At 39.9% G+C, this 144,179-nt stretch overlaps 4 protein-coding genes across 4 annotated transcripts; 1 reads left to right on the top strand and 3 right to left on the bottom strand.

Annotated features, from left to right (window-relative positions):
* Positions 1 to 63,571: 63,571 nt before the first annotated feature.
* Positions 63,572 to 90,839, bottom strand: LOC137265683 (proprotein convertase subtilisin/kexin type 5-like). The gene is made up of 15 exons (XM_067801112.1): positions 90,671 to 90,839; positions 85,259 to 85,396; positions 83,557 to 83,692; positions 82,293 to 82,381; positions 81,442 to 81,556; positions 80,638 to 80,675; positions 79,609 to 79,723; positions 79,163 to 79,251; positions 78,459 to 78,522; positions 78,075 to 78,163; positions 76,873 to 76,987; positions 76,245 to 76,333; positions 66,911 to 67,026; positions 66,242 to 66,404; positions 63,572 to 65,549 (listed from the first exon to the last, which is right to left on the bottom strand). Exons 1-15 carry the CDS (start codon positions 90,702 to 90,704, stop codon positions 65,419 to 65,421), a joined length of 1,521 nt encoding a protein of 506 aa, XP_067657213.1. The 5' UTR covers positions 90,705 to 90,839; the 3' UTR covers positions 63,572 to 65,418.
* A 379-nt stretch (positions 90,840 to 91,218) lies between these two features.
* LOC137266348 (vinculin-like) lies at positions 91,219 to 131,994 on the top strand. The gene is made up of 29 exons (XM_067801834.1): positions 91,219 to 91,327; positions 92,218 to 92,373; positions 93,154 to 93,312; positions 94,347 to 94,469; positions 94,641 to 94,820; positions 95,635 to 95,769; positions 96,559 to 96,705; positions 97,101 to 97,174; positions 97,760 to 97,916; positions 110,414 to 110,522; positions 114,536 to 114,745; positions 114,934 to 115,131; positions 115,755 to 115,958; positions 116,695 to 116,892; positions 117,591 to 117,771; positions 118,409 to 118,541; positions 120,676 to 120,786; positions 121,432 to 121,612; positions 122,096 to 122,330; positions 122,854 to 123,022; positions 123,723 to 123,828; positions 124,202 to 124,408; positions 124,610 to 124,726; positions 125,257 to 125,516; positions 125,662 to 125,793; positions 126,386 to 126,486; positions 127,486 to 127,588; positions 128,240 to 128,326; positions 128,755 to 131,994. The coding sequence occupies exons 1-29, from the start codon at positions 91,247 to 91,249 to the stop codon at positions 128,935 to 128,937; spliced, it is 4,437 nt and encodes a 1,478-aa protein (XP_067657935.1). The 5' UTR covers positions 91,219 to 91,246; the 3' UTR covers positions 128,938 to 131,994.
* Positions 102,651 to 105,814, bottom strand: LOC137265864 (alpha-2 adrenergic receptor-like). Its single transcript, XM_067801326.1, has 2 exons — positions 105,549 to 105,814; positions 102,651 to 104,105 (listed from the first exon to the last, which is right to left on the bottom strand). The coding sequence occupies exon 2, from the start codon at positions 104,082 to 104,084 to the stop codon at positions 102,831 to 102,833; it is 1,254 nt and encodes a 417-aa protein (XP_067657427.1). The 5' UTR covers positions 104,085 to 104,105; positions 105,549 to 105,814; the 3' UTR covers positions 102,651 to 102,830.
* A 1,608-nt stretch (positions 131,995 to 133,602) lies between the features above and the next one.
* Positions 133,603 to 134,745, bottom strand: LOC137265247 (uncharacterized). Its single transcript, XM_067800601.1, has 2 exons — positions 134,509 to 134,745; positions 133,603 to 133,890 (listed from the first exon to the last, which is right to left on the bottom strand). Exons 1-2 carry the CDS (start codon positions 134,743 to 134,745, stop codon positions 133,603 to 133,605), a joined length of 525 nt encoding a protein of 174 aa, XP_067656702.1.
* Positions 134,746 to 144,179: the final 9,434 nt, after the last annotated feature.

The following is a 144,179-nucleotide window of genomic DNA, read 5'->3' as shown; positions in this document are numbered from 1 at the left end:
TTATTTACAGACCGCAGCTATACAGCTAGAATATTGCAGAGTGACAAAACAAACAGTTAAAAGTCGACAGCTGTAACCCAATATTGACCTACATTGAGAAAGGGAAATAGAAAGACATAATGTCCAGAATGACACTATATTCCTTTATCCGAATGAAATTAAAAATGATCATATTTTCCCTTTTGCTTTCCGTCACACACAGTACAAATCAACCTCTGCGAAGCCCTAAATGATCCGTGGATTCCCAGCGGCTTTCTTTTTAAATCGCCCGTAAAATCCTACATGGCGGTATCTCGGCCCTGCAGCCCATGGCGCCGAAAAGGCCACACCCGTTCAGTTGTCACTTCTGGGTTATAAGGGGAGGTCAGGTTGGGGGTCGTTTTGAACCTTACTACGAGTGGGTTAAGAAGGTGGGGTGGTGCTGGTGCCACCTTGTCGCATGAGGCTACAGGATCTTAGTCTGGCTCCGTTCACTGTGTGTCACCCTACCATCTCGACCTGGAGCGTTGTTTATGACATCAGACACTGGATTGTCTGGTCGGGTTGGATTGTTGTTTAGTCCTATATCCATCATGTAACCTATTCTGCTCCGTGCAACATTAACACGTACACAGTTTACAAGTTGTGTAGGACATAGGGCTTAATGCAGTAATAAATATATATAGACCACAGTGCCCCGAGAAAGATTTTCAATTTCCAACGCATATACCAGAGTAAAAGTCTTATAATTTGTCTGCACATATTCTACCTTTGTAAACGGGTACAAATAGTGAAGATCACAGAACATTAGTGATGAGACATGGTTTTCTTGATAAGGTTCAGCCCAGTCTACAGTACCGTTGTCTCGCGCTTCTCATTGCAGTCGAGGCACGTGTCTTATGTGCTCAGTTAATATGTCTCGACCATCATACTCCCAAACATTAAAATTGCCATTTCCCAACAGGATTTAAAGTCGTGAGGTTAGTATTTCTATAATAGCTCCGTGTACAGGGGGCGTTCTCAGAGTATCTGAATGTGTGGGAGTGTGTATGGCAGACTGCCTTGAAGGCGAGTGTGGGAAAACTTTATGACAGACCCTGGGGGGTAGGCAGACCACTGGTGCCAGACTGAGGACAAGACACGTTCACAGTTTACTTAGTGGGTGTTAACCTGACTGAATGTATCCTCTATATTTCACAATATGTCGTAGTTCCCAACTCTGGAAATTGTGCATGAGTGTTTCTTAAAAACGTCTTTAGGATTTCTACTGTAAATATTGCTAATTCCCAAGTTGAAACCGAAAATATGCATGAGACACTATGCGTAATATCAACAAACAACAAAGAAATGTGCTGTATTTAACAAATGTTTTAAAAAATAATTTCACACATCATTACAAGTGAATCGCTATGACAGTATAAATAGTAGAGCAGTACAAAATCAAAGACAGAATACTACAAATATACTTGCTTATTATTACAGTAAGAGAAATAATGGTAATACCCTCTGAGCAACTTCAGCTTGGAAGAATTGGCCAGGCAGAGAGTTCCAGGGTATAGAGTCATCTCACAATGCTGGTTTTCTTGTGGTATGAGAAGTACTGTGAGATGAGAGATGTCAGGGTACTGCCCTTATATACTTATATACTCCTAAGAGATAGATGATTATGGAATAAGGTCCTTATAACCCTTTCTAACTGTATAGCATTCTGCGGGTCAAGACGCTCTGGAAGATTTTAGGACTGTCGAACTATAGCTGAAGTTGAAATACAGCACTTCACTATCCCTTACTGAGTCTATAGCTGAAACACTCTTGTACAGGGTATAACACTGCCTCATGACAACATGTATCTATTGATTGAGAATCATATAACGTATCAATGCATTTCGACATCAGTAATGAATATTTTAAGGACCAAAACGTCAGTCGACGGTTCTGTGTTAATTTGGAAAAACAAGCAATCATCGGCAAAGTACACAGCGTGCAACAGAAATGAGGCACCTGGTGTTTTGGGGTCACCTTGCTCCTGGAGTATTTTCTTTACTGCATATGAAAAATTCAACCCCGTCAGCCCCCAGCGATATACCAGGATTCAATGGCATTTAGTTTGATCGGGTTCGAAGTGTTCCTGGTGATGATGCACAGGTACTGCAAACGATGAAGTCATGTTGTCATGTGTAATAAGGAAATCGGTTCGAAGGAGCTAGGGTTATAATATAGCTTCTGGGAACTAAACAGTAGGACTGGACATTACCATGATTCTCTTATTGCGATATATTGCAAAACATACTGTGATATTGTGACTGGAAGGTTTCTACCCAACTGCGTAAATAATAAATTCGTAATAGCTGTCTGTGTGCGACCAAACCAGGATAAATCCTAGACAGAATCTCCTCTGGATAAAAACACCCCGGACATAATCCCCCACCCCCTACCCCTCCTTAATGGAACCATTTCTTAAAAAGGACAAAATCCCCATACTCTTAGATTAAGGGCTGTTAAATCCTTGTTGTTGTGGTTTGGTAGAAGAGCTAGAGAAGACAACAAATGAATAAATGTATGCTCATTGGCTTTGTATCAAAATGGCTCATAATGTGTGAATAAATATATCCTCACTGGCGTTGTATCAATGTGTCAAATAAACATAAATCTGCAATGGATGATGTGAAAAATGTGCTCAAAATATGTGCTATGTGCTCTGATTTGTCTTGGGGGGTTTTGTCCCCTTACCGCGTGCGACATCATTTGCATAGCTACTGTTTACACATTCCATATAACTGCATGTCAGTGGCTTACTGATACATAAGATGATATGGATCCTTAAAGTGGAACATTTACTTGAAGTACTGCATCAAAAATAATGATAAACTATTGCAAAGTAAACCAAAAACATGATTTAGGTTAACCACTTAAATCTCATGCGACCTCCAGTAACTAAAATCCTTGACATGAATGTCATTATACAGTCCTACAAAAGTTATAAAACTTTGGCCTTTATGACAAATTGATAACATATTTTCCATTACAAACAAAATTGTTGCTCAGAGTCAGGGGCTCTACTAATAACTAAAATGGAATATTGGCGAAATGTGTGAATGGCATTTAGAAGCGCATAAGAAAAGCAGGATTCATGGATGTCTGTTTCTTTGTTAAGAATAGCACGACATTTCTCATACACTCCGAGACGTCGTGTTATTCGTAACAAGTAGTAATCACCCATACATCTTGTTTTTCTTAAGAGATTGCTATGTTTAAAACCACGTAATGCCTTCAAAATGTCACCTATTAAACCATTCAAACCCACAAATCTAAGGACAGGACATGCAAAGCCTCTTCGTTAACACCTTGTGTCATCGCTGTGTCAGATCCATTGTTTGTGAGGAGAGTTAACATTGGGTTTCCATGGCAGTCTGACGTTTTATTATTTTGTTCAACTTGGTTGATGTGTCTATTGGTTGACTGAAGTCCCGATCATCATAATGTCAGTAACATGTGTGAATATGCTCAACTACAACATTAAAACTGACCCCAAAGCAAATATGTTTCTTTACTTACAATCATTTTTATCTGTACTCGTCACAATTCCAGTTTATCTACCTGCATTTTCTTGCATGTCCATCACTTGATCGTCGTTTGTTTACAGGTCGCCGACAGCAGGAGTATAGCTGTGCGGCGTCAGGCAAAACAATGCAATGTTTCAAGGCACATTTTGTGAACGGCGGGTGCCAACTTTAAGGCGAATCATGCGTACCCATTTCGCAAACACCCGGTGTCATCACCATACGTATGATCTTCACATGGATACTTGGTCACAGGTATTTCTGCTCATGTAAAATCGAGTGAAATTTCTCCACAGTTTCAATACAAGTACTTAGACGGAAAGGGCGGCAAAAAACGTGGAATTTCGTTCAACACGATAGCCCGAAATCGTGACGAAGTCTTTAAGAGTTTCGATGTTTGCTTCTTCACCAATGCCAGAGCGGGCCATTATGACTGAAGGTGTCAATGTTGGCACCAAATGGACGTGGCTTCCATGCCTGCTTACTTACAAACTCCCTAGAGTCTTTTTCATGTTACTGTTTAATCTCTCATCGCCTCTCGCCTCTCTGCTCAGTCAGAAACCACGAAGTCGTCTCATAACATAAACCTTCCTGGCGCAAAAACAGGAAAAAGCACTCTGCCACAAAACATTAAATAATTTAAGCCCCATAAGCTGTGTGATGCTAGCGTTAGATGGACAAAGCAAAACAAGGGGTCGTACAGAGATGATTGCAGGTAACCTCAGGGGCATCCTTCTAAACTAGCGGCCAAAATAAAAGGCCACCAAATAAAAGGTCCTTTACGACTCTAAATTGTCAACATAATCGTCACTCTGTTTGCGAATAGCTAAAATCACATGTCTCGAACACAACATGTCTATTCCCAGTGAATATTTGCACTTGCATTTCGTATTTTGTGAAAATAACCGAATTTACACGAATAAAATGGAAACTGTGCACAAAGTCACACCCGTATCAAATTAGGGTATAAAAGCTAACCAGGTTTATTCTCTTGCATCATTTTAATCGATTGGCAACCTGGTACATGCCTCGTTTAACAGCAGAGCAGCGGGAGAGAGCAATGGGTGTGATACAGGTGGTACAGACACAAGAGCATGTGGTCAGGAACAAATATGTTGGTGCAGAACACAATGCATGCAGGGATTGTGCAGAATCTGAAGTGAAACGCAAACAGCAATATGACTTGTTACAAGGACACCAAATACCACTGAAGAGGCTAAACATGTTAGCGACAGGCTTTGGGTCCAAGAGACAGACATCAGATTTAACCTGATGGGCGAAATCCAGAACGTTAATATGAGAGTAGTAGCAAATAGCACTTGACCTTCTACCAGGCAGTGAACAATACTGAGCGTCGGGATATAAAGGCAGATGCCGTTAACGAGAAAACTCGGATACATAGATAGACGTTTACGTCTGTTTATTATTAGACCATAGGTACACACACTACAGTTCGTGGTGCTGTGCTGACTACACTCATTCCACCAGCATGCAGCAGAGAAGATTGCTGAGCAGCTAGGGAAATGTTGTTTTTTTATTTCAAATGTGTTAGTGTGTTAGTGTGTTAGTGTGTTAGTGTGTGTGTGTGTGTGTGTGTGTGTGTGTGTGTGTGTGTGTGTGTGTGTGTGTGTGTGTGTGTGTGTGTGTGTGTGTGTGTGTGTGTGTGTGTGTGTGTGTGTGTGGAGACATGTTACAGACGCTCAGCTCAACTGACGGACAATCTTCCATCTACCAGCACAACACCTGTTCCTGTTCTCCACGGGAAAGCTAAGAATGAAGTTGATGAGATTCCTGGTCGATGAATCGGATCAAAGCTATTACTTGTAGGACCATCATATCCTCGAAATCAGTTATGGCGACAAGTACAGGAAATCTCCAACACTTGATGTGGACTGATCAGATGTAGATGAGACGTGCTCTCTCACACTCCACATCAACGCTGAGGGGTTATCTCCATGGTCGTCAGAAACACGGGATGTCAGATAGCGTCTCAGGACTGTGGCAGAGCTGCTTATTGTCTGGTCATTATGTTACCTTCATCGTCTTCAGAAACAGACTGCCGCGCAAAGAAAGAGAAACCACATACATGGTGGCTGTCATACGTGAACATAGGATGAGTAAATGGACATGGAACATTTGTTACATTTGGGATTACACTTTCTCAGTAATTTACAGATACTAGTATTTTCGTTAGGATGCGTCCCATCCAGGATTCGATCCCTCACTCTCAGGGCCAGGCAGCTGTAATCGGCAGCACACAAACTATCTAGCGGCTTAAGAGATGAACTGTGTGGGTTAACTGCTTTCAGTGTAGGAACGTTTTGATAACTTTTACACATACCAACCATGCACAATCTTCCAATGGATTTTCATTGGCAGATCTGTACACATACATGTTTTCATACTGGGAACACGATGATGTCACATACAGACATCCAGACCGAGAACACCATAACCGCCACACACAGGCGTCCATGCTGAGAAAGCCATGATGTCAAACATAGGCATCCATATTGAGAACGGCATGATGTCACACACATGCATCCATACTGTGAGCACCATGATGTTACTCACAGGCATCCATACTGAGAACACCATGATGACACACACAGGCATCCACACTGAGAATACGATGATGTCACACACAGGCGTCCATATGGATAACACCATGATGTCACACACAGGTGTCCATGTTGATAGCACCATGATGTCACACAGGCATCCATGTTGATAGCACCATGATGTCACACACAGGCATCCATGCTGAGAACGCTATGATGTCACACATAGGCATCCATGCTGAGAACGCTATGGTGTTGACCCGTGAAGGTCCCGGGGTAGAATAGGCCTTCAGCAACCCATGCTTGCCATAAAAGGTGACTATGCTTGTCGTAAGAGGCGACTAACGGGATCGAGTGGTCAGACTAGCTGACTTGGTTGACACATGTCATCGGTTCCCAATTGTGCAGATCGATGCTCATGTTGTTGATCACTGGATTGTCTGGTCCAGACTCGATTATTTACAGACCGTCGCCATATAGCTGGAATATTGCTAAGTGCGACGTAAAACTAAACTCACTCACTCACTCACTCACTCACTCGCTATGATGTTATACACAGGCATCCATGCGGAGAACGCCATGATTTCACACACAGGTGTCCATGTTGATAGCACCATGATTTCACACACAGGCGTCCATGTTGATAGCACCATGATGTCACACACAGGTGTCCATCTTGATAGCACCATGATGTCACACACAGGCGTCCATCTTGATAGCACCATGATTTCACACACAGGCGTCCATGCTGAGAACGCCATGATGTCACACACAGGCGTCCATGTTGATAACACCATGATTTCACACACAGGCGTCCATGTTGATAGCACCATGATGTCACACACAGGCGTCCATTATGAGGACACGCTAGCGCTGATGTCTGCACAGTTTATTCCTTGACTCTCCGACTACAAATCAAGATAAACACATCACGGCCAGTCCGTAATTGTCTCACTCGATCCAATGGCATAATATAAGTAAAACGTATGATGACATGAAGCGTTAAAGACTAAAATTGAACTATCTAATTGCCATTGTTTGGGGACGATTTCCAGTTCACCATAGGAAGAAGATAATTAAATTATGTATTTTCTACAAAAAAAATACGAGAATGGAACCTTTCTGTTAATTTCATGAAAACCTATTATAATGGTGAATGCTCCCTGGCGAATATGTGGCGGAATCACTTCCACATGCCGCAGTGGAGTGCAGCTGCTGTGTGTGAAGCCGTTAAAACCGGACATTAAAAACCCAGCCTAATCACATCCGCTCTGCCCTTAAACCGCCAGTTCAAATTTGAACTGTTTTTGTGAGTAAGCGGAGTATTAATAAGAACCAAAGGTGACTCAGACAGAAGACGTGTACCGCTTTTGGTGAAACCCGTGAACACGAATGCAGTGCTACAGGACATTACCTGAACCAGTCTAGTATTGGAATACACGATGTTACAAGACATTACCGGAATCTGTGTGTGTTTGTCTGTTGGTTATATACTGAACAAAATAGTTAGGGATATTCGTAAATTTTGAAATTATGACTAATGACGTATTTATTCACTAACATACTGATAAAATTTGTCACAAAAATACCAATATCTCACTTATTTTGTCCAGTATATATCCATGTGTGTATGTGGTAATAGTGGGTGTATACATAGGACTGACATTCCTATTTGACGTATCCAATTCTTTAGCATCAAAAATAACTGTAAAGCTATATGTACTCATTACGATTGAGATGACATAATGGGGCGATGGGGTGGCCTAGTGGTTAAAGCGTTCGCTCGTCACGCCGAAGACCCGGGTTCGATTCCCCACATGGGTACAATGTGTAAAGCCCATTTTCTGGTGTCTCCCACCGTGATATTGCTGGAATATTGCTAAAAAGAGGCGTAAAACTAAACTCACTCACTCACTCATTAAATGGCATAATGACTCTCATCTGTTCGTTATGTTCAGTGATGATGTTACTATTTGAATAGCTTACCCATGTTCAGATGATATTCAAGCTACTTGACTTGATGAATCACGATCGAGTGATACTATAACTGCTATAATCAAATAACTATATAACTATCTAACTTGACCACAATCGGATAATAAACTACTTGATAAACCGTGACCAAATAGTGTTAGACCAAGTCACAGGAAATGCGTGAGAGGATATTGCCACGTCGCTCAAGTCTCATCCATTACCAGCCGAGGTAAACATGGGTTTGTCATTTCATTACGACTTAATTACTTCGGACAGGAGCTGGCACTGACCTGATCCCTGACCATCTGAGTGACTTAATGCACTTTGATATTTTCAGATGACACTGAGGTGATTCTGGCCTCTCAGTGACATGGGGCTGCAATTACGAACCCTATGGCAATAAAGCCAGTTTAGTACGGCAGATACACATGTGGCATTGCAGTATACTGGGAATGTTAACATTAGATCGGTAACTCATAATGACATTGTCAGTGTAGCTCTGATACCAATATAATATCAGCTGTCCTTGTAAGTGTAACAATACTGGACTGTCTCGTTATGCTTGCAAGTTGATGAGCATCATTCTGGAGTTATTTGGGAGTGAGTATGACTTTACCCTGCTCTCATTAACGGTACCCGTGTGGAACGTCGACCCAGGTCAGCTATATGACGAACAATAAGCTTTCCAACCAGTATATTTCAGATAGTTAGTAAAAATATATTTATTGATACGGTGTAGAGGATCTTGTATAGTGTTAATATGTTATTTGAGTTCAATCTTTCCACGGTTTGGAGGAACCGATGGAGCATGCTTTTCATTGTGTAAAGTATTTGACGTTTTTACGTGATATCAACAAGATTTGTATAGTTGTGGTGTTATCGCTGAGAGCGAACGTTATCATGGAATTCCTTATTGTTTATAGTGACGGGAGTCAAATAGCAAATCGTGTTCTGATTCTATGTAAGTGTGTCAACGTCCTGAGCGGCCTGAACATCAGTACTCGTCCTATAGAAAACTATCACTGACAAAGTGAATCAGGCCGACTTAACTGTGTTCCTGTCGTTCCGTGAGTCACTTTGACAAAGACCATCCTTGTCTTAACTTTGTCTGGCTTACCTCAGACTGCCACTTCCTGCCTAATACTCGGGTGATGACATTACACAACTCAAAACAAGTTGAGGAACATCCCCGATTTGAAGGTTGAGTGTTGCCGTAATGTCCATCCCTGGCAGCGTATCTATCGTAATATGAACAACATTTGGGGGATTCTTCAACTCATTTAAGTAAATATTTTTGGGTCAACGTCAGGGGCAACGGCTGATGTGATACGAGGAGATCAGTAAACTGTTCATGCCCATTTGCGCGAAGACAAAAGCTGGTAATGAACAAGAAGCTGGCTCGCGTTTGCTGGGCGTCGAGTAACTACGTTGGTCACGAATGGCAAGTAGACAAGTTATCGATGGTTTATAACTCTTGTTGGAATGATATTATCTCAAATTCATATATTTTTCATCTATCAATGTTATAATTTTGCCCATTGTACTAGTGTGAATCCTCAAAGCCAAGACTGTGGAAGAAATTACGATGAACGACACTTTTCATGATATTTGATCAGACAACATGAAACTGTGGAAGTTTCATATCAATGGGAAATCGAGCATATCGACATCCAATAATTGATAGTTGTTGTCGTTTGATTTCGTCGTGAGATGTATAGGTCCAAGTGTGAAACCAAAATCTGCTTAAGTGTAAAAGGAATATTTAAATGTTTCCTTTGTATTAATGGTAATCCGATTCACAGAGATGAAACTATATCCGATGAAGTCGATGGTATTAATCCCAGGGGAGGGCATCTGTTAACAGCATGGAATTGGAACCAACCAGCCACTGTATGGCAAATAAACAGTTAAAGAATAGAGAAAAGTGGGAATACCACTATGAAAACTTTAAACAATCAAACATCCCGCTCGCAAACAGCGGCCGATCTTTAATCATGTTGATACGATGCGACCCTGGTCTTTTATCAACACAGCGTTGTTTTAATAAAACGAATAACTTTAGAAACCGGAGTACTGGTGAAGAATATATGGATGGACAACATTTACACTACAGAGCAGCGTCATCCATATAGTCTTATTCCTCCTTCTACTAGGAGTTTCACTACCACTACTTGACTTCAAGATGTGAAACACTTTGTGAGTCTGTTTAGGAGCCAAAGATGGAGTTCGACTTGCAATGCACGTGCAGAGGATAATTCCTTGGGCGTGCCAGAATCCTAGTTTCTAGCTTGGCTGTCAGTACCATACCCACACACGCCAGCCGGTTTCACGAGATGAGTAAACATTTTTCACATTTATCTGGTAAGCTCAGACACAACGTATTTATGCTTTATGTTTTAGAAATCCTTGTTCAAGCAGCACTGTCAGTGGCCGCTTGGACAAGATATGTAGTTTCTCTATCTAGTGCGTACGCACGATATGTTCATAACCCACGGTGTCAAACGGAGTTTATAAGACCAGTTAATCTTGAATAGAAGTTTATCATCAAGACTCGCCTAAGATGGGGCTTGTGTCACGGGAAACATGTGGTACTGTCTCCTGTACATCGATATCCGGTCTGTAGCCAAGGTCTTCCGGTTTTTGCGTACATTCACCGGAATTGCCATTTTTGAATAAATCTAGTCTCATGACTACTCTTCTTGTGAATCATCTTGTGAATCTGATCACATGTTGTGAATCGTTTATCTTATCACATCTTGTGAATCTGATCACATGTTGTGAATCGTTTATCTTATCACATGTTGTGAATCGTCTATCTTATCACATGTTGTGAATCGTCTATCTGATCATATGTTGTGAATCGTCTATCTAATAACATGTTGTGAATCGTTTGTCTGATCATATGTTCTGAATCGTCTATCCGATCACATGTTGTAAATCTTTTATCTGATCATATGTTGTGAATCGTCTGACTGACCACATGCTGTGAATCGTTTATCTGATGATATGTTGTGAATCTCTGAGGGATGGTGGGACGTACTACCAGTGTTGTCTTCAAGTTGGGGCAAGCTCATTTCATTTCATTTTGTTAACAGTCTTTGGTTTTCCTGGTCCAAACTCGACCGTGTACAGACCATCATGACGTAACTGTAATATGTCCAGATGCAGTGCTAAACACCATTCGCTCACATTTAGTCCCTCCATCTCAACAAGAGGCAATAGGTTAGATACAACATGTGTCTTGAAAGTCACAGGAACACATCGTGGCTTTAAATGTGTGGTTTAGCTGATGTTCACATTATCTATCTTGTTTAACACAGACGTTATCCGTAATTTGGTGTTTCAATCGCCCTATCAACTAGACACTAATCTGTCTTAGTTAGCGTCTTGACAAAGAAAGTAGTGTCTAGCTGTGACCGGTACATACATGCAGCCAAATAGTGCAGTCTTCATGTTGGATTTGAGGCTGTCCGAGATGTGATATTGCAAACGCTCAAATGAATAATGAATGAGGCGTAATACAATATACTTTCACACCGAAATAATATCATTAAAATGCATCTTTCTCTTGTTCTTCTTCCACAAATCGATAAGTAAGCGGAACCCGTCTTTGATGTTGTCGCCAGAGAGTGTATTTAAGCCTTCCCCGGGGGCACATTGGTAGAATTACTGCCCACACTGGTATCACCTGGACTGGCGCAGGGAGTACAGGAGAGCGGAACTATAGGAAGTCACTGCACTTTCTTCTAATCCCTTCTGAGATGTTTATGGCACTAACAGAGAGTGAGACGTGCTATGTTTCCGGTCCGGTCGCGGAAGGGCGAATTACAGGATTGACGTTCAGGGCTGGCGAGGTGAAGAAAACTTGTGTCCAACATCAATTGTCTGTTAGGCTTTGGTGACTTTGCTGCTGTAGTTGAAACGACGGGCTTGATGTTCTGCATTCAGAATGCTTTCCACCAGATGTGACGTCGCCATTGGTAAAAACAAGCTGTTGCGTAGTATCTCACTTAAACGCCAGTTGGGTTGGTTCTCATGTAAGTAAACCTTTTTTGTGCCAGGAGAAAACTGTATGATCTGTATGTCTCAAATCCGTATGTCTCGTGTCCTACTAATGCTTTAAACCATAAAGCCTCCCCACACACCAACATGCCCTTACATACTACTACTACTACTGCTGCTGCAACTACTACTACTACTACTGCTGCTGCTGCTGCTGCTGTTGTTGTTACTACTATGTGAAACCTTATTCCTGTGCTCCCAGCCATGACGCTGCTGATTATACCAAACTTGGCGTAAACTACTATCACTCACTCACTCACTCACTCACTCACATCAACAGTTCTGAAGTAGTCTGTAGTACAGACCCTGAAGTACATATATCCAGGAAAGCCCACACAGGTCTAGAAAATGTGGCAAGTGTAGATTCAGGAAAGTCTCAGGGCTCCATTTCATTACATTATTTTTTTCACTATGAACGTTTTTTCAGTAAAATATGTTCAATTCAGAGACTAGCTTTTTGTCTACTACTGAAGGTTCCTGGAGCGAAGGGGCACTTGTGTGTAGGCAAACGACAAAAACGCAGTACAATGTACGTGACATGGAAGGTAGGGGGCTCCTGCTTATCTATCTAGCAGTAACCTACGTTGAAACAAACGGATGTATTCAGAAGACGGATGCCTTGCTTGAATAGTTGTTAAAATAAACGTAAATGAGTAACAACTGAAATAAAAGGAATTTCTGCACTAACACGGGACAAGGAAAGTCATACTTTATCTGTAAGTAGATCCTTAGTTCTGACATCAAACAGCGCAAGTAAAAGACGCCGATTAAGGCGATTGAATTGTTGTTCTTATGGTGTCGGTAACCAGCGCTCAGCCTACTGATCACGCAATGAGAAGGATCATGGGAACTAGGAAACACAATTGCTTCAAACTGGGACTCGGTGATGAGGTAGACGTGTTGGAAACTGCCATACTTAACCCGTAACTAGGCAGGGGATAGGATTGAGTGCCTATATGATAATGAATGACGACTGCGATCCTTAAGCTTTAATTGTTTAGAAGATTTTATTGTACCTTTCAGCAAACGTTACAGATTACAAACATGTTTGTTTATGGAGTTGCTTATAATATTTCTGTAGATGCGTTTTATATCATATTATTCTACTGACAACACAGATGTAACATACGAGTCAGTGTGTACACATCAAGGGATGCTAATGCTGGAAGTTAAATGGGTGGAGATGGTGAAGTGTCCACTGCTTCAGCTTGGTTTATCAAGTAAGCTCTCCTCCCTTGGTGATTGACGTAAACTCCCGTTGTCGGTTTCACATTTGACACTAAGAGGGACTTTACCGCTGTCTGAGGAAAACACCATTATGCAATTCAGACTATAATACGATCACGCTGTGTATTGTTTCGTCGTCTGTCATAAAGTCCGGCAGATCAATATCATTATTCTTAGTTTCTTGAATAAATCCAATTTCGTTAGGAAGGCTTTTCTCTCGTTTCCCAGATGCTAGTTGTGCTCATCCGTTTAGGAGCTCGATAGTTGAAAGGTTACTGACTGACCCCGCTGATGTTACTGGTTTGAAGCCCTGTATAGGTGTATCATGTGCACACGCGTAGTGATATGTCTGGACAAGTGTTTATCTGCTTGCACCCACCTTATTCTAACATCGTATGTACTGTAACATCGCTACGTTGCTGTAGGTACGGACATATCAAAACAACACGAAAGAGTTAATGGTTAATGAAGACAAGACCTGAACATGATAAACAGATGTCGAAGTGAATGTGGACGTGTGTACTTCGACAAGTCACGTGTCCATGTGACAGCTATCACCTGTAGTTCGTCAAGCCACGTGTCCACGTCAACACGTGAGCCCACTTACACAAGTCTGTCCACACATGTGTGCTTAAATCAAACATTATACTCAATACTCACATTTTCCCGAACATAACTGGTGATTACCCTGCGCTCACTATTGAACCAACTAGCCGGGTAATACATGGACGTGTGAAGACAGACTTGATAATAAACATCAGATATGGCCACAATGTAGTCAAGAATAATAATTGTGTTTCATCGCTTCCAAATTCTTCAGATTAAACGAACCTTATCAAACTTCCCCTAATCTATAAGACGGTAACTAACCTTCTTCATCAGACCCAGACAGGTCATTAGACACCGTGTGTTGCCAAGTAACACTTTAATGCAGACATCACACGTTGGGAGAGAGAAACGTAGGGTGTAGCTGTGGTGGTGTTTGTAGCTGCTGACAATGTCATGGTTGCAGGATGAAGGATGGACTCTCCTATGGAACCGTAACAATTATTTGTTTAAGATACCGGAGACTGGATGATTGTGAGCTCGTTATGCAGTATTGTATTTCAATACATTATGAAGAATTAAAGAGCCAAAGATTGCTGGGCCTGTTAATATGATACACGGCGTTAATATAGACGGAACATTACCACTGAAAAAGTTGAAATGAAATTATTAAAACTGATGAGATCAAACAAAGATTTAACCAGTGAGGAAAATATTTTTGATATAATTTGATTTCATTAAGAAACAGGTGCGGTTCTATTTGCTGAGGCATTACCGCTGATGTAGCGTGACGATCGTTTATCAAACGTTAAGGAAAACAATCTGCTGGAGGTTGTACAGTGCAGACAAGCTCGGGACATGCAATTTAACAATATGCGTATGTGAATAGGAGTGAGCACTTGAGTGAGAGAGTGAGTGGGTGGGCAGATGAGTTAGTGAGTGAGTGCGTGGGTAGATGAGTGAGTGAGTGAGTAAGTGGGCCAGTGAGCGGCCATACCATAGATGAATCACGATGAAGCATACTTTCCCTGTGGTTATCAGCATAACCCCTTTTGTTTGGTAGACTGTATTGAGGTGGTTTGTAGCCACTCTTCAGTTGTACTTTATACACGTTATGCCATCGCATCGATCCCCCTGAAACCAAAACGGAGAAGAAGACAAATATTTGCGTTAAAAAGTTCTTTACGACGATCATTATTCTTAATATTGTGAGCGGATTTTCTAAACATATATTCTTTCAGCTAAAACTCTGATGCCCTTGATGCCTGAAATAACAGTCTCTTATGTCAGAACTGTGTGAAGTTCCCACCTCAGTCTGATATGCTCAAGACAGTTCCCCCCTTGGGGGCAGCAATCACGCATGCGCAGTGGTAATAACGGACAGCCAGAAAGAAACCTTTCAGACAAGCTCTGCATAATTTAATCTGAAGCAAAAGCAAAAACAAAGAGCTGCTCTTTGAGACGTCAGAGAATTTGTCTGGTGAAACTAGTTTATGCTTCTAGGTGACACCTTGGTGTTATCTGATACTTCTAGGTGACACCTTGGTGTTATATGACACTTAGGGAGATTGTTTATAATGTCATGTTATTTTATTCATTACTGGTGTTCTTAGATACAGCATGTTATGTACTACAATGTCACGGGCTTTTGAGAAACTGATTTCGGCATATTTATTGGCTTGCCAGTCTGGACTTCCACCGGATCTGATTGCCGTTAAAACCGTGTGGGGTGATTGCCGTGTGCTTCACTGGTATGGAATACTTTGAGCTAACTCAGATGTGTACACAATCTGGTTGTGTGGATACTGGGGGACACCATGAATAGGGGGAGTGAAAGACTAAGTGAGTGAGAGAGTATTGTTTTACGCCGCTTTTGACAATATTCCAGCAATATTACGATGGGCGACACCAGAAATGAGCTTCACACATCGTACCCATGTTGGGAATCGAACCCGGGCCTTCAGCGTGACGAGTGGACGCTTTAACCACTAGGCTACCCCACCGTCCGGGAGACTAAGCAGTTCGTAGATGATGATAGATTTCTACTACTAATCCCGACACAATGCAGGTCCGACAACCCTGTCAACATGTTATTGGTACACATGTTACTGAACCAAGCCCTTACCTGCTGGAAATGCGATGAAGTCAGTATATCTCTATCTCTGTATTTACATGTGAGTACGCACGCAAATGTTCGATATTGCTGAAATTAGAACTCTTCTAAATTTCCACAAAATAGTTGTTGTAGTGACATGTCGTGTATATCTGAAAAATCGATATTGTTATCTGAATCGAATAAAATAATGTTGAACCCCCCAACCAATAATGTACGTTCCCATTATGTCATTGTTTTCAGATATCTAAAAAGTTTTGAAATTCGTTTTTACTTACTTAAAAGATAATATATCTTCTCTTGCCAAACATAACGTTTACCTCACATTTGTGCTATGACAGGTCACTCCGTGGAATAAACATATTATTTGATCAGAATTATTACAAATATCCGTCATATATGTGCAGTTCCACTCACTCACTCACTCACTCACTCACTCACTCAGGTACTATAATACACTGACCCACTCGTCGACATCGTTTTAATGAGGTCATTTCAAGCCAAGTCAGCATAGAATAAGAGTACACTCCATCGTTATGCTGTCACGCACACCTTCTCACATCACACACCATAATGGTATCAGATGTACGAGCTAGAAGTGTAGTCAGGCTGTGATATAAGTTGGACACTGGTAGCAATAAGCGTCAAGTCACCATTCCCAAAGCCCGGAATTACCCATTACTGGAAATGAAGAACATAATTAGAAATCTTTTCTGGGGAAAAATAATAGAATTTCGATATCAGTGTTTGTGTAATTTCGTGAAAATCGATAATACAAGGAAGAATGGCTTTGATGTGATCTCCGGGGGTACTGTGTAGTTATCCCGAGGGTGGCGCTGTAAGACAGAGTGTCGTGGGGCCAGTAGTTGTCCCTGCTATACCACGGTCGTGCATCTGACTCTGGGGTGCTCACATTACAACACAAGCTAGTTATTTGTTCTTCGATTGTTTCCCAATCTTCTTTGTCAATCATTAAGACGATAGCTCACACTTCTCTCAAAAATGAGGAGATATTTATTTTCTCCCAACGCCTTTCTAAACAGCAGGGCCTGAATATGTCTGTCACATAAGCTTAAACAATGTATGTTATTCGGAATATTAATGTTTTTGTCTTGCTTTAGGAAGAATATTTTCACGCATCGTCTGTAATTAACTGTGACTGGTGGCAGTAACATTTGTGACAACAGTGTCAGCACAAGTCCATCTATAGAAAGTGTAAATACACCTCATTACCGACTACCGACTGAGGCGTCCCAACACACCCCATTTTTTGTTAGGTTCCTTTCCGTTGACACTAATGAATGTCGTTCTTTGCCTCTATGGAGAGGGGCTGCCAGATGGGCACAACTCTGATGGAATAGTGGAACACGCACAGCAGTTTACACTCGGTCACACTATGTGGAGATATAAGGAGTGATAGGAGAGAGTGTATTGAATGGACGGTGTTATTTCTGGTTCAGTCAGCTGAAGAAACAAACAAGTACAGGTATCAGGGACCACTTGCACAAACCGATCTTAGCATTACGACTATCTCAAGCCTGTGTTGGGGAATGAGAGATGCTATCAGTGTAGCACTAAGATCGCTTTGTGCAAGTGTGCCCTGGACAAATAAATACATAAGGATACACGATACATTTGCACAACTCACTTGCACTGTTAGACTTACATGTGTTCCAGAGGCTGAAAGCTCGATACAATGTGTGAAGCCAGTTTCTGTATTGTCTCTGGGATACTGCTATAAGCATCATATACTCATACATGTCTGTTTACTTGAAGCTCCACGTGTACAAACGGCAAGCAGAGACCACATAATATTGAATTTAGAAACTTGCGACATACTGATACATCCATCCACGCAGATATTTTTATAATAAATACCATTCATAAACCTTGGTGACATTACACCTACCTCACCACATGTATGTACAAACAATACATCACATTGCCCCCCACACGACACTGTGCTCATGTGTAATCAAAAAGCTCTCGTATACATAAATCTATATCTAATGAAAAGTAAAATCACTCTTGGGACAAAGATCGAGTATTTTTACAGATGGTGCATTCTGCACTTGCTAAAGCGCGTAAGTTCATATTTGGTTTAATTTGCATATTTTAAAGGTTCCCGGAGGAAGAGTACATTTTCATAACACATGGCAGATATCTACTTACATCATGTCACTTACCACATAATTCTTATATCATATGTACTTCCTAATTTTTAAACAAATATTTATTGTTATCGCACTTCACGTATCAACCCATGCAAAACTTCTTATATCAGAGAATATCATGTGAGATGATACTTATGCCATGCTCCCAAGTTCCAATTCCAGAGAGAACATACATTTCATATTTGGATATGAAGAACGGTTTACTACGACGGTCCACAAAGGACTGGGAAGACATACTGTTTAAGTTCTAACACGATCAGTGAAGTTTACCATAATGCACGCCCTCATGAGTCGTCTACCCTATGCAAATGGAGCATTGAGGCTTATGACGCATGTGACCCGGCCCAGGCTGTGAGCAAGTCACCTGAGAAAATGTGTCGAGAAGCATCCAGACTCGGGGCACATGCATTCTACACTCGTGTGATATGTGTAGGAAGCGTTAGCCTCACAAACCAGGCTCACCTAACTGTCTGTAGACGGGTCCCCCGGGGGAGATAACCCCCATTCACCCAATTGTCTGAATGTGTGTCCCACATAGGCCATTACTCTCATTTACCCAATCGTCTGAATATATATCTCGTGTGGGAGATATAGCCTTGAGAAGCAGCTGTGTCCTCGCATCCTTCAACACGGGCGTTAAACCATGATGTCTGGACTAACAGAACAGACCAGTGACAAAACATCAAATAACCCCCCCTTTTTATGTAATTAAAGTAATATATATTTGTCACCAAGGGATTTGGGGTAGGACGAAACATATGTTGGGCTTACCACAAGATTGACTAGGTATGTAAGAGAGTGTAAACTTTATATATGATAGCATGGAACTTCGAGTGATACTGAAATTCTTCAAAGGCATTTAGAAGTTGGTGAGGTAATACAAGACACTATTATGGATGACAACTGTAATTCTTTTAACACGATGTCATCCACCAGACGAAGGGGCAAGAATTAGCCTTGAAACGTCGTGTTAAAAAAATTAAAGAATATAATAGTGTCTTGTATTCGAGTGATACTGTTTGTAGATGAGTTCCCCTGGTCCAATGATAAGGAGACCAGGGGAAGTGCGGTCAGGTCTAACCACATGATGACACAAGAAGTTTCGGGAAAGTAACTTTACACAAAGAATTGCTACGTGCACCTTCCTAGTCTCCCGGGCAGGGGAAAAAACTTGGAGGAAACGTCTGCTGAATATTTAATGACAGCTTGCTTCAGGGAGTAGTTCTGAAATTATATGGAAATAACTGTTCCTTTGTGATGAGATTTTTTATCTGGCCGAGACAATGTGCTGAGACAGCTTTAAGCCAGACATCAAAGGCAGTGGTAATAGCAGCTCAAATTACTTTCGACCAGTCGGCCTGTCCTTTGGGATATGTCACGAACGTCTAGGGGTTGAGTTTGGGTGTTATACCTGTACAGGTTACTTTACTGTACAAACACTAGGAAGTACGACATCTTTGAATATAGATGTAATTATATTATATTAGATAGATAGATTATATGTTTAGAAAATTGATGATTTTGAGTGAGGATTTAGTCAAATGCTCCTTTAAATGGTATTCCATGGAGATTCCTGCTTAACCATCGTACAAGAATCTGTGTCGAATCGCAATAGTTTTTTTTCAAAAAGTTTAACTTTGTCTATATTTTCTTCAACGGTATTCAGTCTGACATCAGCGACGTGAATCGTGCCAAAAGTTTCCGCTCAACACAATCATCGCTTCTCGAGAAGTCCGTGGTTTTGTGATCAGAGAGGCTCAAAAGTAAAGGGTTTCTGAAAATATAGGCAATTACAACAATGGCTGTCTCAGTGGCTTAGGATTTTGTCAGCTCATATATAAGTAGGAAAATAATATGATTTGTAGAAACTTCGTGAAATATTGAAACCTTCGTATATTTATGTCAAATATGAAATTTTAGGAATTTAGACAGATTTGACACAGAACCAATACATAACGCTAAATGAAGCAGCGATGAACAAAGGCTTACCACATGTATGTCAAAAAGCAAAAGTTAACTTCTCGAACGGTGATCTATCTTGTCATCCAGAATGGGACTAGTATTGTGTCCCTCTGAATATTATGCATACATTTAAATGTAAAACAGATAAGACGGCTTCTCTGGTGTCTTATTGTCTAGTACTGGTGGACGAGAGAAGGCTGTTAAGCCATTATTGAACGGTATTACAAGTACTGAGATTTGACTATTTCAATCAGAGCAGACGTTCCCATTTATGCACTTAAAGAAATGAATCAAATGAAAGGAACCAATTAGTACCCAAGGGGATACCTACTTATTTACATGTTTATGTCTTATCCTGAAATTTCACGTAACTGAGCGACAAATCTACACCGATAATACGGCATTTCACCCATTGTCTTTCCAATATGACATTCCCCTTGATGCTTCATTAGTTGTGCTGTCTTGCGTGTTGATATCCACCTTGAAGTAAATCGATAGGTCTCTGCAATATTTTGGGATGAAAGCAACAGAAAACCAAGAAACGCTATGAATTAACACATGTAATAAGTAATAACAAAATTTAATAACTAGGTTTACAATCAATGAAAATCATTACAAAGTAATAACAAAAGCAGCCTGATTACAAAAAGCGAGTGACATTTCCATTTCAACCGCAGTACAATGGCAACGTTACAGCTGATGGTTTTGAAGTATTTAACAGGGACAGACAAATTCCAAAGACTGATGGCCACTTTTCAAATTTGAAAGTTTGAACTAGTCCGAAATAGATGCGACAGGCAGATGAATGGCTTTACTGACAGACATTTCGGTGTGAAACAGATAGTGCATGGTATTGAAGCATGGTATGGTATTTGCAATTCATAAAATGTGCTTTGGCTTTGGTTTAACTATTTATTCATTTACCTTGTTGTCACTATTATTTTTGTGTTATAGCAGCCTGATTGCGGTGACGGGACACACGCACGGATTTACACTCAGAGTTTTACTGGAGTTGTGTTATTATTCGGCCTATCTACATCTGTCTGTCTCTTCGCAATCACTGACCTACATTCACAAAAGCTCGCTGTGAAAGATTTAGTAGAACTGTTTCTCACTGAAAACCAAGACTTTGTTGAGTTGATATTATATTTGTGATCCATTACTTAGATTTGACTCAGTTGCATTGTACAAGAAACCTCTATTGTGAATCTTTGTATCTTGCTCTTTGTCTGCTCAATACATAATACTGAATATTTTAGACTTGCCTCTGTGTGTGTGTGTGTTTTTGAGGGGTTTTTGTTGTTGTTGTTGTTGTTGTTTGTTTGTTTGTTTGTTTGCTTGTTTGTTTTGGGGTGTTTTTTTGCAGGTTCATAGGGGATTTCGTGTACCTTTTGTCACCACACATTATTAACCGTAACAGTTTGCTGTGCGTATATGTTTATTGCATTGTTTTCTTGATCGGTAAAGCGAACCCGGGGGTACGGTTGCAGTAACCGATCACAAGGTTTCCAAGCCATCCCCACATACGATGATGAAATGATGTCCCAGCCAAACTTGGGTACCCGTATGCTGATCCCATCTAATTGCAAAGGGTAACCGAGGAAAGGAAAGTTGTAAAATCAGTCAGTTCGTGCACTTATCAGTCACGGTAATTCCATCAGCTGGAACGTCATCTCTAAGCCTTGTACTCAAGTATCCCGCTTAAATATTTACCCACGGATCTAGTATACTATCCCCAAAACGAAACGCATAGGCGATTTATACTTTTAAACAATCTCTTGATTACCAATCGTCAAAATATGTAACAAAACTGTTGACAACATGATTTTACACAATTGCGCATGTAAGAAAAATCGATTTTACCTGAAAATGTTGATTTTGATGAGATTTCGTAAAGGATTAGAAAGGCATCGCCACAGCGCAACATAAATCACCTTCCAGTTGAAACTGTGCAGCAAAGAGTATCCACTGTCTGGCAATAAAAATCCGGGGTACTTCCACAAATTTGCATTCGTTTTGAAACAGTTTCAAGGTCACATCTTGATTCTGCGACACGGAGCAGCGCCTTTGGAAAAATGCGTACTGGAGATGACGAATCTACAACCAAACAAATATAACAAATGACCGTCCCCGCACAGGCAGACCTCGAGTTACCACAGCAGCCCAAGATCGGTACATACGGGTACTACTGTTGCTTGACCGTATTGCCACGGGCAAGAGCACAGCAACCAGGGTGCGTTGACTTCAGTGGATATCCAGTCAACCGGAACCCAATTTCGGGGTCGGGCTATGTCGTCTCCTTTATCTAAATGTATCCAGCTGGTTGTATAGATATTACCCTCTTCTAAACTGGCGTAACATTTCATGCACTAAAGGTTATTTGTGGACGAGTTGCACATGTTTGAAAATACAACATTTTCGCAACAGATTCTCGTCTATGCGTCTCTTTTTTGTGATAGTATATCTAGCAAACAAGCACATGCAGCAAGGTTTACGTGTATGTGTGGTTTCTTTCTTTTTTGAGTATATTTCTGCAGCTGGAACAAGAGTGTACACGTTTCGCAGTGCGCTGTCTACGATAAAATCCGACAAATCAGTCCCTACCACATTATTCTATGATGTATCACGTTATTACAATATTGCAATATTTGATTTATGCTTCATATCAATATTGCAACATCAGCAACCCGTCTTCCTCCGAACTAACGAGAATTAAACGTCCCACGCTATCGTTCCCTTATCAACGAATCATCAGGTTCGTGCAACCATCTTTGTTCCTTGCAAATCAGAACGACCTTTCCTGACTCACACAAGACTATGTTTCACAATTTAGTCGTTTCAGAACTATTGAACTACTTTGTTGCAAGGCTGAATTGTTTCAAAGGTTATATATTTTACTGAAGTGCAATTATAAATGAGGCTATGTAATGGAGACCTTTTTGAATATGCCAGAACATCAGAAATGCAAGAAGTTAAATTGCCATTATATTAGCATACAGACCGTTGTCTCCAAACCAGAGATGTAATCAGCTTTAACTATGGTATCATCCCAGCTTCACTACAGCGCAGGGTTACAGATAATCCAATCGCCAACGACATGGGCGTCGCAATTCTATGTGTTGAGTTCAGATCTGAGTCCTTGGAGAAACGATTGACCATGGCTTCGAATCCGGCATCAGCCTGATTATTATTCACAGTTCCCAAGCACAATACGCATGTTCTTGGATTGAATCATATTATCAAACGTGAAAGACCCACATCCGTTCAAGTTTTTGTTCACATATAACGTTGATTCGCCGTAATGAACCTGACTTACTTGGACAGACCAGCGTCGGTATCTATATAACACTATGTAATGAGCGTGGGTGGATGTTATCCCGAACTGTGTCAATTTTGTCATCTTTATTTATATCATGATTACGTTTATGTTTTCAGATTTCTTTAATGATAAGAATTATTAAACGTCTCGAAACCCATAAAGACTGAAAAGAATGTATGACTGGCCGTTTAGCCCAGGACCGTCGTCTCTGCGTTATCTGAAGAAAATTGATACCTACAGAAAAATAAATCCAGATTTTCTAATGTATGATGACTCATCCAGACCATCATCTTGTCCGGGGGATATGTGAGGAGGATATTGTAATATAAGATGGATCACGGTGGAATTTGTAATACAATGCCAGATTATAAAACCGTTCTTTGAATCAGCTGCAAGGGAAAGGTCCAAGGTTCCTGTGTTATGAAAGCGCCCCAGGATTCAGAAGCATTAAGATCATGTTACCAACATATGTTTCAGCTTTGACAGCATGTGTAAAGGCAGTGAAATTAGAATGGTATCCTTGCTGGTTCCACTCGCCAGAGACAAGCTACAAGATGGACGTTTGCAGATATTCAAGACGGGACGAATCAGTGGTTAACTTCATGGGCAACTCCCTACAAAGTCCAATCAAAGAAAAGATTCTGGCCATCTGTTTCGTGTTGCCAATGGCTACTTAGAACCAAATGTAACCAAGAATCCTCTTGGGATAGGTAATGTAGCGGAAATATATCTGAATTTAAAAACCACAGTAATACCTCGTTGCTAGAGGCAACGATCCCCGTTTATTCAACCTCTATTTACGACAGTGTGTCACCAATGTGTAAACCTGGTTTTAACAGGAAACCACATCTAAAAAACTACTCGCAGACTTTAATCACTAACCGACACATTGTCACATTTCATGCCCTTTTACAAAAGTTACTTGGGATGTATTTTGGTAGGGGCAGTTATCATCCTTAAGGTGGGAACATATCTCCCAAACACATCTTTTCATCCCTGTGGAAAGCATGCATTTAGCTTTCCAACTGCTATTTAAGGTCAGAATAGTTTAAGTTAATCACAGTTGAATTTCACTGTCAAGGGGAATCCTTAGGAGAAGGCCTTTTTGTGAGTATGCTTTTGTTTCTTTAAAGGAAGTTAAATGAGTAATTTGTCAATTGATGGTGAAGGTATAAGAATAACTGTTTTGTTGTAATGCTTTATCTTGCACAAGTTTTGAGTTGCGTCATGGACATTATTTTCAGACGTTTATTATCTTAGATGTATTGATATGGCATATTGTTGGGTTATCATATGACTAGCAAGTAGGTATTTTGTTATTTATTTCAGGCTTAAGGGGAATTGCTCCTACATCTGATTTTATAACTCAAGTAGTAGCTTCCGTGATTCTGGAAGGTGACAAGACTTGTCATTTGTGCATCTACACGCCTGTGAACTGTTTCTGTGTTTATGGACCAGTTTCTGTCCTTGTGCTTATGGAAACCCAGTGACTTTGTGAACACTTTTCCTGTGGTTATGGAACTTTGTGTGGACTCATTATAATTGTTAGCCTTGCTATGTGGAAGCTTTTGCCTAGTTATTGTTACATTGATTGTTATCATTCTCTTGTGAAGAGTTCCTCCCCTTTAAAAAACAATCCAAAAGGAGGCTGTATGATAATAAATGTATGTAGCCTAAAAGGTTTGGTTTTCATTTGTGTCAATATGAGCTGATTATCCACAAGGTCTACTTTTGGTTTGTGACATTTGGGGGCTCGTCCGGGATATGATGATTTTATCATCTTAGATAATACCATAAACCAAAATTCCAAAGGAGCAATAGTTTCAGCCATATTGTTGCATTTGAAAATAAAATCGACTTAGCAATAGACATGTCAACAAAAGACTTGGAAACACTTGTCAAAATGGGGGAAAAGATGGGTTTTACAGGGGAGGATTTGTCTGCCTTTGTGGAGAAGGAACGTCAGGTTATAACAGCTGAGAAAGAGAGGATCCAGCATGAGCATGAACGTGAATTAGTCTTGCAATTAGAAAAAGAGCAATTGCTACTCGAAAGGGAGAAGTTACAGCGAGACGAGCGAGCTATGAGTAGGGCTCATGAGAAAGAAATGAAAGAGTTGGATATAAGTCAAGGCAGGCCTGATCATATTCCATTACCAGTAGAAAATAAATCTAAACCAAAATTAACTCCATTTGATGAGAGAAGGGATAATATGGACTCCTATTTGAATAGATTTGAGAGATATGCCACCTGTAATCAGTGGTTGGAGGAAGAGTGGGCCAATATCCTTAGTGCTTTGTTGACAGGAAAAGCTTTAGAAGTGTATTCCAGATTGGATTTTGATGCAGCAAATGATTATCAGTCCTTAAAGCAAGCTCTTCTGAGAAGATTTCGTCTAAATGATGAAGGTTTTAGAATGAAGTTTAGAAATGCAAAGATTGAAGCTGATGAATCATGTGTACAGTTTATAGCCAGGTTACGGAACTACTTGAGTAGGTGGGTTGAATTAAGTGATACTGTCAAAACATATGATGGCCTATGCGACTTGTTGTTGAGAGAACAGTTCCTTATGACATGTAGTAGACCACTGTCAGTTTTCCTAAAAGAGAGGAAATTAAAGAATTCAGTGGAAATGGCTAATGTGGCTGATCAGTATGCAGAAGCACATGGAGGTCTCGGATCCAGTGAGTCTAGAGATAGAACCTATAATGGTAGAGGTGTTCAGAAGGATTCAAGTTCAAATGTGCATTCAGGGGCATCTGTCAGGCGTAGCTGCTACATATGTGGTAAACCTAATCACTTATTTCGTGATTGTCCTGTAAGAAAACAGTATAAAAAGGAAACCTTTGTAGGGAATCAGAAATTGGGAGCAATCAAGGAAGTAACTGAATCAAGTTCAGTTGGGTCCTGTATGGATATGCGGACAAGATGTAGGTCAGGTCATGAAGTTGCATCTGAATGTGAGGTGATCCAAGGAAAGGATCTGCCACCTGCAGAAAATGTGAATACAGTTGCAGAGGGGAAGGAGGCTAAGATGAATAGCCTACCAGTTGTGAGTTCAGTCTGTATAGCTGGAAACATGCCAGTTAAGACTGGCTTAGTTGAAGATTGTATTGTATCAGTGTTAAGAGATACTGGTTGCAGTATTGCAGTAAGGAAATCTGTTGTCAACCCATCATCATTTAGACAGATCAGAAGGAAGTGCATTATGTTAGATGGTACAGTTCGAGAAGTCCCAACTGCAAGGATAAATGTAGACACACCATATTACGTGGGTTCAATTGAAGCCTTGGTTATGGACAGTCCTCTATATGATTTAGTCTTGGGTAACATTCCAGGAGTACGACAGCCAAATGATCCAAATGAATCATGGAATTTGCCGGGACATTAAAGTTCCATACAGCTAGCAGCAGTGGAAACAAGAGGTCAAAAGACTAAGAAAGAGAAACCTATTTCACCATTGAAAATTGCTGACTTAGATCTTGATGAGATTACTCCAGGAACCATTGCGGAGCAACAAAACCTAGACTCATCTCTGTCATATATCAGGAAGAAATGTGGTCAAGGCTGTTACACTGACCGTAGTGGGAGCAAGATTGAATTTGTGCAACGAGCTCAGCTCTTGTATAGACAGTTTAGTTCACCTAAAGTGGAGAAAGGTCATTTGTTTACACAGTTAGTTGTTCCAAAGTTGTTTAGGAACAAGGTGCTTAAGCTAGCACATGACTCAACACTATCTGGTCACTTAGGAGTGAAGAAAAGCCTGGATCGAATTCGCTCTAAGTTCTTTTGGCCAGGGATGCAGGGAGATGTGCAACGATATGTAGCCTCTTGTGATGTATGTCAAAGAACAATTCAAAAGGGTAGAATTTCAAAAGTTCCACTTGGAGTTATGCCACTGATTGAGACACCGTTTCGAAGAGTAGCTGTAGACATAGTAGGTCCCATCTCGCCAGTAACTAACAAAGGCAATAGGTACATACTTACCATGATAGATTTTGCCACCAGATACCCTGAAGCTGTCCCATTACCTAGTATTGAGATTGAACGTGTTGCTGAAGCCATGCTAGAAATCTTTACAAGGGTAGGAGTTCCATTAGAGGTGCTATCAGACATGGGAAGTCAGTTCACTTCCAACATCATGAAAGAAGTAAGCAGGCTATTGTCAATCAAACAGAGCACAACAACGCCCTACCATCCTATGTGCAATGGGGCTGTGGAGAGGTTCAATGGCACATTGAAGGCTATGCTAAGAAGGATGTGTGCAGAAAAACCAAAAGATTGGGATCGTTATATTCCAGCACTATTATTTGCATATAGAGGTTCCACAAGAGAGCACAGGATTTTCTCCTTTTCAGCTTCTTTATGGCAGGATGGTGCGTGGCCCAATGAGTATTCTCTATGAACTCTGGACAAATGAGAAGACTGAACCAGATGTCAAGAGTACTTATCAATATGTGGTGGAATTGAGAGAGAGGCTAGAGGACACCTGTAAGTTAGCCAAGGCTGCTTTAGGAAAGGCGGCAAAGAAATACAAAAAGTACTATGATGCTCGGTCAAAGGACAGGCGATTCACTGTTGGAGATGAGGTATTAGTTCTCTTACCTACAGATCACAATAAACTGTTGCTTCAGTGGAAGGGTCCCTACAAGGTCTCTGCTGTTCGTGGTCAAGCAGACTATCAGGTACAGATGGAAGATAAGGAAAGAATTCTTCATGCCAATTTGCTCAAAAGATATGTGAAACGTGTGGAGGGGAATGAGGGTACAGCATGCACAGATGCACTGGATGACAATGTGAATAACATTACTAGAATGCCAACACTTGAACATGTTGCCACTGCTGTGGTGGAGATGGAAGATGAAGATCATGAAATCACCACTTTAGAACTACCTACATTACAAAGTTCTGAGAAATATACTGACGTTCAAATAGGCCCTTTGCTAAATGATGAGCAGAAGAAGGATCTACAAGACTTGTTAGAGGAATTTCAGTCAACCTTAACGGATATACCAGGAAGGACCGACTTGGTATACCATCAAGTCAAGCTTACCTCTGATGCTCCAGTGCGGTCAAAACCATATCCAGTGCCTCATGTTAGCAAAGAACATATTGATTTGGAGATACAGAAGATGATCAAGCTTGGGGTTATAGAACCTTCTACATCTCTTTATGCTTCTCCAGTTGTCCTGGTGCGTAAATCCGATGGCTCACTTAGATTTTGTATTGACTTCCGTAAATTGAATGCCATTACAGTCTTTGATGCGGAACCTCAACCTATTCCTGAAGAGCTGTTTACGAGATTGAGTACTGGAAAATATTTCAGTAAGCTGGACTTAGCCAAAGGGTATTGGCAGATACCCCTGGAGGAGGAAGCATGTGAGAAAACAGCTTTTGTAACCACTGAAGGACACTATCAGTTCAGAGTTATGCCGTTCGGTATGGTGAATGCTGCAGCAACATTTACCAGAATGATGAGAATACTGTTAGCAGAAATACCTAGCTTGGTAAATTTGATAGACGATATTTTGATCTACACGGAAACCTGGGAGGAACACTTGAAAGTCCTCCGACAGGTACTGACTAGAGTACGAGATGCCAAGCTAACACTTAGACCTACAAAATGTCAGGTAGGACTTGGGGAATTAGAATTTCTTGGACATGTCGTTGGAAATGGTTCTCTGAAGCCTGTTCCTGCAAAAATCCAGAAAATTAGAGAAGCACCGGAACCAAGAACAAAGAAGGAACTTCGTTCCTTCATTGGTTTAGCAAGTTACTACCGCAAGTTCATCCCTGATTTTGCTGCAGTTGCTGTACCTTTGACAGACCTCACTAAGAAAAGTAGTTCTAATCATCTGCGATGGGAAGCAGCACAACAGAATGCATTTGATACGTTAAAGAGCAAGCTCTCCACTGATCCTATTCTGAAACTACCAGACTTTACAAAGACATTTTTCCTGCGAATTGATGCTTCAGATGTTGGAATTGGTTCTATTCTACTTCAGAAACATGGAGAACAATTCTTTCCGGTTGCGTATGCCAGTAGGAAGTTGTTGCTGCGAGAGAGGAATTATGCGGTCATAGAACGGGAATGTTTGGCTCTTGTCTGGTCAGTTAAGAAATTTGGGACATACCTATTTGGTCAATCATTCGTTGTTGAAACGGATCATCAGCCACTAGCTTTCTTGTCAAAGGTGAAGTTGCAGAATGCAAGAGTCATGAGGTGGGCTTTGAGCTTACAACCATACAGATTTACCGTCACATGTATAAAGGGAAGTGAGAACCATGGGGCAGATTTTCTAAGCAGAGTTGCATGATTGCATAGACATATGATCTACGGACATAACTTTCTATAAAAGAGCAAGATGTATAAAATAGTATACTTCAGCATACTATGTTTTCTATTGAGGGCCTAATGTCACATTTCATGCCCTTTTACAAAAGTTATTTGGGATGTATTTTGGTAGGGGCAGTTATCATCCTTAAGGTGGGAACATATCTCCCAAACACATCTTTTCATCCCTGTGGAAAGCATGCATTTAGCTTTCCAACTACTATTTAAGGTCAGAATAGTTTAAGTTAATCACAGTTGAATTTCACTGTCAAGGGGAATCCTTAGGAGAAGGCCTTTTTGTGAGTATGCTTTTGTTTCTTTAAAGGAAGTTAAATGAGTAATTTGTCAATTGATGGTGAAGGTATAAGAATAACTGTTTTGTTGTAATGCTTTATCTTGTACAAGTTTTGAGTTGCGTCATGGACATTATTTTCAGACGTTTATTATCTTAGATGTATTGATATGGCATATTGTTGGGTTATCACATGACTAGCAAGTAGGTATTTTGTTATTTATTTCAGGCTTAAGGGGAATTGCTCCTACATCTGATTTTATAACTCAAGTAGTAGCTTCCGTGATTCTGGAAAGTGACAAGACTTGTCATTTGTGCATCTACACGCCTGTGAACTGTTTCTGTGTTTATGGACCAGTTTCTGTCCTTGTGCTTATGGAAACCCAGTGACTTTGTGAACACTTTTCCTGTGGTTATGGAACTTTGTGTGGACTCATTATAATTGTTAGCCTTGCTATGTGGAAGCTTTTGCCTAGTTATTGTTACATTGATTGTTATCATTCTCTTGTGAAGAGTTCCTCCCCTTTAAAAAACAATCCAAAAGGAGGCTGTATGATAATAAATGTATGTAGCCTAAAAGGTTTGGTTTTCATTTGTGTCAATATGAGCTGATTATCCACAAGGTCTACTTTTGGTTTGTGACACACATCCAAGTATTCATATGATTTACTCAGACCTTTGAAACCAAGCACAAATGTGAGGTTCGAGGACGTGATCCCAAGAGCTTGGACGATACAACCCATATTTCACCGACTCTGTGACTGCTGAGTTCTTCTTTTGGTGTTTCGGATGTGAGGAAGACACAACCAGATACAATGTGTAGGCAAATGAAACAAAATCTCATACAACATAACAAGCAATAGCTTATCAGAACAGGCTTATATCATGAGTGTGAAAAGATATCTTATGTAAGTATGACATTGTCATAAAAATAACTTGTAACAGGAAAAGGGGCTAAGGATATAGTACGCCAATTACTAACGCTGACTGAGTTGTGAATATAACAACTGAATGAAATATTCGCCCAACCGCATTACTTGACAAAACAAACTCTGACATTTCCGTTGCTGGAGATGAGTAATGGCACTCTGTGAAGAAGCACTAACATTTCGTTCTCCTGAGAAATAACTCTATTTATGACATTGAGCACACTTGCCATGGTACATGCGTGGTTCCCATTTGTAACGATTTTAGCGATCACATGTTGGCATCAGTTGCTCTAATAGTCAATATTCAAGCTGCTCAACTCATGTCTTATATTAATCGTGTGTGGGCCAGACAATCCGTCTACAATCAGTGCAAGGAATTTAGCAAAACAATGATGTACTTAATGGATATCAGTGCTCTTTTATTCATTAATAATACACGACTAACAGTTTTGTTTTGATTTACTCAAAGGAATTTAACGTCTCATTAGGACCAACTGTATTGTTAAACGTGACACACAGGTCCGTGGACATCCTGGCCAGAGTTGGCCTTCAGCAACTCCTTCTTTCCAAAAGGGGCTACCGACGGCATCAGTTTGTTGACATAGTTGACGAATCTCCACCAGTTTCATAAAGTGATATTTAATCACTGGCTTGTCTGGTTCAGACTCGATTAACCTCAGACAAACATCAGACAGCTTGCTTAGTGCTGACTGTATTGTAACCAATAGAGATACGTACCACTGATAATACATTGCAACGTCTTTTGGTGTGACAATACTGACAACTCCATGCTGAGTAAAAAGGATAGTCATAAACACAACACCTTTCAAAGAGTACTAAGGCTCTGTGTCATTGGTAGGAAATATGTCATCAATCCTACATCACACCAGTGCAGTGTTATCAATCAAAACCATCTCAACATTTCACAGTGTGCACTCTTGGATCAATACCAGCAAAAAGACATGCATATGAATCCCCACAAATAACGTGTGATGGAGCAAAATACGCCGTTACAATTGATCACAGTCAATCGCTCCTTTACAGGACTCGTGAAAGAAATCATTGTAAAGAGGTGGAATAGAAACTGTTGTCGATAATACCCCTGTTTTGCCTGGAACTCACAAGTGACTAAATGTGCATCTTAACTGAATTGAACCGTGTATAAACTTGCAGCTGTGTAATTGAAATGTCATTTATCTCGTCCGGGAGACAATCCAGTTACTGAGTCAGGAACTGTTGAACGTCTTCACAGGGGCTCCTTCAACCCAATACAGCTCCCGTCTAAGCAGCTAGGTTAACAGTCAAATACTCTCAAGCAGCCAGTGTGTGCATACGAGGATACGGACTGCTTCAGGATTGTGATCGGAAGATACCTTGGTTTCGCATACTACAAATACACAGAAAAATAGAATTATGTCTGTCTGTTTGTTTAACGCCACGTAAATAGGGGCGTGATACCTCAGCTATATGGAGGGGCTACTGTAGATAATCCAGTGTGAACACGACCATCACCCCACTGACATAATGAATATCAACATACCCAAACGGGATACGGGTGAATGCCTCAACCAACCGCGCCACACCTCTTACGACATCTAGCCCGGATCTTCATGAGAGAACAAAATACCGACTAGTATGCTAGTAGGTCGGTTTAGAAATACAGTGTACTCACAATGCCAGTACGTAATAGAGGACCAATGCAGATTCAAGAGAAGTCAAGTTACAAACGAAAGATGGTAATATGTAAGAACACGACAGTATTCATAACAATATACTCTGCCATAAAAGTGACGCATAGGTTATAGTGATGTATGACATTTCAAATACTTTTCAAGCTTGTCAGATTGTTCTGATTTGGCTGCTGCAATGCTCGTTTGTATACTTGGAAAGAATGCAGCCTGAAAACACGCATAAGGTTACAGTTTCATTTTTCTTATTTTGAGGGACGCGACACTTAAGGGTATATTCTGAATAATTCCTTCATCAGGTGAACGAGATAGCTATATAAGAACATGTGAAACACTAACACTGATCGGGTCACAAGGAAAACCTTGAGTTGATGAATGGTAAGGGCCTTGGGAAAATAGAAGCCAGTGATCTTTCCGAAACAATGTTACACAGCAGAACTAAGTCTTTTAGACAGTCATTGGTGATGTGTCGCTGAATCAAAGAACGTGATCATGCCTCGACTCTGTGCTGCACATCGTAACATTGTCAATGAACACCTGAAGTCTCAGTTTGTCCTTGCAGGTTTTCCTGGCACGTCAACTGCCGGAACAACATCATCTGCCTCATCTGACATGAAGCCAAAGGACCCTCTATACTTAGACAACGGGTACCATGGTGCACCCTGCAATTCCGGTATCTGCTAAAAAGGTGGCGTGTTAGGCTCGAACCGTGTTTTCTGTCTCACTGTCGCGACGGAAGCCATGTGTTTTGACGCCGAAATGAGCGTTTTGTCAATAATTGTGTCGCTCAAGCTGACCGTGAACGTGTTGTGAATACCATGGTGTGAGAAGGCATATCCTAAACGCAGTGATATAACCGTCCGCTCCTTCAGGGCAGTGTAGCTGCCATGCAGTACAGAGACGAAACCTTAATGATTCACACGGTTCCTATCACTGACCGCCATGCCAGAGGGAAGCGTTCCAGCAAGATAATGTCAGGCCCCATGCAACTATTCCACATCTATAAGATGAGAATATAACAGCGTTCCCAGGACATTGTTTTACTTTTACGTTAGCCAGGTGGAAATAAAACAACGTGTTTCCTTCTGAGAGGGAGTATTCACCTCGCAGTCACAGCGCTGAAGCTGCTGAACAGTGCAAAATTAACGATCTTCGCAAATTGGTGTAATGTGAAAAGGCTGCATATATTTTGTATTTCCAGAAATATCTCTGCTAAATTGGGCTAATCTATGATGGCCTAGAAGCTTTCAGAATAGTCTTGTGCTCCCAATTCATATTCTATTACTGGCACTATCGCTATGTAGGTAAACAACATTACAAATGTCTATGTCTAATTTTAGGGATTATTAAGGGACCATTCCTGTGTTTCATATGAATGCTGGCATTGTGTCCTGATTTCCTTAAAGGCAATCCGTATCCGTATCTGTGTCACACGCTTTTTCGTCTTATTTGAGATAACCGCTTGAATTCCCACCAGTTCTAGTTTGGTCATCAAAGCAAACCTAAAGCGTTCTGCCAGTCAAGTACTGTGAACAGAGCTGTAATTCGACTTGCAACTTAAAACCGACAAGAGTAATGCACTACGTTGTCTTTGTCAAGACTGGCAGGCTGTCACTTCTCTCACAGTAAAGTAGTTCAGGAAGACTATTTACCTCTCAGTTTATGCCACAAACCGTAAGTTAAACTACACACGCAGAGCGGGGCTGACAGAAACTGCGACAGTTAGTGCCATATATTTCGCCATTGATGTGTGGGTATCATCCTGCTCGAGTCATTATCCCTCTAATGACCTTGGACAACAAATTAAACTATTGTAGCATTGGCTTGAACAATACATCGACCTATGCTGTATGTGCTTGAGCAACAAATTTACACATGCTAGCACGTGCTTGAACAGCATATTAATACATGGTGCCATGTGCTTGAAGTACAAGTTCACAAATGGTGGCTTAGACATGCCTGGCTGTCAGATGTAATGATAAGCAAGGTGTACATATTACTAATGAATTATCTAATTGTTGTAGGGGAGAAACAGTTAATACTTGGCATCTTTTGTTCGTTCGCTAGTTTGCTCGTTCTTTCATCCCTTCCCCTTCCTTCCTTCGTTCCCTCCTTCCTTCTTTCGTTCAATGCCACATTGTCCTGTGTTAAAGGTATATGACGACGGTCTGTAAGTAATCGAGATTGCACCAGACAATTCGAGGATTGATATCATGATTATCGATCTGTACCAGTGTTAAACAATAACACACACAAACTTAGTAGCTGATGGGACTCTCGGGCATCTTATGCGTCACAGAAATTGGTAACATAGATCTTCTAGTCATAAGTCCGAATCCAAGACTCGCATGATAGGTGGATTTGTGGAATCACACTCAAGGTTACATTATCAAATGGTAGCGACATCAGGTGTCTGTAAAAGGCGAGCGCACTCTGCCCCATAGGTGGGATGAGCCGTAAAGAGACGGTAAAGCCAAGACTCCTCACAAGTAAGGCAAAGGGTTTCGTCCTCTCTATTTACCGCAGTTTTGGGAACGGGCTCTGACACCTCTCTATTTTACGCCTGATATGACTGTCCTAAAAGACGTTAAAAACACATATCCACTCAAACTACCATGATCCTAAAGAGACTACAGCGGTACGACTGTCGCAACGAGGATACGTATTCACAGACAATTACCCACTGAGAACTACGGCCATTGTTTCAATTGAGGCACTGGTATTGTAGATGTACACGTTCTTAATAATTACCGCCCAACTCCCGGCCTGTCGGAATCACCCTAGTGTCATCTGTAAATATCAAGGGTACATTAAGTCGCTCGCCAGGTTCCAGGGTCGAATCAGGTCAGTTTTGTCCAAAGTTAATTGGGTCATTAGAGAATGGGTGACCAATGTGTGTACCGTCACGGCATACCAACTATAGTTTAAATTAGTCCCTGCCCTAGAAAGTAATTTAGTTGTGTTTCACAGAATACAGTAATTTTCATCGGCAGCCATTAATATATATCATTCTGTGATGTCTGCATAATCATTCTTAGCTATATAGTAATTATTCGTTATGTCTATTAAAAGGGCAGTCCTTGTGTGTTGACAATAAATTATTAATGATTATTCTGAAGACGCAGCTTATAGTTGAACAAAAGTGTAATCTACTTTTAATCAAAGGAGATGTTAGCTGTACAGAAACGATAATTGTTGCACAAATGGATTTAAGCTGTTAGAAATAATGAATTTACAGCATATAAATAGATTAAGAAACGGAACTGAACCAACTGTTAACCAGACGAGATATATAAAAGGTGATAATTGTTACTTTAGGTAAGTAGTGCTTTATATTAACAGGCTAAGATGTTCTATTACATATATGTGTTGTTTCTTTGTCCCCATGTTGCATCGCCCTCCGTCGTTGTAGATGGTTTGGTCAGACAAAGGGTTGATTTAACCGTCGATGATATGCGATCCTCCCATTTCTGCTCCCGTCTCCATCCAGCCCTCACACAGAGGTCTCCCACAGTAGGTTATTATCCCGACACACTTCTGGAACTCCTCAATCATTAATCCTAGCATGCACCAAATCCTAATCTCACATACGCACAAAATCCCATTCACAATTTTACGTACACATGCTCACGCATGCACGCACACTCACGCACGCACGCACACACACACACACAAACGCGATCATTGCTCAGCAGACCAGTGATTGGTTACGGTTGTCATTAAGAAATGCTTTTTTTAATTAATGTACATGTAGGCCAGTTCAGGGCGAATTACTTGATCGCGTGTACGGCTCAAACCCTGATGAAAATGATGGACCGCGCGTCCCAAGGTGTTTCAGCAGTCTCGTGTATTTGGCAGTCCCAGGACTTCACCCTCACATACAGAACCACTGCTCCAAGGGAACCCCAATTAATTACTTTCACGGGTCCTCACAGCAAATAGGAGGGGTCTGTGCCGTAATAAACCGGTGTTGTGTAGAGCACTGAAATTTCTGATAATTACTGTAAATCTCAGGGAATATATATTAATTGTCAGGAATTGCGTCCAGTGATCATTACTGTGCGTCCCTAGGGTTATCTTCCTTCCTGCGTCCAGTTCATACATGTGTGTGTCCCGTCAAATCCTGATATTCCCCATTCAGCGTTACGTGACTGAAGAAATAAGCTAACATGACGTACATAGCACCCATACTTATGTGGCCTCTGTTGTGCTTGTGAGTGTACTAATGGTCCGGAGTTCCACTGCTCGCCCGTCACATCCTACCCTTCAGGTTCAGAGGTAGTCCTTTTGACTGAGCTTCACCTGTCACGCACGAGATCTTAGTTCGATTTTCCATACAACTAATATAACACGATACGTTTAGTGCGTACGTTTGGGGGAAGAAAGGTGACAGCTAGTCGGGTTGACATTTCTTTAAAAAAATATAACACGCACATTAACCGACACCGAAAATCTTGACCGGGGCGAATCTTGCATTCGTACGGACCATTTAGCCTGTCTCATAGTCTCTACAGTCTAGCCCTCCCTACAGTGCTAAGGCTCTAAACAAAGCAAGTCTACATTTCCATAGGTTCTGAATCTCTGGTCTTCCTGGGGCTCCTTTTCAATTTATCTGAGTTAGTTTGTTACTATCAAAATTATATATATTGAGGGACTAAACATACGGACCATTCTAGATGATTCTAGCAAACCAAAAGAATGCAACTCCGAATGTTCAGGAGAAGGAACTGTGTTTGTGAACGTAGAATATTAATATCCGCATGCGTTTTTGTATCTGAAATACGAACATTCGCGCAAACACTCTTGACTTCGTGAAACACGTGGAGTTGAGCCTGCTAGAGGTTTCCCCGATAGCAGTTTTTAAAACAGTTTGTTAGAACTTCGGACGGGAGCGATTCCAATTTGTATGTGTAAGACCATCCTCGATATCTCCAGGGTATACGTTCCGTTAAGTCTCCACTATACCCTGGACGCATCTACGGCTCTGTCCGATAAATTTATTACCTCCCTTGACTGTCTTTTGATCCAGTCAGGTGTCTACGCTGGGAAGTTGAGCGAACCAATCACAACTCACTTTCGTTTTTTTAATTATCTAACCGATTATACTTGGCAACAGAAACCATGCAGAGGTTCTCTGGAAGAGGTAGAAGACTTTCTTGCATATGTTGTTTTAGAGTTTCGGACCTGTCAATTTGTTTGTATGATTTCCCTAAAATCTGGGACGCACTGCGAGCAAACCTTTGCAGTTGCGACCGCTACCTTTGTTGACACTGGCAAGCTCAGTTATAACGGTGGCCTAGCTGATTGGCTACTGTGAGAAGGCGGAGTCAGCAAAGGGAGGTAATAAATTTATCGGGCAGAGCCGTAGATACGTCCAGGGTAAAGTGGAGACTTATCGGAACGTATACCCTGGAGATATCGAGGATGGTGTAAGACTGGCGAGAGTTGTAGCAGCAGCAGCAGCTGTAGTAGTAGTAGTAGTAGTAGTAGTGGCAGTGGTAGTTGTAGTGGTAGTTGCAGTGGTAGTGGTAGTAGTGGTGGTAGTGGTAGCAGCAGCAGCAGCAGTAGTAGTAGTAGTAGTAGCAGCAGCAGCAGATGTAGCAGTAGTGGTAGTGGTAGTGGTAATGGTGGTGGTAGTGGTAGTAGTAGTAGTAGTAGTAGTAGTAGTAGTAGTAGTAGTAGCAGTTGTAGTTGTAGTTGTAGTGGTAGTAGTAGCAGCAACAGCAGCAGCAGTAGTAGTAGTATTAGTGGCAGTGGTGGTAGTGGTGGTGGTGGTAGTGGTGGTGGTGGTAGTGGTAGAGGTAGTGGTAGTAGTAGCAGCAGCAGCAGCAGTAGTAGTAGCAGTAGTAGCAGCAGCAGCAGTAGTAGTAGTAGTAGTAGTAGCAGTTGTAGTTGTAGTGGTAGTAGTAGCAGCAACAGCAGCAGCAGTAGTAGTAGTATTAGTGGCAGTGGTGGTGGTGGTGGTGGTAGTGGTGGTGGTGGTAGTGGTAGAGGTAGTGGTAGTAGTAGCAGCAGCAGCAGCAGTAGTAGTAGCAGTAGTAGCAGCAGCAGTAGTAGTAGTAGTAGTAGCAGCAGCAGCATTAGTAGCAGCAGCGGTGGTGGCAGCAGCAGCAGCAGCAGTAGTAGTAGTAGCAGCAGCAGCAGTAGTGGTAGTGGTAGTGGTAGTGGTGGTGGTGGTGGTGGTAGTGGTAGTGGTAGTGGTAGTAGTAGCAGCAGCAGCAGCAGCAGTAGCAGCAGCAGTAGTAGTAGTAGTAGTATTAGTAGTGGTGGTGGTGGTGGTGGTAGTAGTAGTAGTAGTAGTAGTAGCAGCAGCAGCAGCAGCAGCAGCAGCAGCAGCAGCAGCAGCATTAGTAGCAGCAGCGGTGGTGGTGGCGCCAGCAGCAGCAGCAGCAGCAGCAGCAGCAGTAGTAGTATTGTCTCATACTGTTGTTGGCCATGAAATGCTGTTCCTCTTGTATTTATGTCTACATGTGCCACGTTCATTATCACAAAGGTTAATACGACTGTCCATAATAACAGACTTAAATGCCTCCTGTCTGTCTCTAACGATAAATATGACGTCACATTATGGTCACGATCATTGTATTTCTGACAGTCAGAAAGACAACCTGTTTTTTTCTGAATCGATTCGTAGGAAAGGGTCACAAGGTTTGACGTTTTATCATTTTGTACACCGTATCATGAGGAAATGAATGATGGGGAAAACCAAGCATCAGCCATGGCTGCTTGACAATACAGACTGAGATTACGATTATTGGGAAACTATTACTGTTCCGAAAAAAGCGCCACAACCCCGGGTTATTATATCGTTCGATTAAGAATAGCTGATTGGTTACTTGTTATTTCATGGTCACTTTACAGTTCAGCATATGTAATGCCCAGTCTTCATTGGGTGATGTTCATCTGTGGCTGAAAAATAGTCTTACTGAAGCTGGGACTTGTATTTAGTCGTACTTGATGCGCTAGAGAGTGGCCTGACTTAAGGCAATTAAACACTTTAGAAGCAGTAGTAGTAGCAGCAGCAGCAGTAGTAGTAGTAGCAGTAGTAGCAGTAGTAGTAGCAGTAGCAGCAGCAGCAGCAGCAGTAGCAGTAGTAGCAGTAGTAGCAGCAGCAGTAGATAGTAGTAGTAGCCCAGCGTACAACTAATGATTCCCTGTCTACCACCCTTTATCTCCAAACTTGATCACTGTTATTGTGCCTCACACCTACAGGTTTATACGTGTATCTTCTACTGTCACTAACAATGACGAAAGTGAGAGAGTGGGGGTATGGAAATAGTCGTCATACAGCTCAAAAACATGAATAAAGAGTCCATGCAATCACCAGTCCACATGTGTAGTGTTACGTGTCTAGTCTAAGTGACACCATGTTTTATGAGCAGCTCAAATGGCGCAATCGCCGATGAAGAGACAACTGCTCCAGGCTGTTGATAAAGTGGATTATCAAATCTATCTTCATACAGTTTAATATCTCCTTTTATTATATTTTTAAAGGTGAAATGCTTTAAATACTGATGAAAATAAAAATGATGTTTTCACTGAGTAGAATATCACTGTTGCTTGGAGCTACTTTCTGATTAAAGAGTTACCTCCCCTGCCACAGAGTTGTGCCCCTTTGTTCGTCTGCTAGAAACATGGCTGAATTGGACATAAGTAAATTGCTTGACATTAGAGAGGAAAAAATTGCAGAAGCAGTTGAGAGTATTGACTTTAATGTATTACAAGAAGGCAGACAAGGTAACAAAAGATTTTGTTGGGGCAGTGGATACTGGCTACTGGATGACAGTATTATGAATGACCAACGACCTTATTGATGTGACGTTTCGGTGTAGGTTCTAACAGTTATCAAGCAAGTGATGAACACCATAAGGATGAGGAACAGATATACACGCTAGAGGGGATGTCTGTGCAGTGAAATAGGGAATTAGGAGGCCAGACACAATCCCAATACATCGACTTTGATAAACGTGTAACAAATGATGCCTGCGGAGTACATACCTCCAGCAATACTACCAACTCAACAGAGATCAATGTATCTCATGTATACATACTCATCATTCATAATCCCGCGCTTAAGTGTTCGCTTCACTACCCCCTTGTGCATTTTGCAAATACTCACACACACACAGAGAGAGAGAGAGAGAGAGAGAGGAAGAGGTAAAGACAACAGGAAGGGAAGGGAGAGATACAGGAGAAATACCTAAATACGTACGTACACACACACACACACACACACACACACACACACATACATACATACATGCAGAGAGAGGGGAGGGGGTAGGAGAGTTGCGGAGAAGTCAGATTTTAGGCAGGAATGGGGTGGAATGGGAATGGATTGTGTGAAAACAAGAAAAAAATACATTGTACATGATAAAATTACATATAACGCTATGTCATCAATTTCTCAGTGCGTGTTGTGATTCTCCAAGGAAGAATCACTGAAAGCGAGATGTGCAGGAGGAACAGACAAGGTAAACGCGAGCCAGTGATGGAGAGGATAGTACTTAATACAATAGGATTAACAGTGGGGAATTACATATTGCTTCTATCCTGTCACAGCGGTTCTCGATGACACCCACCCACATGTTCCCACGGGCTTCGTCGTAAATACGTTACAGCGCATCACTCCTGGAATACGGCACGCACAGTCGATGATGTCGACGTTCCCGACGTCTCAGTTGGAAACATAAACCCCATAAATCATTCTATTTTGAAGCGTTTAAATAATCCTTCATTTGTGCCCAAGTCTCACTGAAGGTTCTAGTTTTCTTGACAGCCAAGTGACTAAGGCGCCGTTGCTGGACTTTTCGGGTTTTAACCCCTGCCTTGTCAGGATTTGCTGGTGATACGAGTACGGTTTGGTAGTTTTCTCAAAACTCAAAACTTTCGAAAAAAACTGTTGATAGTTCTTGATCAGAATCAAGCTCCGTTTCATAGACTGACGGAGTGAACTCGTGCCATCTTGTTGGCTCCTCTCCAAATCCAAGTATCACGCTGCCGTAACTGTTGTAGCTCACTCACTGATGCTTTTAGCGATTCGTTGACATTCGTGTAACATATTGTCAGATGTAAGTCATGTTATGGGATACTGAATCAGTGGTGAAGCAAGGCGTGAGTGAATGAACGTCATCTGACACCGCAGTGAATGACAGCGTGAGCACCTTTCAAAAACGATGTCTGGCGCATCAAGACGAGTTACTTCTTTACCTTTACCTTTACAGGGACCGAATTGATACACTGTTGCGTGTTGACTGATCAGTTTAACGATAGTATGAGGACATCTCAGCCCGGGAGAGAGAGTTTGGCCGGCGATCCCTGTTCAGGTCGACCTACTTCCGGCACCGTGCTAAAGCGCCTTGAATGGGTCAGTAGGAGTAGTGCTTCATGAGTATTTAAACGTGTGTCACAGGTTCACCGAGTGCTATCGATTGGAAACATGATGGTCAAGTGACGCTATCACATTTAATGCGATGTTAATTTTCTTTTCATGCTAGTATTTGGAATCATTGACAACCGCGAATATTTGACAAGACTTACTCAGTCAAAGGGAACCATCTCGGCAAACTGTTTTGTCTTCCATCAAGATCAGACTGCTGTATTGGAATGTGGGTGTTGTATTGGAATATGGGTACACGCTAATACCCCATTCACCAGACTCATCGGGTGTTTTGTGTGTTTGTTTGTTGTATAACGCCGAATGAGGCTGACCTTTGAAAAATCTATATGGATCAAACAATCATCAGCATCGATTTACTCAATTCCTCTGACATGTGTCAAATAAGTCAGCCACACTGTCCACCCGATCTGGTTATTGCCTTTACGATAGGCCGATAAGCATTGGTTACAGAAGACCAGGGGCCGCATTTATAAAAAATAACAAAATTCTTAGTTTTGCTCCCTAAGATCACCCCAAAAAGTTCTTAGCTAAAAGTAACTCTTGAGAAAATTCTTAACTTTAGGAGTGCCATGGGAGGTATAACCTCGACTGGGGTGGGCAGCTGTTCATAACGCCTGGCACTGGTTTATATGGCCATCTACCGCCTGGCACAAGTATTAAACAACAGCACACAAATAGGTCATACTAATTCTTAAATAGCTTCAATGACACGGGAATGCCGTTTTATATCGTCTTAAAACACAGAGTACTTCTACTAAAGAGCTCTGTAAACCAATGGTGAAAACTGAAACAAGAAAGTTCTACCATGCAGCAGATAGTGCATTGTCGATGTCTCCACAGCTGTCTTAATCAGAATATATGATACATTCAGGAATAGCCTGAGCACAGAACTATAAGAACACCAAGCCATCGCGTGAATTAAAACAATGAAAGCATTTAACGTGTGTGAAACGTACACCAAAGACGTAAATTGTTTCCTAATACGTGAGTCTAACGTTTCATATCCTTACGCTTCTTCAAGGTGTTCATTTAAACGAGCTTGTCTTCTTTAACCGCCTTAAGAATTTAAGCAAGGGTTTTCCGTTTGTAAGCATATTCCAGACCCACTGATACCTATCGACCATTGTTCGGGGTTACACGGATATAACGTACTGTTTGGTGTTTAAGTGACATCAGATGCTCGGCAACGACAGGCAAATTCTTATCACTTTACACCAAAAGGGGTTTATATCTGATGATAGTCAAGATGGTATTCTATCGCACTGACAATCAATAATTTGTTGGCCCGTGTTGATGTCACCTCAGATACTGAGTGAGTGAGTGAGTGAGTAAGTTGGGCGGTTTTAGTGTTCATGCTAGCATAGTTAGCATGATAGAGAGCGATCCAGTGACACATTTTGTTGGAAGCGCCCGTGAGGATCACGCGAGGTGAGTGATCAATTGCCATACTACCTGTTCATCACATATTCATTAAAACTTCACCCACTTTCACAGCATGGCAAATGTGAAACTGAAACTTAATATGAAACACCGTACAGTGCATTGCTCTGCAATGAGCCCCGAGCTATGTATAGGTCCCAAGTCTCTGGTGGCGAATGAGTGTTTTCTGTTCGTGTCGAGAGAGCTATCGTATTCAAAATCCAAACTGTCAGCGTAAGAGATTCAACAGCCTCCGTAGGGCGCCAAAAGAGGGATGCAAATTATATCAGGAATGGATCCCTGAAAACACCAGGTGATGCCACCAGGTGTCGGGAAATGGCAAGCATGTCCTATTTTATGGGTATTCGGACATACTTTTTCAATAACCAGCTTGTCATTGAATAAGAAGTTGTGAAATCTCCATTTGGAATTCAAATCCTGGGATAGCATCGTATATCACTGCCTGGCAATGTGTCGTGCGTAGTGTATTGCTCTCACGTCTACATTAACACTTCGGAAATGACTCTACCAGATTTCGGCCTTGATTAAAAAGGTTCAGAAACAATGAGACGGTAATAACTGAATAACACGGGCATCTTGTGACTGTGAATGTAACTGACAGTTATGTATCTCTTAGATTATTAAGGCATCAAACATATATATAATGCAGTATTATATTAGAGTTTGTTGTTTCCAGGGTTTTCTGAACGTTTCTTAGGGTCACAGAAAAGAATACGTTCTAGTGTGGAAATGTCGACATTAAATAGTCCCTTTTAAAATGTCAAAGACACAGTTTGCGCTCTTCATAAATAAACTAATTATTATATTGCTTACTCTCGCATGACTACTCTATGGGTATGTTTGTAAAGAATGTGTTTTGCTGGCGTGATCTGGATACGTTTAATCCAACCTGACAAATTCGAACTGATATGCAACAGCTATCGAGAGCTGCGATGTCGACATTGGAACCGACGCGCTCACCACTTCCGGTATTGTCCAGCACAAAGGAAGGAATATCAACTACATGTCTGTATGTAGTGAAACGTTAATTCCTTAAACATAATCCGTATATGGTCATGTGCAACCTTCACAGCATGATGTTTATTATAGGTGTCTGGTTGTGTATATTGTCTTCAATATTTCTCTAGATTTCCAAAAGCAACAAAGGTAACAATTTATTGCATACATCTCACCCTAACATTTCTTGTGACCTTTAATGTATTTCATGCACACGTCCCTCGATGTTTCTTATCATTTCTAACATAATTGTTCTGTCCAGTTTATAAACGCTTGGGGGATCACCTTGCTTCCAAAAATATTTATTTGGCGTTGATGACTGACCTCAAGTGTCCCAGGTTTGTATTTGATTACAAAGCCTCCATGTTGATATTTAGCTGATGTAGCATTCCTAACAACTGCAGCAAGAACCGTTCTCTAGAGATCTAACCAGACAGTTATTGATACTGTCTGTTGGAAACTATTCTTGAGTCAGGGTGTAGACAATTACACTAATTCGTTTTTCCGGCTATTTCTGTTGAAATATGAAACAGTTTTCCAAATATCACTCTTCTATTGTTATATGGCGGTGAGCTTCATCATTTAGTCTACGTTGTAATTGTATTGCATTGTTTTCGTTTGGGATTCATAAAATTCAGTTTTGACAAGGCTTAGTTGTAAAAAATATATTTCGATGTAATGCTGGCAAAAGTTCCTAAATTGTGATGCTTTGGGATTCAACTGGTGACTAGTCCACAATGTAGTAGTACTTTCCAGAGGGTATTTAGATAATGGTATTGGGCAGCTGCGTGCCTCTGTGGTCGGACATTGAATCAAGGCCAGAGGTTGTATGAAGAGCACATGTTCAGACTAGATATCCAGACTATCTGGGGACCTTGGCCAATGTTGCTGCTTGGGGCAATGTTTTATCCATGACGTCACTGCTTGGACCATTGCTATTGTATATTATTTAAGTTCTGCTGCTGAGCGTTGTAAAGACAATTCGATGTGTACTAATTGTAATAACTCTTAACAGAAAATATGTTGTTAATTATTGCAATTGTTTGTTGCTTGTTGGCATCACATGGAACTTTTTTGCGTACAGTGTTCATACGGAAATGGAAAAATGAGAATATTTTTTCGGCCCTGAACGCTCACGCTGTGAGCTGATTATGCATCACTTTCACATTTGCCTTGACGCGAACTCCCTCACAAAGTAAAGTCGATTTACAGACTCATAATATCATAAATTAACCGAGCGAATTAAATATGTATTCCTTCCTGGACTGGAAGTGGCTCCGTGGTCCTGTGGTCCGTGACGTTTAAGTGTACCGGCTGTTTGAAATAGTCATGTGGCGCCCTACTCATCAGAGTTAAATGCATACTCGATACCCACTCTGTTCATATTAAGAGCGTCAGCAATAAGGAATATTCAGCCGCTATTATCCACCAATAACAAAGTCGAAGGAAGGTGAGGACGATGCGAACGCATTACAGATGTTGATTTAAACAAAGACCTGTCTGAGATATGCGTCTTTTTTAAACAAAGTGTCCAGAAAATATTGAAAAACAAAAACATAACATATTCTGTATTCCATGTCGATAGCAACGTTTCATAACAAATCCTCACACCGTTGTCGAGCTTCAGATAACCTCACTCACTCGCCTACCGATATGAATTCTACAGGAACGTCCTAGAGTGATTATATTGGACTGACCTTATAAGTTAAAGATTGAATAGATGAATATTGTGTTACGCCGTTTCAGGAATTGTCAAACATTCAGTAACCAGTTACTGTAAAATCAACATGTGTGAAAGATAAACCGTGGCAAAACTATGAAACAAATACAGTATACAATATCAGTGATGAATCACAATTAAATAGGAACTGACCATTTTGCTGTAACGTATATCACAAACATAAGTTCCGTTAAAAATGATCAAGCTATGAATTTAAGTAGAATACTGTTTAAAGTAGACGCGATGCAGTAATAAAATTATGTTTCATGTATGCACTGACCGCAAAGTTTAAAGCAGGTGTTTCATGATAAACTAGCATTTACATGGAATACACATCGCCATCAAAAGGAAGGAATTGAGAATTGTCCTATCGGCTGCGTCGTAAACATCATCTCAACTTCGTCTGAAAACATCATCTCAACGACAGTTGGCGGTGATATGGGCGCCATTTATAGTCGGTTGCATACGGTGTAGCTTGTATGTGATCTGACTGGCAACAGTGATTGACGTATTGCCTTATAACTGGCTTATAATCAGTCTAATGGATCATACTGTTGATGTTTGTAAAAAACTGACTTTTGAAGAATGGTTTGCTCATTGTTTCCTTATTTTATTTGCGATACCGTGTTTACTTGCCAGAATATTATCAGATTTATTATGAGGAGGGATAGACTGCTAAATTGTCTGGTCTCAAAATACTTCTCATGCTTTGTTTTGTACATTTGTTTCATGCTTTTAAGTTTCACAGTTAAAAAGAGCAGAAAGAATGTGTGAAAAAATTGTTCCTGTAGTTTATTTGCGACATCATGAATGCGTATCAGACTATCCCCATGTACCGTAAGATGACACAGACGGTATTGAGATCATTCACACTTATTTTTCTGAGTGAGTGTGTTTAGCTTTACGCCACACTCAGCAATATTCCAGCTATACTGCGGAGGTCTGTAATTAATCGAATTTGGGCCAGACAATCCAGTGAGCAACCATCTGGACAAATGGGAACAGATGACACGTGTCAGCCGAGTCAGCAAGCTTGACCGCCCGATCCCGTTAATCTTCTCTTACAACAAGCATAGTCGCCTTTTATGTCAAGCATGGGTTACTGAAGGCCTATTCTACCTCGGACTTTCACGGGTCCTTATTTTTCTGGACCATGTAAACAAACATGACGTGTTGGGGTATTTATTTCCGAAATTCACAGCTCTTCGAGTTTTTGCTCCAAATATTATAAGAATGTTCATGAGAGGGGTCAGCATCGACACATTGTTCTGCCTTTTTGGTTTCTGCAATCATTACTGAACCACTGTTTACCTGTACGGATAAATGTAGATGATCTTGGAAGAGTTTTAAGGGGAATGTTAATGAGATACTTTAAAACTGATTCTATAAGGTTATTGACATTATGGTATGACTCAAACAGACGGTTATCAGTACATAACTTCTGGGATAAGGTCCAGTGGCTTTACTGTAATTCCATCGAGAAATCGAAATTTCTTCATTGGCGTTGGTCATTATATATGCGTGGTTAAACTTGGATAACAGTCTGTAATGCGGGGGTTTCGGGGCGTTTTAAGTTGTTAAACCCGTCAGTGAACTAATGCTCTACAGATATCAGGGACGCATCCATCCACGAGAGAACGCCCAGGGGGAACTGAGGACATTCCTGCGTGAGCACCCTCACGTCTCAGCGCTTCACATAAGCACCGTGCGAACAACTCGGGGGTTTTATTTGTCACCTCAGCAAATACAGCTCGTCAAATTTCGAAAGAGAATATCATTTTTGTGTGCTTGGAATCAATACTTGGAGCAGATTTACCTCGTTTAGGTATTAAACTTACCGTTAAAATGACATGTACCTCAAGCCATCCTATCGTTCTGTTTGTTTCTCTTCTGCAACCTCAATGAACAAATGAGAGCGTGGAAAGCAAAAAAATCAGCTGTTTTTCACTGATTGTGTGACTATTTTAGGAAAATATTAAAACTTAGATGACTAAGTTGTCATTTATTAATGATGAAGATCAAGTCGTTTTGATAGAGAACAATCTCTCAATAAAACATATGAGGAATGATCAAAATGGCTGACTGTGTATTTCATGAGTGTGTAGGGGAAGAGTATGTTTTTCTATATCAGACCTGGGCATGCACTTCCACAGTCACGGGGAAAATTGAGATGACAAATCTATATGATATTTCACGCCGGCATTGTTATTAGTGGATGGAGAGAGATGGTACCATCTTTATCATCCAGGGGAACCCATGTTGAGGGTTGATATCGGAGGCATACGACACATATGTGGTACAAGTAAACGTAATTATAGTAAATATAATTATGCCGTGATGTCTCGCGAAGACAATGTTATAGCACCCCAGTCAGTTGTCAAGTATGTTCTTGGAGGTATTACGGGTACAGTGAGCGAGGTCCCTACGGGTACAGTGAGCGAGGTTCTTGCGGGTTCTTACGCTGATTATAATACATTCCAGCAATATCATGGCGTGGGGCCACCAGAAAAGAGCTTACACGTGACGGTGTAGTGAGTGAGTTTAGTTTTACACCGCACTCAGCAATATTCCAGCTATATGGCGGCGGTCTGTAAATAATCGAGTCTGGACCAGACAATCCAGTGATCAACAACACGAACATCAATCTGTGCAATTGGGAACAGATGACATGTCCCAACCAAGTCAGCAAGCCTGACCACCCGATCCCGTTAGTTGCCTCTTACGACAAGCATAGTCGCCTTTCATGGCAAGCATGGGTTGCTGAGAGCCTATTCTACCTTCATGGGTTCGTGACGGTGTAAGGAAGATACAGTTAATACACATTTTTGTACGTACATACATTGTAAGATGTGTATTTTATCTTTGAAATCAAATAAGTTGTTTGAACTGAAGCTGTTTTATATGTGTTGGTTAAGTAATTGTCATATTCAGCTAAAATATCAATTTCATTTATGGAGCCTATAAATTCACCACCCATTCCAATCAGTGATGCACGCCTCGAGTGAGATTTGCTGGAGGACATCAAGTAACTTAAGCACACAAAACGACACTTATTCGGTGGTATTCTCGTTTTATATGTATTGAACTGGAACAAGTGGTCCTAAATCAAAACGGTTTATCTAACCAAGCTTTCCAATAACATATTTTTGAAAATGTCACACGCTTTTTATTTTAATATCTTTGAAATACTGTAAGCCTTTGTGCAGGAGATATACATCTCATCGTACGGTTGTTGAGTGTCAGAGCCACATTGAAATTACTCAAGAAACAATTTGGCGTTGCTTTCACATATCACATGGAACAGTGTTTGATGCAGACATTGCGATTCCGTGATCTTAATGGTATTCTGTCGTAAAGATACGACAGGTGTTATGTTGGCTAAAAATGAAATACGCAAGATAAGATTTGTCGATACGTATTTGATGCCGTATCATAGTCGTGTTTTATGTTTTTGGGGGTCTGGGATTTGCTTTCAAACTTATAACTATAAACACATTTTTGCATATATTTCATTGTCTGTGCGTTCATTTTCTAATTTGTCAGTTTAGAGGTAATGTATGTTCATTACAATTCACTCAATTCATTTAATATATTAATCCATATTAAATATATGAATGTATGTCAATGTACTAAATGTATTCATTCACTTAGTTTATCAATTCGTGTTAAATATACCATGACAACTTCAAAATTTACCTATAATTGGCTACAACCATGTTGATCCTATATGACGATATGAAACTGTGAGTAGTCAGACAGCTGACAGGTAAAGCCAGATTTATGGATGTCAGCTTCTTTATTGTGTATAACACGACGTTTCGGAGTGTGTACTTGCTCCTTCATCCGGTGAACAGTAGGCAGTGCCAAGAGGGGTATGTATGTAGAGGCGCTACAAAGAAAACATGTTTAACAACGTTGAAGACTGCAAATATAATATAAACACGAGGCCAGTAATGTACTATAACAACATGGTAATTGGCTTGATGGAATACAACACAAATGCGAAAAGGCCAGTGATGCGCTGAAAAAACATGAGGAGGCCAGTGATACACTAAAATAATATCGTAATGATGGGGTTGAGAATACCGAAAATAGTGTGGAGGCCAGTTATGCAATACAAACAGATGTGGGAAGAACATAGGATGGGAAGTGTGTTTATATCAGTGGGTCCCAAGCACATGGTAAGTGGATTCCTTGGGCATGGGACCCACTGAGTGGGTGACTGAGCAGGTTAAGCGGCTGACTTTGTATGCTGATGATTAGGCGCCTGACTCTGAGGTTGTGGGTTCGAAACCCAGATGGGAAAAAAGCATCAGAATCAGCACTCTATCAAGAAAGTGTAATCCCAAATATAACATATGTTAATACGAATCGTCAACATGAACATTCTTGGAAGCATAAACCGACAATATTTCATGGGAACTTAGGGTATATCTTGTCCTTTAACCTTTGTGACGTATACTAACATTACAACCGGAAACAGATGACATCATGTTGGCAAAGCGGTTGGACAAAACCTACCACGTGGGTACATAGAAGACAACTGGATGGACGAGGTGAGTTTACAGTAGGTCTGTACACTCACGTATCTTAATGCAAGGGAAAACCCCGACAATGGTACAGACAAACCCGGGCATATAACAAGGAGTAGAACCCTCGATCATCGTGTCGAAGGAACGCGACTCCACACAGCGTGGCACAGACAACTGTGCCATCCCTGCATCACACGGAAGGCGAGCTGATGGTACGGAGATTAATAATGGGAAATCATCCCGATAATTTAGTGTACGTCTCAAAATCGATTTACAATCATTATTATTCGGAAGAAGATATTTTGCATATCTTCGTCTTTTTAACATCGTCACGTGTATATCAGCCAGGCTGCTGACAGGCAGCAACTATACACTCGCTCCGGAATGATTTCCGGACTGTATGGAGAAGAAATATGAGGCAACGCACTGTTGTAATGTTCTTCTTATGCTACAGAGATTTTTCAAGTTTGCCTTCTTTGCTACTAAGCAGACCCTAAGGAAGCATCAGCCTGCCCAGAAACAGACCTTAGGGACACAGCGGATAAGATGATTACCGCCTCTTGCAGTGAGATATAAAGCCAGCCGCGTCTGTTCCATATTTCGACACGGCAACTGGAAGATGTGGATGTTCTCAGTATTGCTTCATGTTAAGCGAAACAAGACGTACGACAAAGTCTACTTTAACGCTTTGTTCCTATTGACCATATACTTCTTACTAATTGTAGGAGCTTTTAAACTAAGTAAATTGTTGGATCGGTGTCTGTGTTTCGTTTTCATCTGTCATTTCATCCAGGTTAGCCACACAGCCAGGTGTGTGTTCCCATTGTGTATGATGTGCTTGGACCTGACAGGTTTATATAGTGTTCCATTAACCGAACTGATGACAGGGGTACTGGGGTGCTGTCACAAGCATGGTAGAAGACGTATACTGTTTGATGTCAGCTCTTGGGAGGGATAATGGGTATGAGGAATGACGATAGGAGTATAGGATGACCAACGTCTAGCAAACGGGCAAGTGTGGACTGGAACGGTCTATTATGACATCGATAACATGAAGTCCAAGGGACACTACGCAGAGAGAGACGATGCAGTGTCACAACCACCGTACCACCCCGTTCTCTTGAGTGGATGAGTAAGTGAGGTGTTACAAAAAATGCAGTGACATCACAGCAGGAGGTGCCATTATTTCCATGTTGGTAATCGCTGAGTCTTATTTCAAACTCCCATCTGTGCTGCGCCGTGCAGTGTGCGCACTCGTGGGGTAAAAATGTCCTTGTAAAGCCTTACACATACAAACATACTAACGTAAATAACCGGGTACTAGTTAAACATGTCTACAATCAGTAATGCCTGTGTAATATCAACCTATACAGACACTGTACATGATACGGACAGGGTAAACGATGGCTATATAAAGAGATTACACTGATCCAAGTGTGGTGAAACGTTTGGTACAATAACAGCCTGGCATCGCTTTAACAATGGAACGAGAGTTAGCTTCCAGGTCTGCAGGCAAATACGATGCAAGCTCTGTTGAAAACGCTGGATGGTTTTGTAATCGCACGCAAACACAAAATTGTGCCATGAAATTTTGATAGAGTAGAGCAAACATTTCAAATCCCCGTGGAACTGTGGGTATCGGTTTTGTTTGATTATGGTCAACCGGTACCCTTTAAATATGCGTGGTTAAACTTTCTAAACAGTCGGCCCCGCATGTTTACTTGCAAAACCCTGAAGTAAACTATATCTTTAGATTTCAGAAACATTTCCATCTAATAAAACTCTCCCGAGAGAGATGATTTATCTGGAGGCGAAATCACCTTCACGTTTCAATGCGTCAAACTCTCATGTAAATAAAACGATCAGTGTTTGATCTGTCTCCATAGGAATACAGAACGTCAATTTTCGAAATAAAGTGGGTTTTTTTCACACAAAGTCAATACCACACAGATAATATGTCCACACCTGCCAATAACACAACGATTAAGCTGCAACTGACGACGCTTTTACCAGAAAACGATGATGACATTTGAGAGTACGTTTTGGGTTTAATAGATAGCTTTATGTATGTTTGCGCTACAGGACGCAAAGGTCGCATGGTGGTATGCCCCTTTGCACATCTAGACACATGGAGAGAAATATCCCAACACCTACGAATTTTAGCCTCCATATAGCCATTTATATTCACGTCATCATTTAATTTGTCTGTACGAATATTTCGACATTTCAGATGCGACAATAATGTGCAATATGTGTGCAACATATGTTCTAGTCTTCAAACAAACATCAGCTTTCAGAAAAAAACTGTTCTTACAGATTTGGAACTTAGAAAATCAATTGATGTCTTTGATAAGCCAATTTCCACGGTGTCTCCTCCGGGGAAAAGGCTCAGAGTTATGGGTATTCGGAATGTTGACATGTCAGTGAAAACTACTTCAAGAGATGCTGATTGTCATCTAGCAGTCGATTGGTCAGAAACTATCATCAACAAACCAATGACGTTGAGGAATGTCAGCGTTCAGGTCGACCATGAGTGAAAAAATCCTGGGAGGATACAGCCCGTCTCAGAATCACAAGTTCTGTCCGTGTCAAGTGTTGAAAACAGAGTGGCGTCCACATTGTTGTTTGTTAAGCAAAACGGTCTGATGTCTCCTAAAATAAGCTAGATCTGGGGCCAGATGACATTTCAGTTCTGTGCTGTGTATCTGTGTATCTGTCAAGAGAAGGGTCTACTCTTCGGACGAAAGTCGGTTTCCTTTGACCGAGCTCGCATTTGGCGCCGCTGAAACACGGCATGTACACAGGGGAACATTCTCTGACCGCATGGCCGGTCCTCATCACAATGCTGGGCCATATGGCGCATGTGCCATTGGAAATTTCCTCCGTCAAGAGGCGGTCGCAGCTCCACATTGGTCGGCCGCCATGAGTCCAGATCTCAATCCCACAGAGAATGTTCTGCACATTACTGGTCACAGAATACGCCAGAGAGATCTTCCAGAATCTTGATGTATCGGAACAAGCTCTCCACCAAGAGTGGAAGCAATACCTCAACGTCAAATCCAACGTCTGATACTGACAATAAAGAGAAGGAATTCTTCAAAGGCATTTAGAAGTTGGTGAGGTAATACAAGACGCTATTATGGATGCCAACTTCTTTAATTCTTTTAACACGACGTTTCAAGGCTAATTCTTGCCCCTTCGTCAGGTGGATAATGACCTGACGAAGGGGCAAGAATTAGCCTTGAAACGTCGTGTTAAAAGAATTAAAAAAGTTGTCATCCATAATAGCGTCTTGTATTAATAAAGAGAAGGGTCAAGGTGTTAGTGCAGACGTTAGACAAGATACTGGCATGGTGATTGGGTATTGCTGCTTGTATGAATTCCCGTGGAATGTATGCCACATCCTTGAACATTTCCGACACTGAAAACGTCATTACGACCTTGGTTATCAGTGCTATAAAACCAGGGATAATCTGCATCTATTTTCCATGACAAAACGAAAAACAATTGCCAAGTTCGCTTTACTGAATCAACTAGTTGCTGGTTCTCTTCGCGTTCAGATTTGCCATGTAGTAATACCTTGGGGTCAATTTATCCAGGGAGTAAGATAAATTACGGTTTGGATTAGTTTCTTTAATTTAGTTAATTGTAACATATTGACTGACGAAATATTTATATACTTTCAAACAAAATGTCCTGTTTTCATTGATCCTGCTCCATGTCATTTGACAGGAAAGGAGGAAATTACCACTGCTCTACAGTCCCTCCCTTTACCACTCTGAAAGTGATCTGATTGGACAGACGAAACCATGCATCCAATGTTATTCAAGACAGGTGATAAAAACATCACACGAAGCCAGTTTTCTGTATAAATATGAATGTTTATTGCATGGCTCTGACACAGACAGAGAGTTAACATGCTGGTATAACCAAGACTAAAACAATTATCGGAATGTGACTACCAGGAAGCAAAGCATCTAGCATGACTGTCTATATACCAACTGATTTGGGAATGTCTCCATAAATATTATAAGTAACAGTATGTAGTGAAACATTCAGTATGGTATTAACACCACTGTAATATATTTCTCCCCTAGTTGTAGCAGCTCTACATTGAGGCTATATATTTTTCAGTTCCCCACCTCCCTCCTGCCTACCCTGAATATTCATTCTGGATGCCCACATCAAATAACATGGCACTAACAATGCTTTTTCAAACAAAACTAGATCAACTGGATTTCGCATTTGATAAGCTGATTTAAAGCAAATGTCATTTCTGTCACAAATCAATCAAAATACTAGTACAAAGGGCCTTATATTTATAAAATACCCTAATATACGCTACTCAATTGGTTAAAACCATTATTTGTATGTCCTTATGTCTTTTTAGATGTTCTCTTTCCACCCTGCTATTTTGTTTGTAAAGATACTGAGTACAAAAGTCGGACCGGGAAACATCTTCATCTGTCACAATTACCTTATACACCTACTGTCCATGAACAGGAGATACACAATTCATCTTAAACCCCGGACATACAGACTTCAGATATAAACTTCAAACATAACAGTTTAAACAATCTATAAAGAAACGTGCCTGACATCACATTATTCACGACCATGAATAATAATATCTTAACCAGCATAATCATGTAAATACACATGAACAGCCAATGAATACATCCCCTGTTGTTGCTGTCCAATTCTCAAACGTACTTTCACGGGGCAATTATATTTTCTCATTATTTTTCTACACAATCAATAAAATGTGCTGCCATCTTAAACCTGCAATACATTACCTGTTCATCTTATATTAATTCTGGAAAAAGAGAGGCAAATAATTTTCCAGGTTTCAAGACCAAATTCATTTCGGGAAAGACCCCCTGGATCTACCAAGATAAAACAGGGTGCCCTTGCACAAAGTGATCTTAGTGCTAAGGTGACCATAACTTCCATACATTAACACAGACTTAATGTTGCCTTAGCACTAAGGTTGTGTTCAATAACGGCATGCTGGTACTTCTTCCTTTGAATACGATGACAAATCAAAAACAATTACAACTCTTAATTTCAACACAGAAATGATGGATAATGTGAAAACCTAATTAATCACACTGAAGCATATCCCACTATTTACAATAATCTCACATGGTATTCATATTGTGTCTCAAGAAGACGACACCTTGTGTACATCTAAAAGTGAGGACATGCAAACAGGAATATCATAATGGTGAAGTGGTTACAATTGTCACTGTTCTCTGCAGAAAACATATTTTAAATTAAAAACAAAATTGGCCATGCAAGTAAAAAAAATGGAAGCATATAGTATTTTTATAAGCAAAAGATGCAAATTCTGACAATCTGGAGTCATATTATGCCTTCCCAGGTCACTAAATGTCATCTCCCATAGGACTATCATTCTCATTTTCTCATTAAATGTTTTTAGATGCTTAAAAGCACATGAGGAATGTTGCATCTATACATAACCAGTCAGCCAGTACAAAATGAGCATCACCTGGAACACAGGTGCAATCAAACCAGGCCATGATAAATAAAAAATATTTAATATATTGCCACATATCAATACAGTCTCGCATATATGTCAACTTATAACATTTTCATATTTACATTGACATTTACAAACACAATGTACACAAAGACCATGCATATATCGTAAAGATACAGCTTTTGTTATGGCAGAGGGAAGTCATATTTCCAGAAGCTGTTTGAGAGTTTGGTTTAATACAGGTCTAGACAGTATTCCACTCACATGGAGTCTCATGTGGGACGATATCCTTTGAAGATGATGTGATGAACAGGGAAGATGGTTCTAGGGATCTACAACTTCTTTACCAAACTCACACAAATGAATAAGGGAGCACATGAAAGTACAAGTGTTCCTTTATTTTTTTTCCAGGTTGTTTTTACAAGATGTATTGCACTACGAGCAAAATTCTGGACAAAAAGTTTATGAGTATGCAGTATCTGCAGTGCTTCAGTGTAGACGCTAGCACTTGCTTGATAAATATTTTAGCACAACACTGAAATGTTGCATATTGAAATAAAGAAATTGCATACACTGAGTGTCGTTGTACAAAACAACCACAGAGCTAAGACAACCTTCAGACTATGTTATGGTGTGGAGTTATGGCCACCTTAGAGCCAAGACTGCTTTGCACAACAGCACCCTGGTACGTAGAACTGCCCCATCTTTCAAGAAATCCCACTGTGATGCATGTGTTAGGTGCTGATAACCGAACTGAAGCATATATAAGTGAACAAGAATTAGAACCAAGAGCATACTTCGGCACACAAAAAGGACAAAACTTTGCACAGAGATTGTTAACTAGTTTCCAAAAGAAGATCTTGTATCATATGTGCTGTATCAACACCCCCTACAGTTGTTAGAGAGTCAGGTACGAGGGCTGGTAAAAAAATTCTAAGCCTTCATCACTTCCAGAGTTATTTTACTCAAATAGATCAGCTAGTTTGAAAGCAACAAGTCCTTGAAGTGTACTGAGGTATACATATGAGAGCAACGTGAAAGATGTTGAGGGCTGGAGTTCTGATTTTTTTCTCTATTGGCCAAGTCTGCAGTGCATCAATGAGGCTTTGAAGAACTTCCTTGTCCTCCATATTCACCTGAGCTTGGGCCAAGCGACTTTCACCTATTTCCAAATGAAAGGAACATCTCCATGGAAAATGCAATGCTGGTAATGATGACTTCAAATCTGCTGTACTTGTATGTATACCCAAATATGCTTCAAGGACATGTTGCATTCAAACTTGTTGATCTATTTGAGTAAAACAACAGGAAATGCTGATGAAGAACACTGTCCAACAACACTCCTAAGATTAGTTGGTGTTAGCACTCTAGAAGTTATGTAGGCTTAGAACTTTTAGACCATCTCTCGTATAATGAACATGCATTTCATACACACTGTGATGTTCTCCTGGGGCTTCAGTGAATAAGTGACTGAGTTTAGTTCAGTTTAGTTTTATCACGCTTTTAGCAATATTCCAGCAATATCAGGGCTTTGACACCAGGAATGGGCTTAACACATTGTAACAATGTGGGGAATCAAACAATTATCAGACAATTACAGGCCAAACAGATTCGGTTGGGAGCCAAATTCAAAACAGGGCCAAATCACACAACTGGACTGAAAACCAGTGAGAACCAGTGATGACAGTATTTGCTTGCAACAAAGGTAGGCATGTTCTGTTCCCAGGGCAGTGGTTGTCAGAGACAATATGTACAAGTGATTGTTCCCTGCAACACAGGAGACCTCCTGCCACACAATAGAACTGCATGCATGCAAATGTGAAGCATCTACCGTCTGCTTCATGTCAAACCAGCTGTCAAGTTAGACTTCAAATGAGTCTATATGATATCGGTGGACCTCATCTAATAATTCTACTGTCTCATATCATGCTTATTTCACACTACAATGATACTTTAACTAAAGTACTATTGGAAATAAAAGAAAAATTGTTTCCAGGCTGTTACTCTGTATCCCTAAAATTTACAGAACTGCAAATGGGATATATCAAAGTAACTCACTTTGGCCTAATTGGACATTTAGTGGAATGAAGTTATCCAGAAAAATCATTTTTACTCATAAAATCTGGCAAAACTTAGAAAAAATTCGGACTAGCTGCTATATATGGCAATTAGGTCACTCAGACAGGTATGACGAAGGACCAAGGAATGCATGGTTCTCCTGACATGAAATGCATGCGCTACACAAGAGGCACATGGGGTCATCTCAAAGATAGTTTTTGCTTTTTCATGTGTGTTGAATAGGTCATATATTGATGACACACCTTATGTGTCTTTCTTTCTGTTGAGATATGTAAAAGAGTATGATACCTGATAGCCATAGAAAACCACTGTATAAAATGCCTCAAAATATATGGGAAGCGTGACCATGTGAGGATTGACAGGACTGAATATCATGCATAAATTGTTATATGTACTTCCACAGTTCAGTTCCCCTAAACGATTACCATATATTAGCTGATATCTCTGTCCATGAGCCCAACCCTGTGCATTGTCTGCTACACCTGTCCTGTTTTTACTTTTGAGATGACCCCTCCTACCTGTTTCTTTTCATAGTGATAGTGACATGAAAGTTATTACTTTTTACGCCAGCTATTGTTTATAATGAAGCAAAGTCTGATTTCAAAATGGACATCTAAAAAGTGTCCTTTGTAAAACAATATCATCACACACTCATTTGCATAAAGCCATGGTCTGTTCCAAATAAGTCGCTTTACACTTCAAAAAAGTCTGCATTGCTCATTTCTGTACTAATCTCTCCTCAGCAAAGTCCTTTTCTTTTGTTTCCTATCTCCCTACCACTGGAACTGTAGTTAGGTCGAACTTACTTTGACAGATATTTCACACTTTCACATATCAACTACATAAATTGCAGAGATAAACTTGAAAAAGCAGTTTTTTCCTATTTCCGACAGTACTTTAGTTGTTTTACCTTAATACTAATAGTTTGATCATCATTCTAGAAGTTGGTGAGTCAGAACTGAAACAGAACTATATGTATGACAACTTGATGTTTTTTGTATCAAGCCATGCTCATGATTTAGATTCTTCAATCATTATCAAGCTGAACATGATAAGGAAAACAGTGTAAGAACATACATCAAAATGTTGCTCCATGCAATAAACAAGAGCATGCCATCTAGACAGTTGTAGGTTTCATTTTTAACTTAATGCACTGATTTTTGTAAACAAAATAAGCCACAAAAATCAAATACACGTATTAGCAAAGACCAGAAAACACAGGTGTTGTCACCACATACTATTATTCAAAAGACATAGCTGGGAAACCAAAACCTTTTTACACACTTCCTGCAAGTGATAATCAGTTTTTCATTCCAAACACATACCAGCAGGCTGTAATGACATATAAAAATGGGAGGATCACGCTCACTCAGCATTTACTTGAGCCCAAAGCTACACTGTCCACAGCTGAAGTCTGGAACTGATCAACTTGACAGGACACAAAGCTGCATCCTGAATGGAGCATGAATATACATGTATCCAAGCATGTGGCAAATATCATCTGTATGATGGTACAGCTTGTCAGTGGAAGAACTGTACTTTTGGTGCTAAAGTCCTGCATAAAGGTATAACTTTACCATGGTTTTGTAACTACTGAGATGTCTAAAATAGGGGATCTGTACACTACCAAAATGTTTGTACCTGATGAAGCAGTGCAGGCATCTTTGTGAGACAGCATAACAAGTTTTAACACTAGCCCAACACAGTATACAACAACTGAGAAAACACAGGGATAGCCTAACCATCTACATTTCAATGCCAACTATTAAGACAATCTGAGAATCTTCCAGTATGATGATACACTGATAAGTAGACAATGTGTTGACCATGCCATGACGTCATGAACTAGATGGAGACACAGTGCCATACATTGCTGCACTGCATGCCATGTTCTGAGATGGGCATTTTTCACTGAAAACTAATGGAGAGTGATTTTGAATGATAAATAGAATCTCTCCTAAGTGTCTTCTGATATAAATATACATCAACACTCATTGAGAAAAGTAAAAATATCTTTATCAGCTTGTGTTGATGTAATTGACATCAGAAGATGCTTGAGTGAGATCTCTATATCTCAGATACATCATCAAGAAAATTACAACAGTGAATACCTGTGCACTCATCATAAGGTATTCCTTGTGCGTCCTGGTTTTTGAAGGTTATGGTTTTGCTCAGTCACAACCTGTCTCCAGCAGGTAAACTATATACACACCCAGAGTCACAGGGAAATAAACATATCTCAAGTCATTCTGTGGCATCTGACTGGCTGACTAAGCAATTTCTTTTAGGGTTTATCCAATATGATTGAGTTTATGGATAGAATAGATAATATGGTGTACTACTTATGAAAGCAAAACATTTGGAATAATCATCTGTACAAAGTACTCTAAAACCATGTTAATCTGGGCAAATCCACCAGATTTCCAGATTAAACACATTTCAAGGTTAACAGATTACAGGTACAATAAAATCCCTTCTATGAAATTGTAAATCTGTAAATTGTATGTTGAGGAAGCATTCCCTAAAACATTTCACGATTTTGATACATCTGACTTGTTTAACGAACACTGAATGACAAAACTTCAGTTTAAAATGATGTTTCAATGTAAAGTATGTCATATTATAGTCCCATCCTGGATTCAAACAGATGTTTCAGAGCCTCAGTCCCTATCCCAGTAAATTATCAAATGTGTCTAGGTAGATTAAAAACAAATCCTGGTGAAGTGTTATAAAGACTTTCTGATGATAAAGACTTTCTGATGATAAAGACATTCTGATGATAAAGACATTCTGATGATAAAGACATTCTGATGATAAAGACATTCTGATGATAAAGACTTTCTGATGATAAAGACATTCTGATGATAAAGACATTCTGATTATACCAGTATTGTCCATCTGAATCAAGGAAATTTGTTTAACATGTCACAAATTTCTATTGAATCTGACACAATCACCTACTGTCTGCTAAATTTATAAACATTTGACTCTGCAAAGTCAGTCATAAAAGGATGGAAAATGGGATATATGATTTAGCATTTTTTTCCAAATTATAAACAGGCCCTTACACACATATCACGGAAGTTACTGAAATGGAAGAAAGCATTACATACTGCGCAAACATCACTGTAGCTGACCTGGGCAGTTATTCCATACTACCCATCAAAAGTTTAGACTCACCTAAAGCACTCACTATATCTTATGCACATTATATATGGTTATATTGAATAAGACTTTCTCCTCTAACTTGGGGAGAACCAAACCTTATGCAGATGAACTGCATGAGGATCTTGCATCAAATTGCTGAAAATCATTTGCAAATACCATGCATGTGAATAGTTGTGTTCTAGTGAAAGCTTTGAAAAGAGTTCTTTAACTTTCTCCGAGTTTCATCATTTATTGAACCTATGACAATTTACTTTTCAAACAACAAATCTGTTTTGCAATACATCAGCTCATGTGTAAACAATACCTTTAAACAATATGGAATATTTTGCAAAATCAATTTCAGAACAGTTGACTGAAGTAAGCGGCTGTGTTTACAGTAGTGAGTCCAAACGTTTGATGGGTAGTATATGTCAACTGCCCAGGTGAACTGACAGAAAATGAGATCTTCATTACAAGATCTGATTACAATATTCACCCTCTACCATGATAAAAACACATCAAACCTGACATACATCTTGACAACATAATTATACCAAAAGCTATCTGTCTGCACTATAAACAGCATGGCATTACTTGTGATATACATTTAGAAGACATTGATGGGGTTATGCAATTGGCTGGTTCTTGCCCACCATGGACATAAAGCATATTCCAGCAACAAGACTTTGGTGACAGCCACACCCTGTCTATCACAGGTTCTTCTACAAAAGGTTAATGAAAATTAGAAAATGACATAAATATTGTTAATCTGTTGGTGCATAATGGCTTTGCCTATACCAAAACATTCCCTTTCATAGAGAGACTCTCACAAGTGACAGTATGCGCAAGCTTTCTGATAAGAGTTGTGTCCCTTATTAACACTCCTCCATTACCATTTGGAAGACTTCATCAGGTCTTTGACACTGAACACTGGTCATGTGACATAATAGCTAGTTGTGCAGTGGAGGACTTGGATGAAGCCTTTGGGAGTGAGTGAGTGAGTATAGCTTTAGGCCGAACTCAGCAATATTTCAGCTATATGGTGGCGGTCTGTAAATAATCGAATCTGGACCAGACAATCCAGTGATCAACAGCTTAGAAGATTGACTAGTACTGTTATGATAAAATCAGTATGGTAACCTATTTTCTGTGGTTTCATCATTCTCCTACTTCATAAATAGGCCACCAAGAGAAAGTTTTCATTATCCATCTAACCTTCAATTAACATTAGTACAAAATATCCTAATTTCGGTTGCTACTGACACTGACAAATTGCCTTCATCTCATCAAACCTTTCATACATGGTCGCTCCACCAATCAAACCTCTGACAAAAGCCTGCTTTATCTGTTCAATCCTCTGACAAAGACTGCTTTATCCCTTCAACCCTCAGACAAAAGGCTGTTTTATTCCTTCAAATTTATGAGAAAAGGCTGCTTATCTCTTCAGACTTCTGCCTAAAGGCTTCGTTATCCCGTTATTCTTTGTAGCTCAAGGGAGACAACCACTTCAGCATAACATTACAACATTTGATTTTCAAAACTTTCCCTGAGAATAATATTTAGTTGAACAACACATATCACCAGTATGGCTGAGATCAGGAATAAGTTGAAGATGCAATACAGTGGAATCAAAGTTTAATTTAATACATGACTTATTTTGCATCATCATAAAATAAGGTAGAGATTGATATGATTCAAAGCAAAATCAGTCATCAGCAATGTCAATTCAAGCTTTTCAACCTACAGACAAATATCAGTAGGTACTTCTCAAAATAAGTTAACATTAGCCCTTTTTAGCATATGACTGTCACTAATTGGTCATGAAGTGAAAGATTATTTGTTGCCTTATGAAAAATCATTGTTATTTAACTTTCTCTCAGGATATCCTGAATATTAGGTTTCCTTGCAGTTTAATCTTGTCAACACTTAAAAATACACTTTCTCATTCTGGAACAGCACAATATTTCTCACTCATAATACTTACCATGCTTTATTATTACAAAATAAATATTTTTTTTATTAATTTCATTAAAATTTGAAAGCTATAAACCTTGGACACTATTTCATTCCTGGAAGATAACCCTGTTGGCATTATTGCTCCTCAGAGTAGTCAGTCACCATTATGTTATAATGGGCTGATCTTTGACAGATGAGTGTCCCTGTATTTTGATGGCTGACTCAAATTGGTTGCCATACACTTCATGGTTGCCCCATCTTACAAATTATCCAAGTGAACAGTGGTACAAGAGCTTCATTCACTGCCACAAGGAATATCACCTTGATAACTTAGTCTCCTGGCTTAGTTTGTGATAACAACCTATAAGATGAATTTTACATCTTAAACCTATAGTCAGAAACATCTTAAAGTTTTGGCAAAAATTAGCCATAAGTGTTGGTGTCAACTTTCAAGTGTGTTTGTACACACTACTTTCATCCATCACCCCAGGACATCTACAGCCCTGACGTGAAGCACATGTTCTGAATGTAGTGCTCCTGTTGGGTAGGGACTTCAGTTTCTCTCAGTATGCCCTTGTTGACCCAGATGGCAAAGTGCTGCTAATCTCCCACAGCTTCACAGACAGCACACGTATTCACCCCATGGAGTTGAGAATGAAAATAAATAACCAGGCTGAAAATAATATATGTCATGAATTTATAAATTAAATATGGTTTTCATTACTCTCCCTACTTGTTAAGAAGGAGTAATGGACTCAACCCTGTAGCAAATGTTGCGCATGAAATATGATCTGTGTGATCCGAGGGTTCACTGGTCTGATCATTTCCTGTTTCCTCTTTATGTATATAGAGCATGTCTTCAGTTCCAAAAAGAGACTACAAGCAAAGCCGCTGTATATGTTCACTGGTGACAGAGGAACAAAGGGATGAAACCAGGCAGCACTGATAATGCGTAATACCATGACCTCCCCATCTGGTGTGAACGATGACATGATGGGCTCGGCCAGCACTTTGTGATATGTGACCTTTTCAGTTTCAGTCACATGGAATGTTATTTTTACTAGGACCACTTCATTTTATAATCAAAACCCCCTGGGTATTTTTTACATCAAGCAAACTCTCAATAATCACAGCCATAAATATATGAGAATCTAACAGTATAACTCCATAATCACATATCAGATCGGTAGATATGAAATGTTAGACATGATATAACACTGACAGTTAAATAAATGACATGAAAATTGCACAATTTTAAATTCGCATCTGCTGCTACATGTTGGCAATGAGAGTTCAGCCACATCAATATATATAATTCAACAATCAACAGAATCAAAGCACTGAATCAACAACTGATTCTGTCATGATGTATGATCAATACTACTCAAACAGCGTCCTGTATCACTGCCCTCCACATTGCTGACCACTCTGGGTCTCACAATACTGTCATGCACAAGTTGAAGCAGGTTATGAAGAACAATTATTGCCAATATCACTGACTGACTTGCCATATATAGTTGAGTTAGAGACCGGTGTGGGACCTCTGGCTGTCTTTCAACTGTACAGCTGGTAAACTGCCTGTGAATATGTGTCATCAGAAATATCTCCCCTGTCTGATACACTGGCTGCACAGAAGATGTTGGGTGCTTAATGAAGTATCTCCAATGTCCTGCTGCAAGTACTATACACTGGTAGGACTGATTCCATCAGGGTGTAAGAAAATTATCTCCCCTGTCCTGCTACAAACCTCTTACACTTGTAGCACTGACATCAGGGTTTTGAGAATTATCTCCCCTGACCGACACACTAGTTGCACTGACGTTGTCAGGTGTTTAAAGACTTATTTCCCCTGTTCAACTGCAAGCACTGACAAACTGGTTGCAGTGACATTGTCAGGAGCTTACAGAATTATCTCCCCTGTCATGCTACAAGCCCTGGTATACTGGTTGTGAAGACCTTGTCAAGGGTTCACTTTCTGTGGGTGGCATCAGCGTCTTCTGTCTCTTCCATTTGAAGTAGCACTGTACACTTACAATGAGAACAACTACCACAGCAACTGGAATGCAATCAACACATCATGTTGATAAGAGTATCTAAATTCTAGCTGGTAAATACTAACCTGAGTATTTTCTTACTGTATGGATGAATCTATCACAAATTTGACAAAACTTAAAATTTTTGCAAATTATCCATATCTGAATGTTACACTTACCAAAATCTCCTCTTACTCAGTCCTTACTAGCTCTACAATCTCCATATGTTCTGTCCTCATCAACACTACAATCTCTTTATAGTCAGTCCTTACCTGCACAAGTCTCCTTATGTTCCGTCCTCATCAACACTACAATCTCTTGATAGTCAGTCCTTACCTGCATGAGTCTCCTTATGTTCCGTCCTCATCAACACTACAATCTCTTTATAGTCAGTCCTTACCTGCACAAGTCTCCTTTTCTTCAGTCCTCATCAACACTACAATCTCTTGATAGTCAGTCCTTACCTGCTTGAGTCTCCTTATGTTCCATCCTCATCAACACTACAATCTAGTTTGTGGTATTTCATCTATGGCTATCTGTGGATTCCTATTTCCTTGACTGCCTACAAGAGAAAATCTTATTTTTCCAATGCAGACCAGATGAATTCCTAATTTTTCAGTGATTACAATGGACTTGCAACATCCCTGAATGCCTAGTGGTTGAATTCCTGTTTGTTTCCAACCTACGGGTCACTTGCTACATTGTGACTGCCCACCTGCACTACAGCCTCCAATGATGGCCATCAACTCGCCTGTTGGTTTACAACCAGTACCGTTGCCATCTATCACATACAGAGGGGGATTACAGCTGTGGGGATACGTGCTCCCCGGGGGACAGAAGGAGTTCTGTGGGCAAGGGACTGGCAGGCGGTCATTTTGCTGAAAGAGATAAACAATGTTCTGATAGATATATTTTCATACCTACAAATATTAACACAATTTCAAAGATCACCCAGTAAGGGCACCCGACAAAGTCCACCCAATATCGAAAGAGAATTCAACACAGTGTGCAAAGAACACCATAGTCAGACAAAGGCCTGACCAGCCAGTGTGGAATATAATAAGACTTGTGAAGATGTGCGTAAAAATTGACCTTCAGTAACACATGCTTGTCATAAGGGTGACTAAAGGGATCGGGTGGTCAGACTCACTGACTTGGTTGACATGTCATCAGTTCCCACTTGCCCAAATTGATGCCAGTGCTCTTGATCACTTTATTGTCTGGTCCAGGTTCAAATATTTACAGTCTGGATGGAATATTGCAGAGTGCTGCGCTAAACTTTACTCACTCAATAAGAAAGGAACAAAACACCACAGTCTAATGTTTGACCAACCAGTCTGCCTGGCTATCCCTGATTACACCGACCCATCTGAAGCAAACTTACTGGACAGAAGAACTCCTTTGGACACTCGGTACACATTGCAGCTCCACTGGAGGTATTATAAGACCCAGATGGGCAGTCACGACAGATGTCCCCATCATCAAAAGGTTTGTACGAACCTGAAATGATGACAATTTTCAATTCAAATAATGTCACATGGTAATGTACAGTGCACTCTGTCTAATTCGGTCCTGTGTGGAACCTACTAAAAAGTCTGAATTAGAAAGCAGTCTGAGTTACACAGAAATCTGTGTAATATTGCTATATGTCTTGAGAGTGGGATGGAGCATTGTCAATAAACAAAAGGATAAGCCTCTTTCTTTTCCTCATCTGTCTGTTCACTTGATCTATCCAATCACTGAATATATGTCTGAAGGCCTCTTTAGTGCATAGTGGCACGGAAACTCAGTGCATATGATCATCTCAGTTATAGTTAAGTTAGTTAGTGTTAATCACATCAAAGGTAAATAAGCGGTCTCCGCTAGACAAAATACACAAACCAATCAACAGGTTGTTTATTCAAGGTTTATTGGGCAAGTGGACACCCAGCTTAGTTCAAATAGATACAAGAGTCATCAGAAGACGACATATCCCCCCGGTCCCCACATATTTGAAAGGATAAATCATCTAACAGTTACTTAATGTTCTTTCAGACTAAGTTTGAATTGTTTCCATGCAATTCATGAAAATATAAATGACACATATCTGTAAATAGCAAAATACACCACTTTAAGATCTGTCTCATATATCTGCAATGATCTGTTGAAAGATATGAAATGCTTTTCGAGTTGTGCTCTGTAAACGAAGCCCATCCCTCCATTTTGAGACTAACTCCAAACTGTTTGCATGGAAACCAAGAATTAAAATGCCAAAACTTTGTAAATAGCAAAAGGCACCACTTTGTGGTCTGCCTCAAATATCTACCAAGTTTTGCTGAAAGATACTAAATAGTTTTCAAGTTGTGCTCTGGAAATGAGATCCGTGCCTCCATTTTGAGATTTCGTCAGAATTGTTTCCATGGAAACCCAGAAAATGATAAATCACAAAAACCTGCAAATAGCAAAAGGCACCACTTAGGGGTCTGCCACACATATCTGCCAAGTTTTGCTGAAAGATATTAAGGAGTTTTTGAGTTGTGGTCTGGAAACAAAACACACCTCTCACTTTTGAGACTAAGTCCGAAACGTTTCGATGGAAACACAGAAATTAGTAAATCACAAAAACCTGTAAATAGAAAAAGGCACCACTTTAGGTTCTGACTGATATATCTACCAAGTTTTGCAGAAAAGTATTTAACGGTTTTTGAGTTCTGCTCTGGTAACGAGGCCCATCCCTCCATTTTGAGACTAACTCCAAACTGTTTGCATGGAAACCGGGAAAAATAATAATGCCAAAACTTTGTAAATAGCAAAAGGCACCACTCTGTGGTCTGCCTCAAATATCTACCAAGTTTTGCTGAAAGATACTAAATAGTTTTCAAGTTGTGCTCTGGAAATGACTTCCGTGCCTCCATTTTGAATCACCAAAACCTGTAAATAGCAAAAGGCACTTTTGGTTCTGACTGATGTTTTGCAAAAACATATTGAACAGTTTTTGACTTATGCTCCGGAAATTAACCCACCCCACCATTTGACTAAGACCAAAACATTCCATGGAAAAACAAACAAAAATGAATATGCCAAAAATATGTAAATAGCAAAAGGCACAACTATAGGTTCAGATTACTGTATCTATCAATTTTGGTATAAAAATATTGAACAGTTTTTGAGTTATGCTCTGGAAACAAAATGATTACGGACAGACAGACAGATGAGGCATTGGCTACATCCCCACACATCACATGCCGGGGGGATAAAAATATTGAAACCAGCAGTGGGTTTTTTATTCAATTTTTATTGGCCAAGCAGACTCCCAATTCAGTTCAAAAAGATAAAATACCCAAACCAGTCAATGGGTTGTCTATTCAAGGTTCATTGGCCAAGCACACTCCCAGCTTAGTTCAAAGTTAAAAAAATGTAATTTTCTGAATAAAATTGATATTTTCTACTTATCCTGACTCATGCTTAATTGCTTACTCTTCTCTTCCTGGCAAAGGTAGTGGAACACCTGAAATCACTTGAAGTTCCCTTTTAAAAGAAACGGACATAAAATTCACACTCACCCGTATATCATCTCCCTTGCCACGCACATGGTCAGCTGACCGCCATGGTACTTCACTCTCTCCTATAATCACCCGACACGAGAATACTAGAATTCAGCATGTCTGTCAGGGGCGGTTGGGAGGGCTTTCGTCAGGAGTCAGGATAAGTAGTAAATATCAATTTTATTCAGATAATTACATATTTTTCCTTATCCTGACTCATGCTTAATTGCTTAGTCCCGCTGGCTGTTCAAAATTATGTCCAATAATTTCCCCCACTAATGGGAACTTATAACGGGGATAATTTGGTCCTGTCCTTTCAAATATTCATTGTAGATTCTGGGGGAATCACATCCAGTCGAACTTGTCTTCCATAGACGACTTCGTTGACTGGCATGTGATGACATCAAAAGTAACTAGCGTCCTGCTAGTTTCTGATGCAACTAAATGTCAATAGCAATCGAGACTAGTTGCGACCCCTCTTCATGTACAAGTATCTTCATCACGAGTACAGGGTCATAATCACTCATGTGATTCTTCAAGGACATTTAGAAGTTGGCATAGTAATACAGGACAAATTTATGAATAGCAACTTCTTGGGTTTATTTTCACGACGTTTCGGGGCTTATCCTAGCCCCCTCATCAGGTTGAGCTGAACTGAACAGTAAGGCTAACTGTTAACTCTGCACATGACCTCACAATGCTTATGACGTCACAATGCTATGACAACATGATACCAGTAGCTAACAGGAATGCTATGACAACATACTAGAATTAGTAGTGAATGGTGACACATAGAATGAATACATCTTATTTTGTACATATAGTAGTGTTGTTAGATTAACCCCCTGGATGCCGAGTTTTTTTTCAGGCGCACATTTTCATAAGGTTTGAAAAGTGAATGTTGTGCGAGATTTGCGCTCGTGTGGTCCTGGATCTGCGTACGGCTATGAAACTGCACAGACATGTAGAATATTTAATTTCCTATCCGTTGGTATAAATATAATTGCGACTACCTCAGGGGTTTGAGAAATAGACACTGCTAAAAGTTGTTCAAAACTTTTGTGTGTGTTCAAAAACAGTAAATTTCTCAGTTTTTTATCGTACACCAATAAAAGCACTCTGCTACGATTTTTTTAATTTGGCATCTTTACGGAAAGTGTGAGCGAAGAAAATACAGCTTGATATCTGAACGACATAAGTGTATATGAAATGGATGTATGTGCTAATGCATAACGTCCTACTCACAAAATCAAAAATGACCTGCAATAAATGTCAAAAATCGATTTTCTACTATGACGTCAAACGTCGACAGAGAGGTCATGCACGTATAAAGGTAAGGGGGCATAACTCAGCTATGGTTTACATTAGGTCAATGTAACTCCGATCACATGGAGAGAATTTGCTGTGGATATGGACAGTATATTTTCGTTATGTTTTGTTCACAGTGAACCAAACTATTCCAATACAAATTTTCCCAATGTGAGAGGATACCTTTTGGTAGTTTCACAATTTGTAAGAAAAGATGCAAGTGTACTACATAAAAAAGCAGGCAATAGCGATTTGGATGTCCCTATCCGATAAATATTTTAGTTCTTAGATTCCCATATTCTCCTGTTTGTGTATATGTATTTTTATTAATTTTCCATCATTATTAACGGAGTAACAGCCACATATTCAAACGTAATGAAATAACTGAAGATAATGCAACATTTTAGTTGACGTCACGGCATGTTTTGTGCATTTTGTGACGTCGGAAAGAGACTACTCTGGTTGCTGATTAGTATATATCTAACCTAATTTCTACTCAATGTGTAAAAGATCTCGGCTTCTGTGTCAGAATTCAACACTTTTTAGCCAAAATATGAAATGAATGGTTTTATCACTGAAATAGTGTCCTGAATATATCAACAATTACACGGTTTTACTACATATCTTATTGTGAGCAACACGCGCACCTGTCTAGCATCAATTTAGCGTAAATGAAAATTTCACAACACCTGAATATTCATTGAGTATTCATTTAGGAAAAAGACTTTTCTTCTCATGATTATGAAATCAATTCCCTTCATAAGTATGCAATGAAAAATACAAAGAGACCGCTTTTTCAGTAAAGAAGTATTAGAAAATGGACGTAAGGCTTGTCCAAATTAAGACTTGACCTGATTTATATATTTTTAACAATTTCCGTATAAATATTGTTTGAGTTAGACATTCTGCCATCAGATATATTTTAATCGCATTTGAATTGACTTTATTATCGAAAAACAATGATAATGAATCATGAAACGTTTTGACAAACTCGCACCTGGTCAATTAATATTCATAATAGTTTTGTCTATAAAAACGACACAAACCAATACAATGAACAAGACAATTCCTTTAAATAGTAGTATGTGTGATACTACTTTGATAAAATGTACAAATCATTTTCATTAATATTATCCGTTTTACTTATAAGTTGGAAGTAAATCGCTGTTTATTAACCTGTTCATATGAAACTGCAATATTTGTCCCAACGTATTGAATATTGCACATCACGGGAACTAAAGCACATGTTGCAGTAATGGCTACGTGTGATCTTCCAACACTTGTGTAGAGGCTTAAAATGTGGTGTAATACACTTACTGAGTCAATTTCCCATGTAAATATTATTCAAACAATCCAAAGCTTTCAAAGAATAAAAATGGATACCTTATATCCACACATGATATGGTGTTGAACATGGATATATGTAGATACTAAAATCAATTTCATGAAAAAATATCTGAACGATGCGCAAAATATACATCACAATACTAAAAGTGCAATCGGAATGGTATGGGCATTGTGTTTGCTCTTGTTCAACCGACCTTCACCTCAAAGAAATTGCCTAATATGTGCAACAATGTTGACGTGTGACATCACTACCGATGACCGATTTCTTTCAAAATGGCGGCTTCGCTGAGAAGGGTACACAGGATTTTGCGACGACTTTTTGCTTGATTCAGGGATCTTTTGTATATAAATGTGAGATGTAAGTAATCAGAATTATTCTGACTATCTGTGTATTGTTATATGTTCTTATCGTTTACATTGTAAATGACGGAAGAAGCCAGAAATGCCGATAAGTACTGTTGTCGTTCTGCGTGATTTTGCGTCAGTCATGGCGTCACGCTGCACTAAAAGTTTGACAGTTTCTTATGAATTACCAAATTATTTCATTGTATCTATTTTCAATTTGCTATTTTTTTGCCGCGATACTCTTCCCCTGAATATACTAAGCGTATTGAGCCATTGTAAGCAATGATTAGAGAGCTGGATGTTGGAAAATTTCCGAAAATGCTACGCAGTGTAAAATTGGAATTTTTCTTTGTTTACATTTCAGTCAAGCGCTGTCTTTCGAGCACAGCGTTCGTTTTCAAACAAAGCATATTTCGTTTCGTTTTGTCTAGACAGTTGGTACTGGTGACAAAGACCATTTGTAATTTGATTCTAAGATGCATGGGGAGTTCAGTGATACATTTGTCGTAGCTAACTATGAAGTATACATGATGTAATAGGCTTCTCAATACCGGCCTTCTCGAAACGTGATTTTGTAAACACTATCCAATATGGCGGAAAGCACACTTCGGCGTTCGTGTAAGTGTATTTTCGAAAAACATCCCAACCGATTCTGGGTACATCGGTGACGTTTCAGAATTATCATTCCTGGTTACATGAAAACTTGATATCAGTGATCATTAATATGCTATTTTTGAAATTCATTACTTCCAGTAATTATCCAATTTTCACATTTCAAAACATACTGCTAATAACGCTGTGAATCTCGATTTTGTACAGTTTGAAAAATGGCGACATTTACGATGAAGCCTATTTTGAAAGGCAAGTTTAAGCACTTTAGCTTGGTCTGAGGTAATAGTGGATGGTATCAAGAAACTGGGAATTTTCCGCAGAATGTGAAGTATTTATATATGCGTGGTATATTTAGAATTTTATTGGACTTCCAAGTGAGGTATGTAGAGGAGGGACATATATGTCCCTGTGGCATCCAGGGGGTTAAATTAGAAATGACAGATCATTATTATACCAAATTGTAAGTTTGGACATGTACAAAGATTTTTTGATAAATGTATTGCATGTATAGCATGTAAAGTAATACTATTAATAGTACAGAGAAGTTATTATTTATCCATGGGTGCCCTTGTCAATCTCTTTACTACGATTTTTTGGTGATGGACCAGGCACTAGGGAGGTAATTCCCTAGATCTCTGTTGATCTCCAGTACTAATCTTCTAATGAAGATTGACTCATGAAGTTTCCTTTTCCGCCAATTATTGACGTTGGACACCAAGGTTTGAGAGCGTTGCCAATTGATAGAGTGATTTTGATTTTTAACAATGTGTTCTGAGAGTGCAGATTTAAGGTCAGATTTTTCAACTGACGCTTTGTGTTCTTTTAGCCTAATGTTGAAAGGCCGACAAGTTTCTCCAATGTAGCTGCTTCCACAATCACGAGAAATTTTGTATATACATTCTCTGGAATTGGACTCATTCTGGTTGCTGCTACCTCTCCCATTTGCTCTCAGGATGGTTTTTAAGTTTTATAATAATAATAACAATAATGAATTTATATAGCGCCTGCTTCCCCACAAAGTATTTGCTCAACGGCCCTGAAGTTTTATGAGAATAGAATGTCACATCCAAACTTGTAATTCTTCTAATGAGTCTGCTGATATGATGGCTAATCTGGCCTTGGTATGGAATGTTAATCCTGATGGGAGCTGTGTCAGTTTTTCGTGAACGATTATTTCGTTGATGGAGGGTGATGGTAACAGTGTGCTCTACTAGTTGTTTAGGATATCCATTGAGGGTGATGAAAGTTGAGGTGTCTGCTGTGATGACTGAGGCTGCTGATGAAGTCTGCATTGTCTGACGACCAGGAGCTGTGACGATGCAGATGTGGTAGATCTAGGAGCAGCAGTCGACATAGTTGAAGATTGTAGTCTTCGTTCTTCTTCAACATGATCTAATCAAGCTCAAGTTGGATGTCGGCGTCTGCGTCAAACAACTGTGTTGAGTGCTGTGAATCTCAGTCTGAAGGGGAGGGTGACTGCATACGACGTCTTCTATGAATAGGGGAGACAGAAGGAGACCTTCTCCGTTTACGAGTCCATCCACGAGTGCACTCACATGAGCGCGTGACAACACACCCCCAATTATAACTACTCGGCACTCACTCGGCATGGGTATATCCTTCTCTGTGCTTCGACCCGACCCGACCTGGATCTTCTGGAGTGCATGCGTGCACCTCCTCTTCATCTTCAGATGTGAGTGCAGGTCTAAATGAATGCTCTGGATGTCTCGCAGTCGACATCATTGATGTCGTTTCCTCTTCCAAACGTTGCTCCATTTTTTATCATCTGTGTTGTGAATTGTTGCATGAAAGCGCCTGCATCAAATGCATGCGGTGCATGCATTGACGACTGTGTGTAAGAGTTGTCCACGATGCCCGATGCCCAACAAATTGATGCTCTTCATCAAAGAGGGATAATTTTGCGATGATCTTACAGATGAAGACCTCGACTTCGATGACTTAGCTTTCTTGGTCTGTGAGTCTTGGGAGGGGACTCGCCTGACCCTGGACACAACCTTGTAGATACGGCTGGCATCTCACCTGAATGAATCTCAGCATCAATAATTAAACGGTTACCCAATTTTATTTCACTAGATTAGACATGGCTAATGTGAGTCGACGTTGCCTATCTCTAACGTGTCTGCGAACAGACCGTGAATATAATAAGAATTCTGCTTCTGGCACAGTAATGCAAAATTTCAAACCAGTATGAGCAGAACATGAAGGTTTACATGTACATGCGGGTCAACCCCGACAGTCGCAACCTGCACTGAAAACACGATTTCATCGACTGAGTCTCAGTTGATGAATTATGTTAGAAAAAGGCACAAAAATGACAAATTTATACAATAATAAAAAACATATAAAAGTTAAAAAACCCCGCATACAACACAAATTTAGTTAGAAATTCATATCGCCGTATAATGGACCCCAGGTGCCTCCAGCCGCCCTCGTCAGGCGAGAGGGAGAGAGTGAAGTATCATGACGGTCTGCTGACCATGTGCGTGGCAAGGGAGATAATACATGGGTGAGTGTGAATTTGTCTGCTTCTTTTAGAAGGAAACTTCAAGGGATTTCGGGTGTTCCACTACCTTCACAGGAAGAGGAGAGTAACCAATTAAGCATGAGTCAGGATAAGGAAAAATAGATAAAATATCCAAACCAGTCAATAGGTTGTCTATTCAAGGTATATTGGATTTCCTTCTCAGCCTGGATTATGAAGCAATATTTTTACCAGTAACTACCTTTATGGGCTGACACTTCAAAAATCCGAAATAATGAGACTCCATCATACAGAGCTCATCTCATTACGACAACCAAAAAGAATGACATTGGCACCAGAAGTTTGGTCCGGTTCCTACAGCAACCTGAGAAACACGAGTCCGAGCTGGACAGAATGCACTGTATAGTCAGTAATACAGCTACAGCAAACAGTTGAGGCAGTGTACTGTAACAGCTATATTAAACTGTTCACTTGGTAGGTGTGTGGTGGGTGTATGCACTATTACAGTGACATTGAAGCATTCCTTGTTCTGTTGGTGTGTGAAGTATTATACTGTTAACTACTGAGTGAATGATAATGAAAGTAAGATCTGCTACATACACAATGCTTCACTAAGCACATTACAGCTGCAGGGACGTACAATTATGCAACACGTTTGGGGTTTCTAGGAAAAGTACAGACTGTAGTACTTCTCCTGGGTTGGTTACCTTCCATGATTCAAGCCCATACCCTTATAGTAAGGTACCTAACTGCCAGCACACAAAGCCAGCTGCCTAACCAACTCAGACACCTAGACTTTCACAACTTGTAATAGGGCCTGAAAGTCTCAAGAGGTACTACATTTAGTACAAATCTGATTCCTGGATCCTGAGCAAACTTTCAGAACCAGATTTCTGGTGATACACACACATTCAAGAAACAGTTCGGGCTCCAAATTGTGCGACCACTACATATGACATTTTTGGACTGGCCCAAGAGTACTAAGATCTCACAAAGTGCTGTGACCTACTTAGGGCCATATTTTGACACTCTGATGATGGACCTGTCTGCAGCATAGAAGCTGAATAAGATTAACCTACCTGGTTGACAAGGTGTACAGTTAATGGACTTTTCTACAGTTGCCTCATAGCCACTTGGACATTCAACACAAACACGGCAGCCTGTTGAGCTGAAAAGGGAATATGATGTGTTTGAGCATTACCATTCATTAGCAATATTGCTAGGAGACTCTTAACTGAACCTTATAATGCTTGAGCAACATTCAATTCAACTGTGTAATCGCCACACCTGTTTCTGGTTCAACAAAACAGTTGTTGTTTCTATTTCATAATCATAAAGTATGTTTTCCTATTGCCAATACTTGTCATGTATTTTTTATTGCATTGCATTTAATCTCATCACAATTATTTTACTAGCAGTATCAGTGCAGGGAACACCAGATATGGCCTTCACACATATAAAGCCAAAGTCTTTGGAGTGACTAGCAGGCACATCAAGCACTTGGTTACCCCACTCTGCCTTATTTGCCATGCACTTCAGCCTTCATCAAACAATCCAGTTAAAGCCCATATTCACACTCTTCAGCTCTGTCTCAATATTTGTTTGCAAACTTTTCTAAACTTTTGTGGAACAAGTCATTATTATTTTCACATTCCCCGATAACAGAGACATGTCTGTTGTCCCCATGTTGGTGGTGGTTCATCTCACTTGCAGTGGTATCCTTTGGGGCAGTCCTCACACTTGCTCTGCCCAGTCCTCTCCTGGAATGTTCCTGGTTCACAGAAGTCACACTCTGTGGAGTTGCGAATGCTGGTGAAACTACCTGCAACACATTACCCACAATATGATCATACATGGGATTTCACTCACACACAATGCCACTTCCATTATTTGGCATAAAGGATTTCAGTTTCTGCGTTGTTAAAATGCATGTTCAGAATATGCAGTTGCTTGGAAACATATAATAAGAAAGCCAATGTGCATCTTGCACAACTGACTGCTCAATACTAAAATCTAACCTTCTTGGACAGAGCTGACTGAACTGTTCTTGAAGGATCAACAAATCAATACCAGATCTCACCTTCTGGACAGAGCTGTTCCTGCTGGATCACCTCTCAATACTAAAATCTTACCTTATGGAGAAAGCTGACAGAGGTCAAAGCCAGAAGTGTTCTTGAAGGATCAACAAATCAATACCAGATCTCACCTTCTGGACAGAGCTGACAGAGGTCAAAGCCAGAACTGTTCTTGATGGATCACATCTCAATACCAAATCTTACCTCTTAGAAAGAGCTGGCAGAGATCAAAGCCAGAACTGTTCTCAATGGATCAACTACTCAATACCTGATCTTACTTTCTGGATGGAGCTCACAGAGGTCAAAGTGGGTATCGTTGGACCATCTACTCACTACAAGATCTCACCTTCTGGACAGAGCTGACAGAGGTCAAAGCCAGAAGTGTTCTTGAAGGATCAACAAATCAATACCAGATCTCACCTTCTGGACAGAGCTGTTCCTGCTGGATCACCTCTCAATACTAAAATCTTACCTTATGGAGAAAGCTGACAGAGGTCAAAGCCAGAAGTGTTCTTGAAGGATCAACAAATCAATACCAGATCTCACCTTCTGGACAGAGCTGACAGAGGTCAAAGCCAGAACTGTTCTTGATGGATCACATCTCAATACCAAATCTTACCTCTTAGAAAGAGCTAGCAGAGATCAAAGCCAGAACTGTTCTTAATGGATCACATCTCAAAACCAAATCTTACCTCTTAGAAAGAGCTGGCAGAGATCAAAGCCAGAACTGTTCTTAATGGATCAACTACTCAATACCTGATCTTACTTTCTGGATGGAGCTCACAGAGGTCAAAGTGGGTATCGTTGGACCATCTACTCACTACAAGATCTCACCTTCTGGACAGAGCTGACAGAGGTCAAAGCCAGACTCATTCTTGAAAGACCCCTCTCTACACCCTGTGCAGTTGCTTCTGCCTTTGGTCCTGTAAGATTTGATGATGTTATATAAGTTGTATCATACATGTGAAGACAATATGTGAATACAGCACTTTCACGTGTCTCCATAAGGTTATGGAAAATAACCTATGGAAGCTGTTGGGCTTTGGTTCATTTGAAGATTTATCCAAAAGTTTTAAATGATCATGGAAATAAAAGCTGATGCTTTTTCCCAGATAACTGATTACTACACATTGTCTCAGCCTATGTTGCGAAGACTGACAGGTTACTCAAGATGGTGACAATCCCTCTTTTCTGTGTACATCTGGTCACAGAACTAACCTTGCTTCAAATCCTGCGATACATGGACTGCAAGAGTAGGAACCTTTCTCCGGTTGAAAGGATCCTGAAACAGGCAATAACTTTCACCATGACTAACTGCTTCTCATCGACAACCCAGCAACAAGCAGCTACACTGCGTATCAGGAAATAAACTACAACTAGAGTGCGGTGACTCATTAACACTCCGGTGCAGTTTGCAAAATAGCTCCTAAATTTTGTTAGCCAGTCAGACTAGCCATGCTCGAAAGTTATAATTGCAATATAATTCATTAGTCCAAAATTTGAATGTAGACAAAGGTTTCATAATTAAGCTGTTAATATGATGAACATTCTGATGAGCCCATAATCTGGCATGTTTTAATTGTGTCTCACAGCTTAACAAGTCAGACAGTATGATATATTTACAAAATGAAAATTCACAAGCCAGTCGAGCCAAAGACTGTGATGATTTACTGGCCCAACTGGATATTTACTTGCCACAGGCTAGCAGGCAATTGGCTACCTCTCACATTGCTCTGGTGAGAGTAGACATTTGGTGGTGACCCATGCAAGTACAATCTAATCTCTTATTTCAGTACTAAAGAATCTCTGCAGATAGAAAGGTAATGTACATGAATAAAAAACATCATCTCAAGAGATTTTAAAAGCACTATCTGAGACACTAAACTCAGTTCTAATGAGGAAACTGGTGGGTGGCAGAATACCTATGGGACACTTGACACAGTTCTTCATCCCGGTAGTATTGGCATATCTACCAGCCTGGCAGGCATCACAGTGGACACAGCCTGTCTTACTGAAATATACATCAACATCAGTGGGTCATATAATCAGTACTGCAGCTATGAAATGTACAAGATATCTGACAGGATTTGAACTATAAATCCAAGCTACAACGCCTTGTCCAGCAGGGCTGACCATGCCCTGCTCTACTTCATGTATTGCCATATATACGGTTTACACAATGTAATTTCCTTATGAACTAACAGGATTTGAACCACAGGTCAGAAATCCGATGCCTTGTTGACAAAGCCAATAGGGCTAACCATGCACTGTGGGTACTACCATATGTACCGATTACATGATATTCTCAGTGTGCACTCAGAGTTCACACAGCAGTCTAGCCAGTGTGATATGTTTTCAAGTTTCTTACTTGCAGTGTGACCCTAAAGCACATTCTTCACACTCTGCCTGGCCTGTGATGTTCTGGAATGTACCGAATGTACACAGGGTGCAGTTGGTGGTGCCAGGCATGTCTGCATGAGAGCCTGAAACAAAGATAAGCGATGGAATGAGTAACATTGCCTGATGTCGGTCACCAATATGCCTGTAAGTGTAATATCAAGGTGTCCAGTAAAATCTTGAGTCTCAGACTGGAACTTATGAGACAAATATGTGTCATCTTCGTACTGATCACTGGTGTGAAACTCAGAGTGTCCTCATTATGTTTCTACATCATCACAGTGGTAAAGACCATGTCACACTTTCCTCCTACCTCAAACTGTAGTATGCACAAAGTTTGAATACTGTTAAAAGCAACATTCAACCTAAGTCACTCACTCACTAGTGAAACAAATCCAAAAGAGTTGTTTTTCATGGAGGTCATCACTCAGATTCCAGTCAACAAAGTCAAAGGTAGTTTCAGCCAAAAATACCTTTTCTGTTCATATTGGTGATGGTAGTTATACAGCTTTAGGGAAAACATAGACCAGACGTATGGTCTAATCATACAGATCTGGTAGAGAGTTTTCTCCCTTGGGAATGACACACATGCATTGTTTGCTACGACCAACTGATCCTTATTTCTCTGGGATCTGGGTATCTTCTTTCCAGAGACCCGTGAAGGTCCTGGGGTTGAATAGGCCTTCAGCAACCCATGCTTGCCATAAAAAGTTACTGTGCTTGTCGTAAGAGGCGACTAACAGGATTGTGTGGTCAGGCTTTCTGACTTGGTTGACACATGGCATCGGTTCCCAATTGTGCAAATGGATGCTCATGTTGTTTGTCTGGTCCAGATTCTATTATTTACAGACCGTCGCCATATAGCTGGAACACTGCTGAGTGCAGCGTAAAATTAATATCACTCACTCACTCACTCTTTCCAGAGATATAAATTTGGGACTAAAATCATCATTTGTAATTAATCTAATGGATCAGAGAGTTCACCAATGACACGACTCACCTGGATCACACTCCATGCAGTTTGTACAGCCTGTGGATCTGAAACCAGATAATACTTATCACGGATGGACATACACTGCTCCATAGTGAAGAACACTGAATTACCTTAACCTAAAGAATGTAAAAGTGTGAAGTCAAAGCAGTAACAACAAAACTGCCTTTCCACTTCTTTCACATTTCATCTTCTAAAAAATAAACTCATAATAGGCTTAACAAGAAACTGTTTTGATTTTCAAGCACAGCAGCATAATTACAAAGTCCACCTCTTATTCTGTTTCTTCTAAATTCATTTTCAAATAAAATACACAAGTCGGAGCATGCAAAGGGAGGTAAGAACCAGCTCGTGTTAATGGCAGCTGCTGGGATCACAAATGCTGATTGATCGCTTAAAATTGTTGTAAATAATTATACATACATTTTGATTGATACAAGTGAAATTATTCTTATAGTGCGCCAATCAGACCCTCCAGGTTAAGGAATAGTGTGTCATTTTTAACCATCATGTGCCAATGTTGCAAGGGTGCAGTCTAAATTAGACTCTGATTGTTAGGTTGATGCTGGCTCACAAACTCAGTGTGAACTGAACGGCTCTATAGTCTAAGAAGAATTTGCTTGTCATCTTGCTGCTGGGTAAGACTCCTCACAAGGATAAATTGTCAGAAGACATTTCCTGTGTGATATTCTTGAAATCTTGCTAAAGGCACCCAAATCCGTTCTCACTCACAAACCTAAGACAAGGATATGAAAGGGAACCCCTGCAGTTATGTGCATCCAAAAAGAAATGAAGTATATGAGACCTACATACCCACAGTATGTCCCATTCTCACATGGCAGACATTGTGTCTGGCCTGTCTGTTCCTGGTAATGACCCGGTGTGCACGCTGGACAGCCTGTCATCTGTTGCCTGTTGGTTGCAGTACCTGGACACAAGTGATAAAAACATACCATCCATTGAGAGAGAGAGAGAGAGAGAGAGAGAGAGAGAGAGAGACAGAGAGAGAGAGAGAGAGAGACAGAGACAGAGTGAGAGAGACAGAGAGATAGCTAATGGCAGTGGTCTGTAAATTGCCTTCTACTAAATGCATGTTTGTGTTAATACAGTCAAACTAGTAAAAATAAGATGATTATAGTTCACTTTAGAAAGCATTGTAAACAATCATCAGAGAGAGATGAACACAATTTGAAATCAGTCACAGTTCTCTAAACTTGAAATGTTGTTCTGCCAAAGTACACATAACTGGCACAATCAATTTACACTGTTACATGTAGAATCACAGCTACAGAAGTTACATAGCTTCAAGACAATTTGAAAAAAATAGAGGAAATGAAAAAGACTTTTGTTGCCCAAACCACTGGCAAATAACATTATATATGCAGTCTGCCATTGTAACCAGGGGCACTATACCCAGGGTAGAATGTATATCCCCATATCTACCTTCTTGACATTGCACAACACTTTTACTGCTCCGCAGGTTCATCATAACATCATTACAAAACCAGACAGCATACTGGAAATGATACGATTACAAACAGATCACAATGACATTAGGTAGACCATCAATCAAATGATCAATGCTGCTGATGATGTCAAGTCCAATACAATGTTTAATATTTACTAGATGTACAGTACTTTACATAAATGACTTCCACTCCTACCTTCTGGGCAGTTGAAGCAGTCCGCCAGCCCTGTCTCATTGCTGAATGTACCTGGTGTACACGCCTCACACTGTGTACTTCCTTCCTGACTGAAAACAACAGGCATCATTATAAATCTTCCACATCTTACAATTATATGACAAACCATCCTAAGCATTGTCAGATAATACTGAAATTGTTTTATGACATGTCTTTCTAAAGAAGTGACATTGTGTGAAGCCCATACCCAGGGTCCCCCGCCTTGATATTGCTAGAATATTGCTAAAATTGGCATAAAACTAAACTCACTCACTGACTCTCCATATGACAATGACTGAGTAAGAAGAGGATTTATTTTTAGCAGCAATTCAATCTTTTCATGGAGTTTCTCAGTGTAGTGAGATCATTTGGTGCTGGTGATTCAATAATGAAATGATTATCAAGTTCCCAAACTTCTGAAATTCAAAGGAATATGGAGACTTGATTTTGCCAGTACATTCAGTGCATTAAGATGAAACTAAACATTAAGGCCTAGTCGTCTCAAAAGTTATCATCAAAGTACAAGTGACTCCTACAAAGCAATGACGGAAGTTACACCTATGTCAACATGACTCCCGTACTTCCAAAATGGGATGCTAAAATCATAATTGTTTAAAATGACAGGACTGAATATCAAAGCAGGTTTAGAATATATAGCCTTGTTATCACTTGCATGAGTGATTACTGCATGAACAAAGCAAACAATCAATGCACTCCAGTTATTGTAAAGGTGTGGAGTCATATGCACACATCGCCAGCTTTAAGGTCAAGTTCACTGAAATTGGCAGCCAATGTTAGAGCTGTTTGTACAAATACAGCCATTATTGATTCAGGCCACTTACATATTACTTTCCAGGTTGAAACAGATGCATGAAATATGAACACATTAATTTGAAACTTTTCAATGTGCGTATGCAAAGGGTTGATGTCAAACATTAGTTCCAGCTGTTTCTATACAGGACAGACCGTGTCTCCAATATTAAGTATTTGGTGATATTCATCAGTATGCATATTGATCACATCCCTGGAACTGTTCCCAGCACGAGTGAGTGAGTGAGTGAGTGAGTATAAGAATAGCAGCTCCTCAGATATCTGTGACATTACACTTGTGACCTTGGCTAATGGATCCTTGAGTGAGCGAGTTAATATGTAATATCATATCAGCAATTTTTTAACCGTATCATGATGAGACCTGTATCCTTGATTTCCTACTGTACTTTAAAAGGGCATTGACAATTAGGCTCACTTTTGATGGAATCCTTCAGGGCACTTGTTGCAGCTGGTCTGCCCAGTCTTGTTCTGAAACTCGCCCACAGAGCACACACTACATGTAGTCATGCAGTAGCCATTGCCTTCTTTACAGCATCCACACTCAGTTGTACCTGCAGCAACAACATACTGTTATCATGGTTGCCTGCAAACACACCCACCCATCAGGATATTTTGGTACAAATGACAAGGTCGAACTACTAACTTCAATCAGGATTTGTCAGCATTAGTTATTTAAACATATAACAAAGGAAAATATCTGTAGCCTGTCAGTGAGAAACTATGAAGATGACAGTTCTGCCTGAGGTGGTAGTAACTGTGGTCCCATGATTCTATGCACAGTATTCAGCATTATGTGAGTGGGAGTAAAACAACTTCTATGTCATAAATGTGTACCACATGAGCAGAGGTTTGGCAACAACAATTCTAGAAATATCCAAGGGTTATCCCGGGATATCCCAGTGATTCAATTCTCAATCCACTGTAGTCCTAACTGCTGATGTTTGTGCAAGTTAGGGACAGGAACTCCTTTCACAAAGCAACCTTTACGAAGGTTAACGTTAACTCCCATTCTTCAACACTGCACTGAAGTTACGTTAGTGACTTACGATCACCTTAGTGCTTTGTGAAAGGAGGCCCTTCATATCACAGCCATGACTATTTCCATGTGATCATATGTAACTGTCACACTGACTCAACTATTACAGCTACTTATCATCCATAGTTGAAGGGTCAGGAAGTGAGTGAGTGAGTGAGTGAGAATGGGTAACCACTGATTCATCAATTTTACCGATATGTGAGGTGAATATGGCAAACAAGAAAAAGTGCTTCAGTACTTAATGCGACTAACTATTTCAGAAATTCTGCCATTGCAGGAACAACATTTTCCATATAAAAAAACCCTTTTCAAGTGAGGGAGTATTTTACTTTGCACTCAATATTCCAGCAATATGGCAGTGGTTTGTAAACAATCGAGTCTGGACCTGGCAATCCAGTGATGATCAGCATGAACCTGTACAACTGGGAACAGATGATTGACATGTGTCAACCAAGTCAGCTGGTCTGACCATCCGTTTCAAAACACAAACATCTGACATAACTGACTTGTCATTTCTAACATACAAAACATTTTTATCCATCAAAATACAATAACATTTAAATCTTGTCAAAAATTCATTTTTATCTCCTTTATGCCAATCTGAATGACATGCGTGTGATATGAGAGGTGAAGTCTAATTGGTAAAGTAGAATGGACAAAAAATTTCTGTTGTGGTGCAATGAACCATGAAATTACAGCATTGTTTGTCTGGGTGGAAAGTGGACTCCCTTGCCTCGAGTGAGTGAGTGAGTGAGTGAGTGAGTGAGTGAGTGAGTGAGTGAGTGAGTGAGTGAGTGAGTGAGTGAGTGAGTAAGTGAGTGAGATGACATGTGTGAATCAAGTCAGCGAGCCTGACGACCTGTTTGTCATCTCTTACGACAAAAATGGGTTACTGACAACTCAGAACCGGACCTTCAGAGGTTCAGGGAGGAAGAAGCCACTTCCATCCTGGCAGACATGCTAAAATATTCTCTATAAGTTTGGAACTATCATTTCCTGGATATCAGATTTCTAAAGAGATAAAACAGAGCTGTGGACACAGTAAAGTCACTAGATTCACAACAGTAACACATTTTCCTACTTTCATTGGCAAAGTGGCCGGCTTGACACTGGGTGCAGTTTTTGACTATGATTCCAGTACAGTTGACTTGGTCACTGGAAGTCTGCCACCTGGGGAGCACCACGCTAGCACACATATGGGCACACAGCAACACTGTTCCTGGAAACAAATAAGCACAATCACAGCAACTCCACCTACTAATGTTTATCTTATATGTTCACAGCTTTACATAAAATTCAATATTTTCAGTTTTCAGAATGCAACAGGAAAGGTTAGGTCAGACCACTTATTTATGCTTCTGGGGACATTCTCTTCTCATATCCACTCAGGCCTGAAAATTTCACCATCTACAAGGACAAGGTTCTCATGCCTTTTGACCTGGCCAAGAAAGTATTAACCTAAGAAGAGAAAGAAAATAACCTAAACTCAGAAAGTGTGAGGTAAACATGGTGATAATCATGAATTGAAAATTTGGGGTTCTGGTAACTATGGTAACTAAGGCAACCGAGGTTACCTACCCACCACTTCATACATTCAACTTGAAATCTGCAGGTGGGCATTGTGTTTTAAACAGTTATAACCATCCCTGATAATATCATAACAGTCTGTATCAATGTCAGCTTATGGTTCTCTATATCTGTTTCAGTATTTACTTTCAATGTATCATCATTAACGGTTGACGAAGTCTGTATGATACATAACAGTCTCATTGGACTGTGTTTAATGTACATACACCTGGACATCAAAACACTTTCTACAAATGTTAGCATACTTCTACTTTTGGATATTGACTTAATAGGTCTAGTATTTGTAATTGTATAGATTTCTCAACAAAATCACAGTCCAGTGTTTCAAGATACCTTCAGTGTAAACAACAGTCATGTCTCCAATTTTTCAAATGAAATTTAAGCCTTGGGAATCCCATTACCTGTAACTAGATGGGCAGCCCTCAGATTATGTGTAAGCAACAAATATAACTTATAAAAGAGAAAAGTAGGTCATGTTGATGATAGCTAGCAACACATGATGTGACCATCAGAGAGATTTAAAACTGGAACGCTGTGGCAGGCAAACAGTCAAAAACAATCCGACAGGAAGAATTTAAAAAGTTCTTATTTTCGTAAAGATCAGAGGAATTTTACATAACACAAAGGCAAGACCAATTTTATTTCTTGTTTTATGGATTTCTGTCCACAGAAAACCTAAAGGCAAGACGAAAAATAAATCCAAAGAAAATCACCAAAGTAATATTTAAATACTAATGATATTTCACTACTGGCAATTTATGAAGTGTATATGGGTCACATCCTTAACACAAGAAATAAAACTGGAAAATGTAAAACAACCAGTATATCACTATTATCCATGACATCATGACCTGTTGTTTTTTATCAGTGTTGTTTCAAATGACAAGAACCATATTGATATTCATTTGGTTGAATTTCTAATTTCAATTTGGGAACATCAACTGATTTTTGACATGTTGATCTAGACTTAGATCATACCAATCTGTGAGAGCACCCAGTTATATCTCAGATAATATTGACAGATATTACACTAACTCAGGTAGAAATTGAGTCTGACTTTACCTTTGCCATAACATTTGGAACTACATGAAAATATGAGCCTTTCTTAACTTTCCAAAGGATGATACGGCTCCAAGTAGAACCACTGGCATATGAAATATTACTTTGACCACTGAGTGCTTTTCTGACAACCTGGCCAATATCAGATTTGCTCTAACAGCCACAGAGTCATTTGCATAAACAGAGATTGCATCCATATACAATGGAGTTGATGATCATCATGCCGTAAAGTAACTTGAAAATCTTTCAATGTACATAGTTCAAAATAACTGCTAAGTAGTCAAAGCCATGATCAGGAAATTCCACATGAATACGAAACAGCCACTGAAAATTGCAGTTAGGAGCCCTTCAACAGGTTCACTTCTTCAGATCCAACGAACACTAGGAATTCAATTAATACACTCAGACAAGGCAAGATATGTGTCTGTTCAGACCTTTTAACCCTAACCTTAACTTAAGCGCTGTGAAAGTTTGAGGGTTTCTAAAGTTAAGACATGTCATGAGGATAATAACAGAGTGTTTGCTTAAAAACATGAAATAGGCATGTCGGTTCCCTAAGGATTGTAGACAGTGTTAGACATGAAGACGTGTCATCTCTCTGAGGATACTAAAGGACGGTTTGGTGACAAAAACATGTTGGCTACCTTAGGACAGTAATGCAGTGTTTGACATAATGACATGTCATCTCTCTGAAGATAGTAATGGACTGTTTGATGACAAAGACATGTTGGCTACCTTAGGATAGTAATGCAGTGTTTGACATAAAGACATGTCATCTCTCTGAAGATAGTAAAGGACTGTTTGATGACAAAGACATGTTGGCTACCTTAGGATCGTAATGCAGTGTTTGACATAATGACATGTCATCTCTCTGAAGATAGTATTAGTAAAGGACTGTTTGATGACAAAAACATGTTGGCTACCTTAGGATAGTAATGCAGTGTTTGACATAAAGACATGTCATCTCTCTGAAGATAGCAAAGGTCTGTTTGATGACAAAGACATGTTGGCTACCTTAGGATAGTAATGCAGTGTTTGACATAAAGACGTGTCATCTCTCTGAAGATAGCAAAGGTCTGTTTGATGACAAAGACATGTCGGCTACCTTTGGATCGTAATGCAGTGTTTGACATAATGACATGTCATCTCTCTGAAGATAGTATTACTATTAGTAAAGGACTGTTTGATGACAAAAACATGTTGGCTACCTTAGGATAGTAATGCAGTGTTTGACATAAAGACATGTCATCTCTCTGAAGATAGCAAAGGTCTGTTTGATGACAAAGACATGTTGGCTACCTTAGGATAGTAATGCAGTGTTTGACATAAAGGTGTGTCATCTCTCTGAAGATAGTAAAGAACTGTTTGATGACAAAAACATGTTGGCTACCTTAGGATAGTAATGCAGAGTTTGACATAAAGACGTGTCATCTCTCTGAAGATAGTAAAGGACTGTTTGATGACAAAGACATGTTGGCTAACTTAGGATCGTAATGCAGTGTTTGACATAAAGACATGTCATCTCTCTGAAGATAGCAAAGGACTGTTTGATGACAAAAACATGTTGGCTACCTTAGGATAGTAATGCAGTGTTTGATATAAAGGCGTGTCATCTCTCTGAAGATAGTAAAGGACTGTTTGATGACAAAGACATGTTGGCTACCTTAGGATCGTAATGCAGTGTTTGACATAATGACATGTCATCTCTCTGAAGATAGTATTAGTAAAGGACTGTTTGATGACAAAAACATGTTGGCTACCTTAGGATAGTAATGCAGTGTTTGACATAAAGACATGTCATCTCTCTGAAGATAGCAAAGGTCTGTTTGATGACAAAGACATGTTGGCTACCTTAGGATCGTAATGCAGTGTTTGACATAAAGACGTGTCATCTCTCTGAAGATAGCAAAGGTCTGTTTGATGACAAAGACATGTCGGCTACCTTTGGATCGTAATGCAGTGTTTGACATAAAGACATGTCATCTCTCTGAAGATAGTATTACTATTAGTAAAGGACTGTTTGATGACAAAAACATGTTGGCTACCTTAGGATAGTAATGCAGTGTTTGACATAAAGACATGTCATCTCTCTGAAGATAGCAAAGGTCTGTTTGATGACAAAGACATGTTGGCTACCTTAGGATAGTAATGCAGTGTTTGACATAAAGGTGTGTCATCTCTCTGAAGATAGTAAAGGACTGTTTGATGACAAAGACACATTTGGCTACCTTAGGATAGTAATGCAGTGTTTGCTGATAGGGCTGGGATGGGTCCAAATTTTCTACCTGGGCACCCCATCCCCTGTTAGTGTTGCCCCAACCAGATACCTGTTATGTATTTGTTAATTGCTGACATCAAATTTGAAAGAAATGGTAATATATTCTTCAGCTCAGAGGTTAAAATTCTGAGTTTTTCAACACCTTAACTTTGTATTATATTCAAAGGAAGTGACTACACTGTAAATTATGCCTAGATTTTCAAAGACATTTCAACCTTCATAGAATGAATTAACAACATTCATTGTTCAATCTTTTAGTCAAATGATCATAACATATCTATGTACTGGGATGGGTACCTGGAGTCCAATTCACATGATTCAAAACCCATCTGTCCCAGGTATCTGGGTCAACAGTCCTAGCTCTATTATCTGGTAAAGACATGTCAAGCTGTAAGAGGAGCCAGTGGAGCATGAGGAACACAACAAGACAGACAGAGATAGAAGGAAGTAATGAATCTGCTGAGAAAGATTATTCATTTGGTCTTTGCACATTAATTCAAGCTGCACTCTAGCCCTTTCTCACTATAACCAGAGTATGAAATAAAGCATGTCCAACCACCCAAGACATGATAGATTTCTGACTGACAGTTTAAATTTACAGATAGCCATCCCAATGGTGTGGTGCAAATTTAGATGTTCCATACATCTGAATGAGTTCTTAGAGTCTGATCTGGTTAATTCTATTTGTGGCTGGCAACATTCTGCAGTTATTCAATTTGGATGTCTGGGTTTTTTTGTTTATTTCATACACTGCTATAACCCTGATAAATATTGTACAGGTCTGTTCAAACAATTAAAAATATGGGAGTACTGCACTTAACCAGGAGCACTTTTTCAGTTTAATTAGCATTCTGACCATAACCAATAACCCTTAAGATTGTAAAAAGTGCCTACCCCTAATCTAAGGATTGTAAAGGTTGCCAAACCCTAATCCCAACCCTATGGACCGTAAAGGGCACCCTACCCTAACCCCAAACCCTAAGGATTGTAAAGGATGCTGCACTCGGTAAACTGCATTCTAGCCAAATACATCACATCATAGTTCATAGTAAAATCAGATATCCTTTTTCCTCTGTTCTGATAAGGAAAGACTTCCACTTGTATCCCCCTCTTTTTACATTGTAAACTTGAGTCCTTCCCCAGTGTAATATTCTAACGCTGAAATAAGTACATTGATTTTTTTATACCTGTATTAGTGTATTAAATGTATATTTATGCCAGAGACCCTATAATAGCTATTTATAGTCTCAGATTTACGGTGATTTATGCATGTCAATTTGTAATCTTGGGTTTTGATGGAATGAGGGCTACCGGCGGCACTCTTACCTCTGATAAATATGACTCAAGGTCCATGTATCCGGTAACTTTCAACCCTTTTTTCACTGACGGTCTCAGTGAGATATGACAGCCTGTAAGTGTAGGCTCGATTTGCTAATGGTAGGTCCCCTTAATCAGTGACATGGTTATAGCTGTGAATTTCAACATAATTCTGCAAATTGTAAAAATGGGCATGTCACTCTTTTTCCTCCCACCCGACACAGGTCCGATTGAGGCTACCTATTTACTTACCCGAGTAAAGAACGAGTAACCATTTTGAATTCATATTGTTCTTCTTTCACGTATCCAAACAAACATGTTTTCCATGAAATCTTTCTGTAAAAGTCCCCTGTAAACACATTGAAAAGCACGGATTAACACTCAGTGACAAGCAGAGCAAAACGCCATTTTCAAGTCATGTGAATGATTCAAGCTCCTCGCACCTGAGGGCCAAGAGGAGTCACGCGCTGAGATGGAGCTTAGCGAAGAGTCGACAACTCTAAATTTGTTATGTTCTTATTTTGCAGAGTTACCGTCCGTCGTAACGACTCATCTCTAAAGCGAAAGCGGAGTTTTTGTTTATTAATTTGTTAGTTTCCCAAAGAAAAAACATCTTATCACCTGTTCACTACCGAAACTATTCTACATTATATTTTTTATGATTCTTTGTATGATAATGATTTGTATTTATGATAAAATATTCACATACTCAGCATATAATTCGTTTAAGAACTCCCGTTCTATATTTATAAAGTTGATATTATTTTCGCGGTGTCTTCAGATGGAACAGACACCTGTTGAGCCAAAATAATGTTCACATGAAAAGTAATGGATGTCACGTACGGACTAATATCGAATCTCGTTAAAACCAAGTCAGTTGAGCGAGTGCTGGCCCCGATTGCATCACAGGTAAGGACACATTGCGAGGATCGTAATTAAAGATGTCCTTCTTTGCTCGGTATAAATCATTCATTGATGATATTGATTGATGTACACAGAGACCATATCGATATATGGTCTCTGATGTACAGCACACCAGCACCAGCCTGAGCAATGTAAAATGTATGTATTGATCTGTAGTGGCAAATGTGAAACGCAGTTGAGTTTCTATGGCTAAATCTAACATACAACAAAATGTTATGGCCAAATCATTCTAAAACCAAATCCTGTGAAACATTGACATTAAGTGTTCATGAGGTCCATGCAGAGGGCTAACTTTCCTTGTGAAAAACATAAACAGTGTGAACTAGCAAGAGTTCCTACCGTTTCCCCATCCCAAATGATATTTATTGCTCAATATATACTAAAATTATTAACAAACCCAAATAGAACAATTACTAGAGAACTCACAACAAAAGTAACTAAAAGCCCCCAAATTAATTAGAATACATAGGTTCAAACCATGTTGCTGTTACCTCTGTTAATCTGCAGAAGAAAATATGCGGAGGGGGAGGTACTCTTTCGACTGAACACCTATCAGCGTATTGAAATATCACATTGTATGAGATGTGGGGAGTTACAATTGTGTTTTCTGTCATGCCAGTTTTTACTGATGAGCTTGAGTTTTGAATATCCTGAGGTATACAACAAAAAACCAAACGAACAAACTAGTAACCATTGCAACTGTTTAGAATATGTAGTATATTAATCAATGTATTCTTTTTTGCACAGAAACTCTGCTGATATTATTACCCTTTTTTCAGGTGTCTCTCCTTATCATCCTTACTGAAGGATCTGGTTTGCACAGCTTCACTGGTTTGTCACCAGAAACTCTGCTGATATTATTACCCTTTTTTCAGGTGTCTCTCCTTATCATCCTTACTGAAGGATCTGATGCTCACCAAGATGGAAGGGAGACTCCAGGAGACATTTCGACATGTGCAAAATGTGTCAGTGCAGCAGTTGAAAGTTTCATTGGTGTCGCCAAACAACAGGCACATAATGCTAAACAAGCTGTAAGAATATGAAGAGTCTTTGTTCGTAATTACAAATTTATATGTACTGGAAATAAGTTACACAATGCATACTATATATTTCCACAGATACTAGCCATTTTTAAAGTAAACTCATGGACAAAAGAAATTGAACACTTTTCATTTTGTGGTTTTGGCAAAATTGTCCAATTAGTAAAATCCTTTAAGGCCCAAATAGTCCACCCAGACACTTACTAACCATTCTCCCAAATGCAGCATGTTGGCTTTGTAGAAGCATATGAATTAGCCAACAATTGCAAAACATACATCTCAGAGATTTTGCAGACATGCTTGTTGAGAAATGGTAGAAAAAGGCAATGAATCCATTAAAGTACATCTCTCTATTTTACATTATTTCTCATAGTGTTACATAGTAACCAAACCCCCAAAAATGATTAGATAGTTACCACAATCAATAGATAATGTAGCATCAATGTCTTGACAGTGTTAGTAATGCATACACCGACTCTCCATGATTAATTTCATGAACCAAATTTGAAATTATGAGCTGGTTGCTAACTGGTTCCTAGAAATTTAAGATTATGTTCTCAAGATTCAGCAATGTTTCATGTTATGCCTGTCATTCTGAATTGTTTTAGTTATAATTCTTTGCTCATTAGCATTTTTCCACCATGCACACTATAGTAAACATCCATGACACTAAATCTTATGATCTTGAATGAACTGAAATTGCTGAAATTTTGAATGAACCAACAATGATCATATGTAAGATATTCAGTTTCATGATATTGTTTACAACAGAAGTTTCAGCAAGACATGGCCTCAGCATGTGAAACCTTGGACTTGGCCCAGTCTGGGTTTTATGTGGCAGCTCAGAAATTGACAGCTGATTCGTCAAACAGACAAACACGGGTCACTCTGGTCCAGAGGTCAAAGGAGGTGCTGCAGGGGATCCTGAAGGTGGGGAATCAAGGATACCACAATTAAGTCTCCTCTTTGAGCTAAACTCCATGTAGTTTCTTGTATTTGGTGATGTTCATATGGAATGTGTTATCTGCTTCGTGCAGTCTAAGTAAACGTAGCCCCAGTGTACACTTTGGTCTAACAGAACCTAGTAGCAGGGCGTGTCTGGTAACTCTTGAGCGACCTATGACAGTCCAATCATATTCAAGATGGCTAAACGGATTTAACCAATCAGACAACTGCTACTGTTTAGGGTTTGGTGGGACTTACAAAATACACCGGTCACTGACAATGATCTCTCAATAAACGAAAATCCGCATACAACACTGATATTTGACCTGCAGTATAATACGCTTCTTGGCCTCTGTTGACATGGTTACCTTTAGCTAATATTTTCGCAAGCTGACATCATTTAAAATTGCCAAGAATGCCATTTTCAGCAACTGTTCATTTACTATTGTGGCGTGCTCCATGTGCATTACATGAGGGTGATCGTAGGGCAAATAGCATTCTCAATTGTTCGGGTACAAACCTTTGCATGGGTAAAAGTTCAAAAGGTATGTGCAAATGTCCACTTTCGCAATTTGGTTAGCTGTGCTCAGGTTGGCCAATCTCAAAGGTTACCTGATGCTACCTCCAACTAGGTTTTGTTAGCCCCAGTGTAGGAGTGTAACAAATAACACTGAGACTTAAGTTTACTTAGACTGTAGTTTCATAGTGAACAGTATGTGATATGTAAAATTGGATGCAATCTCTACAACTGTTCTCAGATCATACAACTTTTGTACAGTGATGCATCATATATTGGTTCCTTTTCAAAGCTACCATGGAGGTCAAAATAGAATACTATTGCAAAGAACTCTATTTCATTTACCCTTTAATTAAGGGTATTGGATCTGTATCTCAAGTGCTTCAGTTGAATACATCTTGATAATGATCCTTGTTTAGATCTTGAATGCATTGATAACTGCACTCTATCCATGCTGCACTAACATCATATATGATGTGACAGAGTTCTATTACACCCATAGGTTCTTCTTGTTTCTGACAATGCGGAGGTGGACAGAATGGTGGCAGCTGTTGGTGAAACCAAGATCAAGGTCAGATTGGTTGGACAAGTCTCCAGTGTCAAAGAACTTGTAGCAGCATTCAAGGTGTGTGATTGTTCTCTCATACCAGATATTGATTCAACAATGCATGCTAAAGTTAACTTGACGTTGGTAAACAGTTTGAACTTACAGTGAGGCTGTATATGTTGCTATTATTTTCGTTGTATTGTGCAACTGTGCGTAATGACAACTGAGATTTTTTACCATTTATTAAAGAGTCTAACAGAGTCTGTGATGGCATTGATTGTCATGATGAAGGGGAGACAGAAGGAGTTAATCAATTCCATGCATCGAGAACAGCTAATAACAAGCATGACCGTTCTCCGCAAGTCTCTGACAGGGCTCAACACAGCTGTACAGACGTACCTCAAGTACCCTGGCAACCCAGAAGCACAGGTAGGTCATGTGTGTACAACACTGGTTGTGTGGCAGGAAGGGCAAATCATTTGAAGTGTAGGCAACTGATGAGTTGGTAATAGGAGTGAGTGAGTTTAAATTCAATGTCCCATCGGCAATATTTCTGCCACATCGTGACTAAAACAAGCTGTAAATTAACCATTAATACATGTAAAATATGAAAAAACTACAGTAAAGGAGAGTGACTGCTTGAGTGGATGACTGGATGAAAGTGAGACTAAATGTGTGGGCAAAGTGATGAGTGGGTGACGAGATGAGAAGATGATTGGATGACAAGAGGACAACTAGATGAGTGGGTGACTAGATGAGTGGGTGGCAAGATGAGTGGGTGACTAGATGAGTGGGTGACTAGGTGAGTGGTTGACAAGATGAGTGGGTGACCAGATGAGTGGGTGACTAGATGAGAGGGTGACAAGATGAGTGGGTGACTAGATGAGTGGGTGATTAGGTGAGTTGGTGACAAGATGAGTGGGTGAGTGGGTGACAAGATGAGTGGGTGACTAGATGAGTGGATGACTAGATGAGTGGGTGACAAGATGAGTGGGTGACTAGATGAGTGGGTGATTAGGTGAGTGGTTGACAAGATGAGTGGGTGACTAGGTGAGTGGTTGACAAGATGAGTGGGTGACTAGATGAGTGGGTGACTAGGTGAGTGGTCTGCTAGTTGAATGAGGGACTGGATGAGTGAATGATTCAGTGAGTGAGTGACTCAATGAGGTCCACTTCTATACTGCTACAGCTTTTTCAACTGACAACAACATTTCCTTCCTGAAGTGTAATTTCTTGTTTCAAGACAGGAAAGGAGGTCATGATTGGTCAGATTCTATCAACCCTGTCAGACATTCAAGAAGCTTTGGAAAGTAAACAGACAAGGGAGACAACTCTGAACATTGAAGAACCTGGATATTTTATTACCAGAGTGGACTTTGTGAGTGTTAACTTTCAGAAAAACAACTGAGCAAAATATAAGACATTTTCCAGGATTCCAGACAATTTGTGAATTTGTATGTTATATTACATGCAGTGTTATAATAGAAACTAGCCTCTTCTTTCCACCTGTCATACTGGCTGTGTCATGTAGTAGATAGAGTGCCGCACAGAGAGCGGAACATTGCAGGTTCGATCTGTGACTATGTCATACCAAAATATGTTACAATATGGTACTTGTTGGACCCTGCCTGGCGCTTGACATTAATGGGTACAAGGACAGATCGACTCACAGTTAGTGTAATGTGTCTGGGTGGGGTAATCTTGCCTAGCTGTGGCATGGTATCTCAGTCAGCTAGCACTATAAACCAGCTCAAGTCTGGGCTAGTACAAGCACCCACACACATGCACATCATCATATGAACGAAATATTCTTAAATGCAACCTTAAACCGTGTATCACCTCACCTCCGACCTGTCATTACTTGAGCAGACCACCATTGCCACGTCATTACATGAGTTGTAGTACCAATGTTTATGTGAAATATGAACTTATTGACTGGCTTGTTGGTATTTTGCATGTCACAAAGGCAGATTGAGTTGAGTATTATCCACAGTATCAGACACTGGTTCGTCTGGCCAACACAATTACTGACTTCAGGGTGTGTGAGTGCACTATTGTAGTATACTCACTTGATGAGATGCTGAATGCTTTGTCAACCAGAGGTTTGTCCCAATACTGTGCTTGATTCGCGCCCTCAGTGTATCACATTGCCATGTTGATGTCGCAGATTTTGGAATCGCTGGCTGAAGAATCAAGGGAGGTAATTCACCCTGACTTCGAGACATGGATGGCTGGCATAGTAAGACATAGTATGGCTGTTGCTCACCTTTGCACAGATGACTACCGTGATGTCATCATTCAAAGCTGTCAGAGAGTGAGTGTTTCAAATATCAAGTAACTGAGATTGTAAAAGATGTTTTTTGGCTTTGATATTATGTTGGTCAGAGATAAGACCTGGAGATGGTTGTCTCATCTTTTGAAGCAGCGTGCAGAGTTTTGTCCCTTGGAGCCTAATCATTGTGTTTATTCTTGTGTTGTCAGGAGCATACCTGTGCTTATTTGTTGAATGAAAGTGGCAAACATCAAAGAATTTTTCTGCATGTAAGCTGTCATTGTGGAATATTACTAACAAAAAACTGTTCACAGCCATGATGAACCTGATTGACTGAAGTCAAAGATGAGCAGTAGAACAATAACCACAGATATATTTTGTGTGATTCTGTAAGCCCATTTGAGGTGTTTTACAGATGTCTGTGCTGTATGTTGCAGGTGTTGCAACTTAAAGGGCGGATATTGGAGCTGACGGTGTCCCTGAAGCAGTCCTTGCCTGACAGTCACCACAGGTAATACCTTGGTGTTGGTCAAAGTTCAAACATTTGAGATATGCTGTCAGATACATTCGTGGAGTCTCTACTTCTACTGGACACCATGGCTCAGTGAGATTTGTTCTCTTTTCTTCCAGGAAATGGTCCAGCATTATATGTTAGCTTAATAAGGAGCAATTGCAATCATTTGCTACAGTTCAGCTTTCTAGTATGAAAGTTCATGCAAGTTGGGTTTAATAAGCTTCTGTTATTTTGTTGAATGTCAGCTGATTTTGAAAGGAGGTTGTTTAGGACTATGTCAGAACTGGCTACTATAACATTTGCATTTATAATTTTACAAACTTAATACCAGTGTGTAAACTGTGTTAATCTGTGAAGAAACAAGATACAAATGTTTGGTCAATCATATGCCATGTTAACACTTTCTGTCACAACTGGTGGTGACACACCAAGAGTCTTTTAGGTAGTCAGTCGGTCAAGGTGGTGTTCTTTATCATTAACTGGAGGTTTTATTCCTGAATTGTGAAGGATGCACCTTGCATATATATTAACCCATCTAAATGATGGATTCTTAGTGTCTTGTACTCTTTGCTGTTGTTACAGGAGAGAGCAAGGGGATGTCTGTGAGACGATGTTGGATGAGGTCTGTCACTTGGAGCAGCATGTCAACATGGCTCTGTTGCACCTTATGGTGGACGTCTTCAAGGAGACCACAGAGCCTCTGGAGAAACTCCTCAAAGCTGTGCTTTGTCCTAAACAGGTTAGTTTGTCTTCAGTGGTGCTGGCTGTTGATAAGACTGTGCTTAGTCCTAAACAGGTCAGTTTGTCTTCAGTGGTGCTGGCTGTTGATAAGACTGTGCTTAGTCCTAAACAGGTCAGTTTGTCTTCAGTGGTGCTGGCTGTTGATAAGACTGTGCTTAGTCCTAAACAGGTCAGTTTGTCTTCAGTGGTGCTGGCTGTTGATAAGACTGTGCTTAGTCCTAAACAGGTCAGTTTGTCTTCAGTGGTGCTGGCTGTTGATAAGACTGTGCTTAGTTCCAAACAGGACATTTTGTCTGCAGTTGTGACTGTTGAGGGCAACCATTTTTAATTCCAAACAGGTCTGTTTGTTTGCTGTTGTCATGGATGTTGATGAAGGCTGTGCTTGTTCAGGTCAGTTTGTCAACAGTTGTGTTTAATGTTGATGGAGGCAGTTTTATGTTTCAGTCCATCACGATCATAGAATGTAAGGAACATAGCTGTAGTCATGGTGATCAGAAATGGACTTTCCTTCACTGTTATGTACATACTTTCATATAACATTCTTGGGTAGGACTTAATTTTTAAAACTTATCCTATCTCATGTCTTGTACTGTCTCTCTTATGTTCAACAGATGAGTGGAAACGAACGATAAACAAAGTTTTTTGCCTCTCTTATACCATTCACCCAAACACCCACCTACTGTTCCCTTATCTAGACACTCTGGTAGCTTTCGAGAAGCTTGTACAGTGCCCTTTGGTTGATCATGTGTTTCGTTTGTGTAGTCATTCTCTTTCTTGTAACACTGGAGCATGGATGTGCAGTAAATTGAAGCAATAAAAGTCACTATTGAATCCCAGAAAACAACTACGGGTAAAGAATTTCTCATGGAAAAGGATTGTTTTCCATCAGTGGAAGAAGATTTTTCTACATCTGATCTGCAGTCTGCCTGCATAGACAGTATTGGTTTGGAAATCCAGATGTAGTCATTATCAGGACATCAATGAGAAGTTTGCCAACTATAGGAATGTGGGGTCCTGGTGCCTCGCAGACCAGAACTCCAGGCATGGAACATGGGCCGTCATCTTCAAAGAGATTGAGGAAAGATGGAACAGACAATGTTTTAGATGCTCCATAAGACTCTTACCTCAGTGAGAATCTACGATGGCTTTTGTCTCTCATTGGATGCTGACACTTCACCAAATGTTAAATGAGCAGCTGCTTCTCGAGTAGTGGTCATACAATGTTCGCTTAACCTGCGGGATCCGTTGACGAACTCTTTGGATGTGACAATCCCTTCAGCAAATCTTTGAGATATATTTGTACGTCTATCAGCCATACATTCAAAAATCCAGCCTCCATTGATAGTGATGGCGCAGCCTTCAACTATATCCGTATCGAGATCCTACAATCTTACTTTGGGGAACCCCCTTTTTCTGGATCCTCGGTCGAAAAACGTTATCAACACTGGCGCCTCCCTTGCCTCTCCCAAACCAGCCATTAGGTTTGTTGTACATAGCTATGTCAGCAATCCCTCCAGATTTAGATGCGGCAATCACTGCAGGGCTATGACATTTAGACATCAGGCTTCTAGTGATTGCAGACCACTAGTTCATTGCAGCCAACTCTACTAGTGTCTTGGGATCACTCCTAAGACACTCAGTTGCATCCCTATCTGGACTTCAGCATGATGATGGAGGATATGTCAGAGATCTGGAGACAGATGCAGTGATCTGAGGAGCTATCTGACATTAGGCCTTAAGCCATACCTCAAAAACTCACCAAGCACTTTAGCTTAGGTTCATCAAACCACCACACAGCCCCCTACATACTCCCAAGGCCTGTCGACTCCAGAGGGAAGTATGGATTATGTTCACTCGACACATATAATGGTTTGGATCAATTCCAAGTGTCACCGGCAATGAAAACATTCGATCTATCCCTAACCTGTTGCTTTTGGTCCCCGCTTAATCTTCAGTTGTTACCCCATCTACATCCACTGTACACGTGTCCCATATCACACCTTGCATGTCTGGTCTATTCCAAATTGAAAACAGCAGCATGGTGATCAATAATTACTTCCACAAGTAAGTTTGAAAGTTTGAAGTTGAGAGTTATTCTTCTTGTAGGTCAAGGGCGAGTCTATAGTAATGTGCCTTAGGTGATTTTTCAACTCTTATATAATAGTATAAATTGGTTTAGTTGTAAACTATGTAACTGACCGCATTGTGTCCATTTTTAAGTGACACAAATAAGTGTTTGAGCGTCCAAAATAAAGTCCTAGTATTTTGTAAATGTTTTGTCTAAGTCATTGCATATCATGTTCTGGTCGATTCCATATGGATTCCTGGAAAAACGCCCCATCACAACTCTGTGTTCTTGCACATAAAAGTGTCCAGATTTCAAAATCGTGTCAGTCATGCTAGAGGGGAGACACAGGTTTTCCTTTAAATGACATTTTCAGGCCTTAAATCAACAGCTAAAGGACAACACAAATGAAAACTGAATACCTTTATCACCTAAAATTCTAGTGGATTTTGAAGCATTCCACTCCCAAGTTGCTGTTCACATCCTTGATCAAACTTCAGTGAAGGAGCTAGGTTCATTTGATGTTGCTCGGATATGAACATTAAAACAGTTGTAGCGTGAGTCATGTTCCATTTCATCTTTATATGTGACTGCTGAGGGGCTGCACAGATTAGAGTCACTAGACTCACTGGGGCTTTCTGGAAATCAGGCAAGGCAGAGGAAACCAGATTACCTTCACATTTGTCTGCTGACAAATGAACACATTACTCGGGGGCACCCACTCCCAGGGAGTTTTTGTGTTGATAAAGCCAAGGGGTTTTGAAGAAGCAACTCATCACAAGTATAGGAGTTATGCAGTCAATCTGGAGATTGCACTCAGGCCTCCTTGTGCATCATCATCATCATCATCATCATCACATCACCACAGTTGTCATCCACTTATAGTCACAGGGAAAGCTGTGACCCACTGCAGGACCATGGGATAAGTGCATGACAAGCAACAGAATAAGTTTTAAAAATTTAACTACAAATTGTATATTTATAGTACTTATCCATTCTCTCATGTTAGATTCCTGCCCTGCCAATCCCATGACACAGATTATGACCACTGCTGCAGAAAGAAAAGGACTACAAAGAGAGATCACACAATCAACCCGAGGGCTTGCTGCAAGCTTCTCAGAAGCTACCACAGTGTCTGAATAATGGAGCAGTATGGATGTGTCTCGGTGACTGGTGCAAGGGAGGCCAAAAACTTTGTTTACAGATTGTTTCCACTCAGCTGTCGATGTGAGAGGACAAGATGTTAGGTCTATGACTATTATAAATAAACAATTTATGGTTGCAATTTTAAGTGTCTGTATTCCAGTAAGTCACTTTTTGAGGACAACAAATGTAAAAATATTCAGGGGATGCCTGACAGTTGTAAGGATTGAAATCCTAGTTTCATAATCAGCTTCCAAATCAATTATTTGGGGGTCATGGCCATAAGGTATTGTGAAGAAGTGCATGACAAAGGTTTATCAATGGCTGTCTACTTACAATTGTGTGATGATTACAGCACTGCTTATTCTGCAAGAATCAGACATCACTCAAGAGCAAATCATTAAAAAATGTCACATTACCTACACTGAGTGTGTGGAATTACCTTTGATCTTGATAACTTTGTAAATAAAATGTCAGTTAATTTTTGGACCACTGCAATGGAGAAACAGTTTCAACTTCTTTGGTGGAAAAACATCTTTACCCAAGTGGCCTTTTTGTGCACAGTTATTCAAAAGAGATTTGAAAAGATTGACAAGTTTTTTAGCCTTGGTTGCCTAGTCTTGTGGAATCTACTCTATAGAGTGTTGGAATGTCCCATAACTGGGAGTTGTGCAGGCAGCTTGTTTGACCCATTTGTTTTCTAGGAATTAAGCAATCTGGTCCCCCAGTAAATAGATTCTGCTGAATGCACAGGTTCTCACAGACCATAACTTTTGATTTTCAAGTTGCAGAAAATCAGTAATGGCGTCCCTTGCTGCTGTCGTACTGGTAAAAATGGAATGTGTTAACACTGTTCATATCTGGTGACGACAATCCAGTGGCTGGAGTTGTGAGCTACAATCCCAGTCTTTGGAGTACTTTGATGCGGTGTCAGTGTTGATTCTAGTGAAACTTACTGGGGACTGACAATACTCACAGAATTACAAGCTCCTCTTCATCTGTTTTAAGTAACAGAATCTGATACACCAATTCGACAGTCAGAGTTTTAGCGGAGACAGTGATTGAGTGTGTATTGTTATTGCATACAGGAAAACTTGTGCACAAAGTAAGCATGTTTGTATTCATCGATGATTGAGCAAGCAACAAATTAATATTGTTCCTTGAGGATGTATTTTGAGATTAGATTCCTTGTCAAGTAGCTGTAAAGCATATTCAATGTTCAGTAAGAACTCCCTCATTCTGGTCAAGTCTCTGTACAATCAGTATAAGTGCATTGTTTATTACAAAGGTCTCTGTGTAAATGTCTGTGATTTGAAGTCAATTATAGTAATTACATACAAAATGTCTATAGGACACAGACGTGCACGACTGGGCTTTCGTGATGGAAAAACCACTGCTTACAAAGACTTTATACAGTTTGTGTAGTTTAGATCACATGTGCTGCAGATGTGTATATACTGAACAGCTAAAAAAAACATAATTTTGGGGGGCAAGTTTTTAAATAGAGGACATAAACATGAATACTAGCTTTTATGAGATTTATTTTTTTCAAAACTTTCTTTGCTGTTCAGTATATGTGCTCCAACCAGTCCAAAACAGTTCAGTGTCAGCTACATGGTCATTGGTGATCCGGGTACTGAGACGGGTACCCAGGTCCAATTCATTATCTACCTGTCCTGGGTATCCAGTTTAACCATCCTAGCCCTACTTCTTGCATAATATCAGTTTGACGTAGGCTTGTCTGAAGTCTCTATTGAGCACACCGTATAACATCCATGTGATTGTGGAGAAGGAGAGCGCTAGCGTGAAGAACGTCAGCCACACATCAGGAGACACAAAGATGGCCGCATGTAGAATATGAACCATGCACATTGGCAGATACAACACACAGAACAGCGTAAACACCAGGAACAGATGTAGAGTAAGTCTCACTTCCTGTTGAAACTTGGCTGCAGCCAGTCGACATTTCTGTGGCTTGGACGTGACAGTTATGACAACCTGAGCTTGTCCAGTGAGATTCGTACAGACTGTCCTGCTGGCCTGGGTCGTTGAGATTTGAAGTTCATTCACTCTTTGTTGAGAACTCTTCCTTGAATCTGATCGTTTGTACTGTTTCTTTTTACTGGAGATTTTGTCTGCTATACTTTGCTTTACGTCTGTGATTGTGGTGGTTGTCGTACAGCAGACACCGGTGCTGGTAGAGGGCTGTGGGAAGTTATTCATTTCAGACGGAATATCACTGCAGCTTGACATGGGATCCTCGCTCTGAGCACTTTTGGCCATTGTGGCCATAACCTTCAGCCGGCTCTGTCGTACTTTTCGTAAAATCAATGAATAAGATATTAAAATGAAGACAGTTGTTAGGATTGCAGGAGCACTAATTGCTATGATGACATACCAGTAAGCATCTTCAGTTGCCAGGAAGAAGCAATCCAAAATGTATTCATGGTATCCAACATACGGCAAACAGCTGAATGAGATCATGGCTGGAATTGCCCACAGTAAGACAATAATTATGACAACATTGCGAGTCTGTTCGGGCTGGGATGAAGAAGCCTGTTGTCGATTTACCACTAGAAACCGGTTCAGGGCAATTGCATTTGAGTTTGCTAACATGGCTAGAGTCAGCATAAAGTTCATATATCCTTCAAACTCACACAGAGTTATATTTGAGTTGACTTTGCCGACATAGACGATGTTGAATATATGGAAGGGTATAATGACGAGACAGACAAGGAGTCCTACCACGCTGAGATTGGCGATGAGCAGATACGTCAGTCGTCTAAGCTTGCTTGTCTTGACCACACTGAGAATGACCAGGACATTACCCACAGTTCCCAGCACGGCCATGAGGGATAGGTATGTGATGGTGACTATTCGAGCTGTGGTTGTGTGGAGGTTCACAATGTCTAGGCTGTCGGGAACAAAGTCGGAGTAATTGGATGTGTTGGCAGACATGGTTCGCACTGGTCACATACTCTGGAGTAGAAATTACAATGTCAGAATATTGCTGGAAATAAGATAATGTGTTATCATATTAAAATACATAAGATTATGTTTCATTGGTCGGAATAATGACTTTCAGTTCTTACTGATATTCATTTCATTGAAGATGAATGCACACAGGGCAGAAGATAATGCAAGTGAAATATAAAACATTTAAATTATGAGATTTAAGTTATTTTGATAGTTTGGGTGACTTCCCATAGAATGGACATAGTGATATAGAATTCATACTTTAAACAAAATATGTCTGTTAGGTATCTGGTTATTTCTATTACATTAATTTAAGTGGTAATGGGATAATTGGGTAATGGGATAATAGGAGTAATGGGATAATACAATAATGGGGATATTGGGATAATAGGATAATAATGGTAATGGGATAAAAGTGGTATTGTGATAATAGGATAAAAGTGGTAAAGTGATAGTAGGATAATGGTAATAGTGGTAATGTGATAATAGGATAAAAGTGGTAAAGTGATAGTAGGATAATGGTAATAGTGGTAATGTGATAATAGGATAATACGATAATAGGGATAATGGGTTAGCCTAGAGGTTAAGATTTTCTACTTCTATCCAAAGGTACATGTTCAATTCTCCATTAATATAGATGATGTACTCCTAAAGGTCACAAAGCCATACTCATTCAGTACCCAAAAGAAGTTAAAGGTCATTGTGTTTTTATACATTACTGAAATTATTCCAAGGACTGATTAACTTTAATAACAGGAAAGAATCTGGTATTCTCTAACTTCTTTTGAGAGGTATTTTTGTTGGTATTTTGTTGTGTTTAGCGGTGGTAATACAGGGAAATGGTGGTGCGTTCATAAGGTGTCTGTACTTGAAACATTTGTTAATGTTTACACTTCCTTTTCAAACTGAAAGGTCAGGTTCCCCTACTGTTTGTGAAGAGTATATGTATGTCAGTGTTTCATAACTGTGGTTTACTTTAGATATGAGCAGCTAGGTGAGATATTTCATTGTCTGTTTTCTTGGCATGAATACAGGTTACCATTATAATCTGTTGAATACCTTGCACATGTAATACATTTCTATTTAACAAACACTGCTTGAAGACTGTTTAGAAAAATCAGCTAGCGTGAATTTCTGTTTAATTTCATTTCTCTGGAATACTCTGGAATTTAGCACACTTGATCATATTGATTAAGATAGTGTTTTCTAGTAAGTCAGATGAATCAATTGATGATTTTCAATTTCAGTTGGTACTTAGAAGCATCCTCAATATTTTCTACCATTCAGTGCATCATATCAAATAAGATTTTATTGAAACTTTATCATTTATCATATCATTTATGTTTCCCACCACTATGAAATGAGTGACATCCGAGAATGCTGGAGGCTGTAGCAGTAGACTAGAGGATAGAGTGATAAGATTCAATAATATCACCTTCCACTCACCTCGTTAATTATGGTTAAGATGATTATTTTGTCCTCTCTGCTGCAGTAAGCTCCTTTGATGTCAGTAGACATTGTGTGCTGCCAGGTCTGTAATCAATACCAGGTGGAGTGACCGAAACAGATTGCTGCATATCTTTTTCTGATCACTTGTGCTACCTGCCATCCCACTCATATCATTTTTTTCAACTTCATGGCTCGCTCTCAGAAGAGCTTGTAACACTTTTGTCTTTTTATGACATAGCTTGTATATCCCTCGAAACTATGACCATTAGAGGTCACCTTAGCATGTAGTGATCTTACTTTTTCATTATCTTCAAAACAGGATTGACAGGGATTAGCAGTGATGATTTATGACATCTTGGTTCCTTCTGTTGTTGGTACTGATTGAGTACACCAGAGGCAAATGTTTTTAGAAAAGTTGGTTCATGATATATCCAACTTCTCCATTGGTTGTATCGTCACTCTGTGGTACAATGATCACGCCCAGAAATCCTCTTTTCCATACCATATCCATAATTGTCACCACACATTCATTCAACTTTTCTTTGAGATCGTACGCATCAGAAACTCAGTATTTGTGCCTGTTCACAATACTCACATGATGTATGAATGACAGAAGATAGATTTTTCCGAAAAGGTAACCATAGCAACCAATCCTGTTGAGGTGTTGAGGGCCAGATATGTTTCTATTACTGAGTGAGCAACATCCATGACGTCAACAGACACATCTTCATGACAGACATTGAATATATCCCAGAAACTAAGGCTTGGCCTGTCAATGTGACACCTGTACACCATACACCTGTAATGAATCTATCCCAGAGACAGGGCTGGTTCTGTCAATGTGGCACCTGTACACCATACACCTGTAAGGAATCTATCTCAGAGACCAGGGCTTGCTCTGTCAGTGTGGCAGCTGTACACCGTACACCTGTAATGAATCTGTCTCAAAGACCAGGGCTTGATCTGTCGGTGTGGCAGCTGTACACCGTACACCTGTAATGAATCTATCTCAGAGAAAACGGTTCTTGATCTGTCAATGTGGCACCTGTACACTGTACACCTATAACAAGTCTATCCCAAAAGACCTGGTCTTGATCTGTCAATGTGGCACCTGTACACCATACACCTGTAACGAATCTGGCTCTCCCCTTGTCATGTTTGGCCGTTTGTGGTGTATGATGGTTAGCGTGTCCAATCATCCTCCATTCTCCATGGTTTTAAGAGGATAACAAAGTAAGAGGGTTATACCTGGCTCAACTTTCAGGTGTAATACCTCTCTCCAGGGAATTATTGCATGCATTGCTTTCAGGGAAAACAAAGTTGCCATTTGTCATGGAAATAGGATGTTGTCCTGTAGTCAACATTCTGTTAGTTTATCAGAATCTTTCTGGCAGATGTACAATTTTGATCTTTTTACCTGAAATATTGCCACAAAAGTATTGCAAATGAACTTTTGAACACTTACATCTATACAAATGTGTGTGGTCCTTGCATGTGATTGGTCACATGTGGAAATCACAAGGGTTATAGCACTTTATTATTCATCATGTGGAGGTTAGAATCTATTACACCTGTATAGGTACACCTGTACACATCTGTTTCCAATGGATACCAGATGGTACATGATTGCCTCACACACTAATTATGGACAGTTAATTGCACATCATACTCATGGTATTGGCAATCAGGTTTAACTCAATTATCTGTTTTCCTATGTATTTGATCCAACCCATTCACTGGTTATTTTGATGGGTTGTTGATAATTGATGAATTTTCCATGAATGCACCGTATTCACCACAGTGAACATCCTAAGCATTTGAAAATTCATATGGTGTGGAGTGAGCAGTTATTAAAATGAGTTAAATGCATTTTCAGATATCAATATGTAGTGAACATACGACCATGAAACTAGAGTGTCAGTAATAGTTCCAAATCAATTCTTAGCTGCTATTTACTGTACCATATTTTTATATACACAAGCAAGTGTTGAAGGCTATTGTAAAGTTTACTTATATATTGATCTATTTAACAGTTTTGGCTCTCTTTCCTCTTCTTTTTCTCCTTTCTCCACTTACATTCACCCTCTTCTTCAAACACCTTCCCTCAGTGTCTTCTTCTGCTCTTACTATCTTCTTCCACCTTTTCCTCATCCATTTCCTCTTACATCTTTTCTTCCTCCACCTCTTTTTTCTTCCTCTACTTCCTTTTCTTCCTTCCTTTCTACTTCTTTGAGTGGCATTTTACAATCTGAAAGTCAGATATGGCCTGTTAGGCATACCAAACCATATTTCTGTATGTATGTTTTGATATTTGTACTTGTATTTGATGTAATATGTTTACATATATTATTTATAGTCCAAAAGATGACACATGCTTCATTTAAATTTTGTATCATGTTATTGTAGCAAGGTGTGGTATCATCCCACAGATGACATCCTTACCTTGTCAGTGTAGCAAGGTGTGGTATCATCCCACAGATGACATCCTTACCATGTCAGTGTAGCAGGGGGTGGAGTCATCCCACAGATGACATCCTTACCTTGTCAGTGTAGCAGGGGGTGGAGTCATCCCACAGATGACATCCTTACCATGTCAGTGTAGCAGGGCATGGAGTCATCCCACAGATGACATCCTTACCTTGTCAGTGTAGCAGGGAGTGGAGTCATCCCACAGATGACATGCTTACCTTGTCAGTGTAGCAGGGAGTGGAGTCATCCCACAGATGACATCCTTACCTTGTCAGTGTAGCAGGGAGTGGAGTCATCCCACAGATGACATCCTTACCTTGTCAGTGTAGCAGGGGGTGGAGTCATCCCACAGATGACATCCTTACCTTGTCAGTGTAGCAGGGGATGGAGTCATCCCACAGATGACATCCTTACCTTGTCAGTGTAGCAGGGGGTGGAGTCATCCCACAGATGACATCCTTACCTTGTCAGTGTAGCAGGGGGTGGAGTCATCCCACAGATGACATCCTTACCTTGTCAGTGTAGCAGGGAGTGGAGTCATCCCACAGATGACATCCTTACCTTGTCAGTGTAGCAAGGGGTGGAGTCATCCCACAGATGACATCCTTACCTTGTCAGTGTAGCAAGGGGTGGAGTCATCCCACAGATGACATCCTTACCTTGTCAGTGTAGCAGGGCATGGAGTCATCCCACAGATGACATCCTTACCTTGTCAGTGTAGCAGGGGGTGGAGTCATCCCACAGATGACATCCTTACCTTGTCAGTGTAGCAGGGGGTGGAGTCATCCCACAGATGACATCCTTACCTTGTCAGTGTAGCAGGGAGTGGAGTCATCCCACAGATGACATCCTTACCTTGTCAGTGTAGCAAGGGGTGGAGTCATCCCACAGATGACATCCTTACCTTGTCAGTGTAGCAAGGGGTGGAGTCATCCCACAGATGACATCCTTACCTTGTCAGTGTAGCAGGGCATGGAGTCATCCCACAGATGACATCCTTACCTTGTCAGTGTAGCAAGGGGTGGAGTCATCCCACAGATGACATCCTTACCTTGTCAGTGTAGCAAGGGGTGGAGTCATCCCACAGATGACATCCTTACCTTGTCAGTGTAGCAGGGCATGGAGTCATCCCACAGATGACATCCTTACCTTGTCAGTGTAGCAGGGGGTGGAGTCATCCCACAGATGACATCCTTACCTTGTCAGTGTAGCAGGGGGTGGAGTCATCCCACAGATGACATCCTTACCTTGTCAGTGTAGCAGGGGGTGGAGTCATCCCACAGATGACATCCTTACCATGTCAGTGTAGCAGGGGGTGGAGTCATCCCACAGATGACATCCTTACCTTGTCAGTGTAGCAGGGGGTGGAGTCATCCCACAGATGACATCCTTACCATGTCAGTGTAGCAGGGGGTGGAGTCATCCCACAGATGACATCCTTACCTTGTCAGTGTAGCAGGGGGTGGAGTCATCCCACAGATGACATCCTTACCTTGTCAGTGTGGCAAGGGGTGGAGTCATCCCACAGATGACATCCTTACCTTGTCAGTGTAGCAGGGGGTGGAGTCATCCCACAGATGACATCCTTACCTTGTCAGTGTAGCAGGGGGTGGAGTCATCCCACAGATGACATCCTTACCTTGTCAGTGTAGCAGGGAGTGGAGTCATCCCACAGATGACATCCTTACCTTGTCAGTGTAGCAGGGAGTGGAGTCATCCCACAGATGACATCCTTACCTTGTCAGTGTAGCAGGGGGTGGAGTCATCCCACAGATGACATCCTTACCATGTCAGTTTGCTGACGGGGTTAACCTCTTTGGTCATGTGTTTGGACAAGGTGTTCGACTTTGGATCGGAAGGTCCATCATTTGAATCCCAGCATGGGAAATGTAATAACTGAACAAAAATCATTCCCTCTACTTGGAAAGGCCATGTGAGATTAGTTAAACTAAACTAACAAACAAGTCAGCCATGCCTCATAATCCTCTTACTCCTTAGACAAACAAAAAGAGAATGCCACGAGAATGCCATGTGTGTGTGTTGCACATGTAAAAGTGAAATTTTGCTATGCATGCTTGATGGTTACCTGGCTGTTCTACCATCAAGAGCCATCTCCCCATCATAAAAAAATATTGAAAAGTGCCAACGATTTAATGATCAAACTCACTTACTGAATTTCATCTGTAATGTTTACTGATCATTTTCTGCATATTTGAATTGCAGAAATTCAAACATCTCATTGGTGTAAATCCACTGGTTTTGAATGGTCACAAATTGAGCATTAAAAAGATGGTGTCATATTGCTGAAAGTATTTTTTTCCAGAATTAGCATACTAACAGTGGCACAGTGACATCAGATGTTCGTCAGATAAGTGCTTTTGCTGTTGTTTCAGAATAGTGTGAATGCAAGCGTGAACAGCCTGGTTGCAGACTTCAGCAATCATGCAGACAGCATCTACCAAGTAGCCAGCCTCGCTGCAGCCAGCTCATCCGACAGTAAACGTATGTAGGCCATGTCTGTCTCACCTGTAGGTGTATCAGGGCAAGATGAAACAGCAAGTGTAGATAATCCACAACTGCCTCACCAGTAGCCGTATCAGGGCAAGGTGCAACAGCAAGTGTAGATAATCCACACCTGTCTCACCTTTAGGTGTATCAGGGCAAGGTGCAGCAGCAAGTATAGATAATCCACACCTGCCTCACCAGTAGCCGTATCAGGGCAAGGTGCAACAGCAAGTGTAGATAATCCACACCTGTCTCACCTTTAGGTGTATCAGGGCAAGGTGCAGCAGCAAGTATAGATAATCCACACCTGTCTCACCTTTAGGTGTATCAGGGCAAGGTGCAGCAGCAAGTATAGATAATCCACACCTGTCTTACCTTTAGGTGTATCAGGGCAAGGTGCAGCAGCAAGTATAGATAATCCACACCTGTCTCACCTTTAGGTGTATCAGGGCAAGGTGCAGCAGCAAGTATAGATAATCCACACCTGTCTCACCTTTAGGTGTATCAGGGCAAGGTGCAGCAGCAAGTATAGATAATCCACACCTGTCTTACATGTAGCTAGGTAAACCTCAATGTCAGAGTGCAAAATCGCTTTGCAGTTGCATCCCTTCTTTTAACTGATCATGGATTTGTGTTGAACCTGGCCTGTTATTATGATCCTTGTCCAGTACCATGCCTGTGTCAAAATATTTCACAATGAGTTCAGGTGGTGGGGTACCCCAATTTTTAGAGCATTCACTCAAAATGCAAGTGCCAAGGTTTTATCCCCACATGGGTACAATGTGTGAAGCCCATTTCTGGTTTCCCCACCCTGATAATGCTGGAATAATACTACAAGTGGCATAAAACTCACTCACTCACATTGAGCTCAAACTAACATTCCACATTATGCAGATGTCAGAGATGATTTTTTGCCATAAACTTGTGTGTGATTGATATTGAACATGACCATGCATTTTAACCTTAACTTTTCTAATGAGTCAGTGTTTTTGAAAAAAAATATTTGATATATTTTTATAAAGACTGTAACCGTCATTTCAAAGCAACATGGAATATGATATCTGTAAGATAGCACGAAATGCCAATAATTTGACCTCCTAAAGTTGATATAATGTTCATGTTGACCTGTAGGGTCAGTTCACCAACTGGCTTCATTCATGACCTCATCACTGTCAGAAGTTGGTCATCGTATACAGCTAGATAACACATACATTCAACAGACGAGTCAACATCTCTTGATCGTATTTGTAGTGTAGTGTAGTGATATGAGAGTATTTAAAGAGTATAGAGTCAGGGTTATATGGGAATGTCTGATAGGGCCTCTGCCATTGTTATATTGAAGTGTTTGATTGGACCAGTATAAGTGTCATATAGGAATGTTTCATGGGGCAAGTTTAAGTGTCATATTGAAGTGTTTTATGTGGCCATTGTCAGTGTTATATTGAAGTGTTTTATGGGCCTAGCACAACTTAAGTGTTATAACGAAGTGTTTTATGTGTCAGTGTTATATTGAAGTGTTTGATGTGCAAGCTGTCAGTGATACATTGAAGTGTTTGATGTGGCCACTGTCAGCAGTATATTGAAGTGTTTGATGTGGCCACTGTCAGTGTTATATTGAGGTGTTTGATGGAGCTAGTATAAGTGTTGCAATGAAGTGTTTGATGTGGCCACTTTCAGTGTTATATTTAAGTGTTTGATTGGGGCTGGATAAGTGTTATAATGAAGAGTTTTATGTGGCCAGTGTTTTGTTGAAGTGTTTGATGGGTCCAGTATAAGTACCATATTGAAGTGTTAGATGCGGCTGCTGTCAGTGTTATAATGAAGTGTTAGATGTGGCTGCTGTCAGTGTTATAATGAAGTGTTTTATGTTGCCACTATCAGTGTGATATTGAAGTATCTGATGGGTCCAGTATAAGTGTTATACTGAAGTCTTCGATGAGGCCAGTGTCAGTGTTAGGTAGCATCCTTGATTGAAATTGGTGGTCAAGCACAGGAATCTTGCAATATTCACTTGTTTGTCTAGTCACATCCTAGGTTTGATCACAGTTTGTATGAGCCCCAGATTCAGCCTGAGGTTCATTTTCGGGGTAAATGATTAAAGAGCCTTGTCACTACTGGTTTTCTGGTATCAAGATAAAGTTGATGTGCCAGTTTGTCTTACCTCACACATAAATGTCTTTTTCTGACTGTCTGAGCTCTCTTCTATTCTTTTCAGTGTAACCTGCTTACAGGCGAATCCTGCTAGGAATGCGAACTCATCTGGTACTTCATGGTAGTAATATTGAATCACGTATGACCTACGGAAATTACTGATGCTTTGAAATGCGAATGGATGGAAGAGAGATAACTCTAATTGTCTTACCTCACACATGATTGTCGCTTTCTGATTGGCTAAGCGCTATTCTATTATTTCCAATGTACCCTGCTTACAGGCGATGTATTATTTTCAGTGTACACCGAACTCTTCTGGTTATTCATGGTAGTACTTCTTTGTCTCGAATAACATTGAATCACGCATGAAGCACGGAAATTACCGATGTTTTGTGATTTAAAATCGATGGAAGGGAGATAACTCTAAATCTGTTTACCTTGAGTCATCTGCAAAATGGCGATTCGCCTCCCATTCAACGGAAGTGCTTCAAACAGTTTAAAATTAAAATTCAGGTGTTTAGTAAGATAAATACGTTGTTCACTGGTCCCTCGGGGGCCATGGGCTTATGTACCCTCGAGGTTTGTTTATGTTCCCCTCGCCCTGTGAGCTTGAGGAACATAAACAAACCTCAAGGGTACATGAGCCCATGGCCCCCTCATGACCAGTGGACAACTTATACTGTGTTTTTCTTGTCATCTGCAAAATCTAGCTATGGCTACAAAAAGATTTGTTCCCATGCTTCAAACAATTCAGAATTAACAGTGAGGTGTTTGGTAAGATAAATATGTTTTTGACTTGGGTTGATGTACCCTCGATGTTTGTTTACATCGACGGGACATCAGTCCATGTCCCCCTCGTGACCAGTGGACGGCTTGTAATATAACTGAGATACATTTAAGAGAGATCTACAATGTAAAACTGTTTCAGATCATGAGTTTATCAATTTGCCTTATTTATGGTGACAAGTAAACATGAACTCATGTGCGTGCCTATAAGTTGGTAGGATTTATAGGTCAGCTACACAGGTCAGCAGACAACCAGTACAGTGGTCTCATACTGGTGGAACAATCGTTGTGCTTACGTGGGTGTATTTATCTGGAGTCCATGCATGTCTGGACTGAGGTCAGCTGGATATGTATCTGGGTTGCTGTATCTCTGTTCTGATAGTGGTGTATTTCTGGGGTACAGGTCTGAAAACTATGGCACATTCTATAGGAATAATAATAGTAATGAAAATCTATATTACTCTTTTCCATGCACAGTACCATGTTCAAATTGTTGCCCAATGAAGGGAAGTTTAGTTCCTCTTAATGTAAGAGGCAGGACTTTTCTTTTAGTGTATCACTGAAGGTTGTATAGGTTTAGACATACAGAGCTCAGTTTGAAGACCCTTCACTTAGTCTAACTTTGCCTAAAGTTGTTGCCTTGTTTCCTTTGTCATTCACTCTATAGCTGTCAATCTCAATTACAAAGTCATTGCATTTAGAACAAGCAATAAACTTGGTCTGTCCTTGTATATACAATTATTACCTTGTACTTGAATGTGAAATGGAGAGAATGTTTTGTTCTGCTCTCTTTGTAAATGGGATGTAAGTCCTTTGTGTGGGTCGAACTTGTATGTGTATGAGTGTTGTTCCGATACATCAGACATGACATGACCCAGGTCATACACTGCATCCATTTTAACATTGTCAACCCAGGGGAATGTCTTGGCCATTAGGACCCTTCTCTTTCAGGATGCAATGAGCCACCAGTGTGTTGTTCACATGATGAATACGGCTGCAAGTCAGTGAGAGACATGATTCCATTACTGATGCTATTCCTGCTTTCACCAACCAGATGGCTGTCTGTGTTGCAGGTGTCAGAGCTATCCGTGCCTCTGTGTACTATCTTGAAAGAGTTGACCCTGACATTGTTCCATCAATCAAGGCAGTTGCCAGGCAACCAGCAAACATGGCTGCCTTGAGAAACTTGAAGTTATTGGTAAAGGGCTGGAAAGAAGAGTTATCTGTTCTTGTAGAAGTTTTGGATGAAATAGTGGACCCAGAGCTGTTCATAGAAGTATCAGGTATTTGTATGGGACCTTTTAATCTTTCATGTACCAGCAACTGATTTAAAATCTTGGGAAAATATATAAATAAATGTTGAATAATGTCAACTCAACTCTACCCATTCTAAACAGTCAAATACCTACTTCAATAAATGAAATCAAGCAGTATCACAACCTGACACATTGCTGCCTATTCTGCCAATCAGAGTTAAAGATCAGTGAGGACATATCAGCAGTGCGTGGGTTCCTCCTGGAGGCAGACAAAGATGGCAGCACCGAGGCCATCTCTTGCGTGTTCCATCGCACAAGCCGCGTGATACAGATAGCCCAGTCGGTGGTGGATCACAACACTGATGCCATCTACAGGAACGGTCTGCTCGTCTTTGTCAGGAAGCTGCAACAAGGTGGTTATATTGTGGTCGACTTGACAATAGCTCGTATATACTTCATGGTTCATGGATTCACTGACTGAATGTTCCTCAATAACAGTTTTCAACAGATGTATCGTGCCCAAAAATATTTTGTGATTGCAAAGAGAAAAGATCAACAGCTTTAAAATGATTGGTAGAAGCTCAGTAGTAGTGATGCTGTTGATTTCAAACCAGGTTCCCTCTGGTGATCACTACTCCTAGCTCAACTGGATGTGGAAACTCAACCAGTCATAGCAGATGTCATTGATACAGACTGGTGAAAGGAACCCTCATGTGTGTTCTCATGAATGTAGTTTTTCTGGACTGGATTAAAACTAAACTATGTCTTACATGTACCACTCAAAATATGTTAAGGATGACGGGATTCTTTCATGTAACAACAGTTAATCTGTCATGCAGTGACACAGATGACACACCATTGCAGTTTATATCGGTATGACAGAATAAGGTGATCCTTTTTCGTATAGTATATTTGAGGCTTTCTTGACCCAAATTGGATTTCTTATGAGAAGTAGATTAGGTACAAAGAGACTGACAATAAAACTCCTCAGGTCAAAAAAGTTGCTTTCCTCATGCCTCTTCATGTTTTGGTCCAGCTGAATCCATCACCAAAGAGGCTCAGAGGTACCTGCTTCGGGACTTCCACAACCAGAGTCTCCAAGCAACCTTCCTGAAGCACCTGCACCTGCTGAAGGGGTTTGTGCGGCAGGTGAAGGAGGGGCTGTCAGCGGAGAACCACCCCGACATCTCCAGCCCTGAAAGGATGGATGTGTACCACAAAAAGAGGCTGAGACTCAATGGTAAGAACAGTTCCAGGGTCATCACCATGGTGATGGAGTTGAAGTAGTAACCGAGTGATCAAGGTTATTGAGTTTTCATATTTATTGAATTGAACTAAGTCAGTGAGCCTGACCTCCTGATAGCCAGGGTATGTTGCTGAAGGCCAGATTCAAACTAGATCTTCAAGGGTCATTCGCTGAGTTCATCACAGGATGGTATGTGGGGAGCATGAGTGTTATTTTAAGAGATCATCTTTGCAGAATTTCTGCTTTGGTTGATTTGGTTAACATCTATAGAGCTTGAACTATACAACCCCAGCACAATTCAACAATCTTGAAGTGAGCCTATTGACTTGTTTAGTGTATGATGTGTAATGTCTCAGTGAAGTGTAATCACTAAGTGAGGTCATTGTCTGCATTACTGACATTACGTTAGTCATTTGACTTTGTGGACACCAACAGACATAGCCCAGTTTAGAGCATTCAAGAAAATTGCTGAATAGCACATGGTTTAGCCTAGTGGTAAGAGTGTTCATCATGCTGAAGTCTTCGGTTCGATTCCTCATGTGGGTAGTTTGTGAAACCCATTTCTGGAGTCCCCCACCATGATATTGATGGCATATTGCTGAAAACAGTGTAAAATCCAACTTACTTGTTGCTGGACTTTTCTGTGTGCTGCACCAGAAAACAAACAAAAATTATGGACATGTCAAGAGATGTCCATTAAAAGTAATTTCTTTTTATTTTTTTGTTTGAGGCTCTAAAATAAACAAACCGCCCAGCAAAAGGCACAGTCATTCACATCAACTCTCTAGTTACCGTCCAAGGTCAGAGTCCAGCAAGGATCATACTTCCAGGTCTTCCAATCAGACGCAAGCATCAAAGCCAGCAAAACGTATCTCACCAGGCAGACAACAGAAACCAGTATTCTCTGTTGATGAAACGCTTGCTTCAGGTAACAACAATAGCTTGTTTTGTGGAATTCACTATGGTAACCAGATGTGGATGTTATTTGCATTGAATAACTAGTACATTTTTAGGAGTAGGAAATAAGTTTTCTATTCCTGACTGTGTCCTGGGCACACATATCTTCACTGAATTCAAACTCAGTAACAATTTACAGGCAGCTGTATGAAATTGGGTTGCAAACATGTAGCAGAATCATTTATTGGTGAAAATGTGTCCAAATACAATAGTAAATGAAACATATGTTATATTTGGGATAACAAATTCTAGTACTGTTTTGGTTTGAATCCCATTTGGGATCTGAGCCCTCCCTCTGAGTCAGGCACCAAATCTCCAGCACACAAAATCACTTGCATAACCTGTTCAAATCACTAGAATTTGTACTTTACTAAGAGAGTGTAATATGTTACATTTGAAGACAATTGTGGGGAAGTAAAATTTGTGGTTGGATAATTGGAATTTTGTTTTGTTTTGTAAAGTCCACTGCAAAACACAACTACCTGTCTGTTATACATGTCTCTGTAGTTCCAATGATACTTCCAGAAGAAATACACTGTTTGTGTTTAAGTGATACAAATCACCAGTAGATGTTGTTTTAATGGGCATATGTTGCATGTTCGCTTGTTTGTTTGTTTGGATAGATAGCAGTCTTTTGTTTCTGTCATTTTAGTTAGGTGTTTGTTGCAGGGAGCCTTGGCGTAAAGATGTCTGACATTCGTCTAGTGGCAAAACAGTTCGTGTCAGCTGCCGTGGCTGGAGATAAGCAGCGGGTCAATGCACTGACATCTGATCTCCTTGGCTGGACCAATCACATCTTAGATGCTGCACAGGGCTTGACCAATCATTGCACAGAGCTGGAACACAAGAAGTAATAGTCAATTACTATGTTTTCAGATGTATCTGGTTAAAACATAGATATTTATTAATGTTGATCATTAGTTGCTTTACAAGTTATTTTCTTGAAGTCTTTGCTAAGGTCAGAACTTAAATAAGATTTGAATATTTGCCCTTTGTTTTGAAGAGAAGAAGACATCAGCCTCCTGACAAAACATTTTCTCATACTCTGGCCTTAGGTCATACATAGTCAGTGTTTGATAATAAATCAGCCGAAATTGAAAAAAAATACCATTGTGGAATGGAAACTGTGACAAACATGACTTACTTATCAAGGCTTGGGCTGCAAACTTACTTGATACTTCACCATACTTCACCCAGGATCTACAGCTACCTTTCTTCAGAAGAGACAAGAAAGGTGTAATCCAGCAGGTGTAATCCAGACAAGTAGAAATAAGTGTTGAAGAAATGGGTGTAGTTGCTGGTTCTAGTTTAAAGAAACTAAATGGCTTTGCAGCATTTGAATATTCCTGTATACTTTACAGATGCTGTGACAAGATTGTATGAAGCCTTACTGGTTGGTTGATTTGTGTCCAAGTGTGTTGCCACATTCCAGTCATTGTGGAAGTGTTGATGATGCATGTTGAAACATCATAATATGGTGTTCACAGGGAGATAGAGAGTCTGTGTGAAGAGCTGGATCAGCTGGCACCCCAGACTATCAACAAGGCCAAGTTTGTTGTGGCAGGGGACATCAGTGAGGTGGCCAATCTGCAGCACACAGCTGATACCTGGGCCAATAAGGTGAGTTATATGCTATACTGTGTTGCCTTTTACACAACTGAACAAATGGCTGATCAAGTTAGCGCTATACTTGGCTGTATCCTAATACTCGGAACTGATGCCTAGAGTGATAAGGTGAGATGTACACACAGTGGCAGTAGGACTAAAGTACTGTCCGAAATAGAAAAAAAATGTTTTTTCACGTTTATCTCTACATTTTATGTAGTTGATACGCAAAAGTTTGAAATATCTGTGAAAGTAAGTTCAACCTAACTACAGTTCCAGTGAATGAGAGATAGGAAATGTATTAAAAGGACTTTACTGAGGAGAGATTAGTGCAGAAATGAGCAATGCAGATTTCGTCAAAGATCAAAGCGACTGATTTGGAACAGACCATGGCATTATTCTAATTAGTGAGCAATCATATTATATCATAAAGGGCACTTTTGAAATGCCCATTGTAAACGATAGCTTTCGTAAAAAAATAATAACTTTCATTCTGAAACTATCAAGGATGTAAATACCATGGAATCTCACTAGCACAAGAAAAAGAAACTGGTGGGAGGGGTCATCGCTAAAGCGAAACCAAGACGGATGTTGCAGATGATAGTTGAGGTCAGGCTGGGGAATAGAGATATCAGCTAAGATATGATAATCCTTTAGGGGAATTGAACTAGGGAAATACATGACATATGATAACAATTTACAAATAATATCAAGTCCTGTCGATCTCAGTGTGGTCGTGCCACCCGTATATTTTGAGTCATTTAACAGGATGCTTTTCATTGAGTTTCAAGTATCATGCTCTTTTACATATCTTAACATGAACGTCATGAAAGAAAAACACATAAGATGTTTGTCATGAGATGAGACATATTCAACACACATGAATAAACACAAAATATCTTTGAGACGACCCCTTGCGCCAGTCAGCAACACATGCATTTCATGCCAAGTTAGTCGGCATTCTGTCGTCATGACTGGCTGAGTTGTGTGTATTTTAGGAATACAGTAACAGTCGAAAAACTTTTTTTTTTCTATTTCTGACAGTACTTTAGTATGTGAGGCTGTGTAAAGAAGGAAATTTATAACAAACAAATCAGTGTAGACAGCCTATGCCTCCTCTTTACTCTAGTGTTGTTACACTGTATTTTTGTATTTTCTTCTAGCATTTGCCTGTTAGTGACTGATTACATGTGTAACTTTGTAGCTTTTTTGTTTTAACCAAAGTACACAATCAGCAGACTTCCGTATGCCAGTTTATGTATTTCAGAGCTCCAGATAAGATTTAGCTCATGTGGGTACTGCATATTTTACATGGATATTCAACTTATCTTGGCCACTGTATTTCATCACTTGTAATGTGACCTACAACTAGAGTTATATCAAAACAGTATCGTAAAGTGAACCAGTACATTCCCTGTTTTTCATCACATCATTGTTGAAGAGTCTAAGTAGGCTTGAAGGCATGATGTTGCCAGTCAATGACATCAATTTTAATACCAGCGGCAAATTACTTATGTTAAGTGTAGTGACAGCCTAAATATCTCAGTGTCCTCAAGTGATGTAGTTAATATCCATCTGTGGGATTATCTGTCAAATGGTAATTAATATTAACGTAATTAGATAAATACAGAAAGAGGATTATCTCACCTGGGGCAGAAAGTCTTTGATGGATCTCTATGCCAAACCGAAGTAATCTTTTTGATCCATCAGGATGTTTGATTAATTTGTACCCCGGTTCGAGCCCACCTGACTCATGGCACCATATTTTGGTTATGCATTATTAGTAGTTTTCTTCATGTTATTTTTCTGAATCCCATATTTAGTTTAATGATTGTTGCAAAGTCATTATGACAATAATGAGAATATTTATAGCATGAATGTTCCAAGCTAAATATCTTGCTCAAAGCAAACAATCTGCCTGTCATGTGCTAGAAGGTGTATAGTTTCCTGATTTATTTTACTGGGTAAAATTGTTCTGGGTGAACAAACTTGCTTGCCTAATGTGAGATCACATCCATCACATGTGATTCATTGTGGGTCTGAACTAAAGTCCAAGAAACACTAAGGATTTATAAGTGGCATGAGAACAAACTGTCTTCACTCACTCAGTCACCCATTCTATCTCACACTCACTCACTCCTGTTTGCAGCTGGACAAAGTCCGAGTCCACCTAGATGTAGCAGTGGACACATGGAAGTCTGTAGCGGATGGCATCATGGTCGCTATCCAGCGAGGCAATGTGGAGAAGCTCAAGGCAGAGGTGTGTAGTGGACATTTAATTCATTGTGATGTCTGGACTGAGATACGAGCTAAATACAACATAGACCGCAAGACTTCCGTCAATCTAAACGAAATGGACCAGTTGTATAAAGCACTGGAAGTTAGAGTATAGAGTTGCCTCCCTTCCAATACCAGAAAGTAATGATCACAGTTGGAGTCCCAGATGTGGTCTGAGTACATTTCTGACTGTATTAGGAGCAGATGATAGGTTTCAAGATATTCATAAGACCTGCATCGGTCTTCCCTCCACATCAGTGTGACGTGCTGTGCTGTGAGTGAGATCAAGCTGATGTTCATGACAAGATGTGTGATGGCCAGGATATGACTGAAATCATATCTGTGAAGATCCAGGTTAGAATTTGTCCTCAGTAACCTATGTTTGTCACAACTAGCAGAAAGGTGTGATCAGACTAGACTAGCTGCTTTGGTTGGCACATTGTTGTATCCCAGTTACACAGATCAACTGTTGATCATGGGATTGTCTGAGCCAGACGTGATTATTAAAAGACCACTGTCATAAAGCTGGAATGTTGCTGAGTGCAGAGTTAAACAACAAGCAATCAAAACCTGAAATTAGTGTCAAATCAATATTCAAACCACTAACTTGTGCTCTCATTTCTTTCAGATCGCAATCCTAGAGAGTCACCAGGAGGCCCTGGGAAGTCTCTTGTCTTCTGTCGAGTCATTTACAACCAGCATTACTCCTGAAACTGAAGCAACCTTGACCTTCCTCAGAGACCAAAGAGATGACCTTGAGAATTTGACCATCACAATGAAAACCACGGCTGACCTCACTTTGCAGACAGGTTAAGATGTAACATTCTTAAAACATGCGATTCTTCAAGGGCATTTAGAAGTTGGCATAGTAATACAGGACAAATTTTATTGATAGCAACTTCTTGGGTTTATTTTCACGACGTTTCGGGGCTTATCCTAGCCCCCTCATCAGGTTGACAGTTAGTCTTACTGTTCAGTTCAGCTCAACCTGATGAGGGGGCTAGGATAAGCCCCGAAACGTCGTGAAAATAGACCCAAGAAGTTGCTATCCCTAAAATTTGTCCTGTATCCTTAAAACAGTTTTGTTTTTGCTCTGTTGTGCTGTCTTCATTGTCATTTGTGCAATCTTACATACATCGGGGTTAGTATGGATCCTTTGTCTTCATTCACTTCTGCTTCAGGAGATTTTCAAATCAGTAGAATCTGTGAAGCCCATTTCTGATGTCTCCCATATTGGTATTGCTGGAATATTGCTAAAAGTGGCGTAAAATCATATTCGCTCATCCTTGCAGGGGATGCAACTGATGTTCGTTTGTATCGGAGTCAGCTCGGTCAGCTGTGTCGTGAATGGGCAGTGCTGGTCACTTGTATCTTGTCCAGCCTCCACAAACTGACATCCCAGGTCATGGTGCAAGGCTGTGACAAGATTGCTGGACTAGGGGAGGTAACTCCAGACAATGCTGACACAGACAACATGAGAGCTGTGGGCGAAAGTGTGAAGGAACTCCTAGACAGTGTTTCTGTTGGGTATGATGTGTGGAGATTTATTTAGGGTTTGAAACAAATACTGATTATGTGCTAAAGTGAAAGTGCTGAATGATATAATTAAGACACCAGCTTGGAAGATAAAGCAAAACAGTGACTCTACACTGCATTCACCATAATAAACACTGTCATACTGAAATAGCCTTATCAACACCTTAACCTCTAGATGTATTGTCCGCAAGTATACTGCACTTTCTACACACTTGTATTTTGGTGTGTTCTCCAAAAAATACAAAGTGTCATGTAAATCTCCATCTGATATATAATTGGATGAAAGATCATACGAGAGAATGTTTATTATGGCGAATATGGTAAGTGTAAAATATACTGCTAAATATCATAGGAAGATTTTGGAGCTGTTATCCATAAAGACATAAGTTTCATCATTATTTGATTGTAGGAGAGAATAGAGATATGTCTTTCCTGATGAAACTGACATACATGCACCACAGTATTGTTATTTATGCTCATAATTATGTTTTGTGATAATTATTTTTGATTTCAGCGATGAAGATTTGAAATCTCAGTCATTTCAAATCTGTGAATTTCTGGATTCTTCTGTGGAGGAACTCCAGACACCAGGTGGCAGTGCGGGGAAGTTCAAGGACATACAGGAGTCTGCCATTTACTGCAGTCAACACCACAGGCTGGTACTTGCCCTCTGGGTTGCCAAGGTAACACTTGCTACATGTATGTAATAGGACAATTGACTACTTTTAAAGGGCATTACTGTGTGAAGGCACTGCCGCTGAAGTCAAGTGATGATGGAGCTGATAAATGTATTCATAAAGCAGTATTTTTATGTCCTATTGACAACTCTAGCAAATGCAAGTTTTCTATCTAACATGGGGGCTGTGGGGCATCCCAGTGGATCAAGCAATTGGTTGTCTCACTGAAGACAGAAGTTGGTTCCCTATATGGGTACAACATCTTGCCAAGGAATGTGTGTGATTCCAGACTATATACTAAGTGTACAGCCTTTCGTGGGTTCTCTAGATAAGATATAGTTCTAATATTGCTAAATATAATCCAAGGATACAGTAGACTTCTGTAATTCTCACTATTCGTTATGATTTCTTTTTTGATGGTCTAATTTGTTCCAGTTGTTTAGTTGTTTTTGTTATTTGCAAAAAGCCACATATCAACATTGGGTTAACCGGGGTAACCGTTGCTTGTCCTTCATGTGTTAGTGTTAGAATGCCTGTGCCAAGGTTTACATCTTACAAAGTGAATTTACTCAGCAGATATAATCAATAACTTCCAGTAGCTTGCTGTTAAACTTGATGCACTCAGTGAGTACAGAAATATAATTTGTAACTACCTATCATAGCATAGGGGAGAGGAACATAGGAAGTTAATGTTCTGATTTTGTAGGTATTAGAAGCTCAACAGCTAGTGAACGACCTGACTGCAGACTTTCGTCATCCTCTTGAAACATTCCATGCCCAAGCACTTGACATACACAGACTTTCTCTCACAGGTGAGATTGTTTGATAATTACTGTTTCTCACAGGTGAATCATTGTTTATATTATCAGTCACAGAATTATCTAGTGCTGACACTAGATGATTAACAAGTCACCTGTTTCCTAAATTTGTGAAATGTCAAGATTAACAAGTCACCTGTTTCCTAAATTTGTGAAATTGTCAAGTTTGGAGACCGATTTAGTATCTAGGTTAGGGCAGGTCATAGTGACCCGTTCTTGTCACTACATGCAGCTTAGTCTTAGTGTGCCTGATGATCCGTGAATACTGAAATCATCAGTTAGTCTTGTCCAGATTGCTTACAGATTTGTTTGATATGTTCCAGATATTGTGAAACTCCTCATTAATCTGTTCCACATCTGTCACTAGACCCAACATCCTCAGCCGAACATAGTTCCAACTACCTGTGTGAGGTGAGCAAGATGGCTGCCAACATCAGCATGGTGCAACAGAAGACCCTCAACGCCATCCAGCTGTCCCCTGACCTGGCTAAAAGGGGTGTGGTCAGGCGGTGCTTAGACGATATTGCTGCTCTCACACCCCAGGTTCTAGACAAGTTGAAGTCCTATGTGGAGGGTATGTATCACTAAAGTCATCTTGCTGCAAGATCTGAACCCTGTGTTATTACATATTGCTGCTCCCAGACACTAGTGGCTGTGGGTCACCTTGGTGGTGGGCGTATCATAGCATGGACACGTTTTCTTTTCACACATGGATGCAGTGTGGGACGTTATTACTATATGTTCCCATGTGGTTCTGCTGTGATGACTTTTGCAGACAGCAGTACAGATGACACAGAGCAGGAGACCATCATGGTTCAGTGGGCAGCGCGCATGAAGAAACTGACGCTCACTCTCCAGCAGATGCCGGACCTTAGACCTACACTCAACACTGGTATGCACACCACCACACTTCATATCTTGACATCCATTCCCCAGACCAGGAGACCACTCCTTACAACAGGAGATCACACTTTTGGAAAATTATGCAGTGCAGTATCACCACTGTTTGTAACTATAAACCATTTTGTAATCATGACAGTCATATGATATCACCAACATATGACATCATAATCAAATGACATCACATGGATCATATTGTAGATGGTTAATTGTACTATTTACACTTAGGACACTGCCTGTTGCGGGAAACAAACTGCAGAAATTGGAAAAATATTTTTGGATGATGTGCAGAATGATCTAAAATATAACTAGATAACACAAATGATGCTGTGGTATATTTTTGTATCCTTTTTATGGCCACTTGTTAGTGAAAATGCTAACCTTGCAGCATATGTCAACAGTAAGATCTCATTGATGAAAACAATATCTACTCAGTGGGTTGTCAGAAACACTTTCATGTAACAGCCAGGTGACGCTACAAACTTTGTTGTGGTAAACCACTGATTGTATCTAAACTTTCAGAGATTGTGAAACTTCTTACAATGGAGCCCAGCAGAAACAGTTTACCAAAAAATATTTCCAAAGAAGTCAATAAGCCGAAATTGAAATACAGAGAGGACATTGAGGACCAACTAGATACTCAAGGAGGACCACAGACACCTCTGAAGACACAAGGAAACAGGGGACATAATTCTGTAATCGAGACACCCATGCATGGAAGGTCTATACAGGACACACCTTTGCTGGGCACCCCTAACCATAAACCTCTCCGATCTATAATGGTAAGTCTGTTGACATTTTGTACCAGTTGTAGTTTTCAGTCTCCCAGAAGTGTTTACAGTTTTTCCTTTTTATGAAAATAATATAGTGTTAAAGCGCTGCGTGTACTTGCTGCCTCATTCAAGATCCCTACCATGTCTGTTACAGTCATCAGCCATATATCTAGAAGAAGTCACAAACCAGTGGAACTCAGAAAACCAGGTTATTCTGGTTGCCATGGAGATGGTCAAACACACCAAGAACATTGCAGATTTTTGTTTGGGGAGAGGAGAGTTGGAGGTAAGTTGGAGGAGCTGAAATGGTGTCTTGTAATGCTTGGTGACTGAGAACATCAGCTCCATGCTGGAGCTTCACATGCAATTATGTCTTGTACAACTAAGGCTGGGCAACTAATTGTACTGAATTACCCTGTATTATTTTGATACATATATCTTTGTTACAATTTATCTTACAATGTACGTGGAGCAAATGTTTGCCAGTGATTGCACATGTGGATCCTGTTTTCTACATATCGAAGTAAATACAACTCAACTTGCTCAGTTGCTGCCATTTTGTCACTGATACAAGGAAGATAAGAACATGAGAGAGTAATCATTTCTGGGGCCAGTCAGTTTGTAAAGTGATGTATCATTTCTGAATGAATTTCTGTGAAGATTTGAATACTTATAATTAATTGATAATAATAATAATAATAATGTACATTATACAATTTATAATAAGATTTATGTTGTTTCATTTTACATATTTGGAGACAGAAATAATATTGCATTATGTTCCGTACAGATATATCATAAAATTGTGTCAAGCACCTGTTTACTCAAGTTTCATGCCATCATATGCTGCTTTGGTGTTGCAATCACTATGTTTCCAGGACACTGCCGGGTTAGTGCGGGCTGCGTCCAGTGTGGTGGAAAATGGGCGGACGATGCAGCGCTTCATCCAAGCACTGGCTGACAGCTGTGTGGAAGAAAGGTATATTAGCAGAGGGTGGTGTGATGTAATTGAAGAGACATGTAGCCAGTGGTAGATGTATATTGAGGCATCATGTGGAGTGATGGGGCATATCAAGTTATTGTTGATATATTTTCGATACTTGACTGTCCAGTCATGTAAGGTGCTTTATTTCATAGTGAAGAATGCAGTTGTCTTGATCTGCCAGAAACCTCTTCCTGTTCACACTGATTATCGCTGCCACTCCCATGCTTGGGGTTGTCATCCAAATGAGGAATATCAAAGACCTGTATCACCAGCTAATCACCAGCTGTTTACTCCAGCTGATCACTTCAGTTGATTACTCCACCTAATTACTCCTCCTGACCACCCCAGCTGATCAACAGCTGATTACTCCACCTGATCAGCTGATTACTCCACCTGATCAACAGCTGATTACTTCACCTGATCAACAGCTCCAGCTGATCACCCCAACTGATCAACAACTGATTACTCCAGCTGATCAACATCTGATTAGTCCAGTAGACCAACAGCTGAGTACTCCAGCAGATCACCCCACCTGATCAACAGCTGATTACTCCAGCTGATCAACAGCTGATCACCCCACCTGATCAACAGCTGATTACCTGATCAACAGCTAGTCAACAGCAGATATTTATTAAAACATCTGTTACACATACACCAATTGCTGATGGGGTGTAAGATTTTCACCCGCTTACAACACATACCCCTGTGGTTGCAGTGATCACTCCATCTGATCAACAGCTGATCAACAGCTGGTCAACAGCAGATATTTGTTAAAACATCTGTTACACATACACCAATTGCTGATGGGGTGTAAGATTTTCACCCACTTACAACACATACCTCTGTGGTTGCAGTGATCACTCCATCTGATCAACAGCTGGTCAACAGCTGGTCAACAGCAGATATTTGTTAAAGCATCTGTTACACATACACCAATTGCTGATGGGGTGTAAGATTTTCACCCGCTTACGACACATACCTCTGTGGTTGTAGTGATGCTCAAGACCTGAGAGTGTGTGTGGACAAGATCAGCTCCTTCACCACTCAACTGAACATCATCTGTGGCGTCCTGCACAACTCGCCCACCACAGCCGAGGTAAGAGACATGCACTGATGATATTCTTACTGTGGTCCTCTTGTGATTTTGAATATAAGTCCCCAGTATACTGTTTTTCATCACTTTTTTTTATCCTAATGTTTTCATGTGACTATTTGTTAATCAGCATAAAAAAATGTGTGTTCTTCAACTCTTTTGCATAGTATATGTTACTATAATTGTCCCGTGAAGGTCTGGGGTAGAATAGCTTGTTAGAAGAGGTGACTAATGGGATCGGGTGGTCAGACTCGCTGACTTGGTTGACACATGTCATTGGTTCCCAGTTGCGCAGATCGATGCTCATGCTGTTGATCACTGGATTGTCTGGTTCAGACTCGATTATTTACAGATGGCCGCCATATAGTTGGAATATTGCTGAGTGCAGCGTAAAACTAAACTCACTCACTTATTATAATCTTCTTGTGATAACAAAAGTGTGAATATTTGTTATTCTTAAAGATTTTCTGTGAAAACCGAAAAGTATTATAAATGCAACCATTATGGAGATGGAGTGGAATTGAGTGGTTTGAGCATTTGTTTGTCACCATAAATCTGGATGTCATTATGTAACAAATACTGACTAGCTCACTATGAATTAACACATAGTGATCAGCTCACTGAAATATTCGAGTGTTTTCTTGTCTCTGTCAGAGTGATAAGATTGTTCTGAGGAACACCAGCAACCTGCTCAAGGCGGTACAGGAGGCATTCCTGGCGGCAGAGAAGGGCGGAGTCAGGGTGAGTTGCCATGACAGCTGACTCAGGTCCAATCTTGCAATGTCATTTCAGAGATTATCCTTTTGTGTGATATTCTTAATGCAGTATCTTTGTTAGTTTAGTCACACTATTTGCAGATTATGGTACAAAGGTGTTGTCGTTAGTTAGTTAGTTAGTTAGTTAGTTAGTTAGTTAGTTAGTTAGTTAGTTAGTTAGTTAGTTAGTTAGTTAGTTAGTTAGTTAGTCACACTATTTGCAGGGAATGGTGCACAGGTGTTGTCACTACCTGTCAGTCTTAATGGCCTTGACTGGTTCAGAAGTCATTGTCATGAGACAGCACTCCTGATACTGAACATAAAAAAATAATTTTCATTTCATTGAACTTAAAGATGGCAAGATGTATGTAATGCTTTTTGTGATTATGAGACATTCTGTTATTTCTGTGCCAGGGTTTGACAGACAAATTGGGGCAGGACAGTGATGACAAAGACATCCTGGCTCTTGTGACCAAGTGGCAGAAGGCACTGGTTTTACAGAGGTCAACTGAGGCAAGCACAGCCCCAAGGGACGAGCTGGGTCTGAGACGGGTGGAACAACATCAACCACCATCGCTGGTCCATTTTCTACAATAGCATTGACCCCCAAGAAGAACCTTGACACCCCATTGCTTGACATCCTACATTAACAAGGCCTGTAGTTTAAAACATCAATGCTACCCCAATCTTTGGTCAACAGTCACCTTAACATTGTCCCCATAAGAACATTTGCCGTCAATGTTGACACCCATTCTTTAGTAGAGAATTCAGCTATAATTAACTGCCTCATTGAAACCTTCAAGCATGTCCATAGTGATATTACTGTTGGCCTACCTGTCTCCAGTGGATAGATCAACCCCAGAGAGACGAAGGTCACTTGATGCTGCCCTGCCTGGAGCCTGGCATTCATGGGAATAGAACAGGTATTCTGGGCAGCTGAGAATCTAGTGTTCTGGCAGGGTGTTCATGTTGTACTGGGATTCCTCATTTGTAACCACTATCATTGCTGTTGATGTGCAATAACCTGACACAACTGTAAGCCACATTTCTGCTTACGTCACATCTTGCACATTAACAGTGTTGTACATAGGTAGACAGGGTTTATCTGAACCTTCTCTGAGACTGATATTTGGTCTTAAGCCTGCGGGAAATGTCATAAATCAGGACACATGATTCTCCAGTTGATGTTCCTGTTGTTGTTGTTGATCTTACCAATGACACAGGTGACATGTTATTGATGAAAGGACCAACAGTGATGAAGAGGCTTCACTGTTTCATATCTGTGTGCTTAGTACCTTGTAGATAAATTAAAAGACTTTTCATTGGTTAATAGCTATCAAATATGAAACAGAACTCTAAACTTTACCGGGTATTATGAATCAATCTTTCCAAGTTTCAACAGGTAGTGTAGATGACACACACATTAAGCTACTGTTGTCATGAGAAGTTCTTTTTACCAAATGTTTTTGAGAATGCGCTATTTCTTACCTATAAGGTGGAAAAAGATTCGACCCAAAGGTATGTCCTACACAGTATTACTTGAAATGACAAGTCCCGGAAAGCTTTTTTTTTTCATGCCTACAAGAGTTATATCCCTACAAATATCACAGCAAAATGCTTTGTGCCCGTTGCTGTGTTAGAAATAGATTAGAAAACAAAAACAGATGAAAATGTCCCTTTATGACAATAGAACAATAAAGGGTAATTAATTCGGCCTAATTTAATACAAATTCAAACCTAAGTCTAGGAAAATATCCACTTCAAGAAGTACAAAAATATATATGTGATGCCAGTCTGTGAGGTGACTCAGTTTCTAAACATAGATAAATGTCTGCAGGAACATAGTGTTTTTACATGTGCAATATTCTGAAACTGATGAAAGTCATTATATTGTCCCCTCTATAATAATGTATATTGAGCAAATGAAAGGTGAAACAAGACTTTGGTGTACATTCTTGAGAACTGAATTTTAATGTCACAGAGTTTGCACAGTTACTGTGTGTATTTCATGCACTATGTACATTGGTAAACACTTCACACTATTCCATTTTATCATTTAATCACAATACTGCTGCTTGAAAGTGATGCATATGTAGAATGCATGACTGTCAGAGTCAGAATCAACCAGACCTCAGCCAGAAATAGGTTGCTTGTGAGAATCTCCTATATCTAACCATTTCTCATTTATTAAACAGAATGTATTGGATCTAATCATTTCTCACTTTTTCTAGCAAAGATCTGTCAGATCGAATCATTTCTCACTTTTTCTAGCAAAGATCTGTCAGATCTAATCATTTCTCATATTCAAAACAGAATCTATCACATCTCACAATTTCTCATTTTCTAGCAAAAATCTAAAAGATCTCATCATTTTCTCATTTTCCAGTCAGAATGAATTAGATTTCGCCATGTCACACTTTCTATCCAAAATCTTTAGGATTTGGCCATGTTTCCAACAAAACTCAATTAAATGTCACCATTTTTTTTTATTTTCAAGCTGGAATCTACTAGATCAAATCATTTCTCATGAAAGAATCTGCCAGGTTTCTCATCTCACTTTCTATCCATAATCTAACAGATCTGACAATGTCTCACTTACCTAAAATCAGATGTCACCCATCTCACATGTATGTACTTAGAAAGAAGTTCCCAGGTGAACAATGAAGGTATTGTTCACTAATGGAGTATTACCTTCTTCCGTATGAATTCTGTTGATGACATATCAGTAATTACACACAATATATGTGGCCATTTGACACATTCCATACAACAGTCTGTTATTTTATCAGTACATGATGACTGCCAATATATTTTTTTAACTTTTGTTTTGCTTCCCACTGCCAAGTATGTTGACAATTATTTACATTGTCAAGCACACGTTATATAGTTATACAACCAGTCCTGTACATGTGGCATTTGTTAAATATGTATAATATCTACCCCATTCAGTGCTTTGGGATATGCAGGAGGTGATATTAAATGGTTTGTGTTGGTTTGAGTAATAGGAAATTGTGGTCTGTCATGAAGGTTTTTGTAACTAATTACATAAAGAGTACCTATTATGTCTGACTAACATTATGAAGTAAATAGACAGCATCCCTACTCCAGGCCTGTGTGTCCATGTGTGGCAGTGATTGAATATCGGACAATACTACACTCACGCTAAGGCTACATATATTTAACTTCATGTCTCATGGAAGTTCTTTTCCAATGGGATGTTAGAAAATAAAATTAAATTACCGCTTTTTGTGTAATTTCAGTGGATGTGAAGTGTTTAGTCTTGTCAAAGTAAAACATTCACTTCTTTCTATTGGTTTTTATATCATTCGTCTCTAGTTTTAGTCATGTATTTTTTATTGATTCATATGAAAGATTGGTTATTAAAAACAATAATGGAAGTAGTTCACATTACATTGCGATATGCTGTGCCACCAGTATTAGGTTTCACCTTAATGGTAAGCATCTTGATACCTTCATCACCTTGATCCTGCACAGTCCAGAGAGAGACTTTGATGTGATTGAAAAACTGGTCTCAGAGCTCAGGTCTGCCAGTTCAAGAAACATGAAATTAATGAGGTGTGGCGTGATTTACATCCCAGTTCACAGGCAGATTGATGATGAGAAAGTCATCTGTACTGAAATAAATTCATGTCACACGATTGATATGGTTTGTGTTGTCAGTACTTTATAGATATTTCCATTTATTAACATAACAAGACACTGAAAAAGACAGGGAATTGATTCCCTTCTGGTGTCGCCCATTGTGATATTGCTGGGATATTATTAAGAGGAGTGTAAGACCCTTACATAATCACTGTCTTTGACAGAGAAGCTTGATAATTGGCAATGATTATCTGACAGGGCTCCTTCACAGTTATTTCAAATCAAGGAGAATCAGCCAGGAAAAATATTTCCAATATTCAAAACACATTTGGGAGAGAATGTTAAAATAAACAATATTTTCAAGCTTTTTAGTCCAAATGATGCAGGAAAGGAGATGCACCAGGCACTGCTCAAGAAACGAATCGCAGAAAGCAATGACACGGGACAAAACTCTTCAGCACATGAGGCCAGGCACCTTGTGGAAGGTGTGAATATAGTCTGTTATAACCTCTCATAATAGTTTGTTGAGGTCAACTATTGAGGTTTCCGCTAAAGGTAGTAGTAGACAAATTTATATGCTAAGTTTTTAAAACCTCAATGCTTCTATGACTGTAGACGCAGGCTTTGACAATCCTACGTAGTCTTCTTCAAGATTTACTGGAATATTTTGGGGGAATTTAAAATTTAGAAAACAATTTCAACCCAAAATTTTCGGGTTTTTTTCTCTGGCAATAAACTGTCAGACCCGTGATATAACTGTATATTAACTCTGATAGATCAAAGGAGCCCTCGTTTTGGGATGGCTTATTTGTTAACTGCAGTTTGTGACCCACAAGTATGTAATAAAAAATGAACCAAGAATGAACTCAGTACAAGAATTTGTGAGAAATGAGGGATTCATAGAAGCGTCACTGGGAGAAATACTGCTTTTGAAAGTTCAAATTAACAACAAATATTGTATTAACACTGATGCATTTACTGAAGCTGTTAATAAACAATAAACATTAGAAATAACAATGTTGAATTATTTTATGATATAGTAAGAAAGCTGTCAGCACACTTACGGAAAGACCCATGAAATCTAAGATGTGAAGAAAACAGAAATAAGGCAATATGTTCCGCTGGCTGTTTTGGCTTTATAGAGTTCGGACACTAAAACCACTGTCTCCATCTTGACACAAACGAGCACTCGGGAAAAAATGAGAACCTTCTGCAACGTGATACACGTGGTGTTCTAGTAACACGTCAACGGAATAGATAACGTAACAACATAAAACTAATTGTGTGCAAGAAGGAAAGTAAACAACATGAAACAAGAGGTTCCCAGTGAAAGCACTGTGTCTAAGTCTTTGTTTGCAAGATGACAAGAAATTTCGTTCAAAGACTATTAAAACCTTAAACCTTTTGTAAACATAAATGTTGCAAAACTAAGACAGCAAATAACAAAATACCAATTTCACATCCTCAGTTTGATCTATAAACAAGACATTAACATGCTTTACACGATATAATTGTGCAAGATTATTCACAGAGGAAAACGAAGAACTCTTCAGTATAGAATACTAGCAGTACATATACATTACTAGTAGAGGAACTGCTAGTGCAACAGTTGCGGACAAGAGCACTTTAAACCATTACGGCATCGATCTAAAATGATATTCAGATCGGCTTTAATACTCGGCGGTAGGTGCCACCTTTTCTGTTCAGTGTCATGATACAGGATATACGACAATCTGATTGGTCATTGATATTGTACAGTGGGACTAATCGCTGATCAGCTCGCCTTCTCTCTATCTGAACCTTTCGGTTACAGCCTGTCTTCTCAATGATGACTGGTGACTTGGCTGCCAGTCTCAGCTTAAGCTCCACCCCTAGCACCGAGGGGTCAACCGAAGTGGGAACTTTGCGGTTCTTCATGGGGAGTGCTTCAATTCTTCTCCTTAAATCCTGTGAACAAACAACAATATACCACAATAGTTAACAATGACGATTACGAGAAAGGACACGACACCAACTTTGTCAGGCAATTAAATAATTGTTTAACCTATCATAGCTCTGTATTACAGCAATATTCTGACTGCCGTGGTTCTGTACCCTGGCACTGACCATTTTCTCAGGTGTTTTCCCAAGATAAGTTTAGTTAATACTGGAAAAGTCAGCCTGAAATTTATCGACATTCCATGTCCGCAACACAATACCTTATACTGACTCGGTTCTCTCAGTTTTAGCAAGTGGAAGTAGTGTTGTATCTTAACAGTGCGACACCGTTATACGCACGACTGTTCATTGGTCGCCGATGTATGCGGAACAGCCATGAGAAGACGTGGATGTGGAGCCATGTCAGTAAACCATGCTGTAAAATCTGATTAGACTGATTGGACAGTGTCGTCAAGTAGACTGAATGACATATATGTTCATGCTATCAAACACAGGTTGATCTGGTCCAGACGTTTAATTCAAGACTACTGTGATGCACGTGACTTAGTAAACTACGCCCACTTTTCTAGAACCCAGTATACCAATGTAATAGTTTAAACTTAATCAAACCAGGTTGTATTTTTGTACCTGCACAATTTTGTCGAGTTTCTTCGCCTCCTTAATGAGCTGAACCTGGCGCCTTGGGGTGGGGGAGTCTTCCGGCCACCTTTCTCGCTGGAAGGGCGATCTCTTGGCGGAACTGACAAACTTGAAGGCGTCTGTGCTTTTTATCCCTTGTTTCCGTTTCCGTTTCCCTCTCTTGGACTTTTTGGATTTACGTTTCCCCTTTTTATACGGTTTAGGTGGCTTTTTGTTTTTTATCATTATGGCAGAGACGCAAAATTCCCTTTTCTGTCCTGAGCTAGTTGTCAGAGGTAATGAATGACGTCACAAAGAAAAGCATCACAATGGTATGGCGTTATAACACATGTGACGTCATGATCTGCCTTGTCGGGCCCACCAGCCTTTGACTGCCATAACTAGCACTTCGTTACCCAAGTTAGTGTTATGATACGAATGATCACAAAGAGGTATTACCTTGAGTTTGACCCAGATCAATGTCTGCCATTTCTGGCGAACAATACAGGTGCACAGTAACTGGAAAGCGACCTCTTATAGGAAGCGTTCTTTCAGTGTTAGTGCTCCATCACTATGGAATAAACTGCCCCTCGCCTTAAACCTGTCCCCATCCTTTGCTGCGTTCAAATCCAACCTTGAGAGGCATCTCGTTTTAAAGAACTATTGACTCTGCTCAAACATTGTTATTATTTTGTAGCTATTTGAGCACCCACTTAGTGGTTGGATTTAGCGCTACATAAATGTTCAGTATAAGCGCCTCGTCGTTAAAGTGTTCGCTCTTACCCTGAAAGCCCGGTTGGATTGCCTACATTGGTAGAGTATGTGAAGTCCATTTCTGGTGTCCCACGCCGCAATATTGCTGGGAGATGCTACAAGTGGTGTAAAACTATAATCACTCATTCTTGTATTGTGAAAACTTAAGAGTAGTCCTAGGCGACAAAAAGTATCGGAGTGTGTCTTACAAAATATGAAAAACGTGCATTCATGGTGTAACTATTGTCCATGTTTGTCTGGTGTCACATAGTCATCAATCACACAAGCACACTTCTTACTTTCGTGAGAGACAAGTTACTGTTAATGGATGAGTTGTGCATCTATCTCCTTGAGACACACAAGACGATGTGTAATCTGGGATTAAAGGAGTCACAGGGTCAGCCCTGTATGGCGAAAATCTAAAATAAGACTTAGCTTGATAAATCAGTAAGACACTTCTTCGTGTTATGCGTTCTTTGTCATTGGTTTTCTTGGCACCAGCGAACCACGTGATACTGAGACAATTCTTTAGTATTCCAAATGAGTGCTGCGGTTTTATAGCTTACTCCACCGGTAGTTTTTGCCTATTTCCGTCATTTTCGATTTCATTTCCTACACTTTTTATGGATTCCGTATCTGTGTTTACAGCTGTGATTGTGATAATATAATACAACGGAACAATATACTGAGAAAAAAACTTACACGATATTAAACTATTTTGGCAGTTTACTTCATCTATTTTAATGTGATGATTTCAGTCTGAAATTTGATAATCTCTAGACGCTGCAGTTGGAGTCACCGTGTCTCCTCAATCGGGCTGGATGTGTACATGATAATGATAAAAGAGAGCTGGGATGAACTAGCTTTGGAACCACGGCATTTCATCATGACAAACCATTTACCATTTATGTGCCAGATAGCGGTGGACGTGGTGTATAGATTACGAATGACGAAAACCGGACATGACAACACCCCCAATCCCCCTTTCTTGTTCTTTCCGTCTCTACAACAGCTGCACTGTGCACTGTGCACTATTATGTTCTGCCTTTGATTGTTTACTGTTACTCAGTTTTGTGCTGCCATATGGATACCTTTGTAGTGATTTGTAAACTTGTTCCTCTCTTAACCTTTAGATCTAGCCTGCTGAATTAATTTCAGCATAAGGCGTTAATAAGAGGGTGGGTGATTTCAAACACTCAGTGCGTCACTAAATAAGGGACAACTGAAAGAATATTCAGCTCATTAATACTACATACAAAAATAAACATTATTATCAAAAAATATCCAGATAATTTCAAACGTACAGATATTAATTACAAGACAAACATAAATATAGTAAATTTTCCTGAATTTACCTGAATTACTCGATTCGTAGCCGGATGCGTTTTATACTAGGAACCGTATAAATTGTCCAATTATCGCAAACCGATTTCAATATTCTTACTACTGATATTTCATAAGTATCTGACTTTAATTTCGTACATTTGTATCGGCAAATATCCGCGCGACGACAAATTAAAAAATAATTCTGAAAAAAAAATAATCGAAAACGTTCGTCGTAAACAAATAACATTTTCGATGTCATGACAGGTCTTACTGAAATGGCACTATTACGTTTATTTAAACGTGTCATGTAATGAAAATAGCAGAATAAAATACATGATTCATAAGCATTCATGAGTGCAAATATCAAGTTTTATGGTTCATTAATGTTTGCACAAACCCACAAAAAGACGGTGTTAAATCGTGTTACGCATACTAAAAAACAAACATGGCGCGCTTTTTCGAACTCCTACATAAAATATAGCTTTTTGGTCAGAAGAAGGATTACAGAACTCTTCTGTGTAAGACCTGGTGAAAGAGGGATAATTTCTCATTCTACAAGTGTTCCATGTATCATTTTCCGTTTAGTATGACGAAAGACGGACGAAAATTAAGATCGTGAAATCTAACTTGTTTTCTAGTAAGTGCAAAGGTCACCGGATGTGATGTCACAGACGGGGATTGCCTGATGAAATTCATTCGCTATTGAATATGAACAGAAAAGTTGGAGATATTTCGTCTGAATTTAGCACAAATAACTGTTTAAAGTGATTAATCAGAGCTCATAGAAATTTCTTGGTGTATTTTTGACTATATAATTCGCACATAGCCGAACCAGTTTGACCTTGTATGCTCCCGTGACCCGGAAACAGTAGTCGATCAACACTGCAGATGCAAGTTTTTCAGTATCTTTTATTTGAATTTTTGTTCATATTAGGCATATTACTTTATTGTCCACTGAATATAAAGATAGCAAAGATATAATTGTGATGCATGTTGATCCCAGCTTATTCTTTTTTTCACATGGTCCAACACAGAAACGTGTACAAACATCATTCTCAACAACAGGTGCGCGGATATGGGTGTGGCATTTGTGTTTCAAAATAACATTCATGCTTTTCTTTTTATGACGATGTAGTGTAGTAAGAACTGCAGTATACATGTTTTATAAACAAAAATATATTTTCAGTTATAGTTTCACATGAAATCGGAGATGATTTGATAAAAATTGCGTTCATATTACATGATTGGGAAAATTATATGTCTCACTTTAGAACAAGTTGAATTACATTCATAATTTTATGCCATGAATTAACGTTCTTGATGAATAATTACGACAGATTTGTCAATGCTTTATGTTTCATAACTGGTTACAACTTTAAATCTTTTCATATACTTTAATATGTTAAATGATATTAATAATATGACAATTATTTTTCTCTCTCAAATAGACAAGGGCAAAGACACTTAAAATCTGTCAATGCATTAGCAAGGTGTAAATAACCAAATTTTAATTAATGTATTTCAGTAATGTGGAAAGCTGACAGTTTTGCACAATTTTTTATTACAACTACATACATGCCATAAAATATATGGATAGATGTTACAAATTATTTTGTGTATTTTATTTCTTCATAATATCGTGCCAAAATGTACATCAAATGCAAATGAGTGATGAGTTATTTTTGTTTTCAACAGTACCACTTTGTTTGCTGAATTATTTTGAATCGCATGTGACAAATAATGTCAATTTTGTTGTTGAAGTAACAGTACATGAAAATTTATCAGAAAATGTTATCATTTGATGAAAAAGAAACCATATACATATAAGAAGTTATATTGTCTCTGGTGAAAGTAAACAGGCTTCATATTCTGTAAATATATATTATTCTACCTTATTGTCTTTTCCTGGGTTTTGGAGCAATGTCACAATATGAAATGGGTCTAATGAACTTTCAAGGATTGTTTCTGTTTGCTGAAGTGTCTGATGGTGATATACTCCAATTATTTCAATGGCCTAAACCATCATGAAACAAGAAACATGAAGAACAGTCTTCCTTGAATAACAAAATGCTAAGGACTGAACAGTCTTCCGTTAAAGATCTGGAAGCATTTGATATATATGTCTTTGCCATATACACATGGCAATGAAAAAAATCCAAATTGAAATCTTAAAGAATAGCTCCAAACTGGACAACAAAAACCACTCACTGCAGAGCTCAGTATTAGGAAAAAAGAAATTTACTTGCCACCACATGATTACCTTGATGCCAAAGACTAACATAGGTTGCACCTCCTACTCAACACTTAATTATCTGTCACTTGTAGTTTTGATATTCCATATTCAAAACATCACTACGACAAAATTATTCTAGATCTGGTATGATAATTTCATATTACTTCATGAAATTTCATCACAAGAAAAAAGTCTGTCTTTCGATCACTGTCAGTGTAATCACTGCTCCAAGAGTTTGGATCATCAGTCTCTTTCCCAGATGAAGTCTGTGTCTTAACAGTAAAATATGAACATAGACAGTGTGCAAGTAGGTAAAAAGTATGGCCATAAACATGAGGTACATTTTGCAGTTCAGATTGCACTAGTGCAATATCTAAAAGTTGTATGGAACCACGGACTGAGCCACATGACATGATTTTTTTATACACATATGCACACACGTCAAAGAATTTGATCTGAAACATTACCTGCATTATAGGCAGAATTAACTCCGAAAGCTCTGCTGTTTGGAGTAACAAAATAATTTCAATTTTGCTCCAAATTCGTGAACAAAAGATGTGATGTTTAGCTGTTTTAATGTCTAAAATAAATACTGATTCACAAAGACGATGACAGTTGTTTTCTAAGCAGTAATTAATTTTTATGAAATACAATTACTGTACGTTACATTCTCACACTACCTCCGGTTTCTTTCGTTTCTGCAAAAGGAAAAATGAATTTTTTCATGACATCTTCAATCATCAAAATTGTACTTCTTGTAACGATATACACAGAAGAATATTCTGTTATTGTTACGACACACTGACAATTTATATGTCTCCACGTGTCAGAACATTCTTTGAAAATCATCGACTTCGGATTTGCTAAACTAAAGATCAACACATCGACGGCTAACTTCAGGAGAAATACTACAACACAAGCAACAAATTACAACTGCTATTGAACACAACTAACAGTAAATGACTGAGGATGACTGAAAGGTAATTCTGGTGTATAGTATGGATCTTACGGGAATTTGAATCAGTCTAGAAAATGTATCAATGGTCGTTTTCCAACTCGTTCACATTTTACTTCCACGAGTGCCATGCCGTGTACGTGCTTCCGGTTTCATCAAGGGTGGGTACAATTACAAATATTGTGATACTGTTTCATGATCTGCATTATATAGGTACTGAGTCGTTTTCTTTCAATGTATATGTGTTCAGATTCTGCTTATGAAGGCATATTTTCAAACATCCTTCGTATCTTGTCACTGAGAAATACCGCGAATTTGGCCACGCCCTTTCGGGTCACCAACGGCTGTGAACTTTGTGAATGTTGGAAGGTTTATCAAACCAAATCAAAATGAAATCGCTTAATCTGGTAATTTCTGTGCAGAGGCAATAACATTTACCTATTCACACCGTGTAATTAATTCCAGATAAAATAATTGGATATGTCAAAAGGATGGCACATTTTCTTCGGCATCACGATACATGTGGAGTTGTTTGTTTACCGCCGTTGCCATGATCGTTTCTATTCGTCCAATCGATGATATAACATTGAGATTGGTTTTGTTTATATTTATTTGAGCCTTATATTTATTTACTAATTTTTAGAAAATGGGAAACTTATGAGCTTTCTCTTCGTCAAGGAACAAAAAATATCGACTAAACTATCAAAAAATATTTCATTATGAAGAAAATATTAGACTGGGTACCACACTGCGTGGTGCGCTGGAAGTCAACAATGGCCGTTATTTTCGACTGCGTGCCGAGAAATTCGGCGATCTCATTATTAATTCGCGGGCGTTTCGTTTTAAGGTATATAAACGTATTGAACATTACATATTTAAAAAGGTGAGAATTAGCACATTCCATACATAATTCATATGACACGTAAATCCGACTCGTTGAATAATTATTGCAAGTTTTATTTGGAGATGTCATTATCCTGCACTCCTGTCGAATGGGTTCGACGGTAGCATTGTGAGGATTAATCGTTTATATATGCCAATCAATTCTGGAGGTCGGGGTTTGATTAATGTGGAAGCTCTTCATGACAGAATTTATTGTGTACTTTTGCACATATGTATTTATCGGATGATCCCCTGGTGATGCATGTCAAGACTCACGATGAAAGCAAGGAATTCCACAACTATTTTAAAAACGTGTCAAGGTTGTTGGAAACAATCTGAAATTTGAAGTTGATTTTGTTGATGGTGATGTACTGCTGGACGGTACAGTGATGGGAGTAAACCAGGTGAAGTCCTTCACCAAGTCTACCCAGAGTCGGTCCTTTGTGGACAAGCTGTCTGAGGTAGCCATTGCATCGCGTGTACATGCAGTTCGTGGAGCAGAACAGCAATTCAACTGACTCCTTCGCCTGGCTGAAGTCGGCTGGTCTCAAATGTGAAACTGAGGGCTTTCCTTTTCAGGACCAGTCATTTCCCACTCGCAATCGCCAGAATGTGATTCTTAATTCAAATGTGAACATGAAATGTCGTCTTTGCAATGAATTCACAGAGACTGCCCAACGCCTTTCTCAGTGGATGCCCTTCCTTGGCACAAACAGCATATCTTAAAAGACATGATGGCATGGCCCGCTGCTTTTACTATCGTCTCCGCCATGCCTGTGGCTTTGACCCCGAGGTCCATCCATGGTACGATCCTGAACATGTCCAAGGCATCCTGGAAAATGTTGCTTTCAAACCTCTCTGGAATAGGCCAATATACAGCCTAAGACGAATTCCAACCAACAAACCTGATCTTGTTCTTTTTGATAAAACCAATGAAAAAAATTATATCATTGAATTTTCTGTCCTTTTGACAACAATGTGACTGGGAAGATTCAGGAAAAGCATGATAAATATGAGGACCTCGCCTTTGAAATGTCTCGCTTGCATCCCAAGTACACTGTCTTCAGGCTCCCCATTGTTCTCGGTGCCCATGGTTTGGTACCTCCTGATCTCTTGGTGCAGATCAGGAGAGTGCACGGGTTCTCCACCGGAGCACAGCCCTTCTGACAATCTGGGTAATGCAGAAGGCTGCAGTGTTGGGGAGCCCTCATATTCTCCGGAAAGTTCTTGGTGGGTTCAACTAGGCAGTGTTTCTTGGGAGAAGTCCCATTCGCTGTCTGGGCTGCGTGTAGAGGGGTCGATGGCCCTGAGTTGATGATGAGCCTTACCGGCCTGACTGTGCCAGGATCACCCGAACCCTCTCTGCTGCATATCTTTTTTAATCTGTAAAACATAATAATATTGTTACAGCATATTTTATAAATGTTTGTTGGTTTAACAATTTGTTATCTTACGGGACGATCTCAGTTTAGCTGTTTAGTTCCAACTTAGAGGATGGTGGGGGTAGCCTAGTGATTAAAGCGCTCACTCAAATGGGTTTGATTCTAGACATTTGTGTGATTTGCATTTCTTGTGTTCCCCGCCGTGATATTGCTGAAATATTACTAAAAGCACTCTATGCTTTCAGTCTGTACTTTCGAATCTGATTTTTACGACGCTCAAAGCATTCTGCAATTATGACGAGCCAGGATGACGCGTCCGAAAGCCCGAAGTGATTCCAGATTCAGATGCAGGAATTTCGACATAACCACATTTTCAAGACTTACGAATGTGCGAAATGTAGACACTACTCGATGGCTTGTTGCACAAAAAGCTCGGAAATCAACCTTGTCTGTCGCCGTTGCATCATTCTTTTCCATCAGCATACGAAAAGAAGCCAATTAACGCCCGCCAGTACTGACAGCACTTGTGAACCAAGCACACTCATTCTTTATTTCCCAAGGAGAAAGATACACCGAAGTAATTGACGAGAAAATGCCTTTATGACAGTTCCGATTGAAAATGTCTTTGGGAATGCAATTTAATTCTAAAATGATGTTTGCTGGGGGTTTATGTTCTATTGTAAACTAAAAGTCACCGTTTTCTTTAATCTAATTGTTTGAAAAACATCATCGAATGGTATTCGATTCCCGGAAAGTGCACTACTTATCACTGCGTATTGTCACGTACAAAATTACACTCTCCTACCCAGTTCCATGAGGCGAGCCAGTATAGTATCTTTGCCACAGGCCAGAAAGATGTGACAATTCGTCACATCTTACACAGTTCAGTCAATATAATGTCCAAATTCCATAACTGTTTTATTTTTGATGAGTCTACACATCTAATTAGACATCTTTGTTAAAATGGTTCGGTTTCACTGAGAAATTATTCTAAAACATGTGACACTATTTCGATTTTCGTAGCGACCCTTTGTTTACATGGGTTGTACGGCTCCACGTGCTGTCATCGAAGCCTAATGGATAGCAAACGATGCAGCCGGTTTGAAATATGAATATTATTATCATAAACCTTACTGACGCAGTAGTAGAAAAATATTTACGTAACACTGTAAAACATTATGAAAACCTCGCTGAATCGCTTGTCTTATGCCAGTCACAGCATAATAATGAATGTGCGCATTTGTTTACAAACAAGAGAAGTGGGCTGGAGTGTGACAAAATTAATATCGGACATACCACTGTATGTTTGCGTCGTCAGCAGTGGTGACGTCATTCAAGTCTTATTGTGTCGTAATGCCGGAATGACGTCACAGATAAGCAGCTCCAGATGCTACCATGGGAACCAGCAAAAACGGCCAGCTGATGACACTTCACTGCTGTACCCGTACTCTATGTAAACAAGTGTAGGCTACTTTCCGGCTGTCGGTTCCAAATGAACTCCCGTATTTATGACTTTTTCCTGATTGTATGGTGTCATGTGAGATGACTTTTTCCTGAAAAAAAAACCGAGACAGACTGAAGGCTGTCATAAGGAGTAACCCGAAGTTAGTCAATATAATAAGCGAGGGAAGCTCGAGTACAGATTGGAGAGGCACACTGTAGTGCCGACAGGGTATTAGACTCAGGTGATCAATTACGTTCCAACTGGGATGTGCCTCGTTTCTGGCAACTGTACACTTTTCAAATGTTGTGTCGTAGCTGACATCTACTTCAGCGATAAACACACAACGGTATTCACAGTAACAGAATCGAGCCTGGACCAGGCAATACAGTGATTGACATCATGATCATCTACCTAGGCAAATGCGATACGTAGCTAAGTATCAACTAAATCAACGGGCCTGACAGCCCTTAGCCTGATTTGTTGCTTAACCCCCTGGATGCCACAGGGACATATATGTCCTTCCTCTACATACCTCACTTGGAAGTCCAATAAAATTCTAAATATACCACGCATATATAAACATCTCACAGTTTTGAATTCTGCGGAAAATTCCCAGTTTCTTGGTACCATCCGCTATTACCTCAGACTAAGCTAAAGTGCTTAAAATCGCCTTTCAAAATAGGCTTCATCGTAAATGTCGCCATT

The sequence above is a fragment of the Haliotis asinina genome, chromosome 15, assembly GCF_037392515.1.
Source record: "Haliotis asinina isolate JCU_RB_2024 chromosome 15, JCU_Hal_asi_v2, whole genome shotgun sequence".
In the NCBI taxonomy this organism is placed as follows: Eukaryota; Metazoa; Mollusca; class Gastropoda; order Lepetellida; family Haliotidae; genus Haliotis; species Haliotis asinina.
This window is presented reverse-complemented; position numbering and strand designations above follow the sequence as displayed.

Bases quoted from the DNA above. Each gene is read 5' to 3' on its own strand.
- LOC137265864 (XM_067801326.1), bottom strand. From the start codon at position 104,084: ATGTCTGCCAACACATCCAATTACTCCGACTTTGTTCCCGACAGCCTA.
- LOC137265683 (XM_067801112.1), bottom strand. From the start codon at position 90,704: ATGAATTCAAAATGGTTACTCGTTCTTTACTCGG. The intron at 83,693-85,258 runs GTAGGAAAATGT...TTGTTGCTGCAG, and splicing joins CGGCCACTTTGCCAATGAAA to GTACAACTGAGTGTGGATGC. The intron at 76,988-78,074 runs GTGAGATCTTGT...AATGTGTTGCAG, and splicing joins CTGTCAGCTCTGTCCAGAAG to GTAGTTTCACCAGCATTCGC.
- LOC137265247 (XM_067800601.1), bottom strand. From the start codon at position 134,745: ATGATAAAAAACAAAAAGCCACCTAAACCGTATAAAAAGGGGAAACGT. The intron at 133,891-134,508 runs GTACAAAAATAC...GTTTGTTCACAG, and splicing joins AACTCGACAAAATTGTGCAG to GATTTAAGGAGAAGAATTGA.
- LOC137266348 (XM_067801834.1), top strand. From the start codon at position 91,247: ATGGATGTCACGTACGGACTAATATCGAATCTCGTTAAAACCAAGTCA. The intron at 92,374-93,153 runs GTAAGAATATGA...TGTTTACAACAG, and splicing joins CACATAATGCTAAACAAGCT to AAGTTTCAGCAAGACATGGC. The intron at 94,470-94,640 runs GTGTGTGATTGT...CATTTATTAAAG, and splicing joins AACTTGTAGCAGCATTCAAG to AGTCTAACAGAGTCTGTGAT.